This window comes from Ovis canadensis, chromosome 11 (assembly GCF_042477335.2).
Source record: "Ovis canadensis isolate MfBH-ARS-UI-01 breed Bighorn chromosome 11, ARS-UI_OviCan_v2, whole genome shotgun sequence".
In the NCBI taxonomy this organism is placed as follows: domain Eukaryota; kingdom Metazoa; phylum Chordata; class Mammalia; order Artiodactyla; family Bovidae; genus Ovis; species Ovis canadensis.
The window spans coordinates 795,959-938,307 of NC_091255.1; the positions used below are offsets into that span (position 1 = coordinate 795,959).

At 51.5% G+C, this 142,349-nt stretch overlaps 3 long non-coding RNA genes across 3 annotated transcripts; all 3 read right to left on the minus strand.

Annotated features, from left to right (window-relative positions):
- Window positions 1-8,324: 8,324 nt before the first annotated feature.
- LOC138447107 (uncharacterized) lies at window positions 8,325-22,813 on the minus strand. Its single transcript, XR_011259667.1, has 6 exons — window positions 22,653-22,813; window positions 21,044-21,150; window positions 19,211-19,344; window positions 17,045-17,165; window positions 10,227-11,060; window positions 8,325-8,986 (listed from the first exon to the last, which is right to left on the minus strand). It is a non-coding gene; the product is annotated as an uncharacterized lncRNA (long non-coding RNA).
- Window positions 22,814-57,704: 34,891 nt separating this feature from the next.
- LOC138447108 (uncharacterized) lies at window positions 57,705-72,202 on the minus strand. The gene is made up of 6 exons (XR_011259668.1): window positions 72,044-72,202; window positions 70,435-70,541; window positions 68,599-68,732; window positions 66,433-66,553; window positions 59,607-60,440; window positions 57,705-58,366 (listed from the first exon to the last, which is right to left on the minus strand). It is a non-coding gene; the product is annotated as an uncharacterized lncRNA (long non-coding RNA).
- Window positions 72,203-84,878: 12,676 nt separating this feature from the next.
- LOC138447109 (uncharacterized) lies at window positions 84,879-99,371 on the minus strand. The gene is made up of 6 exons (XR_011259669.1): window positions 99,213-99,371; window positions 97,604-97,710; window positions 95,774-95,907; window positions 93,608-93,728; window positions 86,781-87,614; window positions 84,879-85,540 (listed from the first exon to the last, which is right to left on the minus strand). It is a non-coding gene; the product is annotated as an uncharacterized lncRNA (long non-coding RNA).
- Between the last annotated feature and the right edge of the window lie 42,978 nt (window positions 99,372-142,349).

Genomic DNA, 142,349 nt, shown 5'->3' on the forward strand with positions numbered 1-142,349 from the left:
TGAGGTTCGGTTAAGGGGTTCGCTGTTCTGGTTAGGGGTTAGTGACAGGGGCTTCTGTTTTAGGGTAGGGGGTCGCAGTTCAGGTTATGGGTTAGGGGTTTGGTGTTTCGTTTTCGGGTTATGGTAAAGGGTTCAGGTAGGGGATTGGGTTAGGGGATTCGGGTTCAGGTTGGGAGTTCGGTGCTTGGGGTTAGAGATTTGGATTCGGGAAATGGGTTGGGGTTCATGGTATGGTGTTCGAGTTAGGGGTTTGGGGTTCGGAGTTTGGGGGTTCTTGTTCTGATTAGGGGCTTGGGGTTTGGGGTTCGGCTTCGGGGTTAGAGGTTTGCGGTTTGGGGTTGTGGTTTGGAGATTGGAGTTTGGGTTTGGGATTAAGGGGTAGGTGTTTTGGTTTGAGGTCGGGTTAGGGTTAAGGTATCAGGTTTCAGGTTCATTGTTTGGGGATTCGAGCTAGGCATTCAGTTTACAGGTTTGGGATATAGGGTTTTGAGGTCAGGGTGGAGTTCCGGGATTGGAGTCGCGATTAGGGGCTACTGAGTGCCGCAGAGGCAAGGGCTCCAGCAGTAAAAGCAGGCTGCGAGAAGCTGGGAGACGCTACTGGCGCCTTTCTGGCCTTAGCTCCACTCCTGCCTTGCCTTTGCACCTAGGCCCCAGGCGTCCTTGGGAAGGGCTTAAGGGCCGGTGGCTTGCACACTGTCAAGGGCTCCAGCAGGGAGAGCTCTGTGAGAGGGAAGGGAAGGGCAAGTGCAGGGCTCCTCCAGCAGTTGCTTGGCCGCCCAGACTCAGCGCCGCACGGAGTGCACCAGGCTCCCAGGGCCCCTGGCTGGGGTCTGCAGCCCCGCACACCTGGAGGCTGATTCCCTGGGCGCCTAGCAGCTGCCTTACACACTTGGCTTCCCTAGCGCTCTCCTCCCCAGCAGAGACGTGTGCAGCTGGTTGGGGGAATGCCCCTGCGTGCCTGGGCTCCGGCCCACAGCCCCAGCTCAGGGCAAGCAGCCACTGAGCCAAGACCTGCAAGAGGCGAAGAGCGCCCCCACCTGGAAGCCGAGTGAAGAGCTGGCGGGGAGGCGAGCCTCCTCGAGGGAAGAAGAGGCAGCCCAGCCTCGTTTGGCTCAAGCCCTACTTGGCTGGAGCCGAGTGCGCCTCCAGAACGGCAGAGCTCCAGCTCTGCTCAGAGGCCCGATCTGGCAGAGATGCTGGCGCGAGGCTGCTCTGCCCTGGGCGAGCCTTGCCCAGACTTGCCTGGCTGCTAGGCTTCCTGCCCAGGAAGGAGCAGGCTGCGCGAGGCTGGGAGACGCCACTGGCGCCTTCCTGGCCTCAGCTCCGCTCCTGCCTCACCTTTGGACCTAGGCCCCAGGCGTCCTTTGGGAGGGCTTAGGGGCCGGTGGCTTGCACATGCCAAGGGCTCCAGCAGGAAGAGCTCTGTGCGAGGGAAGGGAAGGGTTAGTGCTGGGCTCCTCCAGCGGTTGCTTGGCCGCCCAGACTCAGTGCCGCACGGAGTGCACAGGCTCCCTGGGCCGCTGGCTGGGGTCTTCAGCCCCGCACACCCGGAGGCTGACTCCCTGGGCGCCCAGCAGCTGCCTCACACACGAAGATTCCCTAGCGCTCTGCTCCCCAGCAGAGACGTGTGCAGCTGGTTGGGGCCTGCCCCTGCGTGCCTGGGCTCCCGCCCACAGCCCCAGCTCAGGGCAAGCAGCCCCTGAGCGAAGACCTGCACGAGTCGCTGAGCCCCCCCACCTGGAAGCCTAGTGAACAGCTGGCGGGGAGGCGAGCCCCCTCGAGGGAAGAAGAGGCAGCCCAGCCTCGTTTGGCTCAAGCCCTACTTGGCTGGAGCCGAGTGTGCCTCCAGGACGGCAGAGCTCCAGCTCCGCTCAGAGGCCCAATCTGGCAGAGTTGCTCGCGCGAGGCTGCTCTGCCCTCGGCGAGCCTTGCCCAGACTTGCCCGGCTCTAGGCTTCCTGCCCGGAAGAAGCAGGCTGCGCGAGGCTGGGAGACGCCATTTGCCCCTTCCTGGCCTCAGCTCTGGTCCTGCCTTGCCTTTGCACCTAGGCCCCAGGCGTCCTTAGGGAGGGCTTAGGGACCGGTGGCTTGCACACTGCCAAGGGTTCCAGCAGGGAGAGCTCTGTGAGAGGGAAAGAAAGGCAAGTGTAGGGCACCTCCAGCGGTTGCTTGGCCGCACAGACTCAGCGCCGAACGGAGTGTACCAGCCTCCCAGGGCCCGTGGCTTTTGTCTGCAGCCCCGCACACCCGGAGGCTGACTCCCTGGGCGCCCAGCAGCTGCCTCACACACGTAGCTTCCCTAGCGCTCTCCTCCCCAGCAGAGACGTGTGCAGCTGGTTGGGGCCTGCCCCTGCGTCCCTGGGCTCACGCCGACAGCCCCAGCTCAGGGAAAGTAGCCCCTGAGCCAAGACCTGCAGGACGCGCAGAGCGCCCCCACCTGGAAGCCGAGTGAACAGCTGGCGGGGAGGTGAGCCTCCTTGAGGGAAGAAGAGGCAGCCCAGCCTCGTTTGGCTCAAGCCCTGCTTGGCTGGAGCCGAGTGCGCCTCCAGGACGGCAGAGCTCCAGCTCTGCTCAGAGGCCCGATCTGGCAGAGTTTCTGGCGCGAGGCTGCTCTTCCCAAGGCGAGCCTTGTCCAGACTTGCCTCGCTGCTAGGCTTCCTGCCCAGGAAGGAGCCGGCTGCGCGAGGCTGGGAGACGCCACTGGCGCCTTCCTGGCCTCAGCTCCGCTCCTGCCTTGCCTTTGCACCTAGGCCCCAGGCGTCCTTTGGGAGGGCTTAGGGCCCGGTGGCTTGCACACTGCCAAGGGCTTCAGCAGGAAGAACTCTGTGCGAAGGAAAGGAAGGGCTAGTGCCGGGCTCCTCCAGCGGTTACTTGGCCGCCCAGACTCAGCGCCGCACGGAGTGCACCAGGCTCGCAGGGCCCCTGGCTGGGGTCTGCAGCCCCGCACACCCGGAGGCTGACTCCCTGGGAGCCCAGCAGCTGCCTCACACACGTAGCTTCCCTAGCGCTCTCCTCCCCAGCAGAAACGTGTGCAGCTGGTTGGGGCCTGCCCCTGCGTGCCTGGGCTCCCGCCCACAGCCCCAGCTCAGGACAAGCAGCCCCTGAGCCAAGACCTGCAGGAGGCGCAGAACGCCCCCACCTGGAAGCCGAGTGAACAGCTGGCGGGGAGGCGAGCCCCCTCGAAGGAAGAAGAGGCAGCACAGCCTCTTTTGGCTCAAGCCCTACTTAGCTGGAGCCGAGTGCGCCTCCAGGACGGCAGAGCTCCAGCTCTGCTCAGAGGCCCGATCTGGCAGAGTTGCTGGCGCGAGGCTGCTGTGCCCTGGCCGAACATTGCCCAGACTTGCCTCGCTGCTAGGCTTCCTGCCCAGGAAGGAGCCGGCTGCGCGAGGCTGGGAGACGCCACTGGCGCCTTCCTGGACTCAGCTCCGCTCCTGCCTTGCCCTTGCACCTAGGCCCCAGGCGTCCATTGGGAGGGCTTAGGGGCCAGTGGCTTGCACACTGCCAAGGGCTCAAGCCAGAAGAGCTCTGTGCGAGGGAAGAGAAGGGCTTGTGCAGGGCTCCTCCAGCGGTTGCTTGGCCGCCCAGACTCAGCGCCGCACGGAGTGCACCAGGCTGCCAGGGCCCCTGGCTGGGGTCTGCATCCCCGCCCACATGGAGGCTGACTCCCTGGGCGCCCAGCAGCTGACTCACACACGTAGCTTCCCTAGCGCTCTCCTCCCCAGCAGAGACGTGTGCAGCTGGTTGGGGCCTGCCCCTGCGTGCCTGGGCTCCCGCCCACAGCCCCAGCTCAGGGCAAGCAGCCCCTGAGCCAAGACCTGCAGGGGGGGAAGAGCGCCCCCACCTGGAAGCCGAGTGAACAGCTGGAGGGGAGCCGAGCCTCCTCGAGGGAAGAAGAGGCAGCCCAGCCTCGTTTGGCTCAAGCCCTACTTGGCTGGAGCCGAGTGCGCCTCCAGGACGGCAGAGCTCCAGCTCTGCTCAGAGGCCCGATCTGGCAGAGTTGCTGGCGCGAGACTGCTCTGCCCTGGGCGAGCCTTGCCCAGACTGGCCTCGCTGCTAGGCTTCCTGCCCAGGAAGGAGCCGGCTGCGCGAGGCTGGGAGACGCCACTGGCGCCTTCCTGGCCTCCTAGGCCCCAGGCGTCCTTTGGGAGGGATTAGGGGCCGGTGGCTTGCACACTGCCAAGGGCTCCAGTAGGAAGAGCTCTGTGCGAGGGAAGGGAAGGGCTAGTGCACGGCTCATCCAGCGGTTGCTGGGCTGCCCAGACTCATCGCCGCACGGAGTGCAAAAGGCTCCCAGGGTCCCTGGCTGGGGTCTGCAGCCCCGCACACCCTGAGGCTGACTCCCTGGGCGCCCAGCAGCTGCCTCTCACACGTAGATTCCCTAGCGTTCTCCTCCCCAGCAGAGACGTGTGCAGCTGGTTGGGGCCTGCCCCTGCGTGCCTGGGATCCCGCCCACAGCCCCAGCTCAGGGCAAGTAGCCCCTGAGCCAAGACCTGCACGAGTCGCTGAGCGCCCCCACCTGGAAGCCGTGTGAACAGCTGGCGGGGAGGCGAGCCCCCTCGAGGGAAGAAGAGGCAGCCCAGCCTCCTTTGGCTCAAGCCCTACTTGGCTGGAGCCGAGTGCGCCTCCAGGACGGCAGATCTCCAGGTCTGCTCAGAGCCCCGATCTGGCAGAGTTGATGGCGCGAGGCTGCTCTGCCCTGGGCGAGCCTTGCCCAGACTTGCCTCGCTGCTAGTCTTCCTGCCCAGGAAGGAGCCGGCTGCGCGAGGCTGGGAGACACCACCGGCTCCTTCCTCGCCTCAGCTCCGCTCCTGCCTCGCCTTTGCACCTAGGCCCCAGGCGTCCTTGGGGAGAGCTTAGGGGCCCGTGGCTAGGGCTCCAGCAGGAAGAGCTCTGTGCGAAGGAAGGGAAGGGTTAGTGCAGGGCTCCTCCAGCGGTTGCTTGGCCTCCCAGACTCAGCGCTGCACGGAGTGCACCAGGCTCCCAGGGCCCCTGGCTGGGGTCTGCAGCCCCGCACACCCGGAGGCTGACTCCCTGGGCGCCCAGCAGCTGCCTCTCACACGTAGCTTCCCTAGCACTCTCCTCCCCAGCAGAGACGTGTGCAGCTGGTTGGGGCCTGCCCCTGCGTGGCTGGGTTCCCGCCCACAGCCCCAGCTCAGGGCAAGCAGCCCCTGAGCTAAGAACTGCAGGAGGCGCAGAGCGCCCCCACCTGGAAGCCGAGTGAACAGCTGGCGGGTAGGTGAGCCTCCTTGAGGGAAGAAGAGGCAGCCCAGCCTCGTTTGGCTCAAGCCCTACTTGGCTGGAGCCGAGTGCGCCTCCAGAACGGCAGAGCTCCAGCTCTGCTCAGAGCCCCGATCTGGCAGAGTTGCTGGCGCGAGGCTGCACTGCCCTGGGCGAGCCTTGCCCAGATTTGCCTCGCTGCAAGGCTTCCTGCCCAGAAGAAGCAGGCTGCGCGAGGCTGGGAGGCGCCACTGGCGCCTTCCTGGCCTCATTTCCGCTCCTACCTTGCCTTTGCACCTAGGCCCCAGGCGTCCTTAGGGAGGGCTTAGGAGCCGGTGGCTTGCACACTGCCAAGGGTTCCAGCAGGGAGAGCTCTGTGAGAGGGAAGGAAAGGCAAGTGCAGGGCACCTCCAGCGGTTGCTTGGCCGCCCAGACTCAGCGCCGAACGGAGTGCAGCAGCCTCCCAGGGCCCCTGGCTGGGGTCTGCAGCCCCGCACACCCGGAGGCTGACTCCCTGGGAGTCCAGCAGCTGCCTCACACACGTAGCTTCCCTAGCGCTCTCCTCCCCAGCAGAAACGTGTGCAGCTGGTTGGGGCCTGCCCCTGCGTGCCTGGGCTCCCGCCCACAGCCCCAGCTCAGGGCAAGCAGCCCCTGAGCCAAGACCTGCAGGAGGCGCAGAGCGCCCCCACCTGGAAGCCGAGTGAACAGCTGGCGGGGAGGCGAGCCCCCTCGAAGGAAGAAGAGGCAGCCCAGCCTCTTTTGGCTCAAGCCCTACTTGGCTGGAGCCGAGTGCGCCTCCAGGACGGCAGAGCTCCAGCTCTGCTCAGAGGCCCGATCTGGCAGAGTTGCTGGCGCGAGGCTGCTCTGCCCTGGGCGAGCCTTGCCCAGACTTGCCTCGCTGCTAGGCTTCCTGCCCAGGAAGGAGCCGGCTGCTCGAGGCTGGGAGACGCCACTGGCGCCTTCCTGACCTCAGCTCCGCATCTGCCTTGCCTTTGAACCTAGACCCCAGGCGTCCGTGGGTAATGCTTAGGGGCCGGTGGCTTGCATACTGCCAAGAGCTCAGGCAGGGCGAGCTCTGTGAGAGGGAAGGGAAGGGCAAGTGCAGGGATCCTCCAGCGGTTGCTTGGTCGCCGAGACTCAGCGCCGCACGAAGAAACGCACCTCCCAGGGCCACTGGCTGGGGTCTCCATCCCGGCATACCTGGAGGCTGACTCCGTGGGTGCCGATCAGCTGCCTCTCACATGTCGTTCCCTTGCGCTCTCTTCCCCAGCAGAGAAGTGTGCAGCAGTTTGGGGTATGCCCCTGCGTGTCTTGACTCCCGCCCACAGCCCCAGCTCAGGGCAAGCAGCCCCTGAGCCAAGACCTGCAGGAGGCACAGAGCTTCCGCGCCTGGAAGCCGAAGGAAGAGCATTCAAGGTGGCAAGCCTCCTCGAGGTAAGAAGAGGCAGCCCAGCCACGTGCGGCTCAAGCCCTGCTTGGCTGGATCTGAGCGCGCCTCCAGTATGGCAGATCTCCAGCTCTGCTCAGAGGCCCGATCTGGCAGAGTTCCTGGTCTGAGGCTGCTCTGCCCTGGCCGAGCCTTGCCCTGACTTGCCTGGCTGCTAGGCTTCCTGCCATGGAAGGAGCAGGCTCCTTGAGCCTGGGAGATGCCACTGTCGCCTTCCTGGCCTCAGCTCTGCTCCTGCCTTGCCTTTGCACCAGGCGTCCTTGGGGATGGCTTAGGGGCCGGTGGGTTGCACACTGCCAAGGGCTCCAGCAGGGAGAGCTCTGTCAGAGGCAAGGGAAGGGCAAGTGCAGGTCTCCTCCAGCGGTTGCTTGACAGCCCAGACTCAGCGCCGCACGGTGAGCACCAGGCTCCTTGGACCCCTGGCGGGGCTCTGGAGCCCCGCACACCTCGAGTCTGACTCCGTGGGCGCCCAGTAGCTGCCTCACACACGTAGGTTCCCTAGCGCTCTCCTCTCCAGCAGAGACGTGTGCAGGTGGTTGGGTCCTGCACCTGTGTGTCTGGGCTCCTGCCCACAGCCCCAGCTCAGGGGAAGCAGCCCCTGATCCTAGACCGTAAGGAGGGGCAGGGAGCCGGCGCCTGGAAGCCGAGTGAACAGCATGCGGGAATCGAGCTTCCTAGGGGGGAAGACGAAGCAGCCCAGCCGCCTTAGGCTGCAAGCCCTGCTTGGGCGGAGTCGAGTGCGCCTCCAGGATGGCAGAGCTCCAGCTCTGCTCAGAGGCCCGATCTGGCAGAGTTCCTGGTGCGAGGCTGCTCTGCCCTGGGCGAACCTTGCCCAGACTTGCCTCGCTGCTAGGCTTCCTACCCAGGAAGGAGCAGCCTTTGCAAAGTTGGGAGACGCCACTGGCGCCTTCCTGGCCTCAGCTCCACTCCTGTATTGCCTTTGCACCTAGGCCCCAGGCGTCCTTTGGGAGGCCTTAGGGGCCGGTGGGTTCCACACTGCCAAGGGCTCCCATAGTGAGAGGTCTGTTCAAGGGAAGGGATGGGTATATTTGGAGTACAATCCTGTATCAGATGTGAGGCCCACACCTTCACCCTGAACGCTCACTCTGAACCCTCACCCCGAACCCTTACCCTCACCCACGCCCTCACCCTGAACCCTCACCCTCACCCTCTCCCTGAACCCTCACCCTCACCCTCTCCCTGAATCCTCACCCTCATCCTGAATCCTAACCCTCACCCTGAATCCTTACCCTCACCCTCATCCTGAACCCTCACACCTCACCCCTCACCCTAACAAGTTTGGAGGGCTGTTCCACGAACTCTAACCTTTACCCTACCCTAACCGGACCCCCATCCACATCCTAACCCTAACCCACATCATAGTCACGCCCTCAGCCCTATACTTACCCTTGAAGTACCTACCCGCATCTTCTTCATTTTTGACACTTCCCATGCATAACAAAAGACGAGGTTGTAAGGTTTCAAACATGGATCCAAGACCCATTATCCACATAAAAGGGATATAAATACTATGATCACATCATTTAAATCTCTTGCATCACCAAAATACCTCTCCACCACTTATCCAGTCGCCATTGATGGATCACATCTATCTCATACATTTTATAACTTAGCAATCAAATACGCACCAGGACTCTGGGTAATTATAGAGACAAGATTTATTTATACCATAAATATTTCAACAAATTCCACTTTCTACGATGAGTTCAATCTTCACAAAAGTAGGATGAACAGCACCTGTTTCCACTAGGATCCATAGAGCGTGAAAATCTTAATGATGACCACCAGAAAGGTCAGCACGGTTGATATCACAGATTTTTCAGTGTTCCAATACAAGTTCTACCCAAATCCATAAAGAAAGACATACGCATAGGAAACTACAAATTGAAAGCAAGTCTATTGAGATAAATATTGGACATCAATTGTATGAATCTTTAAGGCATAACTGCAGACATTCTTCAGACATTCTTCAAATTCATAGAATGACAACAAAGTATGGCTACGTACAATCCATTCGGTTTTATGAACCACTCATGAATAACCTCACAAGCCATTTGAAACCAGATGACAATTTCAAATAGCTTTGATCTACAAACAAGGCTGTGAGACAGAAAGTTAAAATCGAAATACATGAAGTAAATCCTCAATAGATATGAAAACATCCCATGGTAGTGAAGTCAATTAGCATTAGTTATTAGGGCTTTCATGCACAGACTCATCTCTGATCGATGTGATCCCAATTCATATTTGGCAAAAAATACGAAAGCTGATCTTAACAGTCATATTATTTTTCTTTGTACCCCTAAAAAGAAAAATGAACATGAAAAACTAAATTAAGCTTGGAGGCTCACATTTCCCAATCGGTATACAAAGCAACAGCATGTCAAACTTTCTAATTCACATATGCATTTAAATGAAATTGGATGAAATACCCCTAAATAAACACATACTTCTATGCCCAATGTTTCACAAGGCAGAAAACGCTCAATGAATGAAACTGAGAGGGTAACAGCCAGGAAGGCCAGGGGTCTCCAAAGGGAGGAAATGGGGTGCAAGTGTCAGACAGTTGTTATCTGTCACTTCCGAGGCAGGAGGAAACAAGCTGTTATCTTTTTTCCCCTTCTTGATACAAATTTAAACAGAGATTTTCTCTTACAATTCTGTGTTGCTATAATGACACCTGGTTCCGCCTGAACTTCACTTTTCTCATACTTTGAGCTGACCAAGGCATTTTTCTCATGGAAAGGTTTGCCTTAAGCTATGTGAATGTACTATGTATTTACCCTAGACTCTATCTTCAAGTAGGTTCTGCCTAAAGGCTCAGAACTGACTTGACAAACCAATATGCTTTACTCATACATGGCTCTCCTGATCTATGTGAATGAAGCTATCCATTTGCTCATATCAATCGTTTTATGGCCCAGGATGACTCACCTGGTGCCACGGTCATCTCCATATATCTTGTGGGTGAGGGGTCTGCTGCCATTCCTTTCTCTAATGAGTAGACTGCTAGTAGCTAGATAACATCCAGCCAAAGATGAGTAGGGGGGCACTCTTTCTGCCCCCTTCTGATGTCTATGTCAGAAGCTTTCTCTCTTTTATACTTTAATAAAACGTTGGGACACAAAAGCTCTGACTGATCAACCCTCATCACTGGCCCCGGGTTGAATTCTTCCTCTAAGGAGCCCAAGAATTCAAGCATCTTTCATGGTTAGACAACAACCTTTCCAAACAATGGTCTTTTCAAAAAAAAAAAAATGATGATAAGTGATGAGTATGCATATGTCTACGAATGAAATGGGACCTATATGTCAAACCACATAAAAATATATCTTCCCTCAACATACATATAACACAACCAGGCCTTCACATGCATCGATTCTCCAACTATCAAGTCATACAAATATGGATGTAAAATATCACAATACATTCCAAAGTTTAAAAGTGATGGATATTGACTTTCGCCCGCTGGTGCTTCTTTTTATGTCATCTCCATTATATTAGCTATGACAACGAATCATGTGCTGTGCGAAGTCACTTACATTGTGTCCAACTCCTTGGGATCATATGGACTAGGCCCCACCAGGCTCCTCTCTCCATGAGATTCTCTAGGCAAAGATACTGGAGGGGGTTGCCATGCTCTCCCTCAGGAGATCTTCCTGCCCCAGGGATGGAATCCATACCTCCCATGTCTCCTGCATGGGTATGTTCTGCATGTTCTTTACCACTAGAACCACCTGGGAAGCCCCAAGACACATGAACATCAGTGGATTTGGGGATCCACGGGGCATATACAGAACCATTCCTCCAACAAAACTGAAGAATGACTTTAAAATCTCAAACAAAACATGAGTATATGTGTTCACAAACTTCATGGAGCAAGGGTTTCTTCGATCTGAAAACTGGCATCGATGAAGGACTGTGTGAAGAATACTTCAAAGTCTATTTGGCAAACACAGCCTACGTTGGCTATATTTAGTCCTCAGTTGAATGGAATGTCATGAGTACTGGTCATTTCAAATAAGTAGCCTATGACGCTGTTTACACTTATTGGGACGCGTGGTATACCACATTCACACATTTCAGTAGCATTGGTGCAAAAACGATACATTTCTCAGGGGAAGCTTCTACATGGACTCCTGGGATCAGAGCTCTAACTCATACACACATACTTTTCCTTTTAAAATGATCCTGCATGATAAGCAAACAAAACACTGGATGAACACCTAGACGGTGAGCTCTGTACTAAATGATTTTAAAGCCAGTAGATGGAATGAGCTGATGAGGAAGACTACAAACGAGTCATCTTCTTCAACTTGGTCAAACCGCTCATAGTCATACAAGTGAATGAAAAGTTGAGCCTGTTGTCATTAAATCTGTTTAAAAGAAATAGAATAATAAAACAAATTAGTAACTCTTATTTTCTTAATAAACATTGTATTATTTCTGCACAGCTTTGTTACTGGCATGAATAGAATATCTACAATAATAACTTGTCACAGTGAAATGGATTCACATTCGATATCGATTCACATCTATAATTGATGCCATAGCTGTTTGATACTATTGCTTGAATGAATGCAACTTATGTGACTTCACAAACTACAAACACGACTAACATAATAGGTATTAAAAAACCTTGAGTGACATGAGCGTGAAGACTTAGTAGAGTTGCTCTCAAGAATAATGATACTATTATTCGCTCTAGCCATAGTACTGGAATCTGTACATTAACACCCCTGCAAAACAAAAGGAAAGGATAGAATAATAATAAAGGAACTTCATAACTATATTCCTACTGTAAACATTCAACACTATGTTTTCTTTTAAACTGACTTTCATATTTGGTCTACTGTAACCTCTTCTGTGTTCATTTTATGCTAAACTTATTGCTAACAGTAAAATTACCATACGAGCTCTAATTAATTTTTTTTTTTACTTGCAAAGCTACTGATAGAACCAAAGGCCAATATCTACATCAAACAGGAGAAACGGAATGGAAACTGTAAACAATTTTATGGAAGAACATTTCCGTGCTCCTATTCAGTCAAATGGGCATTCAAAAGGATGTGATTTTTCTGAAAGTTTATTTCAGAAACTTGGAATTGGATGACTGCAAACAATAAAACTAACAATATATTGATACATAATATTAATAATATACAGTGGGTCATTCTTTTTTTATTCTGCCACAGCTAACAGACAGAAAGTCAGTTGTCATAACTACTACTAACATAAGACCCTCACCGATAAGTGAAGATATATAGGAAAATCCATAATAGCTCTAAAAACCATCAAAGATAAAATGGTAATTAAAAAATACACTGACAGTTTAGCTGGTATAAGAAACAGGATGATTATGAAAGCAAAGCCAACAATCATGGATAGGCCATGGAAGCCCGTGGCTGTCACCAGTGTTGACTTATATCCTTCATCTGAGGTTGTTAAAAGCGCTTGGTAAAATCCAGAGGTTTGCAGCAGTGGTAACCTCCTGAACAGACTGAAATAAAAAGGGTTTCCAGAATATCCTGATGATTTCCATCTACTAGGCTGTGATGAGCTCAAGCAATGCATACTCCAGAGGACAGAAGACAGACAGGTTGGGAACACGTCTACTGCACTTACGGAGAAAGGGAATGTTGCTGCTCAGCCTAGTACAAGTGTAGAAGCAACACCTTGGTGATTCGACCTTTAAAGACTCGATACATATGAGAACGACTGGTATGAATAAACCTTCAGAAGTGCTTTCTCAGACCTCCTCCCATCATAAGCACAAGCATAATGAAAACACTGAGTTTTCATGGTCTCACCCAAAATAAGACTCACTTATGGCTTTGCTTTGAGAATAGTTGAACTACTCATTGTTCAAGAGAAATGATCCTTTCTTCTCTGAAGATTTGTGAATCATTCACAGGGTGTGGTGAATAAACTACTTAAGGGTCTAATACATAAAAATGCAATAGGCTAAGCACAGAGATGTTTTTCTCCCTTTCTCAAAGGATGGAATGGAACATTTTGTATTTGCACTGATTTTATGTCTTGACTTCATGTACAATTATATACTGATTTTTTTAGTTGACATACAATAGGACTAAAAATATTGATATAATACTGATAACTCATGTTGGTATGTGTGGTTGTCACATAGGATTCACAGGAGATTTAAATTCACAGTTGTCAACGTAAAGGATGAATGCTATTTAGCTTCTTCGTGAATCTAGACCACGAATGAAGAGTTTTCCTCAACATATTTCACTGAGAGAAATACAAGGATGATAGGCATAATACTATGCTTCGACTCATGGATATCTAAGCATTGCTCACAATACAGATCTGATTTTCAACATCAGGGTTCTTTCAGTGTCCTTGAACAGCATTTGTTTTTCTGTATACAGAAGAAAAAACTCATGAGTATCAAACTGGTTCACATAAAACATGTGTATGAATTGTTATCTTCCTGAACCAGGGATCAAACCCACATCACTTCCCCCTCCTGCACTGGTAGGCAGATTTTTTATTTATCAACTGTGCCACCTAGGAATCGACATACATTTCAAGGACCACTGCCATCAGCTTCTACTGTTCATGACCAAAGTAGGAGAAACAACATTGGAAGAAGTACTCATAAGGGTACTCATAGGAAGTACTCATAAGTCAAGGAACTGTTATACTGGGTACTCTCGTTGTTACTGGGACAAGTCAGTTCCTCCGATGATGATGGGTATAACTGAAAAATTATTACAAATGCATGGGCTGCGATGTCTACGTGATAAATGTGTTCCTCTTATACTATTGCTTCAGGGATGCCTACTTCAGCATGAAGGAATGCACTTCAAGGGATGCCCGCTATTCCAGCTCAAGCAACAGATAGTGAAGTGCAGATCATTGTCCTTTGTTGAAAATAATCAGCACTTTGTCAACATAGGGAACATGCCAGAGGAACCCTTGGGATGGAACTCTAAAAACAGGTTGGGCCCTCTTTTTGCCAAGCCCTGCGATAAAATACAAATCAGAAAAAGAAAAATAGCATCGGTTTTGTCAGGACTTCCTCATCTTTTCTTTCTTGGTAGCAGGAAGCAGACATTGAGGCCAGAGGACTGCAGGATTTCATTGTGAACTAACGTTGGGTGGGGTGGAAGCTCATCACTCTAGTAAGAATGTGGTTCAAAAAAATGGAATTTCATTCACTTCATGGACATAGAGTTCTATAATCCTTCATTAAGGAATTCAATAAGCTATATTTCCTTACACCTTCACAATCTCTTGGTTTACGAGAACATCAATTGCTAGTCCAGCACTTATACAATGAGTGTTACAGGTAGTATGAATGTATAAATGATGATGAGCAATGACAGGAAGTTTATTTAATCTCTGTTTGAATTCTTGATTTTTTATATAATTTTTTATAATATCCTTACAGATGTGAATATTTTACTGACATGTATAAATACACGTTGAGTAGTGCTATGATAACTCATAGTGTTGGCACAATAAATATCATGGTTACTATGTGCTTTTCATATATTCCTTTTGAGATTCTCTTCCATTATACATTATCATAAGATATTTAATAGTTTCCTAAACTGTACAGTAGGTCCTTGTGGCTTCTTTTATATATAGTAATGTACTTGTTAATAATTCAAACAAAAACTGGTACACAAATACTCATAGTGACATTCACAATAGCTCAAAGGTAGAACTCATTCAAGTGTCCGTTGGTGGGAGACTGAATATGCAACACAAGGTATATTCAGAAGCTTGAACGGTATTCCACCATACGAAAAAGTACATTAAATGGTGCTGCCACTCTGCAAGACATTACAGAAATGGCTCCAAAACAAACACATGGAATAAATACATAGTTCGATTCCAATTCAAGCTATGTACCCAAAAGGATTGGGAAAGGGGGCTGAAAAAATGGATACTTCTTCCGTCATACTCACAACAGCATGATTCACACTGGCAAACAAACAGAAGTGATCTAAGTGTCCATGGCAGCCAATTCCATAAACAAACTGTGGTATACACACAATGGAATCTGATTCGGCCCTTCAAAGTCAGTAATTCTGACAATGCGACAATGTGGACAAACCTTATGGTCATTAGATCATGTGAAATAAACCAGACCAAGAAAAGACAAACGTTCTGTGATTCCACTCATATGAGATATCCAAACAAGTCAAATCTGTCAGAAATAGCAGAGAGTGATTCCGACCGATCGAAAAGAGTTCATGTTTCATGGACCTCAGTTTCCCTTGGAAAAACTGACTTCCCGTGATATCTCCAAAACCAATTAGACAAATAATTGGAAGCTATATCCAGTCAAATGAATGTAGACATAATGTTATATACAGTGTACACCAAACTCACTCAAACTTCTTAACAGACAAAAGGCAAAACTGTATCTATGGTACCTCAGCTTAGCTTAAAACTGTATCTACAGTACCTCACTTCTGCTTATAAAATTTAACAACAACACACTAAAGTCTATCCAAAAAAGGATATAAAACATATATAACATTAACTTTAAAGAATTAGACATTTAAACTGTGAAAAACCTTATTCACAAAACTTAAACACAAGCCACAGGAAAATATATTTATAAAATACATATCTGATAAAGGATTGTACTCCAAATATACCAAAAAATCTAGAACAATCTCATAAAAAATGTATACACCTAAACACCTGTCCTACAAAAATATAAAGATAGTAAATAAGCCTATCAAAAAGACTCAAAATCACATATCATTAGGAAATTACAAACTAAAATAACAGTGAGGTAGCACTGCACACCTATTAGATCCAGTAAACTCAAAAAAAAAAAACGGGGGTAGGGCACAACTTCTCCGGTGGCTCAGTGGTAAAGAATCTGCCTGACAATGCAAGACACTCTAGTTTGATCCCTTACCCCAGAAGATCCCACATGCCACAGAGAAACATAGCTGGATTTTTCCACAGCTAAACAAAGCTCACCTGTGACCTGAATACTATATGGCTAGCACTTACTAAACAGCTTTGAAAACGTCCAGACAAAAAGTATCACATGATTATATACAACAGCTCTACTTGTAATAACTAAAAACTTTCAAATATCAGGATGTCTTCAGTAGATGACAGTGTAAACAAATGGGGATACATCCAAAGTGAAGGGGAGCAAATGCTACCACAAAATATACCACCTCAGCATGATAATTAGTGGGACCCAATTAACTTTTTTTTTTAGAGGACACATGATCATCTCTGAAACCCAAGTTCAAGACAGCTCTTCTGTGAGTCACATTTACCAGAGAAATCTCATTTCAAAGGAATCCTCTCTATATGCCAGATAGAAGGATGAGACACAGTCTTTTGAAACTCTTTTTTCTTTTCTATCGATAGGGAAAGCTAAGCCGTAAATCTGCACAACAACCATACCCTTCCTTTCCTTTGGTTGTATCTGTAAAATATTTGTTTCTTTTTTAATTTGGCTGCGCCAGGTCAACCTTCATTGAGGTAAGCCAGATATTTAGCTACAACATGCAAATTCTCCTTGGTGGCATGGGAGATCTAGCTCTTGGATCAGGGAATGAACCTGGGCCTCCTTCTTTGGGAGTGTCCAGTCTCAGCCACTGGACCACCAGAAAGTGCCTGTTTTGTTTTCAGATGAAGATGGAATCTAAGGTGATATCTTGGGCCATTTCAGTCACTGACTCAGTTTCCTGAGTTTCTCCAAAGCACGCACAAGGTGCACATTATTAAACTGGTTTGCAAAACAAGAAAAGGTTGTCTGCTACAACACTGTATGCTTACAAATATCTAAATGGTAAATGGCATATTATTTATTTTTAATTACTATGGGGGGGGGGAGAAAGAATGCAGGATTCATACATGTTACCACATGAATAAATATTAAAACCATCTTCAGTGAAAAAGAAATCCACATCGAAAAGGCCACCCAGAACCCTTATTCACCATGTCTGCTTTCAATCCATCAAGTTTGTCCAAATAACTGAAAATCTCAGTAACACTCTAAATAAAGAAAAAAGGATGAAGATGGAAACAAAAGATATATTCATACACTTGAACAATTGCTAAAAGTGGAAGTGGGGCAGTGGATTACATTATAATGTAGGTACCATATGATTTCCTGATTTTGGAGATTATGTGCTGGTTCTGCAGAAGGTACCCATTTTGGATAAAACACATAGAGTATTTTAGATGATGTGGCAAATGCTAGCACTTGTTCCCATTGCTAGGCATTTTCTGTACATTTTAAATGACTGGAAAGTATACTAGGTTTCAAAACAACCATGTCAATACCACAAAAGAAATTTAGCGCAGACAGGCAGGAAACTTTCTGATACAGGCCAAGACTTACCCAGATGAAGTTCAAGGGAAGCTGGGATGCTCACTGCCCGTGAAGGAGTCCACGTGGAATGAAGAAGTAGTGTGGGAAGTCTATTAGTAACCACCATGTCTTGGGTCCTCTGGATGACCTACTGCAGGAGAAACAGATCTTACAGATAAAATGTTCCCCATCACTTCACAAAAAGTTGTTAGACTACATTCAGTAAAGCTGAATCATTTTGGATTAATTTACAATCATAAAATACTACCCTTTACAGTCCAAAAATCACTTGCATTTCTATACACTAATAACAATCAGGAAAAAAATATTAAGAAAATTCCACTTAAATAAAACATCTAGCAACAAACTTAATCAAGAACATAAAAAACCAGTAGTCAGAAAACTAGAAGGCACTGATAAAGAAACCAAAGAAAATACAAACACACAGAAAATTATTCCACGCTCATGCACTGGAACAATGAGGAATTAAAAGGTCCATTCCAACCAAAGTCATCAACAAATACACGGACTGCAATCACAAAATAATATTCAATGGCATTTTTCACAGAAATAGAAATATTCCTAATATTAGGCTGCTACTGTTGAACAGGACCTTAAACGGCCAAAAAGACTCTGAGAAAGAGGAACACAGCTGGAGGCATCTTCCTATCCCTCTTCAAACTACATCACGGAGCTGTAGTGACCACCACAGTGAGGAACTGGCAGGAACACAGACACATGGACTCCAGGAGAGAATAGAGAGCCCAGAAACGAACCCACCTGTACATGGTCAGTTCCTGAAAATCAAACCAGGAACGAGCGAAGAGGAAAGGACAGTCTTCTCAAGAAACAGTGACAGGAAAATGGCCACCTACACGGAAGAACATCAGTGTTCATCCTCTACATCATCTAACGCAAATCTAACTGAAAACCCACCGCTTTGCACACGGAGCTCTTTCCCCCTGAGTCCTCTGAGATGGACCTCCAGTCAGCCCTCAGCTGGACACAGGAAACGTCTACTCCATCCTCATTTTTCGCTCTTGCAGCGCCTCCCTGCTGGTGGGCACTGAGGCAACCCTGCTCCTCTCAGCCTGGATGCAGCCCTGTTATCCAGAAGCCTGAGCCCTGATGGTCCTGAGGAGACAAAGCTCCCGCCAGCTGCTCACGGAGCAGAGTCTAAAGGCAAAGCGTCCTGCGCCCGCGGGTCAGAGGGGCCTTTGGCGCCCCCTGCGGGCCACAAGAGAAGAGCGGGCAGCCCGGTGCTCACAGACCTCAGAGGGCTCACCCAGAAGCAGCTCTGCTGTGAGCACTCAGACTGGAAGCCCAAACTGAAATGGAGCAGAATAGCTCCATGACCCTCCGCAAAACATGGCTAAGGAACAATCAGAGCCTGCATGGAATGCAGCCATAAAAAGGAACACATTTGAGTTTGTTCTAATAAAGGGGAGGGAAGTCAGTCAAAGAGAGAAAAACATGGAATCTAGAAGGATGGTACTGACGAGTCTGTTCACAGAGCAGCAATGGAGGTGCAGACATAGAGAACAGACTTACAGACGAGGGTGGGGAACAAGAGGGAGAGGGTGAGATGAATGGAGAGAGCAGCATGGATGCAGGTACACCTACATTTGTAAATAGACAACCAATGGGAATTTGCTGTATGATTCAGGGAACTCAAACTGGGGCTCAGTAGTAACCTGGAGAGGTGGGAATGCGTGCGAGGTGGGAGGGAGATTCAAGAGCAAGAGGACATAGGTACACCTATGGTTAATTCATGTGGATGTATGACAAATCAAACCAGTATTGTAAAGCAATGATCAATCAACTAAAAGAAATAACTTTAAAAAAATATGAACATAAACACAAACTTTGCAACAAGGTAACTCCATTTAAAAAACTATAGAATTTTAGAAAACTGCAAAAGTTCTACATGACCGTTGGTCTGGTGATCAGGTCTAACATACACAAAACAAGCCAACTTACCAAATTATGAATATAAATTATTTAAAACATTGCCTTTTATCATTTCATACATTTACCCTGTGGAGGACCTTACTCGAGAGAACCAAAAACAAACTGTTAAATGAACCACGGACCACCCACCCTGGCCAGGCAACAGAGAAAAGAAAACACTTGCAGGAATCATCTTACAACAGGAGGTCCTGGGAAGGAACAAGGAACGAACAAGCTACCACCAACCAGAATTCTGGAGAGGTCAGGAGATGGGAGGCTCCAGTTCAGAGGTCCTACCAACCTCCCAGGATCCACTTCGCTGGAATCCATCTCAGCTGAGTGATGCGTGTGCCCCCAAGAAGGATCCCAATTCAGAATGCCTGGCAAGAGACAAACCAGAAATGAGCCCGATGACCATAAAACCTGAGACTGTGAGCCACGTGACAGAGTGGTTCTCTCCGTTTCCCTCACCCTCCTGCCCTCCACCCTGGCAGCCCTTCCCAATAAAGCCTCTCGCTTGGACAGCACTCCTCTCCTCAGACAACTCATTGCCCAGTGTCAGACAAGAACTCACTCTCAAGCCCTGAAAGGGATCCCCCTTCCTTCATCAAAAGCAATATCCAGGAGAAAATATCTTCAAAACGCTATCTTGCAGAGAAGGAAATCAGAGAAGGCAATGGCAGCCCACTCCAGTACCATTGCCTGGAGAATCCCACGGACAGAGGAGCCTGGTAGGCTGCAACCCCGGGGTCACTAAGAGACGGACACGACTTCACTGAGTGGCTTCACTTTCACTTTTCACTTTCATGCACTGGAGAAGGACATGGCAACCCACTCCAGTGTTCTTGCCTGGAGAATCCCAGGGACAGAGGAGCCTGGTAGGCTGCTGTCTATGGGGTCGCGCAGAGTCAGGCACGACTGAAGCGACGCAGCAGCAGCAGCAGCAGCAGCAGCAGCAGCAGCAGCAGCAGCAGCAGAGAAGGAAATGGCACCACCTGCAGTACTCTGGTCTCAGAAATCCCAGGGACAGAGGAGCTTGGTGGGCTACAGTCCAAAAGCAGGGCATTTCTGATGGGAGGAAACAGTCCCAGGGAAGCTGAGCTGCTCACCAAAGGCCCCAGAGCTTTGGATAGCACACCAGAGCTGGGGCTGAGGATTCCCAGCTGCCATGCCTCTTGATCCTGGCCTCTTTCACTAGATACATGTGTGGAAAACTAGTCTAAAATATGCCCTGGTGGTTCCATAGTAAAGAATCCACCCCCCGGTGCTGGAGATGCATGTGCGATCCCTAGGATGGGAAGATCCCACATCCTATGGAGCCCGTGTGCCACAACAGCCGAGCGAGCCTGTGCTCTAGATCCTGGAAGCCACGATGCCGAGTTCACATGCTGCAGCCACTGAAGCCCGTGAGCCTGTGCCCCTCAACAAGAGGAGACACTGCAGTGAGAAGCCTGCAAACCACTAGTTATGGCCCATGCTCACCAAAACTAGAGAAAAGCCCACACACAAAGAGGCAACACAGCCAACAATCAATAAAACTGTTTTCCTAAAACAATGCATATCTGACAAAGAAACTGTATTCGAATTGTCCAAGAACACTAGAGCAAACAAGCCCATTCATAATTGGTAGCGACTGAAATAGACACCTGGCCACTGAGGGTATACTGATAGTAAACTATCATACAAAAACATACTCAAGATACTGGTGCAATGCATGCAGAGCCCCCTTTGAAAGACAATCTGACAGTTTTTTTTTCAGTAACCACGTGGGACAAGCACTGAATTCTGTGTATGACAAGCGGTGGAAGCCAGGTATCTTACCATTGGAATGCAAAGTTACAGATAAACAAAAGGAAACGTTACAATGTCCATGTCGTGGTGGATCAGGTTGGAGACATCACAAATTACCTTTAACTGAATATGTTCAAAGGTGAGCTGGAATACATGGATATATATATATATATCCATGTATTGTCAGCTGAGCATATTGAGCTCCTACATGTATGTTTTAAATATCATTCTCTAATAAAAGGGAACAGGAAACATCTCCAATGGCCCGGTGGTAAAGAATCTGCCTACCGATGCAGGGAACACGGGTTCAATTCCTGTGTAGGAGATTCCACACGCCCAGGGGCAACGAAGCCCTTGAACAGCTCTTGAAGTTTGCATGCTCCAGAGCCCAAGTTCTGCAAACAGAGAAAGCACTGCAATGAGAAGCCATGGCACAGCAACTAGAGGGTAGCCTCTGCTCACTACAACTAGACAAACGAGCAATAAAGACCCAGCACAGTCAAAAATAATGTAATGTTTAAAAAAAGGACAGTTCTTTGAAGAAATGACTGAGACTAGGGGTGAGACTGTAAATATATGAGACAGGGTCATCTTAAATTATGAGAAATTAAAGAAACTAAAGACAACTATCAAGCTGTCCAAACTGATACAAATGAATGATGACACAGTGTTATCTGTATACACCAGCAAATAACAATCTGAAAAGGAATTTAAACAAACGATTCCCTTTCAGTCATGTCAACATTAATAAAAGACTTTGCTATGGACAGAATGAGGATAACAAGACTGGCACACTGGAAATGATACATGATTGCTGAAAAATACCCTAAAGACATGGACAGATATGCCATAGCGATGAAAAGGCTTCAGTTGGCAATACCATGGAATGCATCTTCAATCTGAAATGAAGATTCAATATGAATTTCAAAAGGCTGAAAGGTGGTTGCTAAACCACAAAAGATGCCAGCATTCTTGGACTCCAGAGGAGAATTCAATCCAGGGCAAGTGACGAAGCTTGATGGCTCAGAGGTTTTCTGTTAAAAAGTTTTATTAAAATATAAAAGAGATCGAGAGAGCTGCTGACGTAGACAGTAAAAGGGGGAAGAGTACCCCCTGCTAGTCTTTAGCCAGATGTTATAGAGCCACTAGCAGTCTGCTAATGAAAGAAAGACAATGTGTCAGAGAATGGCACCAGGCCCCTCACCCACAGCATGCATTGAGATAACATTGGCAGCAGATGAGTCATCCCAGGCCATAAAATGATGGACATGAATCTTGAAGAAAGGCAGATTTCCAAGCAAATATATAGTTTCATTCACATAGATTAAGAGAACAAGGTATGAGTAAAACATACTGGTTTGTCAAGTTTTTTCTGAGCCTTTAGGGGAAACTGACCTGAAGACAGAGCCTTGGGTAAATACATAGTACATTAGCATACCTTAAGACAAACATTTCCATAAGAAAAATGCATTGCTTAGTTCAAGGTTTGAGGAAAGTTAAATTCAGGTGGAGCCAGGAGTGGTCATGGCAACACAGAAATTTCTGAGAAACCTTTTAAATTTGTATCAAGATGGAGAAAAAAAAATGCAGCACTCTTTTGTCTCCTCCGGCCTCTTAAGAGAGAGAAAAAAACGTCTGACACTTGCAGTCTATTTTCTCTGTCTGGAGACCCCTGGCCTTCCTGCCTGTTATCCTCTCCAGGCCTGTAGGAAGCAATACACTAGGCTGCTTGGGAAAACCGCGCGGGTCTGAGCTTTATGCAAAGGGGTAAAGCAGTAAAACCCTTGGCCCCAAAGGCGAGGCTTTTCTGCGACCGCCATTTTAGTCGGCTCCGAGACTGCAAACAAAGAGGGCAGAATACATGGTTCCCTGCTCCGCCCAGTCCGAGTTCCCTTACCTGTGGCCCACAGCCCTGCGCTCTGCTCGCTGGATGCCAATCGACGGGGACCCAGGAGCCCACGAAACGAGCATTCCCAGCTGCAATGGCGAGCCCTGAGAGCCCTGGCCCCCGACGCGCCGCCATGTTCATCCCGCCCCAGACCCGCTCACGTGAGCCGCGCTCCTGACCAGCCGCCCAGGCTCGCCCCGCCCCCGACGCGCTCACGGTGCGCCCCACCCCCACGCCCCCTTCCAGGACAGGCCCGCGGGACCGCGACTGCCTCCAGGTGAAACACAAGGACAAGCAAATCCACCCCACCGAGACAATCCAAGCTTTTTCTCAGCTGATCTGTCTATGATTTAGGGATAAAACTATGACTATAGAAAGCAAAGATGACCTAGGACAGCCATGATAGTCTATAGAGCCAGACCCTGGCGGGCAGAGGCTTGAAGAGGGTCCGGGAGCTCTGTCAGAACAGCAAGCCTCTGTAGCGTAGCGGTTAGGTGCGCTGGTGAGCAGGCAGACGATGGTCTGTAAGTCAGGAGTTCAAGTCTGCAGCTTAACTCTTTTGCTCTTAGGGGGCGGGGGACAGCAACAGGCGGGACTTAGACCAGAAACGTTTATTTTTATTTTAGAGGTTTATTGTTTAGCTTAGGGTTAGGGTTCGGGCAACCCCCCAACTTGTTCAGGTTCGGGTTCAGGGTTAGGGTTAGAATTTGGGGATCCCCCCTCTTCTAAGAGTTCGGGTTTGGGTTAGGGTTCATGTCAGGGTCAGGGTTCGGGTTACGGTTAGGGTTAGCATTAGTGTTGGGGTTACAGCTTAAAGTGAGCCCTAATAGGGCCCATAGTTCTTTATTAGCCTGCCCTGGTGGGCCGAGGCTTGAAGAGGGTTCGGGAGCCCTGCTGGAAGCAGCAAGCCTCTGTAGCATAGGGGTTAGGTGGGCCACTAGGCAGGTAGGCTATGGCCTGTAAATCAGGAGTTCAAGTCTCCAGTCTGACCTTTTCGCTTTTCAGGGGCAGGGGACTGCAAGAGCCAGGGCTTAGACCAGAAAATTTTTTTATTTTAGAGGTTTATTGTTAAGCTTAGGGTTAGGGTTCGGGCAACCCCCCCCACTTGTTAGGGTTCGGGTTCAGGTTAGAATTCGGGGACCCCCCTCTTCTTAGAGTTCGGGTTTGGGTTAGGGTTCATGTCAGGGTCAGGGTTCGGGTTACGGTTAGGGTTGGCATTAACTCGGGTTACAGCTAAAGTGAGCGCTAATAGGGTCCATAGTTCTTTATTAGCCTGCAGTGGCGGGGTGAGGCTTGAAGAGCGCCTGGGAGCAAAACAAAACCCAGTAATCCTCTCTAGCGAAGCGGTTAGGCTGACAACCAGTTAAACATCCAACTTGGCTCTGTAGGTCAGGCATTCAAGTCCCAGTTTTGCCTCGTTTGCTTTTAGGGGGTGAGGGACAGCAAGGGGCGGGGCTTAGGCCAGAAAAGTTTATGTTTATGTTAGAGTTTTATTGTTAGGGTTAGGTTTAGGGTTCTGGCATCCCCCCAACTTGTTAGGGTTCAGGTTCAGAGTTCGGGTGCGGGGAATCCCCTCTCTACTTAGGGTTCGGGTTCAGGGTTCGTGTTTGTGGTTTGGGGTTCAGCGTTTGGGGTTAGGGGTTCGCGGTTCTAGTTTGAAGTTTGGGGTTCCGATTAGGGGTTCAAGGTTCAGCTTAGGGGTTTGGGGTTTGGGGTTCGGGTTAGGGGTTCGCGGTTTGGGTTTGGGGTTTGGGGTTCGGGTTAGGGGTTCGCGTTTCAGATTTGGGGATCAGGTTATGGGTTCTCAGTTCAGGTTCGGGGTTCGCAGTTCGGGTTTGGGGTTTGAGGTTCAGGTAAAGGGTTTGGGGTTCGCGGTTTGGGTTTGTGGTTTGAGGTTTGGGTTTGGGGTTTGGGGATCAGGTTAGGGGCTCTCGGATTGGGTTAGGGGTTCACAGTTCGGGTTTGGGTTTGAGGTTAGGGTGAAGGGTTTGGGGTTTGGGGTTCGCGGTTTGGGTTGGAGGTTTGGGATTCGGGTTAGGGGTTTTGGGTTTGGGATTCGGGTTATGGGTTTGGGTTTTGGGGTTCGCGGTTTGGGTTTGGGTTTGGGGTTCTGGTTAGGGGTTCGGGGTTCGGGTTTGGGGTTTGGAGTTCGAGGTTTGGGGTTCGTGTTTCAGGTTAGGGGTTGAGGGTTGGGGTTTGGGGTTCGCGGTTTGGGATAGGGGTTCGCGGATTTGGTTAGGGGTTAGGGATTTGGGGTTTGGAGTCTGGGATTTGGGTCAGGGGTTCGTGGTTTGGGGTTCCAGTTATGGGTTTGGGTTCAGGGTTGTGGGTTGGGGGTTTGGGGTTCGGTTTTTGGGTTTGCAGTTTGGGTTACGGATTAGGGGTTTGGGGTTTGGGTTTGGGGTTCGGGAATTGGGATTCGAGGATTGGGGTTGGGGGTTCCGATTAGAGGTTCAGTAAGTGAGATTTGTGGGTCGGGGGTCAAGATTTGAGGTTTGGGGTTTGGGCTTCGGGGGTTTGGGTTCAGGGTTTGGGGATGGGGGTGTGAGGTGCAGTTTCGAGTTTTGCTGTTCAGGTTAGGAGTTAGGGGTTGGGAGTTCGGGGTTCGGCTTAGGGGTTTGGGGTGTGCGGTTTGGGGTTTGAGGTTTGGGGTTCCGGCTAGGGGTTTGGGGTTTGGGGTTCGGATCAGGGGTTTGGAGTTTGGGTTTGAGGGTTGGGTTTTGGGGTTTGGGTTTCGGGGTTTAGAATTCGGGTTAGGTGTTCGCAGTTTGGGTTAGGGGTTTGGGGTTTGGGTTGGGGGTGTGGGGTGTGGGGTACGGGTTAGGGGTTTGGGTTCAGGGTTTGGGGTTCACTTTATGGGTTTGCGTTTCCGGTAAGGCATTAGGGGTGTGCGGTCTGGGTGTGGGGTTCGTGTTAGCGGTTTGGGGTTGGGGGTTCGGGTTCCAGATTTGGGGTTCGGGGTTTGAGTTATGGATTCGGGGTTTGGGCTACATGGTTCGGGGTTTGTGGTATGGGGTTTGGGGGTCGGGGTTTGGGTTTGGGGCTCGGGTTAGGGGTTCGGGTACGAGTTAGGGGTTCACGGATCGGGTTAGGGGTTTGGGGTTCGGCCTTTGAGGTTCGGTTAAGGGGTTCGCTGTTCTGGTTAGGGGTTAGTGACAGGGGCTTCTGTTTTAGGGTAGGGGGTCGCAGTTCAGGTTATGGGTTAGGGGTTTGGTGTTTCGTTTTCGGGTTATGGTAAAGGGTTCAGGTAGGGGATTGGGTTAGGGGATTCGGGTTCAGGTTGGGAGTTCGGTGCTTGGGGTTAGAGATTTGGATTCGGGAAATGGGTTGGGGTTCATGGTATGGTGTTCGAGTTAGGGGTTTGGGGTTCGGAGTTTGGGGGTTCTTGTTCTGATTAGGGGCTTGGGGTTTGGGGTTCGGCTTCGGGGTTAGAGGTTTGCGGTTTGGGGTTGCGGTTTGGAGATTGGAGTTTGGGTTTGGGATTAAGGGGTAGGTGTTTTGGTTTGAGGTCGGGTTAGGGTTAAGGTATCAGGTTTCAGGTTCATTGTTTGGGGATTCGAGCTAGGCATTCAGTTTACAGGTTTGGGATATAGGGTTTTGAGGTCAGGGTGGAGTTCCGGGATTGGAGTCGCGATTAGGGGCTACTGAGTGCCGCAGAGGCAAGGGCTCCAGCAGTAAAAGCAGGCTGCGAGAAGCTGGGAGACGCTACTGGCGCCTTTCTGGCCTTAGCTCCACTCCTGCCTTGCCTTTGCACCTAGGCCCCAGGCGTCCTTGGGAAGGGCTTAAGGGCCGGTGGCTTGCACACTGTCAAGGGCTCCAGCAGGGAGAGCTCTGTGAGAGGGAAGGGAAGGGCAAGTGCAGGGCTCCTCCAGCAGTTGCTTGGCCGCCCAGACTCAGCGCCGCACGGAGTGCACCAGGCTCCCAGGGCCCCTGGCTGGGGTCTGCAGCCCCGCACACCTGGAGGCTGATTCCCTGGGCGCCTAGCAGCTGCCTTACACACTTGGCTTCCCTAGCGCTCTCCTCCCCAGCAGAGACGTGTGCAGCTGGTTGGGGGAATGCCCCTGCGTGCCTGGGCTCCGGCCCACAGCCCCAGCTCAGGGCAAGCAGCCACTGAGCCAAGACCTGCAAGAGGCGAAGAGCGCCCCCACCTGGAAGCCGAGTGAAGAGCTGGCGGGGAGGCGAGCCTCCTCGAGGGAAGAAGAGGCAGCCCAGCCTCGTTTGGCTCAAGCCCTACTTGGCTGGAGCCGAGTGCGCCTCCAGAACGGCAGAGCTCCAGCTCTGCTCAGAGGCCCGATCTGGCAGAGATGCTGGCGCGAGGCTGCTCTGCCCTGGGCGAGCCTTGCCCAGACTTGCCTGGCTGCTAGGCTTCCTGCCCAGGAAGGAGCAGGCTGCGCGAGGCTGGGAGACGCCACTGGCGCCTTCCTGGCCTCAGCTCCGCTCCTGCCTCACCTTTGGACCTAGGCCCCAGGCGTCCTTTGGGAGGGCTTAGGGGCCGGTGGCTTGCACATGCCAAGGGCTCCAGCAGGAAGAGCTCTGTGCGAGGGAAGGGAAGGGTTAGTGCTGGGCTCCTCCAGCGGTTGCTTGGCCGCCCAGACTCAGTGCCGCACGGAGTGCACCAGGCTCCCTGGGCCGCTGGCTGGGGTCTTCAGCCCCGCACACCCGGAGGCTGACTCCCTGGGCGCCCAGCAGCTGCCTCACACACGAAGATTCCCTAGCGCTCTGCTCCCCAGCAGAGACGTGTGCAGCTGGTTGGGGCCTGCCCCTGCGTGCCTGGGCTCCCGCCCACAGCCCCAGCTCAGGGCAAGCAGCCCCTGAGCCAAGACCTGCAGGAGGCGCAGAACGCCCCCACCTGGAAGCCGAGTGAACAGCTGGCGGGGAGGCGAGCCCCCTCGAAGGAAGAAGAGGCAGCCCAGCCTCGTTTGGCTCAAGCCCTACTTGGCTGGAGCCGAGTGCGCCTCCAGGACGGCAGAGCTCCAGCTCTGCTCAGAGGCCCGATCTGGCAGAGTTGCTGGCGCAAGACTGCTCTGCCCTGGGCGAGCCTTGCCCAGACTTGCCTCGCTGCTAGGCTTCCTGCCCAGGAAGGAGCCGGCTGCGCGAGGCTGGGAGACGCCACTGGCGCCTTCCTGGCCTCCTAGGCCCCAGGCGTCCTTTGGGAGGGCTTAGGGGCCGGTGGCTTGCACACTGCCAAGGGCTCCAGTAGGAAGAGCTCTGTGCGAGGGACGGGAAGGGCTAGTGCACGGCTCATCCAGCGGTTGCTGGGCTGCCCAGACTCATCGCCGCACGGAGTGCAAAAGGCTCCCAGGGTCCCTGGCTGGGGTCTGCAGCCCCGCACACCCTGAGGCTGACTCCCTGGGCGCCCAGCAGCTGCCTCTCACACGTAGATTCCCTAGCGTTCTCCTCCCCAGCAGAGACGTGTGCAGCTGGTTGGGGCCTGCCCCTGCGTGCCTGGGATCCCGCCCACAGCCCCAGCTCAGGGCAAGTAGCCCCTGAGCCAAGACCTGCACGAGTCGCTGAGCGCCCCCACCTGGAAGCCGTGTGAACAGCTGGCGGGGAGGCGAGCCCCCTCGAGGGAAGAAGAGGCAGCCCAGCCTCCTTTGGCTCAAGCCCTACTTGGCTGGAGCCGAGTGCGCCTCCAGGACGGCAGATCTCCAGGTCTGCTCAGAGCCCCGATCTGGCAGAGTTGATGGCGCGAGGCTGCTCTGCCCTGGGCGAGCCTTGCCCAGACTTGCCTCGCTGCTAGGCTTCCTGCCCAGGAAGGAGCCGGCTGCGCGAGGCTGGGAGACGCCACCGGCTCCTTCCTCGCCTCAGCTCCGCTCCTGCCTCGCCTTTGCACCTAGGCCCCAGGCGTCCTTGGGGAGAGCTTAGGGGCCCGTGGCTAGGGCTCCAGCAGGAAGAGCTCTGTGCGAAGGAAGGGAAGGGTTAGTGCAGGGCTCCTCCAGCGGTTGCTTGGCCTCCCAGACTCAGCGCTGCACGGAGTGCACCAGGCTCCCAGGGCCCCTGGCTGGGGTATGCAGCCCCGCACACCCGGAGGCTGACTCCCTGGGCGCCCAGCAGCTGCCTCTCACACGTAGCTTCCCTAGCGCTCTCCTCCCCAGCAGAGACGTGTGCAGCTGGTTGGGGCCTGCCCCTGCGTGGCTGGGTTCCCGCCCACAGCCCCAGCTCAGGGCAAGCAGCCCCTGAGCCAAGAACTGCAGGAGGCGCAGAGCGCCCCCACCTGGAAGCCGAGTGAACAGCTGGCGGGTAGGTGAGCCTCCTTGAGGGAAGAAGAGGCAGCCCAGCCTCGTTTGGCTCAAGCCCTACTTGGCTGGAGCCGAGTGCGCCTCCAGAACGGCAGAGCTCCAGCTCTGCTCAGAGCCCCGATCTGGCAGAGTTGCTGGCGCGAGGCTGCACTGCCCTGGGCGAGCCTTGCCCAGATTTGCCTCGCTGCAAGGCTTCCTGCCCAGAAGAAGCAGGCTGCGCGAGGCTGGGAGGCGCCACTGGCGCCTTCCTGGCCTCATTTCCGCTCCTACCTTGCCTTTGCACCTAGGCCCCAGGCGTCCTTAGGGAGGGCTTAGGAGCCGGTGGCTTGCACACTGCCAAGGGTTCCAGCAGGGAGAGCTCTGTGAGAGGGAAGGAAAGGCAAGTGCAGGGCACCTCCAGCGGTTGCTTGGCCGCCCAGACTCAGCGCCGAACGGAGTGCAGCAGCCTCCCAGGGCCCCTGGCTGGGGTCTGCAGCCCCGCACACCCGGAGGCTGACTCCCTGGGAGTCCAGCAGCTGCCTCACACACGTAGCTTCCCTAGCGCTCTCCTCCCCAGCAGAAACGTGTGCAGCTGGTTGGGGCCTGCCCCTGCGTGCCTGGGCTCCCGCCCACAGCCCCAGCTCAGGGCAAGCAGCCCCTGAGCCAAGACCTGCAGGAGGCGCAGAGCGCCCCCACCTGGAAGCCGAGTGAACAGCTGGCGGGGAGGCGAGCCCCCTCGAAGGAAGAAGAGGCAGCCCAGCCTCTTTTGGCTCAAGCCCTACTTGGCTGGAGCCGAGTGCGCCTCCAGGACGGCAGAGCTCCAGCTCTGCTCAGAGGCCCGATCTGGCAGAGTTGCTGGCGCGAGGCTGCTCGGCCCTGGGCGAGCCTTGCCCAGACTTGCCTCGCTGCTAGGCTTCCTGCCCAGGAAGGAGCCGGCTGCTCGAGGCTGGGAGACGCCACTGGCGCCTTCCTGGCCTCCTAGGCCCCAGGCGTCCTTTGGGAGCGCTTAGGGGCCGGTGGCTTGCACACCGCCAAGGGCTCCAGTAGGAAGAGCTCTGTGCGAGGGAAGGGAAGGGCTAGTGCAGGGCTCATCCAGCGGTTGCTGGGCTGCCCAGACTCTTCGCCGCACGGAGTGCAAAAGGCTCCCAAGGTCCCTGGCAGGGGTCTGCAGCCCCGCACACCCGGAGGCTGACTCCGTGGGCACCCAGCAGCTGACTCACACACGTAGCTTCCCTAGCGCTCTCCTCCCCAGCAGAGACGTGTGCAGCTGGTTGGGGCCTGCCCCTGCGTGGCTGGGCTCCCGCCCACAGCCCCAGTTCGGGGCAAGCAGCCCCTGAGCCAAGACTTGCACGAGTCGCTGAGCGCCCCCACCTGGAAGCCGAGTGAACAGCTGGCGGGGAGGCGAGCGCCCTCGAGGGAAGAAGAGGCAGCCCAGCGTCGTTTGTCTCAAGCCCTACTTGGCTGGAGCCGAGTGCGCCTCCAGGACGGCAAAGCTCGAGCTCTGGTGAGAGCACCGATCTGGCAGAGTTGCTGGCGCGAGGCTGCTCTGCCCTCGGCGAGCCTTGCCCAGACTTGCCTCGCTGCTAGGCTTCCTGCCCAGGAAGGAGCCGGCTGCGCGAGGCTGGGAGACGCCACTGGCGCCTTCCTGGCCTCAGCTCCGCTCCTGCCTTGCCCTTGCACCTAGGCCCCAGGCGTCCATTGGGAGGGCTTAGGGGCCAGTGGCTTGCACACTGCCACGGGCTCAAGCCGGAAGAGCTCTGTGCGAGGGAAGAGAAGGGCTAGTGCAGGGCTCCTCCAGCGGTTGCTTGGCCGCCCAGACTCAGCGCCGCACGGAGTGCACCAGGCTCCCAGGGCCCCTGGCTGGGGTCTGCAGCCCCGCACACCCGGAGGCTGACTCCCTGGGCACCCAGCAGCTGACTCACACACGTAGCTTCCCTAGCGCTCTCCTCCCCAGCAGAGACGTGTGCAGCTGGTTGGGGCCTGCCCCTGCGTGCCTGGGCTCCCGCCCACAGCCCCAGCTCAGGGCAAGCAGCCCCTGAGCCAAGACCTGCAGGAGGCGCAGAGCGCCCCCACCTGGAAGCCGAGTGAACAGCTGGCGGGGAGGCGAGCCTCCTCGAGGGAAGAAGAGGCAGCCCAGCCTCGTTTGTCTCAAGCCCTACTTGGCTGGAGCCGATTGCGCCTCCAGGACGGCAGAGCTCCAGCTCTGCTCAGAGGCCCGATCTGGCAGAGTTGCTGGCGCGAGGCTGCGCTTCCCATGGCGAGCCTTGCCCAGACTTGCCTCGCTGCTAGGCTTCCTGCCCAGGAAGGAGCCGGCTGCGCGAGGCTGGGAGACGCCACTGGCGCCTTTCTGGCCTCAGCTCCGCTCCTGCCTTGCCTTTGCACCTAGGCCCCAGGCGTCCATTGGGAGGGCTTAGGGGCCGGTGGCTTGCACACTGCCAAGGGCTCCAGCAGGAAGAGCTCTGTGCGAAGGAAGGGAAGGGCTAGTGCAGGGCTCCTCCAGCGGTTGCTGGGCTGCCCAGACTCAGCGCCGCACGGAGTGCAAAAGGCTCCCAGGGTCCCTGGCTGGGGTCTGCTGCCCCGCACACCCCGACGCTGACTCCCTGGCCCCCAGCAGCTGCCTCACACACGTAGCTTCCCTAGCGCTCTCCTCCCCAGGCGAGACGTGTGCAGCTGGTTGGGGCCTGCCCCTGCGTGCCTGGGCTCCCGCCCACAGCCCCAGCTCAGGGCAAGCAGCCCCTGAGCCAAGAGCTGCAGGAGGCTCAGAGCGCCGCCACCTGGTAGCTGAGTGAAGAGCTGGCGGGGAGGCGAGCCTCCTCGAGGGAAGAAGAGGCCGTCCAGCCTCCTTTGATTCAAGCCCTACTTGGCTGGAGCCGAGTGTGCCTCCAGGACGGCAGGGCTCCAGCTCTGCTCAGAGGCCCGATCTGGCAGAGTTGCTGGCGCGAGGCTGCTCTGCCCTGGGCGAGCCTTGCCCAGACTTACCTCACTGCTAGGCTTCCTGCCCAGGAAGGAGCCGGCTGCGTGAGCCTGGGAGACGCCACTGGCGCCTTCCTGACCTCAGCTCCGCATCTGCCTTGCCTTTGAACCTAGACCCCAGGCGTCCGTGGGTAATGCTTAGGGGCCGGTGGCTTGCATACTGCCAAGAGCTCAGGCAGGGCGAGCTCTGTGAGAGGGAAGGGAAGGGCAAGTGCAGGGATCCTCCAGCGGTTGCTTGGTCGCCGAGACTCAGCGCCGCACGAAGAAACGCACCTCCCAGGGCCACTGGCTGGGGTCTCCATCCCGGCATACCTGGAGGCTGACTCCGTGGGTGCCGATCAGCTGCCTCTCACATGTCGTTCCCTTGCGCTCTCTTCCCCAGCAGAGAAGTGTGCAGCAGTTTGGGGTATGCCCCTGCGTGTCTTGACTCCCGCCCACAGCCCCAGCTCAGGGCAAGCAGCCCCTGAGCCAAGACCTGCAGGAGGCACAGAGCTTCCGCGCCTGGAAGCCGAAGGAAGAGCATTCAAGGTGGCAAGCCTCCTCGAGGTAAGAAGAGGCAGCCCAGCCACGTGCGGCTCAAGCCCTGCTTGGCTGGATCTGAGCGCGCCTCCAGTATGGCAGATCTCCAGCTCTGCTCAGAGGCCCGATCTGGCAGAGTTCCTGGTCTGAGGCTGCTCTGCCCTGGCCGAGCCTTGCCCTGACTTGCCTGGCTGCTAGGCTTCCTGCCATGGAAGGAGCAGGCTCCTTGAGCCTGGGAGATGCCACTGTCGCCTTCCTGGCCTCAGCTCTGCTCCTGCCTTGCCTTTGCACCAGGCGTCCTTGGGGATGGCTTAGGGGCCGGTGGGTTGCACACTGCCAAGGGCTCCAGCAGGGAGAGCTCTGTCAGAGGCAAGGGAAGGGCAAGTGCAGGTCTCCTCCAGCGGTTGCTTGACAGCCCAGACTCAGCGCCGCACGGTGAGCACCAGGCTCCTTGGACCCCTGGCGGGGCTCTGGAGCCCCGCACACCTCGAGTCTGACTCCGTGGGCGCCCAGTAGCTGCCTCACACACGTAGGTTCCCTAGCGCTCTCCTCTCCAGCAGAGACGTGTGCAGGTGGTTGGGTCCTGCACCTGTGTGTCTGGGCTCCTGCCCACAGCCCCAGCTCAGGGGAAGCAGCCCCTGATCCTAGACCGTAAGGAGGGGCAGGGAGCCGGCGCCTGGAAGCCGAGTGAACAGCATGCGGGAATCGAGCTTCCTAGGGGGAAGACGAAGCAGCCCAGCCGCCTTAGGCTGCAAGCCCTGCTTGGGCGGAGTCGAGTGCGCCTCCAGGATGGCAGAGCTCCAGCTCTGCTCAGAGGCCCGATCTGGCAGAGTTCCTGGTGCGAGGCTGCTCTGCCCTGGGCGAACCTTGCCCAGACTTGCCTCGCTGCTAGGCTTCCTACCCAGGAAGGAGCAGCCTTTGCAAAGTTGGGAGACGCCACTGGCGCCTTCCTGGCCTCAGCTCCACTCCTGTATTGCCTTTGCACCTAGGCCCCAGGCGTCCTTTGGGAGGCCTTAGGGGCCGGTGGGTTCCACACTGCCAAGGGCTCCCATAGTGAGAGGTCTGTTCAAGGGAAGGGATGGGTATATTTGGAGTACAATCCTGTATCAGATGTGAGGCCCACACCTTCACCCTGAACGCTCACTCTGAACCCTCACCCCGAACCCTTACCCTCACCCACGCCCTCACCCTGAACCCTCACCCTCACCCTCTCCCTGAACCCTCACCCTCACCCTCTCCCTGAATCCTCACCCTCATCCTGAATCCTAACCCTCACCCTGAATCCTTACCCTCACCCTCATCCTGAACCCTCACACCTCACCCCTCACCCTAACAAGTTTGGAGGGCTGTTCCACGAACTCTAACCTTTACCCTACCCTAACCGGACCCCCATCCACATCCTAACCCTAACCCACATCATAGTCACGCCCTCAGCCCTATACTTACCCTTGAAGTACCTACCCGCATCTTCTTCATTTTTGACACTTCCCATGCATAACAAAAGACGAGGTTGTAAGGTTTCAAACATGGATCCAAGACCCATTATCCACATAAAAGGGATATAAATACTATGATCACATCATTTAAATCTCTTGCATCACCAAAATACCTCTCCACCACTTATCCAGTCGCCATTGATGGATCACATCTATCTCATACATTTTATAACTTAGCAATCAAATACGCACCAGGACTCTGGGTAATTATAGAGACAAGATTTATTTATACCATAAATATTTCAACAAATTCCACTTTCTACGATGAGTTCAATCTTCACAAAAGTAGGATGAACAGCACCTGTTTCCACTAGGATCCATAGAGCGTGAAAATCTTAATGATGACCACCAGAAAGGTCAGCACGGTTGATATCACAGATTTTTCAGTGTTCCAATACAAGTTCTACCCAAATCCATAAAGAAAGACATACGCATAGGAAACTACAAATTGAAAGCAAGTCTATTGAGATAAATATTGGACATCAATTGTATGAATCTTTAAGGCATAACTGCAGACATTCTTCAGACATTCTTCAAATTCATAGAATGACAACAAAGTATGGCTACGTACAATCCATTCGGTTTTATGAACCACTCATGAATAACCTCACAAGCCATTTGAAACCAGATGACAATTTCAAATAGCTTTGATCTACAAACAAGGCTGTGAGACAGAAAGTTAAAATCGAAATACATGAAGTAAATCCTCAATAGATATGAAAACATCCCATGGTAGTGAAGTCAATTAGCATTAGTTATTAGGGCTTTCATGCACAGACTCATCTCTGATCGATGTGATCCCAATTCATATTTGGCAAAAAATACGAAAGCTGATCTTAACAGTCATATTATTTTTCTTTGTACCCCTAAAAAGAAAAATGAACATGAAAAACTAAATTAAGCTTGGAGGCTCACATTTCCCAATCGGTATACAAAGCAACAGCATGTCAAACTTTCTAATTCACATATGCATTTAAATGAAATTGGATGAAATACCCCTAAATAAACACATACTTCTATGCCCAATGTTTCACAAGGCAGAAAACGCTCAATGAATGAAACTGAGAGGGTAACAGCCAGGAAGGCCAGGGGTCTCCAAAGGGAGGAAATGGGGTGCAAGTGTCAGACAGTTGTTATCTGTCACTTCCGAGGCAGGAGGAAACAAGCTGTTATCTTTTTTCCCCTTCTTGATACAAATTTAAACAGAGATTTTCTCTTACAATTCTGTGTTGCTATAATGACACCTGGTTCCGCCTGAACTTCACTTTTCTCATACTTTGAGCTGACCAAGGCATTTTTCTCATGGAAAGGTTTGCCTTAAGCTATGTGAATGTACTATGTATTTACCCTAGACTCTATCTTCAAGTAGGTTCTGCCTAAAGGCTCAGAACTGACTTGACAAACCAATATGCTTTACTCATACATGGCTCTCCTGATCTATGTGAATGAAGCTATCCATTTGCTCATATCAATCGTTTTATGGCCCAGGATGACTCACCTGGTGCCACGGTCATCTCCATATATCTTGTGGGTGAGGGGTCTGCTGCCATTCCTTTCTCTAATGAGTAGACTGCTAGTAGCTAGATAACATCCAGCCAAAGATGAGTAGGGGGGCACTCTTTCTGCCCCCTTCTGATGTCTATGTCAGAAGCTTTCTCTCTTTTATACTTTAATAAAACGTTGGGACACAAAAGCTCTGACTGATCAACCCTCATCACTGGCCCCGGGTTGAATTCTTCCTCTAAGGAGCCCAAGAATTCAAGCATCTTTCATGGTTAGACAACAACCTTTCCAAACAATGGTCTTTTCAAAAAAAAAAAATGATGATAAGTGATGAGTATGCATATGTCTACGAATGAAATGGGACCTATATGTCAAACCACATAAAAATATATCTTCCCTCAACATACATATAACACAACCAGGCCTTCACATGCATCGATTCTCCAACTATCAAGTCATACAAATATGGATGTAAAATATCACAATACATTCCAAAGTTTAAAAGTGATGGATATTGACTTTCGCCCGCTGGTGCTTCTTTTTATGTCATCTCCATTATATTAGCTATGACAACGAATCATGTGCTGTGCGAAGTCACTTACATTGTGTCCAACTCCTTGGGATCATATGGACTAGGCCCCACCAGGCTCCTCTCTCCATGAGATTCTCTAGGCAAAGATACTGGAGGGGGTTGCCATGCTCTCCCTCAGGAGATCTTCCTGCCCCAGGGATGGAATCCATACCTCCCATGTCTCCTGCATGGGTATGTTCTGCATGTTCTTTACCACTAGAACCACCTGGGAAGCCCCAAGACACATGAACATCAGTGGATTTGGGGATCCACGGGGCATATACAGAACCATTCCTCCAACAAAACTGAAGAATGACTTTAAAATCTCAAACAAAACATGAGTATATGTGTTCACAAACTTCATGGAGCAAGGGTTTCTTCGATCTGAAAACTGGCATCGATGAAGGACTGTGTGAAGAATACTTCAAAGTCTATTTGGCAAACACAGCCTACGTTGGCTATATTTAGTCCTCAGTTGAATGGAATGTCATGAGTACTGGTCATTTCAAATAAGTAGCCTATGACGCTGTTTACACTTATTGGGACGCGTGGTATACCACATTCACACATTTCAGTAGCATTGGTGCAAAAACGATACATTTCTCAGGGGAAGCTTCTACATGGACTCCTGGGATCAGAGCTCTAACTCATACACACATACTTTTCCTTTTAAAATGATCCTGCATGATAAGCAAACAAAACACTGGATGAACACCTAGACGGTGAGCTCTGTACTAAATGATTTTAAAGCTAGTAGATGGAATGAGCTGATGAGGAAGACTACAAACGAGTCATCTTCTTCAACTTGGTCAAACCGCTCATAGTCATACAAGTGAATGAAAAGTTGAGCCTGTTGTCATTAAATCTGTTTAAAAGAAATAGAATAATAAAACAAATTAGTAAATCTTATTTTCTTAATAAACATTGTATTATTTCTGCACAGCTTTGTTACTGGCATGAATAGAATATCTACAATAATAACTTGTCACAGTGAAATGGATTCACATTCGATATCGATTCACATCTATAATTGATGCCATAGCTGTTTGATACTATTGCTTGAATGAATGCAACTTATGTGACTTCACAAACTACAAACACGACTAACATAATAGGTATTAAAAAACCTTGAGTGACATGAGCGTGAAGACTTAGTAGAGTTGCTCTCAAGAATAATGATACTATTATTCGCTCTAGCCATAGTACTGGAATCTGTACATTAACACCCCTGCAAAACAAAAGGAAAGGATAGAATAATAATAAAGGAACTTCATAACTATATTCCTACTGTAAACATTCAACACTATGTTTTCTTTTAAACTGACTTTCATATTTGGTCTACTGTAACCTCTTCTGTGTTCATTTTATGCTAAACTTATTGCTAACAGTAAAATTACCATACGAGCTCTAATTAATTTTTTTTTTTACTTGCAAAGCTACTGATAGAACCAAAGGCCAATATCTACATCAAACAGGAGAAACGGAATGGAAACTGTAAACAATTTTATGGAAGAACATTTCCGTGCTCCTATTCAGTCAAATGGGCATTCAAAAGGATGTGATTTTTCTGAAAGTTTATTTCAGAAACTTGGAATTGGATGACTGCAAACAATAAAACTAACAATATATTGATACATAATATTAATAATATACAGTGGGTCATTCTTTTTTTATTCTGCCACAGCTAACAGACAGAAAGTCAGTTGTCATAACTACTACTAACATAAGACCCTCACCGATAAGTGAAGATATATAGGAAAATCCATAATAGCTCTAAAAACCATCAAAGATAAAATGGTAATTAAAAAATACACTGACAGTTTAGCTGGTATAAGAAACAGGATGATTATGAAAGCAAAGCCAACAATCATGGATAGGCCATGGAAGCCCGTGGCTGTCACCAGTGTTGACTTATATCCTTCATCTGAGGTTGTTAAAAGCGCTTGGTAAAATCCAGAGGTTTGCAGCAGTGGTAACCTCCTGAACAGACTGAAATAAAAAGGGTTTCCAGAATATCCTGATGATTTCCATCTACTAGGCTGTGATGAGCTCAAGCAATGCATACTCCAGAGGACAGAAGACAGACAGGTTGGGAACACGTCTACTGCACTTACGGAGAAAGGGAATGTTGCTGCTCAGCCTAGTACAAGTGTAGAAGCAACACCTTGGTGATTCGACCTTTAAAGACTCGATACATATGAGAACGACTGGTATGAATAAACCTTCAGAAGTGCTTTCTCAGACCTCCTCCCATCATAAGCACAAGCATAATGAAAACACTGAGTTTTCATGGTCTCACCCAAAATAAGACTCACTTATGGCTTTGCTTTGAGAATAGTTGAACTACTCATTGTTCAAGAGAAATGATCCTTTCTTCTCTGAAGATTTGTGAATCATTCACAGGGTGTGGTGAATAAACTACTTAAGGGTCTAATACATAAAAATGCAATAGGCTAAGCACAGAGATGTTTTTCTCCCTTTCTCAAAGGATGGAATGGAACATTTTGTATTTGCACTGATTTTATGTCTTGACTTCATGTACAATTATATACTGATTTTTTTAGTTGACATACAATAGGACTAAAAATATTGATATAATACTGATAACTCATGTTGGTATGTGTGGTTGTCACATAGGATTCACAGGAGATTTAAATTCACAGTTGTCAACGTAAAGGATGAATGCTATTTAGCTTCTTCGTGAATCTAGACCACGAATGAAGAGTTTTCCTCAACATATTTCACTGAGAGAAATACAAGGATGATAGGCATAATACTATGCTTCGACTCATGGATATCTAAGCATTGCTCACAATACAGATCTGATTTTCAACATCAGGGTTCTTTCAGTGTCCTTGAACAGCATTTGTTTTTCTGTATACAGAAGAAAAAACTCATGAGTATCAAACTGGTTCACATAAAACATGTGTATGAATTGTTATCTTCCTGAACCAGGGATCAAACCCACATCACTTCCCCCTCCTGCACTGGTAGGCAGATTTTTTATTTATCAACTGTGCCACCTAGGAATCGACATACATTTCAAGGACCACTGCCATCAGCTTCTACTGTTCATGACCAAAGTAGGAGAAACAACATTGGAAGAAGTACTCATAAGGGTACTCATAGGAAGTACTCATAAGTCAAGGAACTGTTATACTGGGTACTCTCGTTGTTACTGGGACAAGTCAGTTCCTCCGATGATGATGGGTATAACTGAAAAATTATTACAAATGCATGGGCTGCGATGTCTACGTGATAAATGTGTTCCTCTTATACTATTGCTTCAGGGATGCCTACTTCAGCATGAAGGAATGCACTTCAAGGGATGCCCGCTATTCCAGCTCAAGCAACAGATAGTGAAGTGCAGATCATTGTCCTTTGTTGAAAATAATCAGCACTTTGTCAACATAGGGAACATGCCAGAGGAACCCTTGGGATGGAACTCTAAAAACAGGTTGGGCCCTCTTTTTGCCAAGCCCTGCGATAAAATACAAATCAGAAAAAGAAAAATAGCATCGGTTTTGTCAGGACTTCCTCATCTTTTCTTTCTTGGTAGCAGGAAGCAGACATTGAGGCCAGAGGACTGCAGGATTTCATTGTGAACTAACGTTGGGTGGGGTGGAAGCTCATCACTCTAGTAAGAATGTGGTTCAAAAAAATGGAATTTCATTCACTTCATGGACATAGAGTTCTATAATCCTTCATTAAGGAATTCAATAAGCTATATTTCCTTACACCTTCACAATCTCTTGGTTTACGAGAACATCAATTGCTAGTCCAGCACTTATACAATGAGTGTTACAGGTAGTATGAATGTATAAATGATGATGAGCAATGACAGGAAGTTTATTTAATCTCTGTTTGAATTCTTGATTTTTTATATAATTTTTTATAATATCCTTACAGATGTGAATATTTTACTGACATGTATAAATACACGTTGAGTAGTGCTATGATAACTCATAGTGTTGGCACAATAAATATCATGGTTACTATGTGCTTTTCATATATTCCTTTTGAGATTCTCTTCCATTATACATTATCATAAGATATTTAATAGTTTCCTAAACTGTACAGTAGGTCCTTGTGGCTTCTTTTATATATAGTAATGTACTTGTTAATAATTCAAACAAAAACTGGTACACAAATACTCATAGTGACATTCACAATAGCTCAAAGGTAGAACTCATTCAAGTGTCCGTTGGTGGGAGACTGAATATGCAACACAAGGTATATTCAGAAGCTTGAACGGTATTCCACCATACGAAAAAGTACATTAAATGGTGCTGCCACTCTGCAAGACATTACAGAAATGGCTCCAAAACAAACACATGGAATAAATACATAGTTCGATTCCAATTCAAGCTATGTACCCAAAAGGATTGGGAAAGGGGGCTGAAAAAATGGATACTTCTTCCGTCATACTCACAACAGCATGATTCACACTGGCAAACAAACAGAAGTGATCTAAGTGTCCATGGCAGCCAATTCCATAAACAAACTGTGGTATACACACAATGGAATCTGATTCGGCCCTTCAAAGTCAGTAATTCTGACAATGCGACAATGTGGACAAACCTTATGGTCATTAGATCATGTGAAATAAACCAGACCAAGAAAAGACAAACGTTCTGTGATTCCACTCATATGAGATATCCAAACAAGTCAAATCTGTCAGAAATAGCAGAGAGTGATTCCGACCGATCGAAAAGAGTTCATGTTTCATGGACCTCAGTTTCCCTTGGAAAAACTGACTTCCCGTGATATCTCCAAAACCAATTAGACAAATAATTGGAAGCTATATCCAGTCAAATGAATGTAGACATAATGTTATATACAGTGTACACCAAACTCACTCAAACTTCTTAACAGACAAAAGGCAAAACTGTATCTATGGTACCTCAGCTTAGCTTAAAACTGTATCTACAGTACCTCACTTCTGCTTATAAAATTTAACAACAACACACTAAAGTCTATCCAAAAAAGGATATAAAACATATATAACATTAACTTTAAAGAATTAGACATTTAAACTGTGAAAAACCTTATTCACAAAACTTAAACACAAGCCACAGGAAAATATATTTATAAAATACATATCTGATAAAGGATTGTACTCCAAATATACCAAAAAATCTAGAACAATCTCATAAAAAATGTATACACCTAAACACCTGTCCTACAAAAATATAAAGATAGTAAATAAGCCTATCAAAAAGACTCAAAATCACATATCATTAGGAAATTACAAACTAAAATAACAGTGAGGTAGCACTGCACACCTATTAGATCCAGTAAACTCAAAAAAAAAAAACGGGGGTAGGGCACAACTTCTCCGGTGGCTCAGTGGTAAAGAATCTGCCTGACAATGCAAGACACTCTAGTTTGATCCCTTACCCCAGAAGATCCCACATGCCACAGAGAAACATAGCTGGATTTTTCCACAGCTAAACAAAGCTCACCTGTGACCTGAATACTATATGGCTAGCACTTACTAAACAGCTTTGAAAACGTCCAGACAAAAAGTATCACATGATTATATACAACAGCTCTACTTGTAATAACTAAAAACTTTCAAATATCAGGATGTCTTCAGTAGATGACAGTGTAAACAAATGGGGATACATCCAAAGTGAAGGGGAGCAAATGCTACCACAAAATATACCACCTCAGCATGATAATTAGTGGGACCCAATTAACTTTTTTTTTTAGAGGACACATGATCATCTCTGAAACCCAAGTTCAAGACAGCTCTTCTGTGAGTCACATTTACCAGAGAAATCTCATTTCAAAGGAATCCTCTCTATATGCCAGATAGAAGGATGAGACACAGTCTTTTGAAACTCTTTTTTCTTTTCTATCGATAGGGAAAGCTAAGCCGTAAATCTGCACAACAACCATACCCTTCCTTTCCTTTGGTTGTATCTGTAAAATATTTGTTTCTTTTTTAATTTGGCTGCGCCAGGTCAACCTTCATTGAGGTAAGCCAGATATTTAGCTACAACATGCAAATTCTCCTTGGTGGCATGGGAGATCTAGCTCTTGGATCAGGGAATGAACCTGGGCCTCCTTCTTTGGGAGTGTCCAGTCTCAGCCACTGGACCACCAGAAAGTGCCTGTTTTGTTTTCAGATGAAGATGGAATCTAAGGTGATATCTTGGGCCATTTCAGTCACTGACTCAGTTTCCTGAGTTTCTCCAAAGCACGCACAAGGTGCACATTATTAAACTGGTTTGCAAAACAAGAAAAGGTTGTCTGCTACAACACTGTATGCTTACAAATATCTAAATGGTAAATGGCATATTATTTATTTTTAATTACTATGGGGGGGGGGGAGAAAGAATGCAGGATTCATACATGTTACCACATGAATAAATATTAAAACCATCTTCAGTGAAAAAGAAATCCACATCGAAAAGGCCACCCAGAACCCTTATTCACCATGTCTGCTTTCAATCCATCAAGTTTGTCCAAATAACTGAAAATCTCAGTAACACTCTAAATAAAGAAAAAAGGATGAAGATGGAAACAAAAGATATATTCATACACTTGAACAATTGCTAAAAGTGGAAGTGGGGCAGTGGATTACATTATAATGTAGGTACCATATGATTTCCTGATTTTGGAGATTATGTGCTGGTTCTGCAGAAGGTACCCATTTTGGATAAAACACATAGAGTATTTTAGATGATGTGGCAAATGCTAGCACTTGTTCCCATTGCTAGGCATTTTCTGTACATTTTAAATGACTGGAAAGTATACTAGGTTTCAAAACAACCATGTCAATACCACAAAAGAAATTTAGCGCAGACAGGCAGGAAACTTTCTGATACAGGCCAAGACTTACCCAGATGAAGTTCAAGGGAAGCTGGGATGCTCACTGCCCGTGAAGGAGTCCACGTGGAATGAAGAAGTAGTGTGGGAAGTCTATTAGTAACCACCATGTCTTGGGTCCTCTGGATGACCTACTGCAGGAGAAACAGATCTTACAGATAAAATGTTCCCCATCACTTCACAAAAAGTTGTTAGACTACATTCAGTAAAGCTGAATCATTTTGGATTAATTTACAATCATAAAATACTACCCTTTACAGTCCAAAAATCACTTGCATTTCTATACACTAATAACAATCAGGAAAAAAATATTAAGAAAATTCCACTTAAATAAAACATCTAGCAACAAACTTAATCAAGAACATAAAAAACCAGTAGTCAGAAAACTAGAAGGCACTGATAAAGAAACCAAAGAAAATACAAACACACAGAAAATTATTCCACGCTCATGCACTGGAACAATGAGGAATTAAAAGGTCCATTCCAACCAAAGTCATCAACAAATACACGGACTGCAATCACAAAATAATATTCAATGGCATTTTTCACAGAAATAGAAATATTCCTAATATTAGGCTGCTACTGTTGAACAGGACCTTAAACGGCCAAAAAGACTCTGAGAAAGAGGAACACAGCTGGAGGCATCTTCCTATCCCTCTTCAAACTACATCACGGAGCTGTAGTGACCACCACAGTGAGGAACTGGCAGGAACACAGACACATGGACTCCAGGAGAGAATAGAGAGCCCAGAAACGAACCCACCTGTACATGGTCAGTTCCTGAAAATCAAACCAGGAACGAGCGAAGAGGAAAGGACAGTCTTCTCAAGAAACAGTGACAGGAAAATGGCCACCTACACGGAAGAACATCAGTGTTCATCCTCTACATCATCTAACGCAAATCTAACTGAAAACCCACCGCTTTGCACACGGAGCTCTTTCCCCCTGAGTCCTCTGAGATGGACCTCCAGTCAGCCCTCAGCTGGACACAGGAAACGTCTACTCCATCCTCATTTTTCGCTCTTGCAGCGCCTCCCTGCTGGTGGGCACTGAGGCAACCCTGCTCCTCTCAGCCTGGATGCAGCCCTGTTATCCAGAAGCCTGAGCCCTGATGGTCCTGAGGAGACAAAGCTCCCGCCAGCTGCTCACGGAGCAGAGTCTAAAGGCAAAGCGTCCTGCGCCCGCGGGTCAGAGGGGCCTTTGGCGCCCCCTGCGGGCCACAAGAGAAGAGCGGGCAGCCCGGTGCTCACAGACCTCAGAGGGCTCACCCAGAAGCAGCTCTGCTGTGAGCACTCAGACTGGAAGCCCAAACTGAAATGGAGCAGAATAGCTCCATGACCCTCCGCAAAACATGGCTAAGGAACAATCAGAGCCTGCATGGAATGCAGCCATAAAAAGGAACACATTTGAGTTTGTTCTAATAAAGGGGAGGGAAGTCAGTCAAAGAGAGAAAAACATGGAATCTAGAAGGATGGTACTGACGAGTCTGTTCACAGAGCAGCAATGGAGGTGCAGACATAGAGAACAGACTTACAGACGAGGGTGGGGAACAAGAGGGAGAGGGTGAGATGAATGGAGAGAGCAGCATGGATGCAGGTACACCTACATTTGTAAATAGACAACCAATGGGAATTTGCTGTATGATTCAGGGAACTCAAACTGGGGCTCAGTAGTAACCTGGAGAGGTGGGAATGCGTGCGAGGTGGGAGGGAGATTCAAGAGCAAGAGGACATAGGTACACCTATGGTTAATTCATGTGGATGTATGACAAATCAAACCAGTATTGTAAAGCAATGATCAATCAACTAAAAGAAATAACTTTAAAAAAATATGAACATAAACACAAACTTTGCAACAAGGTAACTCCATTTAAAAAACTATAGAATTTTAGAAAACTGCAAAAGTTCTACATGACCGTTGGTCTGGTGATCAGGTCTAACATACACAAAACAAGCCAACTTACCAAATTATGAATATAAATTATTTAAAACATTGCCTTTTATCATTTCATACATTTACCCTGTGGAGGACCTTACTCGAGAGAACCAAAAACAAACTGTTAAATGAACCACGGACCACCCACCCTGGCCAGGCAACAGAGAAAAGAAAACACTTGCAGGAATCATCTTACAACAGGAGGTCCTGGGAAGGAACAAGGAACGAACAAGCTACCACCAACCAGAATTCTGGAGAGGTCAGGAGATGGGAGGCTCCAGTTCAGAGGTCCTACCAACCTCCCAGGATCCACTTCGCTGGAATCCATCTCAGCTGAGTGATGCGTGTGCCCCCAAGAAGGATCCCAATTCAGAATGCCTGGCAAGAGACAAACCAGAAATGAGCCCGATGACCATAAAACCTGAGACTGTGAGCCACGTGACAGAGTGGTTCTCTCCGTTTCCCTCACCCTCCTGCCCTCCACCCTGGCAGCCCTTCCCAATAAAGCCTCTCGCTTGGACAGCACTCCTCTCCTCAGACAACTCATTGCCCAGTGTCAGACAAGAACTCACTCTCAAGCCCTGAAAGGGATCCCCCTTCCTTCATCAAAAGCAATATCCAGGAGAAAATATCTTCAAAACGCTATCTTGCAGAGAAGGAAATCAGAGAAGGCAATGGCAGCCCACTCCAGTACCATTGCCTGGAGAATCCCACGGACAGAGGAGCCTGGTAGGCTGCAACCCCGGGGTCACTAAGAGACGGACACGACTTCACCGAGTGGCTTCACTTTCACTTTTCACTTTCATGCACTGGAGAAGGACATGGCAACCCACTCCAGTGTTCTTGCCTGGAGAATCCCAGGGACAGAGGAGCCTGGTAGGCTGCTGTCTATGGGGTCGCGCAGAGTCAGGCACGACTGAAGCGACGCAGCAGCAGCAGCAGCAGCAGCAGCAGCAGCAGCAGCAGCAGCAGAGAAGGAAATGGCACCACCTGCAGTACTCTGGTCTCAGAAATCCCAGGGACAGAGGAGCTTGGTGGGCTACAGTCCAAAAGCAGGGCATTTCTGATGGGAGGAAACAGTCCCAGGGAAGCTGAGCTGCTCACCAAAGGCCCCAGAGCTTTGGATAGCACACCAGAGCTGGGGCTGAGGATTCCCAGCTGCCATGCCTCTTGATCCTGGCCTCTTTCACTAGATACATGTGTGGAAAACTAGTCTAAAATATGCCCTGGTGGTTCCATAGTAAAGAATCCACCCCCCGGTGCTGGAGATGCATGTGCGATCCCTAGGATGGGAAGATCCCACATCCTATGGAGCCCGTGTGCCACAACAGCCGAGCGAGCCTGTGCTCTAGATCCTGGAAGCCACGATGCCGAGTTCACATGCTGCAGCCACTGAAGCCCGTGAGCCTGTGCCCCTCAACAAGAGGAGACACTGCAGTGAGAAGCCTGCAAACCACTAGTTATGGCCCATGCTCACCAAAACTAGAGAAAAGCCCACACACAAAGAGGCAACACAGCCAACAATCAATAAAACTGTTTTCCTAAAACAATGCATATCTGACAAAGAAACTGTATTCGAATTGTCCAAGAACACTAGAGCAAACAAGCCCATTCATAATTGGTAGCGACTGAAATAGACACCTGGCCACTGAGGGTATACTGATAGTAAACTATCATACAAAAACATACTCAAGATACTGGTGCAATGCATGCAGAGCCCCCTTTGAAAGACAATCTGACAGTTTTTTTTTCAGTAACCACGTGGGACAAGCACTGAATTCTGTGTATGACAAGCGGTGGAAGCCAGGTATCTTACCATTGGAATGCAAAGTTACAGATAAACAAAAGGAAACGTTACAATGTCCATGTCGTGGTGGATCAGGTTGGAGACATCACAAATTACCTTTAACTGAATATGTTCAAAGGTGAGCTGGAATACATGGATATATATATATATATCCATGTATTGTCAGCTGAGCATATTGAGCTCCTACATGTATGTTTTAAATATCATTCTCTAATAAAAGGGAACAGGAAACATCTCCAATGGCCCGGTGGTAAAGAATCTGCCTACCGATGCAGGGAACACGGGTTCAATTCCTGTGTAGGAGATTCCACACGCCCAGGGGCAACGAAGCCCTTGAACAGCTCTTGAAGTTTGCATGCTCCAGAGCCCAAGTTCTGCAAACAGAGAAAGCACTGCAATGAGAAGCCATGGCACAGCAACTAGAGGGTAGCCTCTGCTCACTACAACTAGACAAACGAGCAATAAAGACCCAGCACAGTCAAAAATAATGTAATGTTTAAAAAAAGGACAGTTCTTTGAAGAAATGACTGAGACTAGGGGTGAGACTGTAAATATATGAGACAGGGTCATCTTAAATTATGAGAAATTAAAGAAACTAAAGACAACTATCAAGCTGTCCAAACTGATACAAATGAATGATGACACAGTGTTATCTGTATACACCAGCAAATAACAATCTGAAAAGGAATTTAAACAAACGATTCCCTTTCAGTCATGTCAACATTAATAAAAGACTTTGCTATGGACAGAATGAGGATAACAAGACTGGCACACTGGAAATGATACATGATTGCTGAAAAATACCCTAAAGACATGGACAGATATGCCATAGCGATGAAAAGGCTTCAGTTGGCAATACCATGGAATGCATCTTCAATCTGAAATGAAGATTCAATATGAATTTCAAAAGGCTGAAAGGTGGTTGCTAAACCACAAAAGATGCCAGCATTCTTGGACTCCAGAGGAGAATTCAATCCAGGGCAAGTGACGAAGCTTGATGGCTCAGAGGTTTTCTGTTAAAAAGTTTTATTAAAATATAAAAGAGATCGAGAGAGCTGCTGACGTAGACAGTAAAAGGGGGAAGAGTACCCCCTGCTAGTCTTTAGCCAGATGTTATAGAGCCACTAGCAGTCTGCTAATGAAAGAAAGACAATGTGTCAGAGAATGGCACCAGGCCCCTCACCCACAGCATGCATTGAGATAACATTGGCAGCAGATGAGTCATCCCAGGCCATAAAATGATGGACATGAATCTTGAAGAAAGGCAGATTTCCAAGCAAATATATAGTTTCATTCACATAGATTAAGAGAACAAGGTATGAGTAAAACATACTGGTTTGTCAAGTTTTTTCTGAGCCTTTAGGGGAAACTGACCTGAAGACAGAGCCTTGGGTAAATACATAGTACATTAGCATACCTTAAGACAAACATTTCCATAAGAAAAATGCATTGCTTAGTTCAAGGTTTGAGGAAAGTTAAATTCAGGTGGAGCCAGGAGTGGTCATGGCAACACAGAAATTTCTGAGAAACCTTTTAAATTTGTATCAAGATGGAGAAAAAAAAATGCAGCACTCTTTTGTCTCCTCCGGCCTCTTAAGAGAGAGAAAAAAACGTCTGACACTTGCAGTCTATTTTCTCTGTCTGGAGACCCCTGGCCTTCCTGCCTGTTATCCTCTCCAGGCCTGTAGGAAGCAATACACTAGGCTGCTTGGGAAAACCGCGCGGGTCTGAGCTTTATGCAAAGGGGTAAAGCAGTAAAACCCTTGGCCCCAAAGGCGAGGCTTTTCTGCGACCGCCATTTTAGTCGGCTCCGAGACTGCAAACAAAGAGGGCAGAATACATGGTTCCCTGCTCCGCCCAGTCCGAGTTCCCTTACCTGTGGCCCACAGCCCTGCGCTCTGCTCGCTGGATGCCAATCGACGGGGACCCAGGAGCCCACGAAACGAGCATTCCCAGCTGCAATGGCGAGCCCTGAGAGCCCTGGCCCCCGACGCGCCGCCATGTTCATCCCGCCCCAGACCCGCTCACGTGAGCCGCGCTCCTGACCAGCCGCCCAGGCTCGCCCCGCCCCCGACGCGCTCACGGTGCGCCCCACCCCCACGCCCCCTTCCAGGACAGGCCCGCGGGACCGCGACTGCCTCCAGGTGAAACACAAGGACAAGCAAATCCACCCCACCGAGACAATCCAAGCTTTTTCTCAGCTGATCTGTCTATGATTTAGGGATAAAACTATGACTATAGAAAGCAAAGATGACCTAGGACAGCCATGATAGTCTATAGAGCCAGACCCTGGCGGGCAGAGGCTTGAAGAGGGTCCGGGAGCTCTGTCAGAACAGCAAGCCTCTGTAGCGTAGCGGTTAGGTGCGCTGGTGAGCAGGCAGACGATGGTCTGTAAGTCAGGAGTTCAAGTCTGCAGCTTAACTCTTTTGCTCTTAGGGGGCGGGGGACAGCAACAGGCGGGACTTAGACCAGAAACGTTTATTTTTATTTTAGAGGTTTATTGTTTAGCTTAGGGTTAGGGTTCGGGCAACCCCCCAACTTGTTCAGGTTCGGGTTCAGGGTTAGGGTTAGAATTTGGGGATCCCCCCTCTTCTAAGAGTTCGGGTTTGGGTTAGGGTTCATGTCAGGGTCAGGGTTCGGGTTACGGTTAGGGTTAGCATTAGTGTTGGGGTTACAGCTTAAAGTGAGCCCTAATAGGGCCCATAGTTCTTTATTAGCCTGCCCTGGCGGGCCGAGGCTTGAAGAGGGTTCGGGAGCCCTGCTGGAAGCAGCAAGCCTCTGTAGCATAGGGGTTAGGTGGGCCACTAGGCAGGTAGGCTATGGCCTGTAAATCAGGAGTTCAAGTCTCCAGTCTGACCTTTTCGCTTTTCAGGGGCAGGGGACTGCAAGAGCCAGGGCTTAGACCAGAAAATTTTTTTATTTTAGAGGTTTATTGTTAAGCTTAGGGTTAGGGTTCGGGCAACCCCCCCCCACTTGTTAGGGTTCGGGTTCAGGTTAGAATTCGGGGACCCCCCTCTTCTTAGAGTTCGGGTTTGGGTTAGGGTTCATGTCAGGGTCAGGGTTCGGGTTACGGTTAGGGTTGGCATTAACTCTAGGGTTACAGCTAAAGTGAGCGCTAATAGGGTCCATAGTTCTTTATTAGCCTGCAGTGGCGGGGTGAGGCTTGAAGAGCGCCTGGGAGCAAAACAAAACCCAGTAATCCTCTCTAGCGAAGCGGTTAGGCTGACAACCAGTTAAACATCCAACTTGGCTCTGTAGGTCAGGCATTCAAGTCCCAGTTTTGCCTCGTTTGCTTTTAGGGGGTGAGGGACAGCAAGGGGCGGGGCTTAGGCCAGAAAAGTTTATGTTTATGTTAGAGTTTTATTGTTAGGGTTAGGTTTAGGGTTCTGGCATCCCCCCAACTTGTTAGGGTTCAGGTTCAGAGTTCGGGTGCGGGGAATCCCCTCTCTACTTAGGGTTCGGGTTCAGGGTTCGTGTTTGTGGTTTGGGGTTCAGCGTTTGGGGTTAGGGGTTCGCGGTTCTAGTTTGAAGTTTGGGGTTCCGATTAGGGGTTCAAGGTTCAGCTTAGGGGTTTGGGGTTTGGGGTTCGGGTTTGGGGTTCGCGGTTTGGGTTTGGGGTTTGGGGTTCGGGTTAGGGGTTCGCGTTTCAGATTTGGGGATCAGGTTATGGGTTCTCAGTTCAGGTTCGGGGTTCGCAGTTCGGGTTTGGGGTTTGAGGTTCAGGTAAAGGGTTTGGGGTTCGCGGTTTGGGTTTGTGGTTTGAGGTTTGGGTTTGGGGTTTGGGGATCAGGTTAGGGGCTCTCGGATTGGGTTAGGGGTTCACAGTTCGGGTTTGGGTTTGAGGTTAGGGTGAAGGGTTTGGGGTTTGGGGTTCGCGGTTTGGGTTGGAGGTTTGGGATTCGGGTTAGGGGTTTTGGGTTTGGGATTCGGGTTATGGGTTTGGGTTTTGGGGTTCGCGGTTTGGGTTTGGGTTTGGGGTTCTGGTTAGGGGTTCGGGGTTCGGGTTTGGGGTTTGGAGTTCGAGGTTTGGGGTTCGCGTTTCAGGTTAGGGGTTGAGGGTTGGGGTTTGGGGTTCGCGGTTTGGGATAGGGGTTCGCGGATTTGGTTAGGGGTTAGGGATTTGGGGTTTGGAGTCTGGGATTTGGGTCAGGGGTTCGTGGTTTGGGGTTCCAGTTATGGGTTTGGGTTCAGGGTTGTGGGTTGGGGGTTTGGGGTTCGGTTTTTGGGTTTGCAGTTTGGGTTACGGATTAGGGGTTTGGGGTTTGGGTTTGGGGTTCGGGAATTGGGATTCGAGGATTGGGGTTGGGGGTTCCGATTAGAGGTTCAGTAAGTGAGATTTGTGGGTCGGGGGTCAAGATTTGAGGTTTGGGGTTTGGGCTTCGGGGGTTTGGGTTCAGGGTTTGGGGATGGGGGTGTGAGGTGCAGTTTCGAGTTTTGCTGTTCAGGTTAGGAGTTAGGGGTTGGGAGTTCGGGGTTCGGCTTAGGGGTTTGGGGTGTGCGGTTTGGGGTTTGAGGTTTGGGGTTCCGGCTAGGGGTTTGGGGTTTGGGGTTCGGATCAGGGGTTTGGAGTTTGGGTTTGAGGGTTGGGTTTTGGGGTTTGGGTTTCGGGGTTTAGAATTCGGGTTAGGTGTTCGCAGTTTGGGTTAGGGGTTTGGGGTTTGGGTTGGGGGTGTGGGGTGTGGGGTACGGGTTAGGGGTTTGGGTTCAGGGTTTGGGGTTCACTTTATGGGTTTGCGTTTCCGGTAAGGCATTAGGGGTGTGCGGTCTGGGTGTGGGGTTCGTGTTAGCGGTTTGGGGTTGGGGGTTCGGGTTCCAGATTTGGGGTTCGGGGTTTGAGTTATGGATTCGGGGTTTGGGCTACATGGTTCGGGGTTTGTGGTATGGGGTTTGGGGGTCGGGGTTTGGGTTTGGGGCTCGGGTTAGGGGTTCGGGTACGAGTTAGGGGTTCACGGATCGGGTTAGGGGTTTGGGGTTCGGCCTTTGAGGTTCGGTTAAGGGGTTCGCTGTTCTGGTTAGGGGTTAGTGACAGGGGCTTCTGTTTTAGGGTAGGGGGTCGCAGTTCAGGTTATGGGTTAGGGGTTTGGTGTTTCGTTTTCGGGTTATGGTAAAGGGTTCAGGTAGGGGATTGGGTTAGGGGATTCGGGTTCAGGTTGGGAGTTCGGTGCTTGGGGTTAGAGATTTGGATTCGGGAAATGGGTTGGGGTTCATGGTATGGTGTTCGAGTTAGGGGTTTGGGGTTCGGAGTTTGGGGGTTCTTGTTCTGATTAGGGGCTTGGGGTTTGGGGTTCGGCTTCGGGGTTAGAGGTTTGCGGTTTGGGGTTGCGGTTTGGAGATTGGAGTTTGGGTTTGGGATTAAGGGGTAGGTGTTTTGGTTTGAGGTCGGGTTAGGGTTAAGGTATCAGGTTTCAGGTTCATTGTTTGGGGATTCGAGCTAGGCATTCAGTTTACAGGTTTGGGATATAGGGTTTTGAGGTCAGGGTGGAGTTCCGGGATTGGAGTCGCGATTAGGGGCTACTGAGTGCCGCAGAGGCAAGGGCTCCAGCAGTAAAAGCAGGCTGCGAGAAGCTGGGAGACGCTACTGGCGCCTTTCTGGCCTTAGCTCCACTCCTGCCTTGCCTTTGCACCTAGGCCCCAGGCGTCCTTGGGAAGGGCTTAAGGGCCGGTGGCTTGCACACTGTCAAGGGCTCCAGCAGGGAGAGCTCTGTGAGAGGGAAGGGAAGGGCAAGTGCAGGGCTCCTCCAGCAGTTGCTTGGCCGCCCAGACTCAGCGCCGCACGGAGTGCACCAGGCTCCCAGGGCCCCTGGCTGGGGTCTGCAGCCCCGCACACCTGGAGGCTGATTCCCTGGGCGCCTAGCAGCTGCCTTACACACTTGGCTTCCCTAGCGCTCTCCTCCCCAGCAGAGACGTGTGCAGCTGGTTGGGGGAATGCCCCTGCGTGCCTGGGCTCCGGCCCACAGCCCCAGCTCAGGGCAAGCAGCCACTGAGCCAAGACCTGCAAGAGGCGAAGAGCGCCCCCACCTGGAAGCCGAGTGAAGAGCTGGCGGGGAGGCGAGCCTCCTCGAGGGAAGAAGAGGCAGCCCAGCCTCGTTTGGCTCAAGCCCTACTTGGCTGGAGCCGAGTGCGCCTCCAGAACGGCAGAGCTCCAGCTCTGCTCAGAGGCCCGATCTGGCAGAGATGCTGGCGCGAGGCTGCTCTGCCCTGGGCGAGCCTTGCCCAGACTTGCCTGGCTGCTAGGCTTCCTGCCCAGGAAGGAGCAGGCTGCGCGAGGCTGGGAGACGCCACTGGCGCCTTCCTGGCCTCAGCTCCGCTCCTGCCTCACCTTTGGACCTAGGCCCCAGGCGTCCTTTGGGAGGGCTTAGGGGCCGGTGGCTTGCACATGCCAAGGGCTCCAGCAGGAAGAGCTCTGTGCGAGGGAAGGGAAGGGTTAGTGCTGGGCTCCTCCAGCGGTTGCTTGGCCGCCCAGACTCAGTGCCGCACGGAGTGCACCAGGCTCCCTGGGCCGCTGGCTGGGGTCTTCAGCCCCGCACACCCGGAGGCTGACTCCCTGGGCGCCCAGCAGCTGCCTCACACACGAAGATTCCCTAGCGCTCTGCTCCCCAGCAGAGACGTGTGCAGCTGGTTGGGGCCTGCCCCTGCGTGCCTGGGCTCCCGCCCACAGCCCCAGCTCAGGGCAAGCAGCCCCTGAGCCAAGACCTGCAGGAGGCGCAGAACGCCCCCACCTGGAAGCCGAGTGAACAGCTGGCGGGGAGGCGAGCCCCCTCGAAGGAAGAAGAGGCAGCCCAGCCTCGTTTGGCTCAAGCCCTACTTGGCTGGAGCCGAGTGCGCCTCCAGGACGGCAGAGCTCCAGCTCTGCTCAGAGGCCCGATCTGGCAGAGTTGCTGGCGCAAGACTGCTCTGCCCTGGGCGAGCCTTGCCCAGACTTGCCTCGCTGCTAGGCTTCCTGCCCAGGAAGGAGCCGGCTGCGCGAGGCTGGGAGACGCCACTGGCGCCTTCCTGGCCTCCTAGGCCCCAGGCGTCCTTTGGGAGGGCTTAGGGGCCGGTGGCTTGCACACTGCCAAGGGCTCCAGTAGGAAGAGCTCTGTGCGAGGGACGGGAAGGGCTAGTGCACGGCTCATCCAGCGGTTGCTGGGCTGCCCAGACTCATCGCCGCACGGAGTGCAAAAGGCTCCCAGGGTCCCTGGCTGGGGTCTGCAGCCCCGCACACCCTGAGGCTGACTCCCTGGGCGCCCAGCAGCTGCCTCTCACACGTAGATTCCCTAGCGTTCTCCTCCCCAGCAGAGACGTGTGCAGCTGGTTGGGGCCTGCCCCTGCGTGCCTGGGATCCCGCCCACAGCCCCAGCTCAGGGCAAGTAGCCCCTGAGCCAAGACCTGCACGAGTCGCTGAGCGCCCCCACCTGGAAGCCGTGTGAACAGCTGGCGGGGAGGCGAGCCCCCTCGAGGGAAGAAGAGGCAGCCCAGCCTCCTTTGGCTCAAGCCCTACTTGGCTGGAGCCGAGTGCGCCTCCAGGACGGCAGATCTCCAGGTCTGCTCAGAGCCCCGATCTGGCAGAGTTGATGGCGCGAGGCTGCTCTGCCCTGGGCGAGCCTTGCCCAGACTTGCCTCGCTGCTAGGCTTCCTGCCCAGGAAGGAGCCGGCTGCGCGAGGCTGGGAGACGCCACCGGCTCCTTCCTCGCCTCAGCTCCGCTCCTGCCTCGCCTTTGCACCTAGGCCCCAGGCGTCCTTGGGGAGAGCTTAGGGGCCCGTGGCTAGGGCTCCAGCAGGAAGAGCTCTGTGCGAAGGAAGGGAAGGGTTAGTGCAGGGCTCCTCCAGCGGTTGCTTGGCCTCCCAGACTCAGCGCTGCACGGAGTGCACCAGGCTCCCAGGGCCCCTGGCTGGGGTCTGCAGCCCCGCACACCCGGAGGCTGACTCCCTGGGCGCCCAGCAGCTGACTCACACACGTAGCTTCCCTAGCGCTCTCCTCCCCAGCAGAGACGTGTGCAGCTGGTTGGGGCCTGCCCCTGCGTGGCTGGGTTCCCGCCCACAGCCCCAGCTCAGGGCAAGCAGCCCCTGAGCCAAGAACTGCAGGAGGCGCAGAGCGCCCCCACCTGGAAGCCGAGTGAACAGCTGGCGGGTAGGTGAGCCTCCTTGAGGGAAGAAGAGGCAGCCCAGCCTCGTTTGGCTCAAGCCCTACTTGGCTGGAGCCGAGTGCGCCTCCAGAACGGCAGAGCTCCAGCTCTGCTCAGAGCCCCGATCTGGCAGAGTTGCTGGCGCGAGGCTGCACTGCCCTGGGCGAGCCTTGCCCAGATTTGCCTCGCTGCAAGGCTTCCTGCCCAGAAGAAGCAGGCTGCGCGAGGCTGGGAGGCGCCACTGGCGCCTTCCTGGCCTCATTTCCGCTCCTACCTTGCCTTTGCACCTAGGCCCCAGGCGTCCATTGGGAGGGCTTAGGGGCCGGTGGCTTGCACACTGCCAAGGGCTCCAGCAGGAAGAGCTCTGTGCGAAGGAAGGGAAGGGCTAGTGCAGGGCTCCTCCAGCGGTTGCTGGGCTGCCCAGACTCAGCGCCGCACGGAGTGCAAAAGGCTCCCAGGGTCCCTGGCTGGGGTCTGCTGCCCCGCACACCCCGAGGCTGACTCCCTGGCCCCCAGCAGCTGCCTCACACACGTAGCTTCCCTAGCGCTCTCCTCCCCAGGCGAGACGTGTGCAGCTGGTTGGGGCCTGCCCCTGCGTGCCTGGGCTCCCGCCCACAGCCCCAGCTCAGGGCAAGCAGCCCCTGAGCCAAGAGCTGCAGGAGGCTCAGAGCGCCGCCACCTGGTAGCTGAGTGAAGAGCTGGCGGGGAGGCGAGCCTCCTCGAGGGAAGAAGAGGCCGTCCAGCCTCCTTTGATTCAAGCCCTACTTGGCTGGAGCCGAGTGTGCCTCCAGGACGGCAGGGCTCCAGCTCTGCTCAGAGGCCCGATCTGGCAGAGTTGCTGGCGCGAGGCTGCTCTGCCCTGGGCGAGCCTTGCCCAGACTTACCTCACTGCTAGGCTTCCTGCCCAGGAAGGAGCCGGCTGCGTGAGCCTGGGAGACGCCACTGGCGCCTTCCTGACCTCAGCTCCGCATCTGCCTTGCCTTTGAACCTAGACCCCAGGCGTCCGTGGGTAATGCTTAGGGGCCGGTGGCTTGCATACTGCCAAGAGCTCAGGCAGGGCGAGCTCTGTGAGAGGGAAGGGAAGGGCAAGTTCAGGGATCCTCCAGCGGTTGCTTGGTCGCCGAGACTCAGCGCCGCACGAAGAAACGCACCTCCCAGGGCCACTGGCTGGGGTCTCCATCCCGGCATACCTGGAGGCTGACTCCGTGGGTGCCGATCAGCTGCCTCTCACATGTCGTTCCCTTGCGCTCTCTTCCCCAGCAGAGAAGTGTGCAGCAGTTTGGGGTATGCCCCTGCGTGTCTTGACTCCCGCCCACAGCCCCAGCTCAGGGCAAGCAGCCCCTGAGCCAAGACCTGCAGGAGGCACAGAGCTTCCGCGCCTGGAAGCCGAAGGAAGAGCATTCAAGGTGGCAAGCCTCCTCGAGGTAAGAAGAGGCAGCCCAGCCACGTGCGGCTCAAGCCCTGCTTGGCTGGATCTGAGCGCGCCTCCAGTATGGCAGATCTCCAGCTCTGCTCAGAGGCCCGATCTGGCAGAGTTCCTGGTCTGAGGCTGCTCTGCCCTGGCCGAGCCTTGCCCTGACTTGCCTGGCTGCTAGGCTTCCTGCCATGGAAGGAGCAGGCTCCTTGAGCCTGGGAGATGCCACTGTCGCCTTCCTGGCCTCAGCTCTGCTCCTGCCTTGCCTTTGCACCAGGCGTCCTTGGGGATGGCTTAGGGGCCGGTGGGTTGCACACTGCCAAGGGCTCCAGCAGGGAGAGCTCTGTCAGAGGCAAGGGAAGGGCAAGTGCAGGTCTCCTCCAGCGGTTGCTTGACAGCCCAGACTCAGCGCCGCACGGTGAGCACCAGGCTCCTTGGACCCCTGGCGGGGCTCTGGAGCCCCGCACACCTCGAGTCTGACTCCGTGGGCGCCCAGTAGCTGCCTCACACACGTAGGTTCCCTAGCGCTCTCCTCTCCAGCAGAGACGTGTGCAGGTGGTTGGGTCCTGCACCTGTGTGTCTGGGCTCCTGCCCACAGCCCCAGCTCAGGGGAAGCAGCCCCTGATCCTAGACCGTAAGGAGGGGCAGGGAGCCGGCGCCTGGAAGCCGAGTGAACAGCATGCGGGAATCGAGCTTCCTAGGGGGAAGACGAAGCAGCCCAGCCGCCTTAGGCTGCAAGCCCTGCTTGGGCGGAGTCGAGTGCGCCTCCAGGATGGCAGAGCTCCAGCTCTGCTCAGAGGCCCGATCTGGCAGAGTTCCTGGTGCGAGGCTGCTCTGCCCTGGGCGAACCTTGCCCAGACTTGCCTCGCTGCTAGGCTTCCTACCCAGGAAGGAGCAGCCTTTGCAAAGTTGGGAGACGCCACTGGCGCCTTCCTGGCCTCAGCTCCACTCCTGTATTGCCTTTGCACCTAGGCCCCAGGCGTCCTTTGGGAGGCCTTAGGGGCCGGTGGGTTCCACACTGCCAAGGGCTCCCATAGTGAGAGGTCTGTTCAAGGGAAGGGATGGGTATATTTGGAGTACAATCCTGTATCAGATGTGAGGCCCACACCTTCACCCTGAACGCTCACTCTGAACCCTCACCCCGAACCCTTACCCTCACCCACGCCCTCACCCTGAACCCTCACCCTCACCCTCTCCCTGAACCCTCACCCTCACCCTCTCCCTGAATCCTCACCCTCATCCTGAATCCTAACCCTCACCCTGAATCCTTACCCTCACCCTCATCCTGAACCCTCACACCTCACCCCTCACCCTAACAAGTTTGGAGGGCTGTTCCACGAACTCTAACCTTTACCCTACCCTAACCGGACCCCCATCCACATCCTAACCCTAACCCACATCATAGTCACGCCCTCAGCCCTATACTTACCCTTGAAGTACCTACCCGCATCTTCTTCATTTTTGACACTTCCCATGCATAACAAAAGACGAGGTTGTAAGGTTTCAAACATGGATCCAAGACCCATTATCCACATAAAAGGGATATAAATACTATGATCACATCATTTAAATCTCTTGCATCACCAAAATACCTCTCCACCACTTATCCAGTCGCCATTGATGGATCACATCTATCTCATACATTTTATAACTTAGCAATCAAATACGCACCAGGACTCTGGGTAATTATAGAGACAAGATTTATTTATACCATAAATATTTCAACAAATTCCACTTTCTACGATGAGTTCAATCTTCACAAAAGTAGGATGAACAGCACCTGTTTCCACTAGGATCCATAGAGCGTGAAAATCTTAATGATGACCACCAGAAAGGTCAGCACGGTTGATATCACAGATTTTTCAGTGTTCCAATACAAGTTCTACCCAAATCCATAAAGAAAGACATACGCATAGGAAACTACAAATTGAAAGCAAGTCTATTGAGATAAATATTGGACATCAATTGTATGAATCTTTAAGGCATAACTGCAGACATTCTTCAGACATTCTTCAAATTCATAGAATGACAACAAAGTATGGCTACGTACAATCCATTCGGTTTTATGAACCACTCATGAATAACCTCACAAGCCATTTGAAACCAGATGACAATTTCAAATAGCTTTGATCTACAAACAAGGCTGTGAGACAGAAAGTTAAAATCGAAATACATGAAGTAAATCCTCAATAGATATGAAAACATCCCATGGTAGTGAAGTCAATTAGCATTAGTTATTAGGGCTTTCATGCACAGACTCATCTCTGATCGATGTGATCCCAATTCATATTTGGCAAAAAATACGAAAGCTGATCTTAACAGTCATATTATTTTTCTTTGTACCCCTAAAAAGAAAAATGAACATGAAAAACTAAATTAAGCTTGGAGGCTCACATTTCCCAATCGGTATACAAAGCAACAGCATGTCAAACTTTCTAATTCACATATGCATTTAAATGAAATTGGATGAAATACCCCTAAATAAACACATACTTCTATGCCCAATGTTTCACAAGGCAGAAAACGCTCAATGAATGAAACTGAGAGGGTAACAGCCAGGAAGGCCAGGGGTCTCCAAAGGGAGGAAATGGGGTGCAAGTGTCAGACAGTTGTTATCTGTCACTTCCGAGGCAGGAGGAAACAAGCTGTTATCTTTTTTCCCCTTCTTGATACAAATTTAAACAGAGATTTTCTCTTACAATTCTGTGTTGCTATAATGACACCTGGTTCCGCCTGAACTTCACTTTTCTCATACTTTGAGCTGACCAAGGCATTTTTCTCATGGAAAGGTTTGCCTTAAGCTATGTGAATGTACTATGTATTTACCCTAGACTCTATCTTCAAGTAGGTTCTGCCTAAAGGCTCAGAACTGACTTGACAAACCAATATGCTTTACTCATACATGGCTCTCCTGATCTATGTGAATGAAGCTATCCATTTGCTCATATCAATCGTTTTATGGCCCAGGATGACTCACCTGGTGCCACGGTCATCTCCATATATCTTGTGGGTGAGGGGTCTGCTGCCATTCCTTTCTCTAATGAGTAGACTGCTAGTAGCTAGATAACATCCAGCCAAAGATGAGTAGGGGGGCACTCTTTCTGCCCCCTTCTGATGTCTATGTCAGAAGCTTTCTCTCTTTTATACTTTAATAAAACGTTGGGACACAAAAGCTCTGACTGATCAACCCTCATCACTGGCCCCGGGTTGAATTCTTCCTCTAAGGAGCCCAAGAATTCAAGCATCTTTCATGGTTAGACAACAACCTTTCCAAACAATGGTCTTTTCAAAAAAAAAAAAATGATGATAAGTGATGAGTATGCATATGTCTACGAATGAAATGGGACCTATATGTCAAACCACATAAAAATATATCTTCCCTCAACATACATATAACACAACCAGGCCTTCACATGCATCGATTCTCCAACTATCAAGTCATACAAATATGGATGTAAAATATCACAATACATTCCAAAGTTTAAAAGTGATGGATATTGACTTTCGCCCGCTGGTGCTTCTTTTTATGTCATCTCCATTATATTAGCTATGACAACGAATCATGTGCTGTGCGAAGTCACTTACATTGTGTCCAACTCCTTGGGATCATATGGACTAGGCCCCACCAGGCTCCTCTCTCCATGAGATTCTCTAGGCAAAGATACTGGAGGGGGTTGCCATGCTCTCCCTCAGGAGATCTTCCTGCCCCAGGGATGGAATCCATACCTCCCATGTCTCCTGCATGGGTATGTTCTGCATGTTCTTTACCACTAGAACCACCTGGGAAGCCCCAAGACACATGAACATCAGTGGATTTGGGGATCCACGGGGCATATACAGAACCATTCCTCCAACAAAACTGAAGAATGACTTTAAAATCTCAAACAAAACATGAGTATATGTGTTCACAAACTTCATGGAGCAAGGGTTTCTTCGATCTGAAAACTGGCATCGATGAAGGACTGTGTGAAGAATACTTCAAAGTCTATTTGGCAAACACAGCCTACGTTGGCTATATTTAGTCCTCAGTTGAATGGAATGTCATGAGTACTGGTCATTTCAAATAAGTAGCCTATGACGCTGTTTACACTTATTGGGACGCGTGGTATACCACATTCACACATTTCAGTAGCATTGGTGCAAAAACGATACATTTCTCAGGGGAAGCTTCTACATGGACTCCTGGGATCAGAGCTCTAACTCATACACACATACTTTTCCTTTTAAAATGATCCTGCATGATAAGCAAACAAAACACTGGATGAACACCTAGACGGTGAGCTCTGTACTAAATGATTTTAAAGCCAGTAGATGGAATGAGCTGATGAGGAAGACTACAAACGAGTCATCTTCTTCAACTTGGTCAAACCGCTCATAGTCATACAAGTGAATGAAAAGTTGAGCCTGTTGTCATTAAATCTGTTTAAAAGAAATAGAATAATAAAACAAATTAGTAACTCTTATTTTCTTAATAAACATTGTATTATTTCTGCACAGCTTTGTTACTGGCATGAATAGAATATCTACAATAATAACTTGTCACAGTGAAATGGATTCACATTCGATATCGATTCACATCTATAATTGATGCCATAGCTGTTTGATACTATTGCTTGAATGAATGCAACTTATGTGACTTCACAAACTACAAACACGACTAACATAATAGGTATTAAAAAACCTTGAGTGACATGAGCGTGAAGACTTAGTAGAGTTGCTCTCAAGAATAATGATACTATTATTCGCTCTAGCCATAGTACTGGAATCTGTACATTAACACCCCTGCAAAACAAAAGGAAAGGATAGAATAATAATAAAGGAACTTCATAACTATATTCCTACTGTAAACATTCAACACTATGTTTTCTTTTAAACTGACTTTCATATTTGGTCTACTGTAACCTCTTCTGTGTTCATTTTATGCTAAACTTATTGCTAACAGTAAAATTACCATACGAGCTCTAATTAATTTTTTTTTTTACTTGCAAAGCTACTGATAGAACCAAAGGCCAATATCTACATCAAACAGGAGAAACGGAATGGAAACTGTAAACAATTTTATGGAAGAACATTTCCGTGCTCCTATTCAGTCAAATGGGCATTCAAAAGGATGTGATTTTTCTGAAAGTTTATTTCAGAAACTTGGAATTGGATGACTGCAAACAATAAAACTAACAATATATTGATATATAATATTAATAATATACAGTGGGTCATTCTTTTTTTATTCTGCCACAGCTAACAGACAGAAAGTCAGTTGTCATAACTACTACTAACATAAGACCCTCACCGATAAGTGAAGATATATAGGAAAATCCATAATAGCTCTAAAAACCATCAAAGATAAAATGGTAATTAAAAAATACACTGACAGTTTAGCTGGTATAAGAAACAGGATGATTATGAAAGCAAAGCCAACAATCATGGATAGGCCATGGAAGCCCGTGGCTGTCACCAGTGTTGACTTATATCCTTCATCTGAGGTTGTTAAAAGCGCTTGGTAAAATCCAGAGGTTTGCAGCAGTGGTAACCTCCTGAACAGACTGAAATAAAAAGGGTTTCCAGAATATCCTGATGATTTCCATCTACTAGGCTGTGATGAGCTCAAGCAATGCATACTCCAGAGGACAGAAGACAGACAGGTTGGGAACACGTCTACTGCACTTACGGAGAAAGGGAATGTTGCTGCTCAGCCTAGTACAAGTGTAGAAGCAACACCTTGGTGATTCGACCTTTAAAGACTCGATACATATGAGAACGACTGGTATGAATAAACCTTCAGAAGTGCTTTCTCAGACCTCCTCCCATCATAAGCACAAGCATAATGAAAACACTGAGTTTTCATGGTCTCACCCAAAATAAGACTCACTTATGGCTTTGCTTTGAGAATAGTTGAACTACTCATTGTTCAAGAGAAATGATCCTTTCTTCTCTGAAGATTTGTGAATCATTCACAGGGTGTGGTGAATAAACTACTTAAGGGTCTAATACATAAAAATGCAATAGGCTAAGCACAGAGATGTTTTTCTCCCTTTCTCAAAGGATGGAATGGAACATTTTGTATTTGCACTGATTTTATGTCTTGACTTCATGTACAATTATATACTGATTTTTTTAGTTGACATACAATAGGACTAAAAATATTGATATAATACTGATAACTCATGTTGGTATGTGTGGTTGTCACATAGGATTCACAGGAGATTTAAATTCACAGTTGTCAACGTAAAGGATGAATGCTATTTAGCTTCTTCGTGAATCTAGACCACGAATGAAGAGTTTTCCTCAACATATTTCACTGAGAGAAATACAAGGATGATAGGCATAATACTATGCTTCGACTCATGGATATCTAAGCATTGCTCACAATACAGATCTGATTTTCAACATCAGGGTTCTTTCAGTGTCCTTGAACAGCATTTGTTTTTCTGTATACAGAAGAAAAAACTCATGAGTATCAAACTGGTTCACATAAAACATGTGTATGAATTGTTATCTTCCTGAACCAGGGATCAAACCCACATCACTTCCCCCTCCTGCACTGGTAGGCAGATTTTTTATTTATCAACTGTGCCACCTAGGAATCGACATACATTTCAAGGACCACTGCCATCAGCTTCTACTGTTCATGACCAAAGTAGGAGAAACAACATTGGAAGAAGTACTCATAAGGGTACTCATAGGAAGTACTCATAAGTCAAGGAACTGTTATACTGGGTACTCTCGTTGTTACTGGGACAAGTCAGTTCCTCCGATGATGATGGGTATAACTGAAAAATTATTACAAATGCATGGGCTGCGATGTCTACGTGATAAATGTGTTCCTCTTATACTATTGCTTCAGGGATGCCTACTTCAGCATGAAGGAATGCACTTCAAGGGATGCCCGCTATTCCAGCTCAAGCAACAGATAGTGAAGTGCAGATCATTGTCCTTTGTTGAAAATAATCAGCACTTTGTCAACATAGGGAACATGCCAGAGGAACCCTTGGGATGGAACTCTAAAAACAGGTTGGGCCCTCTTTTTGCCAAGCCCTGCGATAAAATACAAATCAGAAAAAGAAAAATAGCATCGGTTTTGTCAGGACTTCCTCATCTTTTCTTTCTTGGTAGCAGGAAGCAGACATTGAGGCCAGAGGACTGCAGGATTTCATTGTGAACTAACGTTGGGTGGGGTGGAAGCTCATCACTCTAGTAAGAATGTGGTTCAAAAAAATGGAATTTCATTCACTTCATGGACATAGAGTTCTATAATCCTTCATTAAGGAATTCAATAAGCTATATTTCCTTACACCTTCACAATCTCTTGGTTTACGAGAACATCAATTGCTAGTCCAGCACTTATACAATGAGTGTTACAGGTAGTATGAATGTATAAATGATGATGAGCAATGACAGGAAGTTTATTTAATCTCTGTTTGAATTCTTGATTTTTTATATAATTTTTTATAATATCCTTACAGATGTGAATATTTTACTGACATGTATAAATACACGTTGAGTAGTGCTATGATAACTCATAGTGTTGGCACAATAAATATCATGGTTACTATGTGCTTTTCATATATTCCTTTTGAGATTCTCTTCCATTATACATTATCATAAGATATTTAATAGTTTCCTAAACTGTACAGTAGGTCCTTGTGGCTTCTTTTATATATAGTAATGTACTTGTTAATAATTCAAACAAAAACTGGTACACAAATACTCATAGTGACATTCACAATAGCTCAAAGGTAGAACTCATTCAAGTGTCCGTTGGTGGGAGACTGAATATGCAACACAAGGTATATTCAGAAGCTTGAACGGTATTCCACCATACGAAAAAGTACATTAAATGGTGCTGCCACTCTGCAAGACATTACAGAAATGGCTCCAAAACAAACACATGGAATAAATACATAGTTCGATTCCAATTCAAGCTATGTACCCAAAAGGATTGGGAAAGGGGGCTGAAAAAATGGATACTTCTTCCGTCATACTCACAACAGCATGATTCACACTGGCAAACAAACAGAAGTGATCTAAGTGTCCATGGCAGCCAATTCCATAAACAAACTGTGGTATACACACAATGGAATCTGATTCGGCCCTTCAAAGTCAGTAATTCTGACAATGCGACAATGTGGACAAACCTTATGGTCATTAGATCATGTGAAATAAACCAGACCAAGAAAAGACAAACGTTCTGTGATTCCACTCATATGAGATATCCAAACAAGTCAAATCTGTCAGAAATAGCAGAGAGTGATTCCGACCGATCGAAAAGAGTTCATGTTTCATGGACCTCAGTTTCCCTTGGAAAAACTGACTTCCCGTGATATCTCCAAAACCAATTAGACAAATAATTGGAAGCTATATCCAGTCAAATGAATGTAGACATAATGTTATATACAGTGTACACCAAACTCACTCAAACTTCTTAACAGACAAAAGGCAAAACTGTATCTATGGTACCTCAGCTTAGCTTAAAACTGTATCTACAGTACCTCACTTCTGCTTATAAAATTTAACAACAACAACAACAACACACTAAAGTCTATCCAAAAAAGGATATAAAACATATATAACATTAACTTTAAAGAATTAGACATTTAAACTGTGAAAAACCTTATTCACAAAACTTAAACACAAGCCACAGGAAAATATATTTATAAAATACATATCTGATAAAGGATTGTACTCCAAATATACCAAAAAATCTAGAACAATCTCATAAAAAATGTATACACCTAAACACCTGTCCTACAAAAATATAAAGATAGTAAATAAGCCTATCAAAAAGACTCAAAATCACATATCATTAGGAAATTACAAACTAAAATAACAGTGAGGTAGCACTGCACACCTATTAGATCCAGTAAACTCAAAAAAAAAAACGGGGGTAGGGCACAACTTCTCCGGTGGCTCAGTGGTAAAGAATCTGCCTGACAATGCAAGACACTCTAGTTTGATCCCTTACCCCAGAAGATCCCACATGCCACAGAGAAACATAGCTGGATTTTTCCACAGCTAAACAAAGCTCACCTGTGACCTGAATACTATATGGCTAGCACTTACTAAACAGCTTTGAAAACGTCCAGACAAAAAGTATCACATGATTATATACAACAGCTCTACTTGTAATAACTAAAAACTTTCAAATATCAGGATGTCTTCAGTAGATGACAGTGTAAACAAATGGGGATACATCCAAAGTGAAGGGGAGCAAATGCTACCACAAAATATACCACCTCAGCATGATAATTAGTGGGACCCAATTAACTTTTTTTTTTAGAGGACACATGATCATCTCTGAAACCCAAGTTCAAGACAGCTCTTCTGTGAGTCACATTTACCAGAGAAATCTCATTTCAAAGGAATCCTCTCTATATGCCAGATAGAAGGATGAGACACAGTCTTTTGAAACTCTTTTTTCTTTTCTATCGATAGGGAAAGCTAAGCCGTAAATCTGCACAACAACCATACCCTTCCTTTCCTTTGGTTGTATCTGTAAAATATTTGTTTCTTTTTTAATTTGGCTGCGCCAGGTCAACCTTCATTGAGGTAAGCCAGATATTTAGCTACAACATGCAAATTCTCCTTGGTGGCATGGGAGATCTAGCTCTTGGATCAGGGAATGAACCTGGGCCTCCTTCTTTGGGAGTGTCCAGTCTCAGCCACTGGACCACCAGAAAGTGCCTGTTTTGTTTTCAGATGAAGATGGAATCTAAGGTGATATCTTGGGCCATTTCAGTCACTGACTCAGTTTCCTGAGTTTCTCCAAAGCACGCACAAGGTGCACATTATTAAACTGGTTTGCAAAACAAGAAAAGGTTGTCTGCTACAACACTGTATGCTTACAAATATCTAAATGGTAAATGGCATATTATTTATTTTTAATTACTATGGGGGGGGGGGGAAAGAATGCAGGATTCATACATGTTACCACATGAATAAATATTAAAACCATCTTCAGTGAAAAAGAAATCCACATCGAAAAGGCCACCCAGAACCCTTATTCACCATGTCTGCTTTCAATCCATCAAGTTTGTCCAAATAACTGAAAATCTCAGTAACACTCTAAATAAAGAAAAAAGGATGAAGATGGAAACAAAAGATATATTCATACACTTGAACAATTGCTAAAAGTGGAAGTGGGGCAGTGGATTACATTATAATGTAGGTACCATATGATTTCCTGATTTTGGAGATTATGTGCTGGTTCTGCAGAAGGTACCCATTTTGGATAAAACACATAGAGTATTTTAGATGATGTGGCAAATGCTAGCACTTGTTCCCATTGCTAGGCATTTTCTGTACATTTTAAATGACTGGAAAGTATACTAGGTTTCAAAACAACCATGTCAATACCACAAAAGAAATTTAGCGCAGACAGGCAGGAAACTTTCTGATACAGGCCAAGACTTACCCAGATGAAGTTCAAGGGAAGCTGGGATGCTCACTGCCCGTGAAGGAGTCCACGTGGAATGAAGAAGTAGTGTGGGAAGTCTATTAGTAACCACCATGTCTTGGGTCCTCTGGATGACCTACTGCAGGAGAAACAGATCTTACAGATAAAATGTTCCCCATCACTTCACAAAAAGTTGTTAGACTACATTCAGTAAAGCTGAATCATTTTGGATTAATTTACAATCATAAAATACTACCCTTTACAGTCCAAAAATCACTTGCATTTCTATACACTAATAACAATCAGGAAAAAAATATTAAGAAAATTCCACTTAAATAAAACATCTAGCAACAAACTTAATCAAGAACATAAAAAACCAGTAGTCAGAAAACTAGAAGGCACTGATAAAGAAACCAAAGAAAATACAAACACACAGAAAATTATTCCACGCTCATGCACTGGAACAATGAGGAATTAAAAGGTCCATTCCAACCAAAGTCATCAACAAATACACGGACTGCAATCACAAAATAATATTCAATGGCATTTTTCACAGAAATAGAAATATTCCTAATATTAGGCTGCTACTGTTGAACAGGACCTTAAACGGCCAAAAAGACTCTGAGAAAGAGGAACACAGCTGGAGGCATCTTCCTATCCCTCTTCAAACTACATCACGGAGCTGTAGTGACCACCACAGTGAGGAACTGGCAGGAACACAGACACATGGACTCCAGGAGAGAATAGAGAGCCCAGAAACGAACCCACCTGTACATGGTCAGTTCCTGAAAATCAAACCAGGAACGAGCGAAGAGGAAAGGACAGTCTTCTCAAGAAACAGTGACAGGAAAATGGCCACCTACACGGAAGAACATCAGTGTTCATCCTCTACATCATCTAACGCAAATCTAACTGAAAACCCACCGCTTTGCACACGGAGCTCTTTCCCCCTGAGTCCTCTGAGATGGACCTCCAGTCAGCCCTCAGCTGGACACAGGAAACGTCTACTCCATCCTCATTTTTCGCTCTTGCAGCGCCTCCCTGCTGGTGGGCACTGAGGCAACCCTGCTCCTCTCAGCCTGGATGCAGCCCTGTTATCCAGAAGCCTGAGCCCTGATGGTCCTGAGGAGACAAAGCTCCCGCCAGCTGCTCACGGAGCAGAGTCTAAAGGCAAAGCGTCCTGCGCCCGCGGGTCAGAGGGGCCTTTGGCGCCCCCTGCGGGCCACAAGAGAAGAGCGGGCAGCCCGGTGCTCACAGACCTCAGAGGGCTCACCCAGAAGCAGCTCTGCTGCGAGCACTCAGACTGGAAGCCCAAACTGAAATGGAGCAGAATAGCTCCATGACCCTCCGCAAAACATGGCTAAGGAACAATCAGAGCCTGCATGGAATGCAGCCATAAAAAGGAACACATTTGAGTTTGTTCTAATAAAGGGGAGGGAAGTCAGTCAAAGAGAGAAAAACATGGAATCTAGAAGGATGGTACTGACGAGTCTGTTCACAGAGCAGCAATGGAGGTGCAGACATAGAGAACAGACTTACAGACGAGGGTGGGGAACAAGAGGGAGAGGGTGAGATGAATGGAGAGAGCAGCATGGATGCAGGTACACCTACATTTGTAAATAGACAACCAATGGGAATTTGCTGTATGATTCAGGGAACTCAAACTGGGGCTCAGTAGTAACCTGGAGAGGTGGGAATGCGTGCGAGGTGGGAGGGAGATTCAAGAGCAAGAGGACATAGGTACACCTATGGTTAATTCATGTGGATGTATGACAAATCAAACCAGTATTGTAAAGCAATGATCAATCAACTAAAAGAAATAACTTTAAAAAAATATGAACATAAACACAAACTTTGCAACAAGGTAACTCCATTTAAAAAACTATAGAATTTTAGAAAACTGCAAAAGTTCTACATGACCGTTGGTCTGGTGATCAGGTCTAACATACACAAAACAAGCCAACTTACCAAATTATGAATATAAATTATTTAAAACATTGCCTTTTATCATTTCATACATTTACCCTGTGGAGGACCTTACTCGAGAGAACCAAAAACAAACTGTTAAATGAACCACGGACCACCCACCCTGGCCAGGCAACAGAGAAAAGAAAACACTTGCAGGAATCATCTTACAACAGGAGGTCCTGGGAAGGAACAAGGAACGAACAAGCTACCACCAACCAGAATTCTGGAGAGGTCAGGAGATGGGAGGCTCCAGTTCAGAGGTCCTACCAACCTCCCAGGATCCACTTCGCTGGAATCCATCTCAGCTGAGTGATGCGTGTGCCCCCAAGAAGGATCCCAATTCAGAATGCCTGGCAAGAGACAAACCAGAAATGAGCCCGATGACCATAAAACCTGAGACTGTGAGCCACGTGACAGAGTGGTTCTCTCCGTTTCCCTCACCCTCCTGCCCTCCACCCTGGCAGCCCTTCCCAATAAAGCCTCTCGCTTGGACAGCACTCCTCTCCTCAGACAACTCATTGCCCAGTGTCAGACAAGAACTCACTCTCAAGCCCTGAAAGGGATCCCCCTTCCTTCATCAAAAGCAATATCCAGGAGAAAATATCTTCAAAACGCTATCTTGCAGAGAAGGAAATCAGAGAAGGCAATGGCAGCCCACTCCAGTACCATTGCCTGGAGAATCCCACGGACAGAGGAGCCTGGTAGGCTGCAACCCCGGGGTCACTAAGAGACGGACACGACTTCACTGAGTGGCTTCACTTTCACTTTTCACTTTCATGCACTGGAGAAGGACATGGCAACCCACTCCAGTGTTCTTGCCTGGAGAATCCCAGGGACAGAGGAGCCTGGTAGGCTGCTGTCTATGGGGTCGCGCAGAGTCAGGCACGACTGAAGCGACGCAGCAGCAGCAGCAGCAGCAGCAGCAGCAGCAGCAGCAGCAGCAGCAGCAGAGAAGGAAATGGCACCACCTGCAGTACTCTGGTCTCAGAAATCCCAGGGACAGAGGAGCTTGGTGGGCTACAGTCCAAAAGCAGGGCATTTCTGATGGGAGGAAACAGTCCCAGGGAAGCTGAGCTGCTCACCAAAGGCCCCAGAGCTTTGGATAGCACACCAGAGCTGGGGCTGAGGATTCCCAGCTGCCATGCCTCTTGATCCTGGCCTCTTTCACTAGATACATGTGTGGAAAACTAGTCTAAAATATGCCCTGGTGGTTCCATAGTAAAGAATCCACCCCCCGGTGCTGGAGATGCATGTGCGATCCCTAGGATGGGAAGATCCCACATCCTATGGAGCCCGTGTGCCACAACAGCCGAGCGAGCCTGTGCTCTAGATCCTGGAAGCCACGATGCCGAGTTCACATGCTGCAGCCACTGAAGCCCGTGAGCCTGTGCCCCTCAACAAGAGGAGACACTGCAGTGAGAAGCCTGCAAACCACTAGTTATGGCCCATGCTCACCAAAACTAGAGAAAAGCCCACACACAAAGAGGCAACACAGCCAACAATCAATAAAACTGTTTTCCTAAAACAATGCATATCTGACAAAGAAACTGTATTCGAATTGTCCAAGAACACTAGAGCAAACAAGCCCATTCATAATTGGTAGCGACTGAAATAGACACCTGGCCACTGAGGGTATACTGATAGTAAACTATCATACAAAAACATACTCAAGATACTGGTGCAATGCATGCAGAGCCCCCTTTGAAAGACAATCTGACAGTTTTTTTTTCAGTAACCACGTGGGACAAGCACTGAATTCTGTGTATGACAAGCGGTGGAAGCCAGGTATCTTACCATTGGAATGCAAAGTTACAGATAAACAAAAGGAAACGTTACAATGTCCATGTCGTGGTGGATCAGGTTGGAGACATCACAAATTACCTTTAACTGAATATGTTCAAAGGTGAGCTGGAATACATGGATATATATATATATATCCATGTATTGTCAGCTGAGCATATTGAGCTCCTACATGTATGTTTTAAATATCATTCTCTAATAAAAGGGAACAGGAAACATCTCCAATGGCCCGGTGGTAAAGAATCTGCCTACCGATGCAGGGAACACGGGTTCAATTCCTGTGTAGGAGATTCCACACGCCCAGGGGCAACGAAGCCCTTGAACAGCTCTTGAAGTTTGCATGCTCCAGAGCCCAAGTTCTGCAAACAGAGAAAGCACTGCAATGAGAAGCCATGGCACAGCAACTAGAGGGTAGCCTCTGCTCACTACAACTAGACAAACGAGCAATAAAGACCCAGCACAGTCAAAAATAATGTAATGTTTAAAAAAAGGACAGTTCTTTGAAGAAATGACTGAGACTAGGGGTGAGACTGTAAATATATGAGACAGGGTCATCTTAAATTATGAGAAATTAAAGAAACTAAAGACAACTATCAAGCTGTCCAAACTGATACAAATGAATGATGACACAGTGTTATCTGTATACACCAGCAAATAACAATCTGAAAAGGAATTTAAACAAACGATTCCCTTTCAGTCATGTCAACATTAATAAAAGACTTTGCTATGGACAGAATGAGGATAACAAGACTGGCACACTGGAAATGATACATGATTGCTGAAAAATACCCTAAAGACATGGACAGATATGCCATAGCGATGAAAAGGCTTCAGTTGGCAATACCATGGAATGCATCTTCAATCTGAAATGAAGATTCAATATGAATTTCAAAAGGCTGAAAGGTGGTTGCTAAACCACAAAAGATGCCAGCATTCTTGGACTCCAGAGGAGAATTCAATCCAGGGCAAGTGACGAAGCTTGATGGCTCAGAGGTTTTCTGTTAAAAAGTTTTATTAAAATATAAAAGAGATCGAGAGAGCTGCTGACGTAGACAGTAAAAGGGGGAAGAGTACCCCCTGCTAGTCTTTAGCCAGATGTTATAGAGCCACTAGCAGTCTGCTAATGAAAGAAAGACAATGTGTCAGAGAATGGCACCAGGCCCCTCACCCACAGCATGCATTGAGATAACATTGGCAGCAGATGAGTCATCCCAGGCCATAAAATGATGGACATGAATCTTGAAGAAAGGCAGATTTCCAAGCAAATATATAGTTTCATTCACATAGATTAAGAGAACAAGGTATGAGTAAAACATACTGGTTTGTCAAGTTTTTTCTGAGCCTTTAGGGGAAACTGACCTGAAGACAGAGCCTTGGGTAAATACATAGTACATTAGCATACCTTAAGACAAACATTTCCATAAGAAAAATGCATTGCTTAGTTCAAGGTTTGAGGAAAGTTAAATTCAGGTGGAGCCAGGAGTGGTCATGGCAACACAGAAATTTCTGAGAAACCTTTTAAATTTGTATCAAGATGGAGAAAAAAAAATGCAGCACTCTTTTGTCTCCTCCGGCCTCTTAAGAGAGAGAAAAAAACGTCTGACACTTGCAGTCTATTTTCTCTGTCTGGAGACCCCTGGCCTTCCTGCCTGTTATCCTCTCCAGGCCTGTAGGAAGCAATACACTAGGCTGCTTGGGAAAACCGCGCGGGTCTGAGCTTTATGCAAAGGGGTAAAGCAGTAAAACCCTTGACCTCAAAGGCGAGGCTTTTCTGCGACCGCCATTTTAGTCGGCTCCGAGACTGCAAACAAAGAGGGCAGAATACATGGTTCCCTGCTCCGCCCAGTCCGAGTTCCCTTACCTGTGGCCCACAGCCCTGCGCTCTGCTCGCTGGATGCCAATCGACGGGGACCCAGGAGCCCACGAAACGAGCATTCCCAGCTGCAATGGCGAGCCCTGAGAGCCCTGGCCCCCGACGCGCCGCCATGTTCATCCCGCCCCAGACCCGCTCACGTGAGCCGCGCTCCTGACCAGCCGCCCAGGCTCGCCCCGCCCCCGACGCGCTCACGGTGCGCCCCACCCCCACGCCCCCTTCCAGGACAGGCCCGCGGGACCGCGACTGCCTCCAGGTGAAACACAAGGACAAGCAAATCCACCCCACCGAGACAATCCAAGCTTTTTCTCAGCTGATCTGTCTATGATTTAGGGATAAAACTATGACTATAGAAAGCAAAGATGACCTAGGACAGCCATGATAGTCTATAGAGCCAGACCCTGGCGGGCAGAGGCTTGAAGAGGGTCCGGGAGCTCTGTCAGAACAGCAAGCCTCTGTAGCGTAGCGGTTAGGTGCGCTGGTGAGCAGGCAGACGATGGTCTGTAAGTCAGGAGTTCAAGTCTGCAGCTTAACTCTTTTGCTCTTAGGGGGCGGGGGACAGCAACAGGCGGGACTTAGACCAGAAACGTTTATTTTTATTTTAGAGGTTTATTGTTTAGCTTAGGGTTAGGGTTCGGGCAACCCCCCAACTTGTTCAGGTTCGGGTTCAGGGTTAGGGTTAGAATTTGGGGATCCCCCCTCTTCTAAGAGTTCGGGTTTGGGTTAGGGTTCATGTCAGGGTCAGGGTTCGGGTTACGGTTAGGGTTAGCATTAGTGTTGGGGTTACAGCTTAAAGTGAGCCCTAATAGGGCCCATAGTTCTTTATTAGCCTGCCCTGGCGGGCCGAGGCTTGAAGAGGGTTCGGGAGCCCTGCTGGAAGCAGCAAGCCTCTGTAGCATAGGGGTTAGGTGGGCCACTAGGCAGGTAGGCTATGGCCTGTAAATCAGGAGTTCAAGTCTCCAGTCTGACCTTTTCGCTTTTCAGGGGCAGGGGACTGCAAGAGCCAGGGCTTAGACCAGAAAATTTTTTTATTTTAGAGGTTTATTGTTAAGCTTAGGGTTAGGGTTCGGGCAACCCCCCCCCACTTGTTAGGGTTCGGGTTCAGGTTAGAATTCGGGGACCCCCCTCTTCTTAGAGTTCGGGTTTGGGTTAGGGTTCATGTCAGGGTCAGGGTTCGGGTTACGGTTAGGGTTGGCATTAACTCTAGGGTTACAGCTAAAGTGAGCGCTAATAGGGTCCATAGTTCTTTATTAGCCTGCAGTGGCGGGGTGAGGCTTGAAGAGCGCCTGGGAGCAAAACAAAACCCAGTAATCCTCTCTAGCGAAGCGGTTAGGCTGACAACCAGTTAAACATCCAACCTGGCTCTGTAGGTCAGGCATTCAAGTCCCAGTTTTGCCTCGTTTGCTTTTAGGGGGTGAGGGACAGCAAGGGGCGGGGCTTAGGCCAGAAAAGTTTATGTTTATGTTAGAGTTTTATTGTTAGGGTTAGGTTTAGGGTTCTGGCATCCCCCCAACTTGTTAGGGTTCAGGTTCAGAGTTCGGGTGCGGGGAATCCCCTCTCTACTTAGGGTTCGGGTTCAGGGTTCGTGTTTGTGGTTTGGGGTTCAGCGTTTGGGGTTAGGGGTTCGCGGTTCTAGTTTGAAGTTTGGGGTTCCGATTAGGGGTTCAAGGTTCAGCTTAGGGGTTTGGGGTTTGGGGTTCGGGTTAGGGGTTCGCGGTTTGGGTTTGGGGTTTGGGGTTCGGGTTAGGGGTTCGCGTTTCAGATTTGGGGATCAGGTTATGGGTTCTCAGTTCAGGTTCGGGGTTCGCAGTTCGGGTTTGGGGTTTGAGGTTCAGGTAAAGGGTTTGGGGTTCGCGGTTTGGGTTTGTGGTTTGAGGTTTGGGTTTGGGGTTTGGGGATCAGGTTAGGGGCTCTCGGATTGGGTTAGGGGTTCACAGTTCGGGTTTGGGTTTGAGGTTAGGGTGAAGGGTTTGGGGTTTGGGGTTCGCGGTTTGGGTTGGAGGTTTGGGATTCGGGTTAGGGGTTTTGGGTTTGGGATTCGGGTTATGGGTTTGGGTTTTGGGGTTCGCGGTTTGGGTTTGGGTTTGGGGTTCTGGTTAGGGGTTCGGGGTTCGGGTTTGGGGTTTGGAGTTCGAGGTTTGGGGTTCGCGTTTCAGGTTAGGGGTTGAGGGTTGGGGTTTGGGGTTCGCGGTTTGGGATAGGGGTTCGCGGATGTGGTTAGGGGTTAGGGATTTGGGGTTTGGAGTCTGGGATTTGGGTCAGGGGTTCGTGGTTTGGGGTTCCAGTTATGGGTTTGGGTTCAGGGTTGTGGGTTGGGGGTTTGGGGTTCGGTTTTTGGGTTTGCAGTTTGGGTTACGGATTAGGGGTTTGGGGTTTGGGTTTGGGGTTCGGGAATTGGGATTCGAGGATTGGGGTTGGGGGTTCCGATTAGAGGTTCAGTAAGTGAGATTTGTGGATCGGGGGTCAAGATTTGAGGTTTGGGGTTTGGGCTTCGGGGGTTTGGGTTCAGGGTTTGGGGATGGGGGTGTGAGGTGCAGTTTCGAGTTTTGCTGTTCAGGTTAGGAGTTAGGGGTTGGGAGTTCGGGGTTCGGCTTAGGGGTTTGGGGTGTGCGGTTTGGGGTTTGAGGTTTGGGGTTCCGGCTAGGGGTTTGGGGTTTGGGGTTCGGATCAGGGGTTTGGAGTTTGGGTTTGAGGGTTGGGTTTTGGGGTTTGGGTTTCGGGGTTTAGAATTCGGGTTAGGTGTTCGCAGTTTGGGTTAGGGGTTTGGGGTTTGGGTTGGGGGTGTGGGGTGTGGGGTACGGGTTAGGGGTTTGGGTTCAGGGTTTGGGGTTCACTTTATGGGTTTGCGTTTCCGGTAAGGCATTAGGGGTGTGCGGTCTGGGTGTGGGGTTCGTGTTAGCGGTTTGGGGTTGGGGGTTCGGGTTCCAGATTTGGGGTTCGGGGTTTGAGTTATGGATTCGGGGTTTGGGCTACATGGTTCGGGGTTTGTGGTATGGGGTTTGGGGGTCGGGGTTTGGGTTTGGGGCTCGGGTTAGGGGTTCGGGTACGAGTTAGGGGTTCACGGATCGGGTTAGGGGTTTGGGGTTCGGCCTTTGAGGTTCGGTTAAGGGGTTCGCTGTTCTGGTTAGGGGTTAGTGACAGGGGCTTCTGTTTTAGGGTAGGGGGTCGCAGTTCAGGTTATGGGTTAGGGGTTTGGTGTTTCGTTTTCGGGTTATGGTAAAGGGTTCAGGTAGGGGATTGGGTTAGGGGATTCGGGTTCAGGTTGGGAGTTCGGTGCTTGGGGTTAGAGATTTGGATTCGGGAAATGGGTTGGGGTTCATGGTATGGTGTTCGAGTTAGGGGTTTGGGGTTCGGAGTTTGGGGGTTCTTGTTCTGATTAGGGGCTTGGGGTTTGGGGTTCGGCTTCGGGGTTAGAGGTTTGCGGTTTGGGGTTGTGGTTTGGAGATTGGAGTTTGGGTTTGGGATTAAGGGGTAGGTGTTTTGGTTTGAGGTCGGGTTAGGGTTAAGGTATCAGGTTTCAGGTTCATTGTTTGGGGATTCGAGCTAGGCATTCAGTTTACAGGTTTGGGATATAGGGTTTTGAGGTCAGGGTGGAGTTCCGGGATTGGAGTCGCGATTAGGGGCTGCTGAGTGCCGCAGAGGCAAGGGCTCCAGCAGTAAAAGCAGGCTGCGAGAAGCTGGGAGACGCTACTGGCGCCTTTCTGGCCTTAGCTCCACTCCTGCCTTGCCTTTGCACCTAGGCCCCAGGCGTCCTTGGGAAGGGCTTAAGGGCCGGTGGCTTGCACACTGCCAAGGGCTCCAGTAGGAAGAGCTCTGTGCGAGGGAAGGGAAGGGCTAGTGCACGGCTCATCCAGCGGTTGCTGGGCTGCCCAGACTCATCGCCGCACGGAGTGCACCAGGCTCCCAGGGTCCCTGGCTGGGGTCTGCAGCCCCGCACACCCTGAGGCTGACTCCCTGGGCGCCCAGCAGCTGCCTCTCACACGTAGATTCCCTAGCGTTCTCCTCCCCAGCAGAGACGTGTGCAGCTGGTTGGGGCCTGCCCCTGCGTGCCTGGGATCCCGCCCACAGCCCCAGCTCAGGGCAAGTAGCCCCTGAGCCAAGACCTGCACGAGTCGCTGAGCGCCCCCACCTGGAAGCCGAGTGAACAGCTGGCGGGGAGGCGAGCCCCCTCGAGGGAAGAAGAGGCAGCCCAGCCTCCTTTGGCTCAAGCCCTACTTGGCTGGAGCCGAGTGCGCCTCCAGGACGGCAGATCTCCAGCTCTGCTCAGAGCCCCGATCTGGCAGAGTTGATGGCGCGAGGCTGCTCTGCCCTGGGCGAGCCTTGCCCAGACTTGCCTCGCTGCTAGGCTTCCTGCCCAGGAAGGAGCCGGCTGCGCGAGGCTGGGAGACGCCACCGGCTCCTTCCTGGCCTCAGCTCCGCTCCTGCCTCGCCTTTGCACCTAGGCCCCAGGCGTCCTTGGGGAGAGCTTAGGGGCCCGTGGCTAGGGCTCCAGCAGGAAGAGCTCTGTGCGAAGGAAGGGAAGGGTTAGTGCAGGGCTCCTCCAGCGGTTGCTTGGCCTCCCAGACTCAGCGCTGCACGGAGTGCACCAGGCTCCCATGGCCCCTGGCTGGGGTCTGCAGCCCCGCACACCCGGAGGCTGACTCCCTGGGCGCCCAGCAGCTGCCTCTCACACGTAGATTCCCTAGCGTTCTCCTCCCCAGCAGAGACGTGTGCAGCTGGTTGGGGCCTGCCCCTGCGTGGCTGGGCTCCCGCCCACAGCCCCAGCTCAGGGCAAGCAGCCCCTGAGCCAAGAACTGCAGGAGGCGCAGAGCGCCCCCACCTGGAAGCCGAGTGAACAGCTGGCGGGTAGGTGAGCCTCCTTGAGGGAAGAAGAGGCAGCCCAGCCTCGTTTGGCTCAAGCCCTACTTGGCTGGAGCCGAGTGCGCCTCCAGAACGGCAGAGCTCCAGCTCTGCTCAGAGCCCCGATCTGGCAGAGTTGCTGGCGCGAGGCTGCACTGCCCTGGGCGAGCCTTGCCCAGATTTGCCTCGCTGCAAGGCTTCCTGCCCAGAAGAAGCAGGCTGCGCGAGGCTGGGAGGCGCCACTGGCGCCTTCCTGGCCTCATTTCCGCTCCTACCTTGCCTTTGCACCTAGGCCCCAGGCGTCCTTAGGGAGGGCTTAGGAGCCGGTGGATTGCACACTGCCAAGGGTTCCAGCAGGGAGAGCTCTGTGAGAGGGAAGGAAAGGCAAGTGCAGGGCACCTCCAGCGGTTGCTTGGCCGCCCAGACTCAGCGCCGAACGGAGTGCAGCAGCCTCCCAGGGCCCCTGGCTGGGGTCTGCAGCCCCGCACACCCGGAGGCTGACTCCCGGGGAGTCCAGCAGCTGCCTCACACACGTAGCTTCCCTAGCGCTCTCCTCCCCAGCAGAGACGTGTGCAGCTGGTTGGGGCCTGCCCCTGCGTGGCTGGGCTCCCGCCCACAGCCCCAGTTCAGGGCAAGCAGCCCCTGAGCCAAGACTTGCACGAGTCGCTGAGCGCCCCCACCTGGAAGCCGAGTGAACAGCTGGCGGGGAGGCGAGCGCCCTCGAGGGAAGAAGAGGCAGCCCAGCGTCGTTTGTCTCAAGCCCTACTTGGCTGGAGCCGAGTGCGCCTCCAGGACGGCAAAGCTCCAGTTCTGCTGAGAGCACCGATCTGGCAGAGTTGCTGGCGCGAGGCTGCTCTACCCTGGGCAAGCCTTGCCCAGACTTGCCTCCCTGCTAGGCTTCCTGCCCAGGAAGGAGGCGGCTGAGCGAGGCTGGGAGACGCCACTGGCTCCTTCCTGGCCTCAGCTCCGCTCCTGCCTTGCCTTTGCACCTAGGCCCCAGGCGTCCTTGGGGAGGGCTTAGGGGCCGGTGGCTTGCACACTGCCAAGGGCTCCAGCAGGAAGAGCTCTGTGCCAGGGAAAGGAAGGGCTAGAGCAGGGCTCCTCCAGCGGTTGCTTGGCCGCCCAGACTCAACGCCGCACGGAGTGCACCAGGCTCCCAGGGCCCCTGGCTGGGGTCTGCAGCCCCGCACACCCGGAGGCTGACTCCCTGGGAGTCCAGCAGCTGCCTCACACACGTAGCTTCCCTAGCGCTCTCCTCCCCAGCAGAAACGTGTGCAGCTGGTTGGGGCCTGCCCCTGCGTGCCTGGGCTCCCTCCCACAGCCCCAGCTCAGGGCAAGCAGCCCCTGAGCCAAGACCTGCAGGAGGCGCAGAGCGCCCCCACCTGGAAGCCGAGTGAACAGCTGGCGGGGAGGCGAGCCCCCTCGAAGGAAGAAGAGGCAGCCCAGCCTCTTTTGGCTCAAGCCCTACTTGGCTGGAGCCGAGTGCGCCTCCAGGACGGCAGAGCTCCAGCTCTGCTCAGAGGCCCGATCTGGCAGAGTTGCTGGCGTGAGGCTGCTCTGCCCTGGGCGAGCCTTGCCCAGAATTGCCTCGCTGCTAGGCCTCCTGCCCAGGAAAGAGCCGGCTGCGCGAGGCTGGGAGACGCCACTGGCGCCTTCCTGGCCTCAGCTCCGCTCTTGCCTTGCCCTTGCACCTAGGCCCCAGGCGTCCATTGGGAGGGCTTAGGGGCCAGTGGCTTGCACACTGCCAAGGGCTCAAGCCGGAAGAGCTCTGTGCGAGGGAAGAGAAGGGCTAGTGCAGGGCTCCTCCAGCGGTTGCTTGGCCGCCCAGACTCAGCGCCGCACGGAGTGCACCAGGCTCCCAGGGCCCCTGGCTGGGGTCTGCAGCCCCGCCCACATGGTGGCTGACTCCCTGGGCGCCCAGCAGCTGACTCACACACGTAGCTTCCCTAGCGCTCTCCTCCCCAGCAGAGACGTGTGCAGCTGGTTGGGGCCTGCCCCTGCGTGCCTGGGCTCCCGCCCACAGCCCCAGCTCAGGGCAAGCAGCCCCTGAGCCAAGACCTGCAGGAGGCGCAGAGCGCCCCCACCTGGAAGCCGAGTGAACAGCTGGCGGGGAGGCGAGCCTCCTCGAGGGAAGAAGAGGCAGCCCAGCCTCGTTTGGCTCAAGCCCTACTTGGCTGGAGCCGAGTGCGCTTCCAGGACGGCAGAGCTCCAGCTCTGCTCAGAGGCCCGATCTGGCAGAGTTGCTGGCGCGAGGCTGCGCTTCCCATGGGGAGCCTTGCCCAGACTTGCCTCGCTGCTAGGCTTCCTGCCCAGGAAGGAGCCGGCTGCGCGAGGCCTGGAGACGCCACTGGCGTCTTCCTGGCCTCAGCTCCCCTCCTTCCTTGCCTTTGCACCTAGGCCCCAGGCGTCCTTTGGGAGGGCTTAGGGGCCGGTGGCTTGCACACTGCCAAGGGCTCCAGCAGGAAGAACTCTGTGCGAAGGAAAGGAAGGGCTAGTGCCGGGCTCCTCCAGCGGTTACTTGGCCGCCCAGACTCAGCGCCACACGGAGTGCACCAGGCTCCCAGGGCCCCTGGCTGGGGTCTGCAGCCCCGCACACCCGGACGCTGACTCCCTGGGCGCCCAGCAGCTGCCTCACACACGTAGCTTCCCTAGCGCTCTGCTCCCCAGCAGAGACGTGTGCAGCTGGTTGGGGCCTGCACCTGCGTGCCTGGGCACCCGCCCACAGCCCCAGCTTAGGGCAAGCAGCCCCTGAGCCAAGACCTGCAGGAGGCGCAGAGCGCCCCCACCTGGAAGCCGAGTGAACAGCTGGCGGGGAGGCGAGCCTCCTCGAGGGAAGAAGAGGCAGCCCAGCCTCGTTTGGCTCAATCACTACTTGGCTGGAACCGAGTGCGCCTCCAGGACGGCAGAGCTCCAGCTCTGCTCAGAGGCCCGATCTGGCAGAGTTGCTGGCGCGAGGCTGCTCTGCCCTGGGCGAGCCTTGCCCAGACTTGCCTCGCTGCTAGGCTTCCTGCCCAGGAAGGAGCCGGCTGCTCGAGGCTGGGAGACGCCACTGGCGCCTTCCTGGCCTCCTAGGCCCCAGGCGTCCTTTGGGAGCGCTTAGGGGCCGGTGGCTTGCACACCGCCAAGGGCTCCAGTAGGAAGAGCTCTGTGCGAGGGAAGGGAAGGGCTAGTGCAGGGCTCATCCAGCGGTTGCTGGGCTGCCCAGACTCTTCGCCGCACGGAGTGCAAAAGGCTCCCAAGGTCCCTGGCAGGGGTCTGCAGCCCCGCACACCCGGAGGCTGACTCCGTGGGCACCCAGCAGCTGACTCACACACGTAGCTTCCCTAGCGCTCTCCTCCCCAGCAGAGACGTGTGCAGCTGGTTGGGGCCTGCCCCTCCGTGGCTGGGCTCCCGCCCACAGCCCCAGTTCAGGGCAAGCAGCCCCTGAGCCAAGACTTGCACGAGTCGCTGAGCGCCCCCACCTGGAAGCCGAGTGAACAGCTGGCAGGGAGGCGAGCGCCCTCGAGGGAAGAAGAGGCAGCCCAGCGTCGTTTGTCTCAAGCCCTACTTGGCTGGAGCCGAGTGCGCCTCCAGGACGGCAAAGCTCGAGCTCTGCTGAGAGCACCGATCTGGCAGAGTTGCTGGCGCGAGGCTGCTCTACCCTGGGCAAGCCTTGCCCAGACTTGCCTCGCTGCTAGGCTTCCTGCCCAGGAAGGAGCCGGCTGAGCGAGGCTGGGAGACGGCACTGGCTCCTTCCTGGCCTCAGCTCCGCTCCTGCCTTGCCTTTGCACCTAGGCCCCAGGCTTCCTTGGGGAAGGCTTAGGGGCCGGTGGCTTGCACACTGCCAAGGGCTCCAGCAGGAAGAGCTCTGTGCCAGGGAAAGGAAGGGCTAGAGCAGGGCTCCTCCAGCGGTTGCTTGGCCGCCCAGACTCAACGCCGCACGGAGTGCACCAGGCTCCCAGGGCCCCTGGCTGGGGTCTGCAGCCCCGCACACCCGGAGGCTGATTCCCTGGGAGTCCAGCAGCTGCCTCACACACGTAGCTTCCCTAGCGCTCTCCTCCCCAGCAGAAACGTGTGCAGCTGGTTGGGGCCTGCCCCTGCGTGCCTGGGCTCCCGCCCACAGCCCCAGCTCAGGGCAAGCAGCCCCTGAGCCAAGACCTGCAGGAGGCGCAGAGCGCCCCCACCTGGAAGCCGAGTGAACAGCTGGCGGGGAGCCGAGCCTCCTCGAGGGAAGAAGAGGCAGCCCAGCCTCGTTTGGCTCAAGCCCTACTTGGCTGGAGCCGAGTGCGCCTCCAGGACGGCAGAGCTCCAGCTCTGCTCAGAGGCCCGATCTGGCAGAGTTGCTGGCGCGAGGCTGCTCTGCCCTCGGCGAGCCTTGCCCAGACTTGCCTCGCTGCTAGGCTTCCTGCCCAGGAAGGAGCCGGCTGCGCGAGGCTGGGAGACGCCACTGGCGCCTTCCTGGCCTCAGCTCCGCTCCTGCCTTGCCCTTGCACCTAGGCCCCAGGCGTCCATTGGGAGGGCTTAGGGGCCAGTGGCTTGCACACTGCCACGGGCTCAAGCCGGAAGAGCTCTGTGCGAGGGAAGAGAAGGGCTAGTGCAGGGCTCCTCCAGCGGTTGCTTGGCCGCCCAGACTCAGCGCCGCACGGAGTGCACCAGGCTCCCAGGGCCCCTGGCTGGGGTCTGCAGCCCCGCACACCCGGAGGCTGACTCCCTGGGCACCCAGCAGCTGACTCACACACGTAGCTTCCCTAGCGCTCTCCTCCCCAGCAGAGACGTGTGCAGCTGGTTGGGGCCTGCCCCTGCGTGCCTGGGCTCCCGCCCACAGCCCCAGCTCAGGGCAAGCAGCCCCTGAGCCAAGACCTGCAGGAGGCGCAGAGCGCCCCCACCTGGAATCCGAGTGAACAGCTGGCGGGGAGGCGAGCCTCCTCGAGGGAAGAAGAGGCAGCCCAGCCTCGTTTGGCTCAAGCCCTACTTGGCTGGAGCCGATTGCGCCTCCAGGACGGCAGAGCTCCAGCTCTGCTCAGAGGCCCGATCTGGCAGAGTTGCTGGCGCGAGGCTGCGCTTCCCATGGCGAGCCTTGCCCAGACTTGCCTCGCTGCTAGGCTTCCTGCCCAGGAAGGAGCCGGCTGCGCGAGGCTGGGAGACGCCACTGGCGCCTTTCTGGCCTCAGCTCCGCTCCTGCCTTGCCTTTGCACCTAGGCCCCAGGCGTCCATTGGGAGGGCTTAGGGGCCGGTGGCTTGCACACTGCCAAGGGCTCCAGCAGGAAGAGCTCTGTGCGAAGGAAGGGAAGGGCTAGTGCAGGGCTCCTCCAGCGGTTGCTGGGCTGCCCAGACTCAGCGCCGCACGGAGTGCAAAAGGCTCCCAGGGTCCCTGGCTGGGGTCTGCTGCCCCGCACACCCCGAGGCTGACTCCCTGGCCCCCAGCAGCTGCCTCACACACGTAGCTTCCCTAGCGCTCTCCTCCCCAGGCGAGACGTGTGCAGCTGGTTGGGGCCTGCCCCTGCGTGCCTGGGCTCCCGCCCACAGCCCCAGCTCAGGGCAAGCAGCCCCTGAGCCAAGAGCTGCAGGAGGCTCAGAGCGCCGCCACCTGGTAGCTGAGTGAAGAGCTGGCGGGGAGGCGAGCCTCCTCGAGGGAAGAAGAGGCCGTCCAGCCTCCTTTGATTCAAGCCCTACTTGGCTGGAGCCGAGTGTGCCTCCAGGACGGCAGGGCTCCAGCTCTGCTCAGAGGCCCGATCTGGCAGAGTTGCTGGCGCGAGGCTGCTCTGCCCTGGGCGAGCCTTGCCCAGACTTACCTCACTGCTAGGCTTCCTGCCCAGGAAGGAGCCGGCTGCGTGAGCCTGGGAGACGCCACTGGCGCCTTCCTGACCTCAGCTCCGCATCTGCCTTGCCTTTGAACCTAGACCCCAGGCGTCCGTGGGTAATGCTTAGGGGCCGGTGGCTTGCATACTGCCAAGAGCTCAGGCAGGGCGAGCTCTGTGAGAGGGAAGGGAAGGGCAAGTGCAGGGATCCTCCAGCGGTTGCTTGGTCGCCGAGACTCAGCGCCGCACGAAGAAACGCACCTCCCAGGGCCACTGGCTGGGGTCTCCATCCCGGCATACCTGGAGGCTGACTCCGTGGGTGCCGATCAGCTGCCTCTCACATGTCGTTCCCTTGCGCTCTCTTCCCCAGCAGAGAAGTGTGCAGCAGTTTGGGGTATGCCCCTGCGTGTCTTGACTCCCGCCCACAGCCCCAGCTCAGGGCAAGCAGCCCCTGAGCCAAGACCTGCAGGAGGCACAGAGCTTCCGCGCCTGGAAGCCGAAGGAAGAGCATTCAAGGTGGCAAGCCTCCTCGAGGTAAGAAGAGGCAGCCCAGCCACGTGCGGCTCAAGCCCTGCTTGGCTGGATCTGAGCGCGCCTCCAGTATGGCAGATCTCCAGCTCTGCTCAGAGGCCCGATCTGGCAGAGTTCCTGGTCTGAGGCTGCTCTGCCCTGGCCGAGCCTTGCCCTGACTTGCCTGGCTGCTAGGCTTCCTGCCATGGAAGGAGCAGGCTCCTTGAGCCTGGGAGATGCCACTGTCGCCTTCCTGGCCTCAGCTCTGCTCCTGCCTTGCCTTTGCACCAGGCGTCCTTGGGGATGGCTTAGGGGCCGGTGGGTTGCACACTGCCAAGGGCTCCAGCAGGGAGAGCTCTGTCAGAGGCAAGGGAAGGGCAAGTGCAGGTCTCCTCCAGCGGTTGCTTGACAGCCCAGACTCAGCGCCGCACGGTGAGCACCAGGCTCCTTGGACCCCTGGCGGGGCTCTGGAGCCCCGCACACCTCGAGTCTGACTCCGTGGGCGCCCAGTAGCTGCCTCACACACGTAGGTTCCCTAGCGCTCTCCTCTCCAGCAGAGACGTGTGCAGGTGGTTGGGTCCTGCACCTGTGTGTCTGGGCTCCTGCCCACAGCCCCAGCTCAGGGGAAGCAGCCCCTGATCCTAGACCGTAAGGAGGGGCAGGGAGCCGGCGCCTGGAAGCCGAGTGAACAGCATGCGGGAATCGAGCTTCCTAGGGGGAAGACGAAGCAGCCCAGCCGCCTTAGGCTGCAAGCCCTGCTTGGGCGGAGTCGAGTGCGCCTCCAGGATGGCAGAGCTCCAGCTCTGCTCAGAGGCCCGATCTGGCAGAGTTCCTGGTGCGAGGCTGCTCTGCCCTGGGCGAACCTTGCCCAGACTTGCCTCGCTGCTAGGCTTCCTACCCAGGAAGGAGCAGCCTTTGCAAAGTTGGGAGACGCCACTGGCGCCTTCCTGGCCTCAGCTCCACTCCTGTATTGCCTTTGCACCTAGGCCCCAGGCGTCCTTTGGGAGGCCTTAGGGGCCGGTGGGTTCCACACTGCCAAGGGCTCCCATAGTGAGAGGTCTGTTCAAGGGAAGGGATGGGTATATTTGGAGTACAATCCTGTATCAGATGTGAGGCCCACACCTTCACCCTGAACGCTCACTCTGAACCCTCACCCCGAACCCTTACCCTCACCCACGCCCTCACCCTGAACCCTCACCCTCACCCTCTCCCTGAACCCTCACCCTCACCCTCTCCCTGAATCCTCACCCTCATCCTGAATCCTAACCCTCACCCTGAATCCTTACCCTCACCCTCATCCTGAACCCTCACACCTCACCCCTCACCCTAACAAGTTTGGAGGGCTGTTCCACGAACTCTAACCTTTACCCTACCCTAACCGGACCCCCATCCACATCCTAACCCTAACCCACATCATAGTCACGCCCTCAGCCCTATACTTACCCTTGAAGTACCTACCCGCATCTTCTTCATTTTTGACACTTCCCATGCATAACAAAAGACGAGGTTGTAAGGTTTCAAACATGGATCCAAGACCCATTATCCACATAAAAGGGATATAAATACTATGATCACATCATTTAAATCTCTTGCATCACCAAAATACCTCTCCACCACTTATCCAGTCGCCATTGATGGATCACATCTATCTCATACATTTTATAACTTAGCAATCAAATACGCACCAGGACTCTGGGTAATTATAGAGACAAGATTTATTTATACCATAAATATTTCAACAAATTCCACTTTCTACGATGAGTTCAATCTTCACAAAAGTAGGATGAACAGCACCTGTTTCCACTAGGATCCATAGAGCGTGAAAATCTTAATGATGACCACCAGAAAGGTCAGCACGGTTGATATCACAGATTTTTCAGTGTTCCAATACAAGTTCTACCCAAATCCATAAAGAAAGACATACGCATAGGAAACTACAAATTGAAAGCAAGTCTATTGAGATAAATATTGGACATCAATTGTATGAATCTTTAAGGCATAACTGCAGACATTCTTCAGACATTCTTCAAATTCATAGAATGACAACAAAGTATGGCTACGTACAATCCATTCGGTTTTATGAACCACTCATGAATAACCTCACAAGCCATTTGAAACCAGATGACAATTTCAAATAGCTTTGATCTACAAACAAGGCTGTGAGACAGAAAGTTAAAATCGAAATACATGAAGTAAATCCTCAATAGATATGAAAACATCCCATGGTAGTGAAGTCAATTAGCATTAGTTATTAGGGCTTTCATGCACAGACTCATCTCTGATCGATGTGATCCCAATTCATATTTGGCAAAAAATACGAAAGCTGATCTTAACAGTCATATTATTTTTCTTTGTACCCCTAAAAAGAAAAATGAACATGAAAAACTAAATTAAGCTTGGAGGCTCACATTTCCCAATCGGTATACAAAGCAACAGCATGTCAAACTTTCTAATTCACATATGCATTTAAATGAAATTGGATGAAATACCCCTAAATAAACACATACTTCTATGCCCAATGTTTCACAAGGCAGAAAACGCTCAATGAATGAAACTGAGAGGGTAACAGCCAGGAAGGCCAGGGGTCTCCAAAGGGAGGAAATGGGGTGCAAGTGTCAGACAGTTGTTATCTGTCACTTCCGAGGCAGGAGGAAACAAGCTGTTATCTTTTTTCCCCTTCTTGATACAAATTTAAACAGAGATTTTCTCTTACAATTCTGTGTTGCTATAATGACACCTGGTTCCGCCTGAACTTCACTTTTCTCATACTTTGAGCTGACCAAGGCATTTTTCTCATGGAAAGGTTTGCCTTAAGCTATGTGAATGTACTATGTATTTACCCTAGACTCTATCTTCAAGTAGGTTCTGCCTAAAGGCTCAGAACTGACTTGACAAACCAATATGCTTTACTCATACATGGCTCTCCTGATCTATGTGAATGAAGCTATCCATTTGCTCATATCAATCGTTTTATGGCCCAGGATGACTCACCTGGTGCCACGGTCATCTCCATATATCTTGTGGGTGAGGGGTCTGCTGCCATTCCTTTCTCTAATGAGTAGACTGCTAGTAGCTAGATAACATCCAGCCAAAGATGAGTAGGGGGGCACTCTTTCTGCCCCCTTCTGATGTCTATGTCAGAAGCTTTCTCTCTTTTATACTTTAATAAAACGTTGGGACACAAAAGCTCTGACTGATCAACCCTCATCACTGGCCCCGGGTTGAATTCTTCCTCTAAGGAGCCCAAGAATTCAAGCATCTTTCATGGTTAGACAACAACCTTTCCAAACAATGGTCTTTTCAAAAAAAAAAAAATGATGATAAGTGATGAGTATGCATATGTCTACGAATGAAATGGGACCTATATGTCAAACCACATAAAAATATATCTTCCCTCAACATACATATAACACAACCAGGCCTTCACATGCATCGATTCTCCAACTATCAAGTCATACAAATATGGATGTAAAATATCACAATACATTCCAAAGTTTAAAAGTGATGGATATTGACTTTCGCCCGCTGGTGCTTCTTTTTATGTCATCTCCATTATATTAGCTATGACAACGAATCATGTGCTGTGCGAAGTCACTTACATTGTGTCCAACTCCTTGGGATCATATGGACTAGGCCCCACCAGGCTCCTCTCTCCATGAGATTCTCTAGGCAAAGATACTGGAGGGGGTTGCCATGCTCTCCCTCAGGAGATCTTCCTGCCCCAGGGATGGAATCCATACCTCCCATGTCTCCTGCATGGGTATGTTCTGCATGTTCTTTACCACTAGAACCACCTGGGAAGCCCCAAGACACATGAACATCAGTGGATTTGGGGATCCACGGGGCATATACAGAACCATTCCTCCAACAAAACTGAAGAATGACTTTAAAATCTCAAACAAAACATGAGTATATGTGTTCACAAACTTCATGGAGCAAGGGTTTCTTCGATCTGAAAACTGGCATCGATGAAGGACTGTGTGAAGAATACTTCAAAGTCTATTTGGCAAACACAGCCTACGTTGGCTATATTTAGTCCTCAGTTGAATGGAATGTCATGAGTACTGGTCATTTCAAATAAGTAGCCTATGACGCTGTTTACACTTATTGGGACGCGTGGTATACCACATTCACACATTTCAGTAGCATTGGTGCAAAAACGATACATTTCTCAGGGGAAGCTTCTACATGGACTCCTGGGATCAGAGCTCTAACTCATACACACATACTTTTCCTTTTAAAATGATCCTGCATGATAAGCAAACAAAACACTGGATGAACACCTAGACGGTGAGCTCTGTACTAAATGATTTTAAAGCCAGTAGATGGAATGAGCTGATGAGGAAGACTACAAACGAGTCATCTTCTTCAACTTGGTCAAACCGCTCATAGTCATACAAGTGAATGAAAAGTTGAGCCTGTTGTCATTAAATCTGTTTAAAAGAAATAGAATAATAAAACAAATTAGTAACTCTTATTTTCTTAATAAACATTGTATTATTTCTGCACAGCTTTGTTACTGGCATGAATAGAATATCTACAATAATAACTTGTCACAGTGAAATGGATTCACATTCGATATCGATTCACATCTATAATTGATGCCATAGCTGTTTGATACTATTGCTTGAATGAATGCAACTTATGTGACTTCACAAACTACAAACACGACTAACATAATAGGTATTAAAAAACCTTGAGTGACATGAGCGTGAAGACTTAGTAGAGTTGCTCTCAAGAATAATGATACTATTATTCGCTCTAGCCATAGTACTGGAATCTGTACATTAACACCCCTGCAAAACAAAAGGAAAGGATAGAATAATAATAAAGGAACTTCATAACTATATTCCTACTGTAAACATTCAACACTATGTTTTCTTTTAAACTGACTTTCATATTTGGTCTACTGTAACCTCTTCTGTGTTCATTTTATGCTAAACTTATTGCTAACAGTAAAATTACCATACGAGCTCTAATTAATTTTTTTTTTTACTTGCAAAGCTACTGATAGAACCAAAGGCCAATATCTACATCAAACAGGAGAAACGGAATGGAAACTGTAAACAATTTTATGGAAGAACATTTCCGTGCTCCTATTCAGTCAAATGGGCATTCAAAAGGATGTGATTTTTCTGAAAGTTTATTTCAGAAACTTGGAATTGGATGACTGCAAACAATAAAACTAACAATATATTGATACATAATATTAATAATATACAGTGGGTCATTCTTTTTTTATTCTGCCACAGCTAACAGACAGAAAGTCAGTTGTCATAACTACTACTAACATAAGACCCTCACCGATAAGTGAAGATATATAGGAAAATCCATAATAGCTCTAAAAACCATCAAAGATAAAATGGTAATTAAAAAATACACTGACAGTTTAGCTGGTATAAGAAACAGGATGATTATGAAAGCAAAGCCAACAATCATGGATAGGCCATGGAAGCCCGTGGCTGTCACCAGTGTTGACTTATATCCTTCATCTGAGGTTGTTAAAAGCGCTTGGTAAAATCCAGAGGTTTGCAGCAGTGGTAACCTCCTGAACAGACTGAAATAAAAAGGGTTTCCAGAATATCCTGATGATTTCCATCTACTAGGCTGTGATGAGCTCAAGCAATGCATACTCCAGAGGACAGAAGACAGACAGGTTGGGAACACGTCTACTGCACTTACGGAGAAAGGGAATGTTGCTGCTCAGCCTAGTACAAGTGTAGAAGCAACACCTTGGTGATTCGACCTTTAAAGACTCGATACATATGAGAACGACTGGTATGAATAAACCTTCAGAAGTGCTTTCTCAGACCTCCTCCCATCATAAGCACAAGCATAATGAAAACACTGAGTTTTCATGGTCTCACCCAAAATAAGACTCACTTATGGCTTTGCTTTGAGAATAGTTGAACTACTCATTGTTCAAGAGAAATGATCCTTTCTTCTCTGAAGATTTGTGAATCATTCACAGGGTGTGGTGAATAAACTACTTAAGGGTCTAATACATAAAAATGCAATAGGCTAAGCACAGAGATGTTTTTCTCCCTTTCTCAAAGGATGGAATGGAACATTTTGTATTTGCACTGATTTTATGTCTTGACTTCATGTACAATTATATACTGATTTTTTTAGTTGACATACAATAGGACTAAAAATATTGATATAATACTGATAACTCATGTTGGTATGTGTGGTTGTCACATAGGATTCACAGGAGATTTAAATTCACAGTTGTCAACGTAAAGGATGAATGCTATTTAGCTTCTTCGTGAATCTAGACCACGAATGAAGAGTTTTCCTCAACATATTTCACTGAGAGAAATACAAGGATGATAGGCATAATACTATGCTTCGACTCATGGATATCTAAGCATTGCTCACAATACAGATCTGATTTTCAACATCAGGGTTCTTTCAGTGTCCTTGAACAGCATTTGTTTTTCTGTATACAGAAGAAAAAACTCATGAGTATCAAACTGGTTCACATAAAACATGTGTATGAATTGTTATCTTCCTGAACCAGGGATCAAACCCACATCACTTCCCCCTCCTGCACTGGTAGGCAGATTTTTTATTTATCAACTGTGCCACCTAGGAATCGACATACATTTCAAGGACCACTGCCATCAGCTTCTACTGTTCATGACCAAAGTAGGAGAAACAACATTGGAAGAAGTACTCATAAGGGTACTCATAGGAAGTACTCATAAGTCAAGGAACTGTTATACTGGGTACTCTCGTTGTTACTGGGACAAGTCAGTTCCTCCGATGATGATGGGTATAACTGAAAAATTATTACAAATGCATGGGCTGCGATGTCTACGTGATAAATGTGTTCCTCTTATACTATTGCTTCAGGGATGCCTACTTCAGCATGAAGGAATGCACTTCAAGGGATGCCCGCTATTCCAGCTCAAGCAACAGATAGTGAAGTGCAGATCATTGTCCTTTGTTGAAAATAATCAGCACTTTGTCAACATAGGGAACATGCCAGAGGAACCCTTGGGATGGAACTCTAAAAACAGGTTGGGCCCTCTTTTTGCCAAGCCCTGCGATAAAATACAAATCAGAAAAAGAAAAATAGCATCGGTTTTGTCAGGACTTCCTCATCTTTTCTTTCTTGGTAGCAGGAAGCAGACATTGAGGCCAGAGGACTGCAGGATTTCATTGTGAACTAACGTTGGGTGGGGTGGAAGCTCATCACTCTAGTAAGAATGTGGTTCAAAAAAATGGAATTTCATTCACTTCATGGACATAGAGTTCTATAATCCTTCATTAAGGAATTCAATAAGCTATATTTCCTTACACCTTCACAATCTCTTGGTTTACGAGAACATCAATTGCTAGTCCAGCACTTATACAATGAGTGTTACAGGTAGTATGAATGTATAAATGATGATGAGCAATGACAGGAAGTTTATTTAATCTCTGTTTGAATTCTTGATTTTTTATATAATTTTTTATAATATCCTTACAGATGTGAATATTTTACTGACATGTATAAATACACGTTGAGTAGTGCTATGATAACTCATAGTGTTGGCACAATAAATATCATGGTTACTATGTGCTTTTCATATATTCCTTTTGAGATTCTCTTCCATTATACATTATCATAAGATATTTAATAGTTTCCTAAACTGTACAGTAGGTCCTTGTGGCTTCTTTTATATATAGTAATGTACTTGTTAATAATTCAAACAAAAACTGGTACACAAATACTCATAGTGACATTCACAATAGCTCAAAGGTAGAACTCATTCAAGTGTCCGTTGGTGGGAGACTGAATATGCAACACAAGGTATATTCAGAAGCTTGAACGGTATTCCACCATACGAAAAAGTACATTAAATGGTGCTGCCACTCTGCAAGACATTACAGAAATGGCTCCAAAACAAACACATGGAATAAATACATAGTTCGATTCCAATTCAAGCTATGTACCCAAAAGGATTGGGAAAGGGGGCTGAAAAAATGGATACTTCTTCCGTCATACTCACAACAGCATGATTCACACTGGCAAACAAACAGAAGTGATCTAAGTGTCCATGGCAGCCAATTCCATAAACAAACTGTGGTATACACACAATGGAATCTGATTCGGCCCTTCAAAGTCAGTAATTCTGACAATGCGACAATGTGGACAAACCTTATGGTCATTAGATCATGTGAAATAAACCAGACCAAGAAAAGACAAACGTTCTGTGATTCCACTCATATGAGATATCCAAACAAGTCAAATCTGTCAGAAATAGCAGAGAGTGATTCCGACCGATCGAAAAGAGTTCATGTTTCATGGACCTCAGTTTCCCTTGGAAAAACTGACTTCCCGTGATATCTCCAAAACCAATTAGACAAATAATTGGAAGCTATATCCAGTCAAATGAATGTAGACATAATGTTATATACAGTGTACACCAAACTCACTCAAACTTCTTAACAGACAAAAGGCAAAACTGTATCTATGGTACCTCAGCTTAGCTTAAAACTGTATCTACAGTACCTCACTTCTGCTTATAAAATTTAACAACAACAACAACAACACACTAAAGTCTATCCAAAAAAGGATATAAAACATATATAACATTAACTTTAAAGAATTAGACATTTAAACTGTGAAAAACCTTATTCACAAAACTTAAACACAAGCCACAGGAAAATATATTTATAAAATACATATCTGATAAAGGATTGTACTCCAAATATACCAAAAAATCTAGAACAATCTCATAAAAAATGTATACACCTAAACACCTGTCCTACAAAAATATAAAGATAGTAAATAAGCCTATCAAAAAGACTCAAAATCACATATCATTAGGAAATTACAAACTAAAATAACAGTGAGGTAGCACTGCACACCTATTAGATCCAGTAAACTCAAAAAAAAAAACGGGGGTAGGGCACAACTTCTCCGGTGGCTCAGTGGTAAAGAATCTGCCTGACAATGCAAGACACTCTAGTTTGATCCCTTACCCCAGAAGATCCCACATGCCACAGAGAAACATAGCTGGATTTTTCCACAGCTAAACAAAGCTCACCTGTGACCTGAATACTATATGGCTAGCACTTACTAAACAGCTTTGAAAACGTCCAGACAAAAAGTATCACATGATTATATACAACAGCTCTACTTGTAATAACTAAAAACTTTCAAATATCAGGATGTCTTCAGTAGATGACAGTGTAAACAAATGGGGATACATCCAAAGTGAAGGGGAGCAAATGCTACCACAAAATATACCACCTCAGCATGATAATTAGTGGGACCCAATTAACTTTTTTTTTTAGAGGACACATGATCATCTCTGAAACCCAAGTTCAAGACAGCTCTTCTGTGAGTCACATTTACCAGAGAAATCTCATTTCAAAGGAATCCTCTCTATATGCCAGATAGAAGGATGAGACACAGTCTTTTGAAACTCTTTTTTCTTTTCTATCGATAGGGAAAGCTAAGCCGTAAATCTGCACAACAACCATACCCTTCCTTTCCTTTGGTTGTATCTGTAAAATATTTGTTTCTTTTTTAATTTGGCTGCGCCAGGTCAACCTTCATTGAGGTAAGCCAGATATTTAGCTACAACATGCAAATTCTCCTTGGTGGCATGGGAGATCTAGCTCTTGGATCAGGGAATGAACCTGGGCCTCCTTCTTTGGGAGTGTCCAGTCTCAGCCACTGGACCACCAGAAAGTGCCTGTTTTGTTTTCAGATGAAGATGGAATCTAAGGTGATATCTTGGGCCATTTCAGTCACTGACTCAGTTTCCTGAGTTTCTCCAAAGCACGCACAAGGTGCACATTATTAAACTGGTTTGCAAAACAAGAAAAGGTTGTCTGCTACAACATTGTATGCTTACAAATATCTAAATGGTAAATGGCATATTATTTATTTTTAATTACTATGGGGGGGGGGGGGAAAGAATGCAGGATTCATACATGTTACCACATGAATAAATATTAAAACCATCTTCAGTGAAAAAGAAATCCACATCGAAAAGGCCACCCAGAACCCTTATTCACCATGTCTGCTTTCAATCCATCAAGTTTGTCCAAATAACTGAAAATCTCAGTAACACTCTAAATAAAGAAAAAAGGATGAAGATGGAAACAAAAGATATATTCATACACTTGAACAATTGCTAAAAGTGGAAGTGGGGCAGTGGATTACATTATAATGTAGGTACCATATGATTTCCTGATTTTGGAGATTATGTGCTGGTTCTGCAGAAGGTACCCATTTTGGATAAAACACATAGAGTATTTTAGATGATGTGGCAAATGCTAGCACTTGTTCCCATTGCTAGGCATTTTCTGTACATTTTAAATGACTGGAAAGTATACTAGGTTTCAAAACAACCATGTCAATACCACAAAAGAAATTTAGCGCAGACAGGCAGGAAACTTTCTGATACAGGCCAAGACTTACCCAGATGAAGTTCAAGGGAAGCTGGGATGCTCACTGCCCGTGAAGGAGTCCACGTGGAATGAAGAAGTAGTGTGGGAAGTCTATTAGTAACCACCATGTCTTGGGTCCTCTGGATGACCTACTGCAGGAGAAACAGATCTTACAGATAAAATGTTCCCCATCACTTCACAAAAAGTTGTTAGACTACATTCAGTAAAGCTGAATCATTTTGGATTAATTTACAATCATAAAATACTACCCTTTACAGTCCAAAAATCACTTGCATTTCTATACACTAATAACAATCAGGAAAAAAATATTAAGAAAATTCCACTTAAATAAAACATCTAGCAACAAACTTAATCAAGAACATAAAAAACCAGTAGTCAGAAAACTAGAAGGCACTGATAAAGAAACCAAAGAAAATACAAACACACAGAAAATTATTCCACGCTCATGCACTGGAACAATGAGGAATTAAAAGGTCCATTCCAACCAAAGTCATCAACAAATACACGGACTGCAATCACAAAATAATATTCAATGGCATTTTTCACAGAAATAGAAATATTCCTAATATTAGGCTGCTACTGTTGAACAGGACCTTAAACGGCCAAAAAGACTCTGAGAAAGAGGAACACAGCTGGAGGCATCTTCCTATCCCTCTTCAAACTACATCACGGAGCTGTAGTGACCACCACAGTGAGGAACTGGCAGGAACACAGACACATGGACTCCAGGAGAGAATAGAGAGCCCAGAAACGAACCCACCTGTACATGGTCAGTTCCTGAAAATCAAACCAGGAACGAGCGAAGAGGAAAGGACAGTCTTCTCAAGAAACAGTGACAGGAAAATGGCCACCTACACGGAAGAACATCAGTGTTCATCCTCTACATCATCTAACGCAAATCTAACTGAAAACCCACCGCTTTGCACACGGAGCTCTTTCCCCCTGAGTCCTCTGAGATGGACCTCCAGTCAGCCCTCAGCTGGACACAGAAAACGTCTACTCCATCCTCATTTTTCGCTCTTGCAGCGCCTCCCTGCTGGTGGGCACTGAGGCAACCCTGCTCCTCTCAGCCTGGATGCAGCCCTGTTATCCAGAAGCCTGAGCCCTGATGGTCCTGAGGAGACAAAGCTCCCGCCAGCTGCTCACGGAGCAGAGTCTAAAGGCAAAGCGTCCTGCGCCCGCGGGTCAGAGGGGCCTTTGGCGCCCCCTGCGGGCCACAAGAGAAGAGCGGGCAGCCCGGTGCTCACAGACCTCAGAGGGCTCACCCAGAAGCAGCTCTGCTGTGAGCACTCAGACTGGAAGCCCAAACTGAAATGGAGCAGAATAGCTCCATGACCCTCCGCAAAACATGGCTAAGGAACAATCAGAGCCTGCATGGAATGCAGCCATAAAAAGGAACACATTTGAGTTTGTTCTAATAAAGGGGAGGGAAGTCAGTCAAAGAGAGAAAAACATGGAATCTAGAAGGATGGTACTGACGAGTCTGTTCACAGAGCAGCAATGGAGGTGCAGACATAGAGAACAGACTTACAGACGAGGGTGGGGAACAAGAGGGAGAGGGTGAGATGAATGGAGAGAGCAGCATGGATGCAGGTACACCTACATTTGTAAATAGACAACCAATGGGAATTTGCTGTATGATTCAGGGAACTCAAACTGGGGCTCAGTAGTAACCTGGAGAGGTGGGAATGCGTGCGAGGTGGGAGGGAGATTCAAGAGCAAGAGGACATAGGTACACCTATGGTTAATTCATGTGGATGTATGACAAATCAAACCAGTATTGTAAAGCAATGATCAATCAACTAAAAGAAATAACTTTAAAAAAATATGAACATAAACACAAACTTTGCAACAAGGTAACTCCATTTAAAAAACTATAGAATTTTAGAAAACTGCAAAAGTTCTACATGACCGTTGGTCTGGTGATCAGGTCTAACATACACAAAACAAGCCAACTTACCAAATTATGAATATAAATTATTTAAAACATTGCCTTTTATCATTTCATACATTTACCCTGTGGAGGACCTTACTCGAGAGAACCAAAAACAAACTGTTAAATGAACCACGGACCACCCACCCTGGCCAGGCAACAGAGAAAAGAAAACACTTGCAGGAATCATCTTACAACAGGAGGTCCTGGGAAGGAACAAGGAACGAACAAGCTACCACCAACCAGAATTCTGGAGAGGTCAGGAGATGGGAGGCTCCAGTTCAGAGGTCCTACCAACCTCCCAGGATCCACTTCGCTGGAATCCATCTCAGCTGAGTGATGCGTGTGCCCCCAAGAAGGATCCCAATTCAGAATGCCTGGCAAGAGACAAACCAGAAATGAGCCCGATGACCATAAAACCTGAGACTGTGAGCCACGTGACAGAGTGGTTCTCTCCGTTTCCCTCACCCTCCTGCCCTCCACCCTGGCAGCCCTTCCCAATAAAGCCTCTCGCTTGGACAGCACTCCTCTCCTCAGACAACTCATTGCCCAGTGTCAGACAAGAACTCACTCTCAAGCCCTGAAAGGGATCCCCCTTCCTTCATCAAAAGCAATATCCAGGAGAAAATATCTTCAAAACGCTATCTTGCAGAGAAGGAAATCAGAGAAGGCAATGGCAGCCCACTCCAGTACCATTGCCTGGAGAATCCCACGGACAGAGGAGCCTGGTAGGCTGCAACCCCGGGGTCACTAAGAGACGGACACGACTTCACTGAGTGGCTTCACTTTCACTTTTCACTTTCATGCACTGGAGAAGGACATGGCAACCCACTCCAGTGTTCTTGCCTGGAGAATCCCAGGGACAGAGGAGCCTGGTAGGCTGCTGTCTATGGGGTCGCGCAGAGTCAGGCACGACTGAAGCGACGCAGCAGCAGCAGCAGCAGCAGCAGCAGCAGCAGCAGCAGCAGCAGAGAAGGAAATGGCACCACCTGCAGTACTCTGGTCTCAGAAATCCCAGGGACAGAGGAGCTTGGTGGGCTACAGTCCAAAAGCAGGGCATTTCTGATGGGAGGAAACAGTCCTAGGGAAGCTGAGCTGCTCACCAAAGGCCCCAGAGCTTTGGATAGCACACCAGAGCTGGGGCTGAGGATTCCCAGCTGCCATGCCTCTTGATCCTGGCCTCTTTCACTAGATACATGTGTGGAAAACTAGTCTAAAATATGCCCTGGTGGTTCCATAGTAAAGAATCCACCCCCCGGTGCTGGAGATGCATGTGCGATCCCTAGGATGGGAAGATCCCACATCCTATGGAGCCCGTGTGCCACAACAGCCGAGCGAGCCTGTGCTCTAGATCCTGGAAGCCACGATGCCGAGTTCACATGCTGCAGCCACTGAAGCCCGTGAGCCTGTGCCCCTCAACAAGAGGAGACACTGCAGTGAGAAGCCTGCAAACCACTAGTTATGGCCCATGCTCACCAAAACTAGAGAAAAGCCCACACACAAAGAGGCAACACAGCCAACAATCAATAAAACTGTTTTCCTAAAACAATGCATATCTGACAAAGAAACTGTATTCGAATTGTCCAAGAACACTAGAGCAAACAAGCCCATTCATAATTGGTAGCGACTGAAATAGACACCTGGCCACTGAGGGTATACTGATAGTAAACTATCATACAAAAACATACTCAAGATACTGGTGCAATGCATGCAGAGCCCCCTTTGAAAGACAATCTGACAGTTTTTTTTTCAGTAACCACGTGGGACAAGCACTGAATTCTGTGTATGACAAGCGGTGGAAGCCAGGTATCTTACCATTGGAATGCAAAGTTACAGATAAACAAAAGGAAACGTTACAATGTCCATGTCGTGGTGGATCAGGTTGGAGACATCACAAATTACCTTTAACTGAATATGTTCAAAGGTGAGCTGGAATACATGGATATATATATATATATCCATGTATTGTCAGCTGAGCATATTGAGCTCCTACATGTATGTTTTAAATATCATTCTCTAATAAAAGGGAACAGGAAACATCTCCAATGGCCCGGTGGTAAAGAATCTGCCTACCGATGCAGGGAACACGGGTTCAATTCCTGTGTAGGAGATTCCACACGCCCAGGGGCAACGAAGCCCTTGAACAGCTCTTGAAGTTTGCATGCTCCAGAGCCCAAGTTCTGCAAACAGAGAAAGCACTGCAATGAGAAGCCATGGCACAGCAACTAGAGGGTAGCCTCTGCTCACTACAACTAGACAAACGAGCAATAAAGACCCAGCACAGTCAAAAATAATGTAATGTTTAAAAAAAGGACAGTTCTTTGAAGAAATGACTGAGACTAGGGGTGAGACTGTAAATATATGAGACAGGGTCATCTTAAATTATGAGAAATTAAAGAAACTAAAGACAACTATCAAGCTGTCCAAACTGATACAAATGAATGATGACACAGTGTTATCTGTATACACCAGCAAATAACAATCTGAAAAGGAATTTAAACAAACGATTCCCTTTCAGTCATGTCAACATTAATAAAAGACTTTGCTATGGACAGAATGAGGATAACAAGACTGGCACACTGGAAATGATACATGATTGCTGAAAAATACCCTAAAGACATGGACAGATATGCCATAGCGATGAAAAGGCTTCAGTTGGCAATACCATGGAATGCATCTTCAATCTGAAATGAAGATTCAATATGAATTTCAAAAGGCTGAAAGGTGGTTGCTAAACCACAAAAGATGCCAGCATTCTTGGACTCCAGAGGAGAATTCAATCCAGGGCAAGTGACGAAGCTTGATGGCTCAGAGGTTTTCTGTTAAAAAGTTTTATTAAAATATAAAAGAGATCGAGAGAGCTGCTGACGTAGACAGTAAAAGGGGGAAGAGTACCCCCTGCTAGTCTTTAGCCAGATGTTATAGAGCCACTAGCAGTCTGCTAATGAAAGAAAGACAATGTGTCAGAGAATGGCACCAGGCCCCTCACCCACAGCATGCATTGAGATAACATTGGCAGCAGATGAGTCATCCCAGGCCATAAAATGATGGACATGAATCTTGAAGAAAGGCAGATTTCCAAGCAAATATATAGTTTCATTCACATAGATTAAGAGAACAAGGTATGAGTAAAACATACTGGTTTGTCAAGTTTTTTCTGAGCCTTTAGGGGAAACTGACCTGAAGACAGAGCCTTGGGTAAATACATAGTACATTAGCATACCTTAAGACAAACATTTCCATAAGAAAAATGCATTGCTTAGTTCAAGGTTTGAGGAAAGTTAAATTCAGGTGGAGCCAGGAGTGGTCATGGCAACACAGAAATTTCTGAGAAACCTTTTAAATTTGTATCAAGATGGAGAAAAAAAAATGCAGCACTCTTTTGTCTCCTCCGGCCTCTTAAGAGAGAGAAAAAAACGTCTGACACTTGCAGTCTATTTTCTCTGTCTGGAGACCCCTGGCCTTCCTGCCTGTTATCCTCTCCAGGCCTGTAGGAAGCAATACACTAGGCTGCTTGGGAAAACCGCGCGGGTCTGAGCTTTATGCAAAGGGGTAAAGCAGTAAAACCCTTGGCCCCAAAGGCGAGGCTTTTCTGCGACCGCCATTTTAGTCGGCTCCGAGACTGCAAACAAAGAGGGCAGAATACATGGTTCCCTGCTCCGCCCAGTCCGAGTTCCCTTACCTGTGGCCCACAGCCCTGCGCTCTGCTCGCTGGATGCCAATCGACGGGGACCCAGGAGCCCACGAAACGAGCATTCCCAGCTGCAATGGCGAGCCCTGAGAGCCCTGGCCCCCGACGCGCCGCCATGTTCATCCCGCCCCAGACCCGCTCACGTGAGCCGCGCTCCTGACCAGCCGCCCAGGCTCGCCCCGCCCCCGACGCGCTCACGGTGCGCCCCACCCCCACGCCCCCTTCCAGGACAGGCCCGCGGGACCGCGACTGCCTCCAGGTGAAACACAAGGACAAGCAAATCCACCCCACCGAGACAATCCAAGCTTTTTCTCAGCTGATCTGTCTATGATTTAGGGATAAAACTATGACTATAGAAAGCAAAGATGACCTAGGACAGCCATGATAGTCTATAGAGCCAGACCCTGGCGGGCAGAGGCTTGAAGAGGGTCCGGGAGCTCTGTCAGAACAGCAAGCCTCTGTAGCGTAGCGGTTAGGTGCGCTGGTGAGCAGGCAGACGATGGTCTGTAAGTCAGGAGTTCAACTCTGCAGCTTAACTCTTTTGCTCTTAGGGGGCGGGGGACAGCAACAGGCGGGACTTAGACCAGAAACGTTTATTTTTATTTTAGAGGTTTATTGTTTAGCTTAGGGTTAGGGTTCGGGCAACCCCCCAACTTGTTCAGGTTCGGGTTCAGGGTTAGGGTTAGAATTTGGGGATCCCCCCTCTTCTAAGAGTTCGGGTTTGGGTTAGGGTTCATGTCAGGGTCAGGGTTCGGGTTACGGTTAGGGTTAGCATTAGTGTTGGGGTTACAGCTTAAAGTGAGCCCTAATAGGGCCCATAGTTCTTTATTAGCCTGCCCTGGCGGGCCGAGGCTTGAAGAGGGTTCGGGAGCCCTGCTGGAAGCAGCAAGCCTCTGTAGCATAGGGGTTAGGTGGGCCACTAGGCAGGTAGGCTATGGCCTGTAAATCAGGAGTTCAAGTCTCCAGTCTGACCTTTTCGCTTTTCAGGGGCAGGGGACTGCAAGAGCCAGGGCTTAGACCAGAAAATTTTTTTATTTTAGAGGTTTATTGTTAAGCTTAGGGTTAGGGTTCGGGCAACCCCCCCCCACTTGTTAGGGTTCGGGTTCAGGTTAGAATTCGGGGACCCCCCTCTTCTTAGAGTTCGGGTTTGGGTTAGGGTTCATGTCAGGGTCAGGGTTCGGGTTACGGTTAGGGTTGGCATTAACTCTAGGGTTACAGCTAAAGTGAGCGCTAATAGGGTCCATAGTTCTTTATTAGCCTGCAGTGGCGGGGTGAGGCTTGAAGAGCGCCTGGGAGCAAAACAAAACCCAGTAATCCTCTCTAGCGAAGCGGTTAGGCTGACAACCAGTTAAACATCCAACTTGGCTCTGTAGGTCAGGCATTCAAGTCCCAGTTTTGCCTCGTTTGCTTTTAGGGGGTGAGGGACAGCAAGGGGCGGGGCTTAGGCCAGAAAAGTTTATGTTTATGTTAGAGTTTTATTGTTAGGGTTAGGTTTAGGGTTCTGGCATCCCCCCAACTTGTTAGGGTTCAGGTTCAGAGTTCGGGTGCGGGGAATCCCCTCTCTACTTAGGGTTCGGGTTCAGGGTTCGTGTTTGTGGTTTGGGGTTCAGCGTTTGGGGTTAGGGGTTCGCGGTTCTAGTTTGAAGTTTGGGGTTCCGATTAGGGGTTCAAGGTTCAGCTTAGGGGTTTGGGGTTTGGGGTTCGGGTTAGGGGTTCGCGGTTTGGGTTTGGGGTTTGGGGTTCGGGTTAGGGGTTCGCGTTTCAGATTTGGGGATCAGGTTATGGGTTCTCAGTTCAGGTTCGGGGTTCGCAGTTCGGGTTTGGGGTTTGAGGTTCAGGTAAAGGGTTTGGGGTTCGCGGTTTGGGTTTGTGGTTTGAGGTTTGGGTTTGGGGTTTGGGGATCAGGTTAGGGGCTCTCGGATTGGGTTAGGGGTTCACAGTTCGGGTTTGGGTTTGAGGTTAGGGTGAAGGGTTTGGGGTTTGGGGTTCGCGGTTTGGGTTGGAGGTTTGGGATTCGGGTTAGGGGTTTTGGGTTTGGGATTCGGGTTATGGGTTTGGGTTTTGGGGTTCGCGGTTTGGGTTTGGGTTTGGGGTTCTGGTTAGGGGTTCGGGGTTCGGGTTTGGGGTTTGGAGTTCGAGGTTTGGGGTTCGCGTTTCAGGTTAGGGGTTGAGGGTTGGGGTTTGGGGTTCGCGGTTTGGGATAGGGGTTCGCGGATTTGGTTAGGGGTTAGGGATTTGGGGTTTGGAGTCTGGGATTTGGGTCAGGGGTTCGTGGTTTGGGGTTCCAGTTATGGGTTTGGGTTCAGGGTTGTGGGTTGGGGGTTTGGGGTTCGGTTTTTGGGTTTGCAGTTTGGGTTACGGATTAGGGGTTTGGGGTTTGGGTTTGGGGTTCGGGAATTGGGATTCGAGGATTGGGGTTGGGGGTTCCGATTAGAGGTTCAGTAAGTGAGATTTGTGGGTCGGGGGTCAAGATTTGAGGTTTGGGGTTTGGGCTTCGGGGGTTTGGGTTCAGGGTTTGGGGATGGGGGTGTGAGGTGCAGTTTCGAGTTTTGCTGTTCAGGTTAGGAGTTAGGGGTTGGGAGTTCGGGGTTCGGCTTAGGGGTTTGGGGTGTGCGGTTTGGGGTTTGAGGTTTGGGGTTCCGGCTAGGGGTTTGGGGTTTGGGGTTCGGATCAGGGGTTTGGAGTTTGGGTTTGAGGGTTGGGTTTTGGGGTTTGGGTTTCGGGGTTTAGAATTCGGGTTAGGTGTTCGCAGTTTGGGTTAGGGGTTTGGGGTTTGGGTTGGGGGTGTGGGGTGTGGGGTACGGGTTAGGGGTTTGGGTTCAGGGTTTGGGGTTCACTTTATGGGTTTGCGTTTCCGGTAAGGCATTAGGGGTGTGCGGTCTGGGTGTGGGGTTCGTGTTAGCGGTTTGGGGTTGGGGGTTCGGGTTCCAGATTTGGGGTTCGGGGTTTGAGTTATGGATTCGGGGTTTGGGCTACATGGTTCGGGGTTTGTGGTATGGGGTTTGGGGGTCGGGGTTTGGGTTTGGGGCTCGGGTTAGGGGTTCGGGTACGAGTTAGGGGTTCACGGATCGGGTTAGGGGTTTGGGGTTCGGCCTTTGAGGTTCGGTTAAGGGGTTCGCTGTTCTGGTTAGGGGTTAGTGACAGGGGCTTCTGTTTTAGGGTAGGGGGTCGCAGTTCAGGTTATGGGTTAGGGGTTTGGTGTTTCGTTTTCGGGTTATGGTAAAGGGTTCAGGTAGGGGATTGGGTTAGGGGATTCGGGTTCAGGTTGGGAGTTCGGTGCTTGGGGTTAGAGATTTGGATTCGGGAAATGGGTTGGGGTTCATGGTATGGTGTTCGAGTTAGGGGTTTGGGGTTCGGAGTTTGGGGGTTCTTGTTCTGATTAGGGGCTTGGGGTTTGGGGTTCGGCTTCGGGGTTAGAGGTTTGCGGTTTGGGGTTGCGGTTTGGAGATTGGAGTTTGGGTTTGGGATTAAGGGGTAGGTGTTTTGGTTTGAGGTCGGGTTAGGGTTAAGGTATCAGGTTTCAGGTTCATTGTTTGGGGATTCGAGCTAGGCATTCAGTTTACAGGTTTGGGATATAGGGTTTTGAGGTCAGGGTGGAGTTCCGGGATTGGAGTCGCGATTAGGGGCTACTGAGTGCCGCAGAGGCAAGGGCTCCAGCAGTAAAAGCAGGCTGCGAGAAGCTGGGAGACGCTACTGGCGCCTTTCTGGCCTTAGCTCCACTCCTGCCTTGCCTTTGCACCTAGGCCCCAGGCGTCCTTGGGAAGGGCTTAAGGGCCGGTGGCTTGCACACTGTCAAGGGCTCCAGCAGGGAGAGCTCTGTGAGAGGGAAGGGAAGGGCAAGTGCAGGGCTCCTCCAGCAGTTGCTTGGCCGCCCAGACTCAGCGCCGCACGGAGTGCACCAGGCTCCCAGGGCCCCTGGCTGGGGTCTGCAGCCCCGCACACCTGGAGGCTGATTCCCTGGGCGCCTAGCAGCTGCCTTACACACTTGGCTTCCCTAGCGCTCTCCTCCCCAGCAGAGACGTGTGCAGCTGGTTGGGGGAATGCCCCTGCGTGCCTGGGCTCCGGCCCACAGCCCCAGCTCAGGGCAAGCAGCCACTGAGCCAAGACCTGCAAGAGGCGAAGAGCGCCCCCACCTGGAAGCCGAGTGAAGAGCTGGCGGGGAGGCGAGCCTCCTCGAGGGAAGAAGAGGCAGCCCAGCCTCGTTTGGCTCAAGCCCTACTTGGCTGGAGCCGAGTGCGCCTCCAGAACGGCAGAGCTCCAGCTCTGCTCAGAGGCCCGATCTGGCAGAGATGCTGGCGCGAGGCTGCTCTGCCCTGGGCGAGCCTTGCCCAGACTTGCCTGGCTGCTAGGCTTCCTGCCCAGGAAGGAGCAGGCTGCGCGAGGCTGGGAGACGCCACTGGCGCCTTCCTGGCCTCAGCTCCGCTCCTGCCTCACCTTTGGACCTAGGCCCCAGGCGTCCTTTGGGAGGGCTTAGGGGCCGGTGGCTTGCACATGCCAAGGGCTCCAGCAGGAAGAGCTCTGTGCGAGGGAAGGGAAGGGTTAGTGCTGGGCTCCTCCAGCGGTTGCTTGGCCGCCCAGACTCAGTGCCGCACGGAGTGCACCAGGCTCCCTGGGCCGCTGGCTGGGGTCTTCAGCCCCGCACACCCGGAGGCTGACTCCCTGGGCGCCCAGCAGCTGCCTCACACACGAAGATTCCCTAGCGCTCTGCTCCCCAGCAGAGACGTGTGCAGCTGGTTGGGGCCTGCCCCTGCGTGCCTGGGCTCCCGCCCACAGCCCCAGCTCAGGGCAAGCAGCCCCTGAGCCAAGACCTGCAGGAGGCGCAGAACGCCCCCACCTGGAAGCCGAGTGAACAGCTGGCGGGGAGGCGAGCCCCCTCGAAGGAAGAAGAGGCAGCCCAGCCTCGTTTGGCTCAAGCCCTACTTGGCTGGAGCCGAGTGCGCCTCCAGGACGGCAGAGCTCCAGCTCTGCTCAGAGGCCCGATCTGGCAGAGTTGCTGGCGCAAGACTGCTCTGCCCTGGGCGAGCCTTGCCCAGACTTGCCTCGCTGCTAGGCTTCCTGCCCAGGAAGGAGCCGGCTGCGCGAGGCTGGGAGACGCCACTGGCGCCTTCCTGGCCTCCTAGGCCCCAGGCGTCCTTTGGGAGGGCTTAGGGGCCGGTGGCTTGCACACTGCCAAGGGCTCCAGTAGGAAGAGCTCTGTGCGAGGGACGGGAAGGGCTAGTGCACGGCTCATCCAGCGGTTGCTGGGCTGCCCAGACTCATCGCCGCACGGAGTGCAAAAGGCTCCCAGGGTCCCTGGCTGGGGTCTGCAGCCCCGCACACCCTGAGGCTGACTCCCTGGGCGCCCAGCAGCTGCCTCTCACACGTAGATTCCCTAGCGTTCTCCTCCCCAGCAGAGACGTGTGCAGCTGGTTGGGGCCTGCCCCTGCGTGCCTGGGATCCCGCCCACAGCCCCAGCTCAGGGCAAGTAGCCCCTGAGCCAAGACCTGCACGAGTCGCTGAGCGCCCCCACCTGGAAGCCGTGTGAACAGCTGGCGGGGAGGCGAGCCCCCTCGAGGGAAGAAGAGGCAGCCCAGCCTCCTTTGGCTCAAGCCCTACTTGGCTGGAGCCGAGTGCGCCTCCAGGACGGCAGATCTCCAGGTCTGCTCAGAGCCCCGATCTGGCAGAGTTGATGGCGCGAGGCTGCTCTGCCCTGGGCGAGCCTTGCCCAGACTTGCCTCGCTGCTAGGCTTCCTGCCCAGGAAGGAGCCGGCTGCGCGAGGCTGGGAGACGCCACCGGCTCCTTCCTCGCCTCAGCTCCGCTCCTGCCTCGCCTTTGCACCTAGGCCCCAGGCGTCCTTGGGGAGAGCTTAGGGGCCCGTGGCTAGGGCTCCAGCAGGAAGAGCTCTGTGCGAAGGAAGGGAAGGGTTAGTGCAGGGCTCCTCCAGCGGTTGCTTGGCCTCCCAGACTCAGCGCTGCACGGAGTGCACCAGGCTCCCAGGGCCCCTGGCTGGGGTCTGCAGCCCCGCACACCCGGAGGCTGACTCCCTGGGCGCCCAGCAGCTGCCTCTCACACGTAGCTTCCCTAGCGCTCTCCTCCCCAGCAGAGACGTGTGCAGCTGGTTGGGGCCTGCCCCTGCGTGGCTGGGTTCCCGCCCACAGCCCCAGCTCAGGGCAAGCAGCCCCTGAGCCAAGAACTGCAGGAGGCGCAGAGCGCCCCCACCTGGAAGCCGAGTGAACAGCTGGCGGGTAGGTGAGCCTCCTTGAGGGAAGAAGAGGCAGCCCAGCCTCGTTTGGCTCAAGCCCTACTTGGCTGGAGCCGAGTGCGCCTCCAGAACGGCAGAGCTCCAGCTCTGCTCAGAGCCCCGATCTGGCAGAGTTGCTGGCGCGAGGCTGCACTGCCCTGGGCGAGCCTTGCCCAGATTTGCCTCGCTGCAAGGCTTCCTGCCCAGAAGAAGCAGGCTGCGCGAGGCTGGGAGGCGCCACTGGCGCCTTCCTGGCCTCATTTCCGCTCCTACCTTGCCTTTGCACCTAGGCCCCAGGCGTCCTTAGGGAGGGCTTAGGAGCCGGTGGCTTGCACACTGCCAAGGGTTCCAGCAGGGAGAGCTCTGTGAGAGGGAAGGAAAGGCAAGTGCAGGGCACCTCCAGCGGTTGCTTGGCCGCCCAGACTCAGCGCCGAACGGAGTGCAGCAGCCTCCCAGGGCCCCTGGCTGGGGTCTGCAGCCCCGCACACCCGGAGGCTGACTCCCTGGGAGTCCAGCAGCTGCCTCACACACGTAGCTTCCCTAGCGCTCTCCTCCCCAGCAGAAACGTGTGCAGCTGGTTGGGGCCTGCCCCTGCGTGCCTGGGCTCCCGCCCACAGCCCCAGCTCAGGGCAAGCAGCCCCTGAGCCAAGACCTGCAGGAGGCGCAGAGCGCCCCCACCTGGAAGCCGAGTGAACAGCTGGCGGGGAGGCGAGCCCCCTCGAAGGAAGAAGAGGCAGCCCAGCCTCTTTTGGCTCAAGCCCTACTTGGCTGGAGCCGAGTGCGCCTCCAGGACGGCAGAGCTCCAGCTCTGCTCAGAGGCCCGATCTGGCAGAGTTGCTGGCGCGAGGCTGCTCTGCCCTGGGCGAGCCTTGCCCAGACTTGCCTCGCTGCTAGGCTTCCTGCCCAGGAAGGAGCCGGCTGCTCGAGGCTGGGAGACGCCACTGGCGCCTTCCTGGCCTCCTAGGCCCCAGGCGTCCTTTGGGAGCGCTTAGGGGCCGGTGGCTTGCACACCGCCAAGGGCTCCAGTAGGAAGAGCTCTGTGCGAGGGAAGGGAAGGGCTAGTGCAGGGCTCATCCAGCGGTTGCTGGGCTGCCCAGACTCTTCGCCGCACGGAGTGCAAAAGGCTCCCAAGGTCCCTGGCAGGGGTCTGCAGCCCCGCACACCCGGAGGCTGACTCCGTGGGCACCCAGCAGCTGACTCACACACGTAGCTTCCCTAGCGCTCTCCTCCCCAGCAGAGACGTGTGCAGCTGGTTGGGGCCTGCCCCTGCGTGGCTGGGCTCCCGCCCACAGCCCCAGTTCGGGGCAAGCAGCCCCTGAGCCAAGACTTGCACGAGTCGCTGAGCGCCCCCACCTGGAAGCCGAGTGAACAGCTGGCGGGGAGGCGAGCGCCCTCGAGGGAAGAAGAGGCAGCCCAGCGTCGTTTGTCTCAAGCCCTACTTGGCTGGAGCCGAGTGCGCCTCCAGGACGGCAAAGCTCGAGCTCTGGTGAGAGCACCGATCTGGCAGAGTTGCTGGCGCGAGGCTGCTCTGCCCTCGGCGAGCCTTGCCCAGACTTGCCTCGCTGCTAGGCTTCCTGCCCAGGAAGGAGCCGGCTGCGCGAGGCTGGGAGACGCCACTGGCGCCTTCCTGGCCTCAGCTCCGCTCCTGCCTTGCCCTTGCACCTAGGCCCCAGGCGTCCATTGGGAGGGCTTAGGGGCCAGTGGCTTGCACACTGCCACGGGCTCAAGCCGGAAGAGCTCTGTGCGAGGGAAGAGAAGGGCTAGTGCAGGGCTCCTCCAGCGGTTGCTTGGCCGCCCAGACTCAGCGCCGCACGGAGTGCACCAGGCTCCCAGGGCCCCTGGCTGGGGTCTGCAGCCCCGCACACCCGGAGGCTGACTCCCTGGGCACCCAGCAGCTGACTCACACACGTAGCTTCCCTAGCGCTCTCCTCCCCAGCAGAGACGTGTGCAGCTGGTTGGGGCCTGCCCCTGCGTGCCTGGGCTCCCGCCCACAGCCCCAGCTCAGGGCAAGCAGCCCCTGAGCCAAGACCTGCAGGAGGCGCAGAGCGCCCCCACCTGGAAGCCGAGTGAACAGCTGGCGGGGAGGCGAGCCTCCTCGAGGGAAGAAGAGGCAGCCCAGCCTCGTTTGTCTCAAGCCCTACTTGGCTGGAGCCGATTGCGCCTCCAGGACGGCAGAGCTCCAGCTCTGCTCAGAGGCCCGATCTGGCAGAGTTGCTGGCGCGAGGCTGCGCTTCCCATGGCGAGCCTTGCCCAGACTTGCCTCGCTGCTAGGCTTCCTGCCCAGGAAGGAGCCGGCTGCGCGAGGCTGGGAGACGCCACTGGCGCCTTTCTGGCCTCAGCTCCGCTCCTGCCTTGCCTTTGCACCTAGGCCCCAGGCGTCCATTGGGAGGGCTTAGGGGCCGGTGGCTTGCACACTGCCAAGGGCTCCAGCAGGAAGAGCTCTGTGCGAAGGAAGGGAAGGGCTAGTGCAGGGCTCCTCCAGCGGTTGCTGGGCTGCCCAGACTCAGCGCCGCACGGAGTGCAAAAGGCTCCCAGGGTCCCTGGCTGGGGTCTGCTGCCCCGCACACCCCGACGCTGACTCCCTGGCCCCCAGCAGCTGCCTCACACACGTAGCTTCCCTAGCGCTCTCCTCCCCAGGCGAGACGTGTGCAGCTGGTTGGGGCCTGCCCCTGCGTGCCTGGGCTCCCGCCCACAGCCCCAGCTCAGGGCAAGCAGCCCCTGAGCCAAGAGCTGCAGGAGGCTCAGAGCGCCGCCACCTGGTAGCTGAGTGAAGAGCTGGCGGGGAGGCGAGCCTCCTCGAGGGAAGAAGAGGCCGTCCAGCCTCCTTTGATTCAAGCCCTACTTGGCTGGAGCCGAGTGTGCCTCCAGGACGGCAGGGCTCCAGCTCTGCTCAGAGGCCCGATCTGGCAGAGTTGCTGGCGCGAGGCTGCTCTGCCCTGGGCGAGCCTTGCCCAGACTTACCTCACTGCTAGGCTTCCTGCCCAGGAAGGAGCCGGCTGCGTGAGCCTGGGAGACGCCACTGGCGCCTTCCTGACCTCAGCTCCGCATCTGCCTTGCCTTTGAACCTAGACCCCAGGCGTCCGTGGGTAATGCTTAGGGGCCGGTGGCTTGCATACTGCCAAGAGCTCAGGCAGGGCGAGCTCTGTGAGAGGGAAGGGAAGGGCAAGTGCAGGGATCCTCCAGCGGTTGCTTGGTCGCCGAGACTCAGCGCCGCACGAAGAAACGCACCTCCCAGGGCCACTGGCTGGGGTCTCCATCCCGGCATACCTGGAGGCTGACTCCGTGGGTGCCGATCAGCTGCCTCTCACATGTCGTTCCCTTGCGCTCTCTTCCCCAGCAGAGAAGTGTGCAGCAGTTTGGGGTATGCCCCTGCGTGTCTTGACTCCCGCCCACAGCCCCAGCTCAGGGCAAGCAGCCCCTGAGCCAAGACCTGCAGGAGGCACAGAGCTTCCGCGCCTGGAAGCCGAAGGAAGAGCATTCAAGGTGGCAAGCCTCCTCGAGGTAAGAAGAGGCAGCCCAGCCACGTGCGGCTCAAGCCCTGCTTGGCTGGATCTGAGCGCGCCTCCAGTATGGCAGATCTCCAGCTCTGCTCAGAGGCCCGATCTGGCAGAGTTCCTGGTCTGAGGCTGCTCTGCCCTGGCCGAGCCTTGCCCTGACTTGCCTGGCTGCTAGGCTTCCTGCCATGGAAGGAGCAGGCTCCTTGAGCCTGGGAGATGCCACTGTCGCCTTCCTGGCCTCAGCTCTGCTCCTGCCTTGCCTTTGCACCAGGCGTCCTTGGGGATGGCTTAGGGGCCGGTGGGTTGCACACTGCCAAGGGCTCCAGCAGGGAGAGCTCTGTCAGAGGCAAGGGAAGGGCAAGTGCAGGTCTCCTCCAGCGGTTGCTTGACAGCCCAGACTCAGCGCCGCACGGTGAGCACCAGGCTCCTTGGACCCCTGGCGGGGCTCTGGAGCCCCGCACACCTCGAGTCTGACTCCGTGGGCGCCCAGTAGCTGCCTCACACACGTAGGTTCCCTAGCGCTCTCCTCTCCAGCAGAGACGTGTGCAGGTGGTTGGGTCCTGCACCTGTGTGTCTGGGCTCCTGCCCACAGCCCCAGCTCAGGGGAAGCAGCCCCTGATCCTAGACCGTAAGGAGGGGCAGGGAGCCGGCGCCTGGAAGCCGAGTGAACAGCATGCGGGAATCGAGCTTCCTAGGGGGAAGACGAAGCAGCCCAGCCGCCTTAGGCTGCAAGCCCTGCTTGGGCGGAGTCGAGTGCGCCTCCAGGATGGCAGAGCTCCAGCTCTGCTCAGAGGCCCGATCTGGCAGAGTTCCTGGTGCGAGGCTGCTCTGCCCTGGGCAAACCTTGCCCAGACTTGCCTCGCTGCTAGGCTTCCTACCCAGGAAGGAGCAGCCTTTGCAAAGTTGGGAGACGCCACTGGCGCCTTCCTGGCCTCAGCTCCACTCCTGTATTGCCTTTGCACCTAGGCCCCAGGCGTCCTTTGGGAGGCCTTAGGGGCCGGTGGGTTCCACACTGCCAAGGGCTCCCATAGTGAGAGGTCTGTTCAAGGGAAGGGATGGGTATATTTGGAGTACAATCCTGTATCAGATGTGAGGCCCACACCTTCACCCTGAACGCTCACTCTGAACCCTCACCCCGAACCCTTACCCTCACCCACGCCCTCACCCTGAACCCTCACCCTCACCCTCTCCCTGAACCCTCACCCTCACCCTCTCCCTGAACCCTCACCCTCACCCTCTCCCTGAATCCTCACCCTCATCCTGAATCCTAACCCTCACCCTGAATCCTTACCCTCACCCTCATCCTGAACCCTCACACCTCACCCCTCACCCTAACAAGTTTGGAGGGCTGTTCCACGAACTCTAACCTTTACCCTACCCTAACCGGACCCCCATCCACATCCTAACCCTAACCCACATCATAGTCACGCCCTCAGCCCTATACTTACCCTTGAAGTACCTACCCGCATCTTCTTCATTTTTGACACTTCCCATGCATAACAAAAGACGAGGTTGTAAGGTTTCAAACATGGATCCAAGACCCATTATCCACATAAAAGGGATATAAATACTATGATCACATCATTTAAATCTCTTGCATCACCAAAATACCTCTCCACCACTTATCCAGTCGCCATTGATGGATCACATCTATCTCATACATTTTATAACTTAGCAATCAAATACGCACCAGGACTCTGGGTAATTATAGAGACAAGATTTATTTACACCATAAATATTTCAACAAATTCCACTTTCTACGATGAGTTCAATCTTCACAAAAGTAGGATGAACAGCACCTGTTTCCACTAGGATCCATAGAGCGTGAAAATCTTAATGATGACCACCAGAAAAGTCAGCACGGTTGATATCACAGATTTTTCAGTGTTCCAATACAAGTTCTACCCAAATCCGTAAAGAAAGACATACGCATAGGAAACTACAAATTGAAAGCAAGTCTATTGAGATAAATATTGGACATCAATTGTATGAATCTTTAAGGCATAACTGCAGACATTCTTCAGACATTCTTCAAATTCATAGAATGACAACAAAGTATGGCTACGTACAATCCATTCGGTTTTATGAACCACTCATGAATAACCTCACAAGCCATTTGAAACCAGATGACAATTTCAAATAGCTTTGATCTACAAACAAGGCTGTGAGACAGAAAGTTAAAATCGAAATACATGAAGTAAATCCTCAATAGATATGAAAACATCCCATGGTAGTGAAGTCAATTAGCATTAGTTATTAGGGCTTTCATGCACAGACTCATCTCTGATCGATGTGATCCCAATTCATATTTGGCAAAAAATACGAAAGCTGATCTTAACAGTCATATTATTTTTCTTTGTACCCCTAAAAAGAAAAATGAACATGAAAAACTAAATTAAGCTTGGAGGCTCACATTTCCCAATCGGTATACAAAGCAACAGCATGTCAAACTTTCTAATTCACATATGCATTTAAATGAAATTGGATGAAATACCCCTAAATAAACACATACTTCTATGCCCAATGTTTCACAAGGCAGAAAACGCTCAATGAATGAAACTGAGAGGGTAACAGCCAGGAAGGCCAGGGGTCTCCAAAGGGAGGAAATGGGGTGCAAGTGTCAGACAGTTGTTATCTGTCACTTCCGAGGCAGGAGGAAACAAGCTGTTATCTTTTTTCCCCTTCTTGATACAAATTTAAACAGAGATTTTCTCTTACAATTCTGTGTTGCTATAATGACACCTGGTTCCGCCTGAACTTCACTTTTCTCATACTTTGAGCTGACCAAGGCATTTTTCTCATGGAAAGGTTTGCCTTAAGCTATGTGAATGTACTATGTATTTACCCTAGACTCTATCTTCAAGTAGGTTCTGCCTAAAGGCTCAGAACTGACTTGACAAACCAATATGCTTTACTCATACATGGCTCTCCTGATCTATGTGAATGAAGCTATCCATTTGCTCATATCAATCGTTTTATGGCCCAGGATGACTCACCTGGTGCCACGGTCATCTCCATATATCTTGTGGGTGAGGGGTCTGCTGCCATTCCTTTCTCTAATGAGTAGACTGCTAGTAGCTAGATAACATCCAGCCAAAGATGAGTAGGGGGGCACTCTTTCTGCCCCCTTCTGATGTCTATGTCAGAAGCTTTCTCTCTTTTATACTTTAATAAAACGTTGGGACACAAAAGCTCTGACTGATCAACCCTCATCACTGGCCCCGGGTTGAATTCTTCCTCTAAGGAGCCCAAGAATTCAAGCATCTTTCATGGTTAGACAACAACCTTTCCAAACAATGGTCTTTTCAAAAAAAAAAAATGATGATAAGTGATGAGTATGCATATGTCTACGAATGAAATGGGACCTATATGTCAAACCACATAAAAATATATCTTCCCTCAACATACATATAACACAACCAGGCCTTCACATGCATCGATTCTCCAACTATCAAGTCATACAAATATGGATGTAAAATATCACAATACATTCCAAAGTTTAAAAGTGATGGATATTGACTTTCGCCCGCTGGTGCTTCTTTTTATGTCATCTCCATTATATTAGCTATGACAACGAATCATGTGCTGTGCGAAGTCACTTACATTGTGTCCAACTCCTTGGGATCATATGGACTAGGCCCCACCAGGCTCCTCTCTCCATGAGATTCTCTAGGCAAAGATACTGGAGGGGGTTGCCATGCTCTCCCTCAGGAGATCTTCCTGCCCCAGGGATGGAATCCATACCTCCCATGTCTCCTGCATGGGTATGTTCTGCATGTTCTTTACCACTAGAACCACCTGGGAAGCCCCAAGACACATGAACATCAGTGGATTTGGGGATCCACGGGGCATATACAGAACCATTCCTCCAACAAAACTGAAGAATGACTTTAAAATCTCAAACAAAACATGAGTATATGTGTTCACAAACTTCATGGAGCAAGGGTTTCTTTGATCTGAAAACTGCCGTCGATGAAGGACTGTGTGAAGAATACTTCAAAGTCTATTTGGCAAACACAGCCTACGTTGGCTATATTTAGTCCTCAGTTGAATGGAATGTCATGAGTACTGGTCATTTCAAATAAGTAGCCTATGACGCTGTTTACACTTATTGGGACGCGTGGTATACCACATTCACACATTTCAGTAGCATTGGTGCAAAAACGATACATTTCTCAGGGGAAGCTTCTACATGGACTCCTGGGATCAGAGCTCTAACTCATACACACATACTTTTCCTTTTAAAATGATCCTGCATGATAAGCAAACAAAACACTGGATGAACACCTAGACGGTGAGCTCTGTACTAAATGATTTTAAAGCCAGTAGATGGAATGAGCTGATGAGGAAGACTACAAACGAGTCATCTTCTTCAACTTGGTCAAACCGCTCATAGTCATACAAGTGAATGAAAAGTTGAGCCTGTTGTCATTAAATCTGTTTAAAAGAAATAGAATAATAAAACAAATTAGTAACTCTTATTTTCTTAATAAACATTGTATTATTTCTGCACAGCTTTGTTACTGGCATGAATAGAATATCTACAATAATAACTTGTCACAGTGAAATGGATTCACATTCGATATCGATTCACATCTATAATTGATGCCATAGCTGTTTGATACTATTGCTTGAATGAATGCAACTTATGTGACTTCACAAACTACAAACACGACTAACATAATAGGTATTAAAAAACCTTGAGTGACATGAGCGTGAAGACTTAGTAGAGTTGCTCTCAAGAATAATGATACTATTATTCGCTCTAGCCATAGTACTGGAATCTGTACATTAACACCCCTGCAAAACAAAAGGAAAGGATAGAATAATAATAAAGGAACTTCATAACTATATTCCTACTGTAAACATTCAACACTATGTTTTCTTTTAAACTGACTTTCATATTTGGTCTACTGTAACCTCTTCTGTGTTCATTTTATGCTAAACTTATTGCTAACAGTAAAATTACCATACGAGCTCTAATTAATTTTTTTTTTTACTTGCAAAGCTACTGATAGAACCAAAGGCCAATATCTACATCAAACAGGAGAAACGGAATGGAAACTGTAAACAATTTTATGGAAGAACATTTCCGTGCTCCTATTCAGTCAAATGGGCATTCAAAAGGATGTGATTTTTCTGAAAGTTTATTTCAGAAACTTGGAATTGGATGACTGCAAACAATAAAACTAACAATATATTGATACATAATATTAATAATATACAGTGGGTCATTCTTTTTTTATTCTGCCACAGCTAACAGACAGAAAGTCAGTTGTCATAACTACTACTAACATAAGACCCTCACCGATAAGTGAAGATATATAGGAAAATCCATAATAGCTCTAAAAACCATCAAAGATAAAATGGTAATTAAAAAATACACTGACAGTTTAGCTGGTATAAGAAACAGGATGATTATGAAAGCAAAGCCAACAATCATGGATAGGCCATGGAAGCCCGTGGCTGTCACCAGTGTTGACTTATATCCTTCATCTGAGGTTGTTAAAAGTGCTTGGTAAAATCCAGAGGTTTGCAGCAGTGGTAACCTCCTGAACAGACTGAAATAAAAAGGGTTTCCAGAATATCCTGATGATTTCCATCTACTAGGCTGTGATGAGCTCAAGCAATGCATACTCCAGAGGACAGAAGACAGACAGGTTGGGAACACGTCTACTGCACTTACGGAGAAAGGGAATGTTGCTGCTCAGCCTAGTACAAGTGTAGAAGCAACACCTTGGTGATTCGACCTTTAAAGACTCGATACATATGAGAACGACTGGTATGAATAAACCTTCAGAAGTGCTTTCTCAGACCTCCTCCCATCATAAGCACAAGCATAATGAAAACACTGAGTTTTCATGGTCTCACCCAAAATAAGACTCACTTATGGCTTTGCTTTGAGAATAGTTGAACTACTCATTGTTCAAGAGAAATGATCCTTTCTTCTCTGAAGATTTGTGAATCATTCACAGGGTGTGGTGAATAAACTACTTAAGGGTCTAATACATAAAAATGCAATAGGCTAAGCACAGAGATGTTTTTCTCCCTTTCTCAAAGGATGGAATGGAACATTTTGTATTTGCACTGATTTTATGTCTTGACTTCATGTACAATTATATACTGATTTTTTTAGTTGACATACAATAGGACTAAAAATATTGATATAATACTGATAACTCATGTTGGTATGTGTGGTTGTCACATAGGATTCACAGGAGATTTAAATTCACAGTTGTCAACGTAAAGGATGAATGCTATTTAGCTTCTTCGTGAATCTAGACCATGAATGAAGAGTTTTCCTCAACATATTTCACTGAGAGAAATACAAGGATGATAGGCATAATACTATGCTTCGACTCATGGATATCTAAGCATTGCTCACAATACAGATCTGATTTTCAACATCAGGGTTCTTTCAGTGTCCTTGAACAGCATTTGTTTTTCTGTATACAGAAGAAAAAACTCATGAGTATCAAACTGGTTCACATAAAACATGTGTATGAATTGTTATCTTCCTGAACCAGGGATCAAACCCACATCACTTCCCCCTCCTGCACTGGTAGGCAGATTTTTTATTTATCAACTGTGCCACCTAGGAATCGACATACATTTCAAGGACCACTGCCATCAGCTTCTACTGTTCATGACCAAAGTAGGAGAAACAATATTGGAAGAAGTACTCATAAGGGTACTCATAGGAAGTACTCATAAGTCAAGGAACTGTTATACTGGGTACTCTCGTTGTTACTGGGACAAGTCAGTTCCTCCGATGATGATGGGTATAACTGAAAAATTATTACAAATGCATGGGCTGCGATGTCTACGTGATAAATGTGTTCCTCTTATACTATTGCTTCAGGGATGCCTACTTCAGCATGAAGGAATGCACTTCAAGGGATGCCCGCTATTCCAGCTCAAGCAACAGATAGTGAAGTGCAGATCATTGTCCTTTGTTGAAAATAATCAGCACTTTGTCAACATAGGGAACATGCCAGAGGAACCCTTGGGATGGAACTCTAAAAACAGGTTGGGCCCTCTTTTTGCCAAGCCCTGCGATAAAATACAAATCAGAAAAAGAAAAATAGCATCGGTTTTGTCAGGACTTCCTCATCTTTTCTTTCTCGGTAGCAGGAAGCAGACATTGAGGCCAGAGGACTGCAGGATTTCATTGTGAACTAACGTTGGGTGGGGTGGAAGCTCATCACTCTAGTAAGAATGTGGTTCAATAAAATGGAATTTCATTCACTTCATGGACATAGAGTTCTATAATCCTTCATTAAGGAATTCAATAAGCTATATTTCCTTACACCTTCACAATCTCTTGGTTTACGAGAACATCAATTGCTAGTCCAGCACTTATACAATGAGTGTTACAGGTAGTATGAATGTATAAATGATGATGAGCAATGACAGGAAGTTTATTTAATCTCTGTTTGAATTCTTGATTTTTTATATAATTTTTTATAATATCCTTACAGATGTGAATATTTTACTGACATGTATAAATACACGTTGAGTAGTGCTATGATAACTCATAGGGTTGGCACAATAAATATCATGGTTACTATGTGCTTTTCATATATTCCTTTTGAGATTCTCTTCCATTATACATTATCATAAGATATTTAATAGTTTCCTAAACTGTACAGTAGGTCCTTGTGGCTTCTTTTATATATAGTAATGTACTTGTTAATAATTCAAACAAAAACTGGTACACAAATACTCATAGTGACATTCACAATAGCTCAAAGGTAGAACTCATTCAAGTGTCCGTTGGTGGGAGACTGAATATGCAACACAAGGTATATTCAGAAGCTTGAACGGTATTCCACCATACGAAAAAGTACATTAAATGGTGCTGCCACTCTGCAAGACATTACAGAAATGACTCCAAAACAAACACATGGAATAAATACATAGTTCAATTCCAATTCAAGCTATGTACCCAAAAGGATTGGGAAAGGGGGCTGAAAAAATGGATACTTCTTCCGTCATACTCACAACAGCATGATTCACACTGGCAAACAAACAGAAGTGATCTAAGTGTCCATGGCAGCCAATTCCATAAACAAACTGTGGTATACACACAATGGAATCTGATTCGGCCCTTCAAAGTCAGTAATTCTGACAATGCGACAATGTGGACAAACCTTATGGTCATTAGATCATGTGAAATAAACCAGACCAAGAAAAGACAAACGTTCTGTGATTCCACTCATATGAGATATCCAAACAAGTCAAATCTGTCAGAAATAGCAGAGAGTGATTCCGACCGATCGAAAAGAGTTCATGTTTCATGGACCTCAGTTTCCCTTGGAAAAACTGACTTCCCGTGATATCTCCAAAACCAATTAGACAAATAATTGGAAGCTATATCCAGTCAAATGAATGTAGACATAATGTTATATACAGTGTACACCAAACTCACTCAAACTTCTTAACAGACAAAAGGCAAAACTGTATCTATGGTACCTCAGCTTAGCTTAAAACTGTATCTACAGTACCTCACTTCTGCTTATAAAATTTAACAACAACAACAACAACACACTAAAGTCTATCCAAAAAAGGATATAAAACATATATAACATTAACTTTAAAGAATTAGACATTTAAACTGTGAAAAACCTTATTCACAAAACTTAAACACAAGCCACAGGAAAATATATTTATAAAATACATATCTGATAAAGGATTGTACTCCAAATATACCAAAAAATCTAGAACAATCTCATAAAAAATGTATACACCTAAACACCTGTCCTACAAAAATATAAAGATAGTAAATAAGCCTATCAAAAAGACTCAAAATCACATATCATTAGGAAATTACAAACTAAAATAACAGTGAGGTAGCACTGCACACCTATTAGATCCAGTAAACTCAAAAAAAAAAACGGGGGTAGGGCACAACTTCTCCGGTGGCTCAGTGGTAAAGAATCTGCCTGACAATGCAAGACACTCTAGTTTGATCCCTTACCCCAGAAGATCCCACATGCCACAGAGAAACATAGCTGGATTTTTCCACAGCTAAACAAAGCTCACCTGTGACCTGAATACTATATGGCTAGCACTTACTAAACAGCTTTGAAAACGTCCAGACAAAAAGTATCACATGATTATATACAACAGCTCTACTTGTAATAACTAAAAACTTTCAAATATCAGGATGTCTTCAGTAGATGACAGTGTAAACAAATGGGGATACATCCAAAGTGAAGGGGAGCAAATGCTACCACAAAATATACCACCTCAGCATGAGAATTAGTGGGACCCAATTAACTTTTTTTTTTAGAGGACACATGATCATCTCTGAAACCCAAGTTCAAGACAGCTCTTCTGTGAGTCACATTTACCAGAGAAATCTCATTTCAAAGGAATCCTCTCTATATGCCAGATAGAAGGATGAGACACAGTCTTTTGAAACTCTTTTTTCTTTTCTATCGATAGGGAAAGCTAAGCCGTAAATCTGCACAACAACCATACCCTTCCTTTCCTTTGGTTGTATCTGTAAAATATTTGTTTCTTTTTTAATTTGGCTGCGCCCATTCAACCTTCATTGAGGTAAGCCAGATATTTAGCTACAACATGCAAATTCTCCTTTGTGGCATGGGAGATCTAGCTCTTGGATCAGGGAATGAACCTGGGCCTCCTTCTTTGGGAGTGTCCAGTCTCAGCCACTGGACCACCAGAAAGTGCCTGTTTTGTTTTCAGATGAAGATGGAATCTAAGGTGATATCTTGGGCCATTTCAGTCACTGACTCAGTTTCCTGAGTTTCTCCAAAGCACGCACAAGGTGCACATTATTAAACTGGTTTGCAAAACAAGAAAAGGTTGTCTGCTACAACACTGTATGCTTACAAATATCTAAATGGTAAATGGCATATTATTTATTTTTAATTACTATGGGGGGGGGGGGAAGAATGCAGGATTCATACATGTTACCAGATGAATAAATATTAAAACCATCTTCAGTGAAAAAGAAATCCACATCGAAAAGGCCACCCAGAACCCTTATTCACCATGTCTGCTTTCAATCCATCAAGTTTGTCCAAATAACTGAAAATCTCAGTAACACTCTAAATAAAGAAAAAAGGATGAAGATGGAAACAAAAGATATATTCATACACTTGAACAATTGCTAAAAGTGGAAGTGGGGCAGTGGATTACATTATAATGTAGGTACCATATGATTTCCTGATTTTGGAGATTATGTGCTGGTTCTGCAGAAGGTACCCATTTTGGATAAAACACATAGAGTATTTTAGATGATGTGGCAAATGCTAGCACTTGTTCCCATTGCTAGGCATTTTCTGTACATTTTAAATGACTGGAAAGTATACTAGGTTTCAAAACAACCATGTCAATACCACAAAAGAAATTTAGAGCAGACAGGCAGGAAACTTTCTGATACAGGCCAAGACTTACCCAGATGAAGTTCAAGGGAAGCTGCGATGCTCACTGCCCGTGAAGGAGTCCACGTGGAATGAAGAAGTAGTGTGGGAAGTCTATTAGTAACCACCATGTCTTGGGTCCTCCGGATGACCTACTGCAGGAGAAACAGATCTTACAGATAAAATGTTCCACATCACTTCACAAAAAGTTGTTAGACTACATTCAGTAAAGCTGAATCATTTTGGATTAATTTACAATCATAAAATACTACCCTTTACAGTCCAAAAATCACTTGCATTTCTATACACTAATAACAATCAGGAAAAAAATATTAAGAAAATCCCACTTAAATAAAACATCTAGCAACAAACTTAATCAAGAACATAAAAAACCAGTAGTCAGAAAACTAGAAGGCACTGATAAAGAAACCAAAGAAAATACAAACACACAGAAAATTATTCCACGCTCATGCACTGGAACAATGAGGAATTAAAAGGTCCATTCCAACCAAAGTCATCAACAAATACACGGACTGCAATCACAAAATAATATTCAATGGCATTTTTCACAGAAATAGAAATATTCCTAATATTAGGCTGCTACTGTTGAACAGGACCTTAAACGGCCAAAAAGACTCTGAGAAAGAGGAACACAGCTGGAGGCATCTTCCTATCCCTCTTCAAACTACATCACGGAGCTGTAGTGACCACCACAGTGAGGAACTGGCAGGAACACAGACACATGGACTCCAGGAGAGAATAGAGAGCCCAGAAACGAACCCACCTGTACATGGTCAGTTCCTGAAAATCAAACCAGGAACGAGCGAAGAGGAAAGGACAGTCTTCTCAAGAAACAGTGACAGGAAAATGGCCACCTACACGGAAGAACATCAGTGTTCATCCTCTACATCATCTAACGCAAATCTAACTGAAAACCCACCGCTTTGCACACGGAGCTCTTTCCCCCTGAGTCCTCTGAGATGGACCTCCAGTCAGCCCTCAGCTGGACACAGGAAACGTCTACTCCATCCTCATTTTTCGCTCTTGCAGCGCCTCCCTGCTGGTGGGCACTGAGGCAACCCTGCTCCTCTCAGCCTGGATGCAGCCCTGTTATCCAGAAGCCTGAGCCCTGATGGTCCTGAGGAGACAAAGCTCCCGCCAGCTGCTCACGGAGCAGAGTCTAAAGGCAAAGCGTCCTGGGCCCGCGGGTCAGAGGGGCCTTTGGCGCCCCCTGCGGGCCACAAGAGAAGAGCGGGCAGCCCGGCGCTCACAGACCTCAGAGGGCTCACCCAGAAGCAGCTCTGCTGCGAGCACTCAGACTGGAAGCCCAAACTGAAATGGAGCAGAATAGCTCCATGACCCTCCGCAAAACATGGCTAAGGAACAATCAGAGCCTGCATGGAATGCAGCCATAAAAAGGAACACATTTGAGTTTGTTCTAATAAAGGGGAGGGAAGTCAGTCAAAGAGAGAAAAACATGGAATCTAGAAGGATGGTACTGACGAGTCTGTTCACAGAGCAGCAATGGAGGTGCAGACATAGAGAACAGACTTACAGACGAGGGTGGGGAACAAGAGGGAGAGGGTGAGATGAATGGAGAGAGCAGCATGGATGCAGGTACACCTACATTTGTAAATAGACAACCAATGGGAATTTGCTGTATGATTCAGGGAACTCAAACTGGGGCTCAGTAGTAACCTGGAGAGGTGGGAATGCGTGCGAGGTGGGAGGGAGATTCAAGAGCAAGAGGACATAGGTACACCTATGGTTAATTCATGTGGATGTATGACAAATCAAACCAATATTGTAAAGCAATGATCAATCAACTAAAAGAAATAACTTTAAAAAAATATGAACATAAACACAAACTTTGCAACAAGGTAACTCCATTTAAAAAACTATAGAATTTTAGAAAACTGCAAAAGTTCTACATGACCGTTGGTCTGGTGATCAGGTCTAACATACACAAAACAAGCCAACTTACCAAATTATGAATATAAATTATTTAAAACATTGCCTTTTATCATTTCATACATTTACCCTGTGGAGGACCTTACTCGAGAGAACCAAAAACAAACTGTTAAATGAACCACGGACCACCCACCCTGGCCAGGCAACAGAGAAAAGAAAACACTTGCAGGAATCATCTTACAACAGGAGGTCCTGGGAAGGAACAAGGAACGAACAAGCTACCACCAACCAGAATTCTGGAGAGGTCAGGAGATGGGAGGCTCCAGTTCAGAGGTCCTACCAACCTCCCAGGATCCACTTCGCTGGAATCCATCTCAGCTGAGTGATGCGTGTGCCCCCAAGAAGGATCCCAATTCAGAATGCCTGGCAAGAGACAAACCAGAAATGAGCCCGATGACCATAAAACCTGAGACTGTGAGCCACGTGACAGAGTGGTTCTCTCCGTTTCCCTCACCCTCCTGCCCTCCACCCTGGCAGCCCTTCCCAATAAAGCCTCTCGCTTGGACAGCACTCCTCTCCTCAGACAACTCATTGCCCAGTGTCAGACAAGAACTCACTCTCAAGCCCTGAAAGGGATCCCCCTTCCTTCATCAAAAGCAATATCCAGGAGAAAATATCTTCAAAACGCTATCTTGCAGAGAAGGAAATCAGAGAAGGCAATGGCAGCCCACTCCAGTACCATTGCCTGGAGAATCCCACGGACAGAGGAGCCTGGTAGGCTGCAACCCCGGGGTCACTAAGAGACGGACACGACTTCACTGAGTGGCTTCACTTTCACTTTTCACTTTCATGCACTGGAGAAGGACATGGCAACCCACTCCAGTGTTCTTGCCTGGAGAATCCCAGGGACAGAGGAGCCTGGTAGGCTGCTGTCTATGGGGTCGCGCAGAGTCAGGCACGACTGAAGCGACGCAGCAGCAGCAGCAGCAGCAGCAGCAGCAGCAGCAGCAGCAGCAGCAGCAGAGAAGGAAATGGCACCACCTGCAGTACTCTGGTCTCAGAAATCCCAGGGACAGAGGAGCTTGGTGGGCTACAGTCCAAAAGCAGGGCATTTCTGATGGGAGGAAACAGTCCCAGGGAAGCTGAGCTGCTCACCAAAGGCCCCAGAGCTTTGGATAGCACACCAGAGCTGGGGCTGAGGATTCCCAGCTGCCATGCCTCTTGATCCTGGCCTCTTTCACTAGATACATGTGTGGAAAACTAGTCTAAAATATGCCCTGGTGGTTCCATAGTAAAGAATCCACCCCCCGGTGCTGGAGATGCATGTGCGATCCCTAGGATGGGAAGATCCCACATCCTATGGAGCCCGTGTGCCACAACAGCCGAGCGAGCCTGTGCTCTAGATCCTGGAAGCCACGATGCCGAGTTCACATGCTGCAGCCACTGAAGCCCGTGAGCCTGTGCCCCTCAACAAGAGGAGACACTGCAGTGAGAAGCCTGCAAACCACTAGTTATGGCCCATGCTCACCAAAACTAGAGAAAAGCCCACACACAAAGAGGCAACACAGCCAACAATCAATAAAACTGTTTTCCTAAAACAATGCATATCTGACAAAGAAACTGTATTCGAATTGTCCAAGAACACTAGAGCAAACAAGCCCATTCATAATTGGTAGCGACTGAAATAGACACCTGGCCACTGAGGGTATACTGATAGTAAACTATCATACAAAAACATACTCAAGATACTGGTGCAATGCATGCAGAGCCCCCTTTGAAAGACAATCTGACAGTTTTTTTTTCAGTAACCACGTGGGACAAGCACTGAATTCTGTGTATGACAAGCGGTGGAAGCCAGGTATCTTACCATTGGAATGCAAAGTTACAGATAAACAAAAGGAAACGTTACAATGTCCATGTCGTGGTGGATCAGGTTGGAGACATCACAAATTACCTTTAACTGAATATGTTCAAAGGTGAGCTGGAATACATGGATATATATATATATATCCATGTATTGTCAGCTGAGCATATTGAGCTCCTACATGTATGTTTTAAATATCATTCTCTAATAAAAGGGAACAGGAAACATCTCCAATGGCCCGGTGGTAAAGAATCTGCCTACCGATGCAGGGAACACGGGTTCAATTCCTGTGTAGGAGATTCCACACGCCCAGGGGCAACGAAGCCCTTGAACAGCTCTTGAAGTTTGCATGCTCCAGAGCCCAAGTTCTGCAAACAGAGAAAGCACTGCAATGAGAAGCCATGGCACAGCAACTAGAGGGTAGCCTCTGCTCACTACAACTAGACAAACGAGCAATAAAGACCCAGCACAGTCAAAAATAATGTAATGTTTAAAAAAAGGACAGTTCTTTGAAGAAATGACTGAGACTAGGGGTGAGACTGTAAATATATGAGACAGGGTCATCTTAAATTATGAGAAATTAAAGAAACTAAAGACAACTATCAAGCTGTCCAAACTGATACAAATGAATGATGACACAGTGTTATCTGTATACACCAGCAAATAACAATCTGAAAAGGAATTTAAACAAACGATTCCCTTTCAGTCATGTCAACATTAATAAAAGACTTTGCTATGGACAGAATGAGGATAACAAGACTGGCACACTGGAAATGATACATGATTGCTGAAAAATACCCTAAAGACATGGACAGATATGCCATAGCGATGAAAAGGCTTCAGTTGGCAATACCATGGAATGCATCTTCAATCTGAAATGAAGATTCAATATGAATTTCAAAAGGCTGAAAGGTGGTTGCTAAACCACAAAAGATGCCAGCATTCTTGGACTCCAGAGGAGAATTCAATCCAGGGCAAGTGACGAAGCTTGATGGCTCAGAGGTTTTCTGTTAAAAAGTTTTATTAAAATATAAAAGAGATCGAGAGAGCTGCTGACGTAGACAGTAAAAGGGGGAAGAGTACCCCCTGCTAGTCTTTAGCCAGATGTTATAGAGCCACTAGCAGTCTGCTAATGAAAGAAAGACAATGTGTCAGAGAATGGCACCAGGCCCCTCACCCACAGCATGCATTGAGATAACATTGGCAGCAGATGAGTCATCCCAGGCCATAAAATGATGGACATGAATCTTGAAGAAAGGCAGATTTCCAAGCAAATATATAGTTTCATTCACATAGATTAGGAGAACAAGGTATGAGTAAAACATACTGGTTTGTCAAGTTTTTTCTGAGCCTTTAGGGGAAACTGACCTGAAGACAGAGCCTTGGGTAAATACATAGTACATTAGCATACCTTAAGACAAACATTTCCATAAGAAAAATGCATTGCTTAGTTCAAGGTTTGAGGAAAGTTAAATTCAGGTGGAGCCAGGAGTGGTCATGGCAACACAGAAATTTCTGAGAAACCTTTTAAATTTGTATCAAGATGGAGAAAAAAAAATGCAGCACTCTTTTGTCTCCTCCGGCCTCTTAAGAGAGAGAAAAAAACGTCTGACACTTGCAGTCTATTTTCTCTGTCTGGAGACCCCTGGCCTTCCTGCCTGTTATCCTCTCCAGGCCTGTAGGAAGCAATACACTAGGCTGCTTGGGAAAACCGCGCGGGTCTGAGCTTTATGCAAAGGGGTAAAGCAGTAAAACCCTTGACCTCAAAGGCGAGGCTTTTCTGCGACCGCCATTTTAGTCGGCTCCGAGACTGCAAACAAAGAGGGCAGAATACATGGTTCCCTGCTCCGCCCAGTCCGAGTTCCCTTACCTGTGGCCCACAGCCCTGCGCTCTGCTCGCTGGATGCCAATCGACGGGGACCCAGGAGCCCACGAAACGAGCATTCCCAGCTGCAATGGCGAGCCCTGAGAGCCCTGGCCCCCGACGCGCCGCCATGTTCATCCCGCCCCAGACCCGCTCACGTGAGCCGCGCTCCTGACCAGCCGCCCAGGCTCGCCCCGCCCCCGACGCGCTCACGGTGCGCCCCACCCCCACGCCCCCTTCCAGGACAGGCCCGCGGGACCGCGACTGCCTCCAGGTGAAACACAAGGACAAGCAAATCCACCCCACCGAGACAATCCAAGCTTTTTCTCAGCTGATCTGTCTATGATTTAGGGATAAAACTATGACTATAGAAAGCAAAGATGACCTAGGACAGCCATGATAGTCTATAGAGCCTGACCCTGGCGGGCAGAGGCTTGAAGAGGGTCCGGGAGCTCTGTCAGAACAGCAAGCCTCTAGCGTAGCGGTTAGGTGCGCTGGTGAGCAGGCAGACGATGGTCTGTAAGTCAGGAGTTCAAGTCCGCAGCTTAACTCTTTTGCTCTTAGGGGGCGGGGGACAGCAACAGGCGGGACTTAGACCAGAAACGTTTATTTTTATTTTAGAGGTTTATTGTTTAGCTTAGGGTTAGGGTTCGGGCAACCCCCCAACTTGTTCAGGTTCGGGTTCAGGGTTAGGGTTAGAATTTGGGGATCCCCCCTCTTCTAAGAGTTCGGGTTTGGGTTAGGGTTCATGTCAGGGTCAGGGTTCGGGTTACGGTTAGGGTTAGCATTAGTGTTGGGGTTACAGCTTAAAGTGAGCCCTACTAGGGCCCATAGTTCTTTATTAGCCTGCCCTGGTGGGCCGAGGCTTGAAGAGGGTTCGGGAGCCCTGCTGGAAGCAGCAAGCCTCTGTAGCATAGGGGTTAGGTGGGCCACTAGGCAGGTAGGCTATGGCCTGTAAATCAGGAGTTCAAGTCTCCAGTCTGACCTTTTCGCTTTTCAGGGGCAGGGGACTGCAAGAGCCAGGGCTTAGACCAGAAAATTTTTTTATTTTAGAGGTTTATTGTTAAGCTTAGGGTTAGGGTTCGGGCAACCCCCCCCCCCACTTGTTAGGGTTCGGGTTCAGGTTAGAATTCGGGGACCCCCCTCTTCTTAGAGTTCGGGTTTGGGTTAGGGTTCATGTCAGGGTCAGGGTTCGGGTTACGGTTAGGGTTGGCATTAACTCTAGGGTTACAGCTAAAGTGAGCGCTAATAGGGTCCATAGTTCTTTATTAGCCTGCAGTGGCGGGGTGAGGCTTGAAGAGCGCCTGGGAGCAAAACAAAACCCAGTAATCCTCTCTAGCGAAGCGGTTAGGCTGACAACCAGTTAAACATCCAACTTGGCTCTGTAGGTCAGGCATTCAAGTCCCAGTTTTGCCTCGTTTGCTTTTAGGGGGTGAGGGACAGCAAGGGGCGGGGCTTAGGCCAGAAAAGTTTATGTTTATGTTAGAGTTTTATTGTTAGGGTTAGGTTTAGGGTTCTGGCATCCCCCCAACTTGTTAGGGTTCAGGTTCAGAGTTCGGGTGCGGGGAATCCCCTCTCTACTTAGGGTTCGGGTTCAGGGTTCGTGTTTGTGGTTTGGGGTTCAGCATTTGGGGTTAGGGGTTCGCGGTTCTAGTTTGAAGTTTGGGGTTCCGATTAGGGGTTCAAGGTTCAGCTTAGGGGTTTGGGGTTCGGGGTTCGGGTTAGGGGTTCGCGGTTTGGGTTTGGGGTTTGGGGTTCGGGTTAGGGGTTCGCGTTTCAGATTTGGGGATCAGGTTATGGGTTCTCAGTTCAGGTTCGGGGTTCGCAGTTCGGGTTTGGGGTTTGAGGTTCAGGTAAAGGGTTTGGGGTTCGCGGTTTGGGTTTGTGGTTTGAGGTTTGGGTTTGGGGTTTGGGGATCAGGTTAGGGGCTCTCGGATTGGGTTAGGGGTTCACAGTTCGGGTTTGGGTTTGAGGTTAGGGTGAAGGGTTTGGGGTTTGGGGTTCGCGGTTTGGGTTGGAGGTTTGGGATTCGGGTTAGGGGTTTTGGGTTTGGGATTCGGGTTATGGGTTTGGGTTTTGGGGTTCGCGGTTTGGGTTTGGGTTTGGGGTTCTGGTTAGGGGTTCGGGGTTCGGGTTTGGGGTTTGGAGTTCGAGGTTTGGGGTTCGCGTTTCAGGTTAGGGGTTGAGGGTTGGGGTTTGGGGTTCGCGGTTTGGGATAGGGGTTCGCGGATTTGGTTAGGGGTTAGGGATTTGGGGTTTGGAGTCTGGGATTTGGGTCAGGGGTTCGTGGTTTGGGGTTCCAGTTATGGGTTTGGGTTCAGGGTTGTGGGTTGGGGGTTTGGGGTTCGGTTTTTGGGTTTGCAGTTTGGGTTACGGATTAGGGGTTTGGGGTTTGGGTTTGGGGTTCGGGAATTGGGATTCGAGGATTGGGGTTGGGGGTTCCGATTAGAGGTTCAGTAAGTGAGATTTGTGGATCGGGGGTCAAGATTTGAGGTTTGGGGTTTGGGCTTCGGGGGTTTGGGTTCAGGGTTTGGGGATGGGGGTGTGAGGTGCAGTTTCGAGTTTTGCTGTTCAGGTTAGGAGTTAGGGGTTGGGAGTTCGGGGTTCGGCTTAGGGGTTTGGGGTGTGCGGTTTGGGGTTTGAGGTTTGGGGTTCCGGCTAGGGGTTTGGGGTTTGGGGTTCGGATCAGGGGTTTGGAGTTTGGGTTTGAGGGTTGGGTTTTGGGGTTTGGGTTTCGGGGTTTAGAATTCGGGTTAGGTGTTCGCAGTTTGGGTTAGGGGTTTGGGGTTTGGGTTGGGGGTGTGGGGTGTGGGGTACGGGTTAGGGGTTTGGGTTCAGGGTTTGGGGTTCACTTTATGGGTTTGCGTTTCCGGTAAGGCATTAGGGGTGTGCGGTCTGGGTGTGGGGTTCGTGTTAGCGGTTTGGGGTTGGGGGTTCGGGTTCCAGATTTGGGGTTCGGGGTTTGAGTTATGGATTCGGGGTTTGGGCTACATGGTTCGGGGTTTGTGGTATGGGGTTTGGGGGTCGGGGTTTGGGTTTGGGGCTCGGGTTAGGGGTTCGGGTACGAGTTAGGGGTTCACGGATCGGGTTAGGGGTTTGGGGTTCGGCCTTTGAGGTTCGGTTAAGGGGTTCGCTGTTCTGGTTAGGGGTTAGTGACAGGGGCTTCTGTTTTAGGGTAGGGGGTCGCAGTTCAGGTTATGGGTTAGGGGTTTGGTGTTTCGTTTTCGGGTTATGGTAAAGGGTTCAGGTAGGGGATTGGGTTAGGGGATTCGGGTTCAGGTTGGGAGTTCGGTGCTTGGGGTTAGAGATTTGGATTCGGGAAATGGGTTGGGGTTCATGGTATGGTGTTCGAGTTAGGGGTTTGGGGTTCGGAGTTTGGGGGTTCTTGTTCTGATTAGGGGCTTGGGGTTTGGGGTTCGGCTTCGGGGTTAGAGGTTTGCGGTTTGGGGTTGTGGTTTGGAGATTGGAGTTTGGGTTTGGGATTAAGGGGTAGGTGTTTTGGTTTGAGGTCGGGTTAGGGTTAAGGTATCAGGTTTCAGGTTCATTGTTTGGGGATTCGAGCTAGGCATTCAGTTTACAGGTTTGGGATATAGGGTTTTGAGGTCAGGGTGGAGTTCCGGGATTGGAGTCGCGATTAGGGGCTACTGAGTGCCGCAGAGGCAAGGGCTCCAGCAGTAAAAGCAGGCTGCGAGAAGCTGGGAGACGCTACTGGCGCCTTTCTGGCCTTAGCTCCACTCCTGCCTTGCCTTTGCACCTAGGCCCCAGGCGTCCTTGGGAAGGGCTTAAGGGCCGGTGGCTTGCACACTGTCAAGGGCTCCAGCAGGGAGAGCTCTGTGAGAGGGAAGGGAAGGGCAAGTGCAGGGCTCCTCCAGCAGTTGCTTGGCCGCCCAGACTCAGCGCCGCACGGAGTGCACCAGGCTCCCAGGGCCCCTGGCTGGGGTCTGCAACCCCGCACACCCGGAGGCTGACTCCCTGGGCGCCCAGCAGCTGCCTCACACACGTAGCTTCCCTAGCGCTCTCCTCCCCAGCAGAGACGTGTGCAGCTGGTTGGGGCCTGCCCCTGCGTGCCTGGGCTCCCGCCCACAGCCCCAGGTCTGGGCAAGCAGCCCCTGAGCCAAGACCTGCAGGAGGCGCAGAGCGCCCCCACCTGGAAGCCGAGTGAACAGCTGGCGGGGAGGTGATCCTCCTAGAGGGAAGAATAGGCAGCCCAGCCTCGTTTGGCTCAAGCCCTACTTGGCTGGAGCCGAGTGCGCCTCCAGGACGGCAGAGCTCCAGCTCGGCTCAGAGGCCCGATCTGGCAGAGTTGCTGGCGCGAGGCTGCTCTGCCCTGGGCGAGCCTTGCCCAGACTTGCCTCGCTGCTAGGCTTCCTGCCCGGAAGGAGCCTGCTGCGCGAGGCTGGGACACGCCACTGGCGCCTTCCTGGCCTCATTTCCGCTCCTGCCTTGCCTTTGCACCTAGGCCCCAGGCGTCCTTAGGGAGGGCTTAGGAGCCGGTGGCTTGCACACTGCCAAGGGTTCCAGCAGGGAGAGCTCTGTGAGAGGGAAGGAAAGGCAAGTGCAGGGCACCTCCAGCGGTTTCTTGGCCGCCCAGACTCAGTGCCGAACGGAGTGCACCATCCTCCCAGGGCCCCTGGCTGGGGTCTGCAGCCCCGCACACCCGGAGGCTGACTCCATGGGCGCCCAGGAGCTGCCTCACACACGTAGCTTCCCTAGCGCTCTCCTCCCCAGCAAAGACCTGTGCAGCTGGTTGGGGCCTGCCCCTGCGTGCCTGGGCTCCCGTCCACAGCCCCAGCTCAGGGTAAGGAGACCCTGAGCCATGAATTGTAGGAGGCCCAGAGCGCCCCCACCTGGAAGCCGGGTGAACAGCTGGCGGGGAGGCGAGCCTCCTCGAGGGAAGAAGAGGCAGCCCAGCCTCGTTTGGCTCAAGCCCTACTTGGCTGGAGCCGAGTGCGCCTCCAGGTCGGCAGAGCTCCAGCTCTGCTCAGAGGCCCGATCTGGCAGAGTTGCTGGCGCGAGGCTGCTCTGCCCTGGGCGAGCCTGACCCAGACTTGCCTTGCTTCTAGGCTTCCTGCCCAGGAAGGAGCAGGCTGCGCGAGGCTGGGAAACGCCACTGGCGCCTTCCTGGCCGCAGCTCCGCTCCTGCCTTGCCTTTGCACCTAGGCCCCAGACGTCCTTTGGGAGGGCTTAGGGGCCGTGGCTTGCACACTGCCAAGGGCTACAGCAGGAAGAGCTCTGTGCCAGGGAAAGGAAGGGCTAGAGAAGGGCTCCTCCAGCGGTTGCTTCGGCGCCCAGACTCAGCCCCGCACAGAGTGCACCAGGCTCCCAGGGCCCCTGGCTGGGGTCTGCAGCCCCGCACACCCGGAGGCTGACTCCCTGGGCGCCCAGCAGCTGCCTCACACACGTAGCTTCCCTAGCGCTCTCCTCCCCAGCAGAGACGTGTGCAGCTGGTTGGGGCCTGGCCCTGCGTACCTGGGCTCCCGCCCACAGCCCCAGCTCCGGGCAAGGAGCCCCTGAGCCAAGAATAGCTAGAGGCGCAGTGCGCCCCCACCTGGAAGCCGAGTGAACAGCTGGCGGGGAGGCGAGCCTCCTCGAGGGAAGAAAAGGCCGCCCAGCCTCCTTTGGCTCAAGCCCTACTTGGCTGGAGCCGAGTGTGCCTCCAGGACGGCAGAGCTCTAGCTCTGCTCAGAGGCCCTATATGGCAGAATTGCTGGCGCGAGGCTGCTCTGCCCTGGGCGAGCCTTGCCCAGACTTGACTCGCTCCTGGTCCTCCTGCCCAGGAAGGAGCAGGCTGCGCGAGGCTGGGAGTCGCCACTGGCGACTGCCTGACCTCAGCTCGGCTCCCCCCTCGCCTTTGCACCTAGGCCCCAGGCGTCCTTTGGGAGGGCTTAGGGGCCGGTGGCTTGCACACTGCCAAGGGCTTCAGCAGGAAGAACTCTGTGCCAAGGAAAGGAAGGGCTAGTGCAGGGCTCCGCCAGAGGTTGCTTGGCCGCACAGACTCAGTGCTGCACGGAGTACAACAGGCTCCCAGGGCCCCTGGCTGGGGTATGCAGCCCCGCACACCTGGAGGCTGACACCCTGGGCGCCCAGCAGCTGCCTCACACACGTAGCTTCCCTAGCGCTCTCCTCCCCAGCAGAGACGTGTGCAACTGGTGGGGGCCTGCCCCTGGGTGCCTGGGCCCCGGCCCACAGCCCCAGCTCAGGGCAAGCAGCCCCTGAGCGAAGACCTGCATGAGTCGCTGAGCGCCCCCACCTGGAAGCCGAGTGAACAGCTGGCGGGGAGCCGAGCCCCTTCGAGGGAAGAAGAGGCAGCCCAGCCTCGTTTGGCTCAAGCCCTACTTGGCTGGAGCCGAGTGCGCCTCCAGGACGGCAGAGCTCCAGCTCTGCTCAGAGGCCCGATCTGGCAGAGTTGCTGGCGCGAGGCTGCTCTGCCCTGGGCGAGCCTTGCCCAGACTTGCCTCGCTGCTAGGCTTCCTGCCCGGAAGAAGCAGGCTGCGCGAGGCTGGGAGACGCCATTGGCCCCTTCCTGGCCTCATCTCTGCTCTTGCCATGCCTTTGCACCTAGGCCCCAGGCGTCCTTTGGGAGGGCTTAGGGGCCGGTGGTTTGCAGACTGCCAAGGGCTCCAGGAGGAAGAGCTCTGTGCCAGGGAAAGGAAGGGCTAGTGCAGGGCACCTCCAGCAGTTGCTTGGCCGCCCAGACTCAGCGCCAAACGGAGTGCACCAGGCTCCCAGGGCCCCTGGCTGGGGTCTGCAGCCCCGCACACCCTGAGGCTGACTCCCTGGGTGCCCAGCAGCTGCCTCACACACGTAGCTTCCCTAGCGCTCTCCTCCCCAGCAGAGACGTGTGCAGCTGGTTGGGGCCTGGCCCTGCGTGTATGGGCTCCCGCCCACAGCCCCAGCTCAGGGCAAGCAGCCCCTGAGGGAAGACCTGCACGAGTCGCTGAGCCTCCCCACCTGGAAGCCGAATGAACAGCTGGCGGGGAGGCGAGCCCCCTCGAGGGAAGAAGAGGCAGCCCATCCTCGTTTGGCTCAAGCCCTACTTGGCTGGAGCCGAGTGCGCCTCCAGGATGGCAGAGCTCCAGCTCTGCTCAGAGGCCCGATAAGGCAGAGTTGCTGGCGGGAGGCTGCTCTGCCCTGGGCGAGCCTTTCCCAGACTAGCCTCGCTGCTAGGCTTCCTGCCCGGAAGAAGCAGGCTGCGCGAGGCTGGGAGACGCCACTGGCGCCTTTCTGGCCTCAGCTCCGCTCCTGCCTTGCCTTTGCACCTAGGCCCCAGGCGTCCTTTGGAGGGCTTAGGGGCCGGTGGCTTGCACACTGCCGAGGGCTCAAGCAGGAAGAGCTCTGTGCGAGGGAAGAGAAGGGCAGTGCAGGGCTCCTCCAGCGGTTGCTTGGCCGCCCAGACGCAGCGCCGCACGGAGTGCACCAGGCTCCCAGGGCCCCTGGCTGGGATCTGCAGCCCCGCACACTGGGAGGCTGACTCCCTGGGCGCCCAGCAGCTGCCTCACACACGTAGCTTCCCTAGCGCTCTCCTCCCCAGCAGAGATGTGTGCAGCTGGTTGGGGCCTGGCCCTGCGTGTATGGGCTCCCGCCCACAGACCCAGCTCAGGGCAAGCAGCCCCTGAGCCAGGACCTGCAGGACACGCAGAGCGCCCCCACCTGGAAGCCGAGTGAACAGCTGGCGGGGAGGCGAGCCTCCTCGAGGGAAGAAGAGGCAGCCCAGCCTCGTTTGGCTCAAGCCCTACTTGGCTGGAGCCGAGTGCGCCTCCAGGTCGGCAGAGCTCCAGCTCTGCTCAGAGGCCCGATCTGGCAGAGTTGCTGGCGCGAGGCTGCTCTGCCCTGCCCAAGCCTTGCCCAGACTTGCCTCGCTTCTAGGCTTCCTGCCCAGGAAGAGGCCGGCTGCGCAAGGCTGGAAAACGCCACTGGCGCCTTCCTGGCCGCAGCTCCGCTCCTGCCTTGCCTTTGAACCTAGGCCCCTGGCTTCCTTTGGAAGGGCTTAGGGGCCGGTGTCTTGCACACTGCCAAGGGCTCCAGGAGGAAGAGCTCTGTGCCAGGGAAAGGAAGGGCTAGTGCAGGGCACCTCCAGCGGTTGCTTGGACGCCCAGACTCAGCGCCAAACGGAGTGCACCAGGCTCCCAGGGCCCCTGGCTGGGATCTGCAGGCCCGCACACCCGGACGCTGACTCCCTGGGCGCCCAGCAGCTGCCTACACACGTAGCTTCCCTAGCGCTCTCCTCCCCAGCAGAGACGTGTGCAGCTGGTTGGGGCCTGCCCCTGAGTGCCTGGGCTCCCGCCCACAGCCCCAGCTCAGGGCAAGCAGCCCCTGAGCCAGGACCTGCAGGACGCGCAGATCGCCTCCACCTGGAAGCCGAGTGAACAGCTGGCGGGGAGGCGAGCCTCCTCGAGGGAAGAAGAGGCAGCCCAGCCTCGTTTGGCTCAAGCCCTACTTGGCTGGAGCCTAGTGCGCCTCCAGGACGGCAGAGCTCCAGCTCTGCTCAGAGGTCCGATCTGGCAGAGTTGCTGGCGCGAGGCTGCTCTGCCCTGGGCGAGCCTTGCCCAGACTTTCCTCGCTGCTAGGCTTCTTGCCCGGAAGAAGCAGGCTGCGCGAGGCTGGGAGACGCCACTGGTGCCTTCCTGGCCTCAGCTCCCCTCGCTCCTTGCATTTGCACCTAGGCCCAAGGCGTCCTTTGGAAGGGCTTACGGGCCGGTGGCTTGCACACTGCCAAGGGCTACAGCAGGAAGAGCTCTGTGCCAGGGAAAGGAAGGGCTAGAGCAGGGCTCCTCCAGCGGTTGCTTCGGCGCCCAGACTCAGCCCCGCACAGAGTGCACCAGGCTCCCAGGGCCCCTGGCTGGGGTCTGCAGCCCCGCACACCCGGAGGCTGACTTCCTGGGCGCCCAGCAGCTGCCTCACACACGTAGCTTCCCTAGCGCTCTCCTCCCCAGCAGAGACGTGTGCAGCTGGTTGGGGCCTGGCCCTGCGTGCCTGGGCTCCCGCCCACAGCCCCAGCTCCGGGCAAGGAGCCCCTGAGCCAAGAATAGCTAGAGGCGCAGTGCGCCCCCACCTGGAAGCCGAGTGAACAGCTGGCGGGGAGGCGAGCCTCCTCGAGGGAAGAAGAGGCCGCCCAGCCTCCTTTGGCTCAAGCCCTACTTGGCTGGAGCCGAGTGTGCCTCCAGGACGGCAGAGCTCCAGCTCTGCTCAGAGGCCCGATATGGCAGAATTGCTGGCGCGAGGCTGCTCTGCCCTGGGCGAGCCTTGCCCAGACTTGACTCGCTGCTGGTCCTCCTGCCCAGGAAGGAGCAGGCTGCGCGAGGCTGGGAGTCGCCACTGGCGACTGCCTGACCTCAGCTCGGCTCCCCCCTCGCCTTTGCACCTAGGCCCCAGGCGTCCTTTGGGAGGGCTTAGGGGCCGGTGGCTTGCACACTGCCAAGGGCTTCAGCAGGAAGAACTCTGTGCCAAGGAAAGGAAGGGCTAGTGCAGGGCTCCGCCAGAGGTTGCTTGGCCGCACAGACTCAGTGCTGCACGGAGTGCAACAGGCTCCCAGGGCCCCTGGCTGGGGTCTGCAGCCCCGCACACCTGGAGGCTGACTCCCTGGGCGCCCAGCAGCTGCCTCACACACGTAGCTTCCCTAGCGCTCTCCTCCCCAGCAGAGACGTGTGCAGCTTGTGGGGGCCTGCCCCTGGGTGCCTGGGCCCCGGCCCACAGCACCAGCTCAGGGCAAGCAGCCCCTGAGCGAAGACCTGCATGAGTCGCTGAGCGCCCCCACCTGGAAGCCGAGTGAACAGCTGGCGGGGAGCCGAGCCCCTTCGAGGGAAGAAGAGGCAGCCCAGCCTCGTTTGGCTCAAGCCCTACTTGGCTGGAGCCGAGTGCGCCTCCAGGACGGCAGAGCTCCAGCTCTGCTCAGAGGCCCGATCAAGCAGAGTTGCTGGCGCGAGGCTGCTCTGCCCTGGGCGAGCCTTGCCCAGACTTGCCTCGCTGCTAGGCTTCCTGCCCGGATGAAGCAGGCTGAGCGAGGCTGGGAGACGCCACTGGCGCCTTTCTGGCCTCAGCTCCGCTCCTGCCTTGCCTTTGCACCTAGGCCCCAGGCGTCCTTTGGAGGGCTTAGGGGCCGGTGGCTTGCACACTGCCAAGGGCTCAAGCAGGAAGAGCTCTGTGCGAGGGAAGAGAAGGGCAGTGCAGGGCTCCTCCAGCGGTTGCTTGGCCGCCCAGACTCAGCGCCGCACGGAGTGCACCAGGCTCCCAGGGCCCCTGGCTGGGGTCTGCAGCCCCGCACACCGGGAGGCTGACTCCCTGGGCGCCCAGCAGCTGCCTCACACACGTAGCTTCCCTAGCGCTCTCCTCCCCAGCAGAGACGTGTGCAGCTGGTTGGGGCCTGGCCCTGCGTGTATGGGCTCCCGCCCACAGCCCCAGCTCAGGGCAAGCAGCCCCTGAGCCAGGACCTGCAGGACGCGCAGAGCGCCCCCACCTGGAAGCCGAGTGAACAGCTGGCGGGGAGGCGAGCCTCCTCGAGGGAAGAAGAGGCCGCCCAGCCTCCTTTGGCTCAAGCCCTACTTGGCTGAAGCCGAGTGTGCCTCCAGGACGGCAGAGCTCCAGCTCTGCTCAGAGGCCCGATATGGCAGAATTGCTGGCGCGAGGCTGCTCTGCCCTGGGCGAGCCTTGCCCAGACTTGACTCGCTGCTGGTCCTCCTGCCCAGGAAGGAGCAGGCTGCGCGAGGCTGGGAGTCGCCACTGGCGACTGCCTGACCTCAGCTCGGCTGCCCCCTCGCCTTTGCACCTAGGCCCCAGGCGTCCTTTGGAGGGCTTAGGGGCCGGTGGCTTGCACACTGCCAAGGGCTCAAGCAGGAAGAGCTCTGTGCGAGGGAAGAGAAGGGCAGTGCAGGGCTCCTCCATCGGTTGCTTGGCCGCCCAGACTCAGCGCCGCACGGAGTGCACCAGGCTCCCAGGGCCCCTGGCTGGGGTCTGAGGCCCCGCACACTGGGAGGCTGACTCCCTGGGCGCCCAGCAGCTGCCTCACACACGTAGCTTCCCTAGCGCTCTCCTCCCCAGCAGAGACGTGTGCAGCTGGTGGGGGCCTGCCCCTGGGTGCCTGGGCCCCGGCCCACAGCCCCAGCTCAGGGCAAGCAGCCCCTGAGCGAAGACCTGCATGAGTCGCTGAGCGCCCCCACCTGGAAGCCGAGTGAACAGCTGGCGGGGAGCCGAGCCCCTTCGAGGGAAGAAGAGGCAGCCCAGCCTCCTTTGGCTCAAGCCCTACTTGGCTGGAGCCGAGTGCGCCTCCAGGACGGCAGAGCTCCAGCTCTGCTCAGAGGCCCGATCAAGCAGAGTTGCTGGCGCGAGGCTGCTCTGCCCTGGGCGAGCCTTGCCCAGACTTGCCTCGCTGCTAGGCTTCCTGCCCGGAAGAAGCAGGCTGCGCGAGGCTGGGAGACGCCATTGGCCCCTTCCTGGCCTCATCTCTGCTCTTGCCATGCCTTTGCACCTAGGCCCCAGGCGTCCTTTGGGAGGGCTTAGGGGCCGGTGGCTTGCACACTGCCAAGGGCTCCAGGAGGAAGAGCTCTGTGCCAGGGAAAGGAAGGGCTAGTGCAGGGCACCTCCAGCAGTTGCTTGGCCGCCCAGACTCAGCGCCAAACGGAGTGCACCAGGCTCCCAGGGCCCCTGGCTGGGGTCTGCAGCCCCGCACACCCGGAGGCTGACTCCCTGGGCGCCCAGCAGCTGCCTCACACACGTAGCTTCCCTAGCGCTCTCCTCCCCAGCAAAGACCTGTGCAGCTGGTTGGGGCCTGCCCCTGCGTGCCTGGGCTCCCGTCCACAGCCCCAGCTCAGGGTAAGGAGACCCTGAGCCATGAATTGTAGGAGGCCCAGAGCGCCCCCACCTGGAAGCCGGGTGAACAGCTGGCGGGGAGGCGAGCCTCCTCGAGGGAAGAAGAGGCAGCCCAGCCTCGTTTGGCTCAAGCCCTACTTGGCTGGAGCTGCGTGCGCCTCCAGGTCGGCAGAGCTCCATCTCTGCTCAGAGGCCCGATCTGGCAGAGTTGCTGGCGCGAGGCTGCTCTGCCCTGGGCGAGCCTGACCCAGACTTGCCTCGCTTCTAGGCTTCCTGCCCAGGAAGGAGCCGGCTGCGCGAGGCTGGAAACGCCACTGGCGCCTTCCTGGCCGCAGCTCCGCTCCTGCCTTGCCTTTGCACCTAGGCCCCAGGCGTCCTTTGGGAGGGCTTAGGGGCCGTGGCTTGCACACTGCCAAGGGCTACAGCAGGAAGAGCTCTGTGCCAGGGAAAGGAAGGGCTAGAGCAGGGCTCCTCCAGCGGTTGCTTGGCCGCCCAGACTCAGCGCCGCACGGAGTGCAAAAGGCTCCCAGGGCCCCTGGCTGGGGTCTGCAGCCCCGCACACCCAGAGGCTGACTCCCTGGGCGCCCAGCAGCTGCCTCACACAAGTAGCTTCCCTAGCGCTCTCCTCCCCAGCAGAGACGTGTGCAGCTGGTGGGGGCCTGCCCCTGGGTGCCTGGGCCCCGGCCCACAGCCCCAGCTCAGGGCAAGCAGCCCCTGAGCGAAGACCTGCATGAGTCGCTGAGCGCCCCCACCTGGAAGCCGAGTGAACAGCTGGCGGGGAGCCGAGCCCCTTCGAGGGAAGAAGAGGCAGCCCAGCCTCGTTTGGCTCAAGCCCTACTTGGCTGGAGCCGAGTGCGCCTCCAGGACGGCAGAGCTCCAGCTCTGCTCAGAGGCCCGATCAAGCAGAGTTGCTGGCGCGAAGCTGCTCTGCCCTGGGCGAGCCTTGCCCAGACTTGCCTCGCTGCTAGGCTTCCTGCCCGGAAGAAGCAGGCTGCTCGAGGCTGGGAGACGCCATTGGCCCCTTCCTGGTCTCATCTCTGCTCTTACCATGCCTTTGCACCTAGGCCCCAGGCGTCCTTTGGGAGGGCTTAGGGGCCGGTGGCTTGCACACTGCCAAGGGCTCCAGGAGGAAGAGCTCTGTGCCAGGGAAAGGAAGGGCTAGTGCAGGGCACCTCCAGCAGTTGCTTGGCCGCCCCGACTCAGCGCCAAACGGAGTGCACCAGGCTCCCAGGGCCCCTGGCTGGGGTCTGCAGCCCCGCACACCCGGAGGCTGACTCCCTGGGCGCCCAGCAGCTGCCTCACACACGTAGCTTCCCTTGCGCACTCCTCCCCAGCAGAGACGTGTGCAGCTGGTTGGGGCCTGGCCCTGCGTGCCTGGGCTCCCGCCCACAGCCCCACCTCAGGGCAAGCAGCCCCTGAGCGAAGACCTGCATGAGTCGCTGAGCCTCCCCACCTGGAAGCCGAATGAACAGCTGGCGGGGAGGCGAGCCCCCTCGAGGGAAGAAGAGGCAGCCCAGCCTCGTTTGGCTCAAGCCCTACTTGGCTGGAGCCGAGTGCGCCTCCAGGATGGCAGAGCTCCAGCTCTGCTCAGAGGCCCGATAAGGCAGAGTTGCTGGCGCGAGGCTGCTCTGCCCTGAGCGAGCCTTTCCCAGACTAGCCTCGCTGCTAGGCTTCCTGCCCGGAAGAAGCAGGCTGCGCGAGGCTGGGAGACGCCACTGGCGCCTTTCTGGCCTCAGCTCCGCTCCTGCCTTGCCTTTGCACCTAGGCCCCAGGCGTCCTTTGGAGGGCTTAGGGGCCGGTGGCTTGCACACTGCCAAGCGCTCAAGCAGGAAGAGCTCTGTGCGAGGGAAGAGAAGGGCAGTGCAGGGCTCCTCCAGCGGTTGCTTGGCCGCCCAGACTCAGCGCCGCACGGAGTGCACCAGGCTCCCAGGGCCCCTGGCTGGGGTCTGCAGCCCCGCACACCGGGAGGCTGACTCCCTGGGCGCCCAGCAGCTGCCTCACACACGTAGCTTCCCTAGTGCTCTCCTCCCCAGCAGAGACGTGTGCAGCTGGTTGGGGCCTGGCCCTGCGTGTATGGGCTCCCGCCCACAGCCCCAGCTCAGGGCAAGCAGACCCTGAGCCAGGACCTGCAGGACGCGCAGAGCGCCCCCACCTGGAAGCCGAGTGAACAGCTGGCGGGGAGGCGAGCCTCCTCGAGGGAAGAAGAGGCCGCCCAGCCTCCTTTGGCTCAAGCCCTACTTGGCTGAAGCCGAGTGTGCCTCCAGGACGGCAGAGCTCCAGCTCTGCTCAGAGGCCCGATATGGCAGAATTGCTGGCGCGAGGCTGCTCTGCCCTGGGCGAGCCTTGCCCAGACTTGACTCGCTGCTGGTCCTCCTGCCCAGGAAGGAGCAGGCTGCGCGAGGCTGGGAGTCGCCACTGGCGACTGCCTGACCTCAGCTCGGCTCCCCCCTCGCCTTTGCACCTAGGCCCCAGGCGTCCTTTGGAGGGCTTAGGGGCCGGTGGCTTGCACACTGCCAAGGGCTCAAGCAGGAAGAGCTCTGTGCGAGGGAAGAGAAGGGCAGTGCAGGGCTCCTCCAGCGGTTGCTTGGCCGCCCAGACTCAGCGCCGCACGGAGTGCACCAGGCTCCCAGGGCCCCTGGCTGGGGTCTGAGGCCCCGCACACTGGGAGGCTGACTCCCTGGGCGCCCAGCAGCTGCCTCACACACGTAGCTTCCCTAGCGCTCTCCTCCCCAGCAGAGACGTGTGCAGCTGGTGGGGGCCTGCCCCTGGGTGCCTGGGCCCCGGCCCACAGCCCCAGCTCAGGGCAAGCAGCCCCTGAGCGAAGACCTGCATGAGTCGCTGAGCTCCCCCACCTGGAAGCCGAGTGAACAGCTGGCGGGGAGCCGAGCCCCTTCGAGGGAAGAAGAGGCAGCCCAGCCTCCTTTGGCTCAAGCCCTACTTGGCTGGAGCCGAGTGCGCCTCCAGGACGGCAGAGCTCCAGCTCTGCTCAGAGGCCCGATCAAGCAGAGTTGCTGGCGCGAGGCTGCTCTGCCCTGGGCGAGCCTTGCCCAGACTTGCCTCGCTGCTAGGCTTCCTGCCCGGAAGAAGCAGGCTGCGCGAGGCTGGGAGACGCCATTGGCCCCTTCCTGGCCTCATCTCTGCTCTTGCCATGCCTTTGCACCTAGGCCCCAGGCGTCCTTTGGGAGGGCTTAGGGGCCGGTGGCTTGCACACTGCCAAGGGCTCCAGGAGGAAGAGCTCTGTGCCAGGGAAAGGAAGGGCTAGTGCAGGGCACCTCCAGCAGTTGCTTGGCCGCCCAGACTCAGCGCCAAACGGAGTGCACCAGGCTCCCAGGGCCCCTGGCTGGGGTCTGCAGCCCCGCACACCCGGAGGCTGACTCCCTGGGCGCCCAGCAGCTGCCTCACACACGTAGCTTCCCTAGCGCTCTCCTCCCCAGCAAAGACCTGTGCAGCTGGTTGGGGCCTGCCCCTGCGTGCCTGGGCTCCCGTCCACAGCCCCAGCTCAGGGTAAGGAGACCCTGAGCCATGAATTGTAGGAGGCCCAGAGCGCCCCCACCTGGAAGCCGGGTGAACAGCTGGCGGGGAGGCGAGCCTCCTCGAGGGAAGAAGAGGCAGCCCAGCCTCGTTTGGCTCAAGCCCTACTTGGCTGGAGCCGCGTGCTCCTCCAGGTCGGCAGAGCTCCATCTCTGCTCAGAGGCCCGATCTGGCAGAGTTGCTGGCGCGAGGCTGCTCTGCCCTGGGCGAGCCTGACCCAGACTTGCCTCGCTTCTAGGCTTCCTGCCCAGGAAGGAGCCGGCTGCGCGAGGCTGGGAAACGCCACTGGCGCCTTCCTGGCCGCAGCTCCGCTCCTGCCTTGCCTTTGCACCTAGGCCCCAGGCGTCCTTTGGGAGGGCTTAGGGGCCGTGGCTTGCACACTGCCAAGGGCTACAGCAGGAAGAGCTCTGTGCCAGGGAAAGGAAGGGCTAGAGCAGGGCTCCTCCAGCGGTTGCTTGGCCGCCCAGACTCAGCGCCGCACGGAGTGCAAAAGGCTCCCAGGGCCCCTGGCTGGGGTCTGCAGCCCCGCACACCCAGAGGCTGACTCCCTGGGCGCCCAGCAGCTGCCTCACACAAGTAGCTTCCCTAGCGCTCTCCTCCCCAGCAGAGACGTGTGCAGCTGGTGGGGGCCTGCCCCTGGGTGCCTGGGCCCCGGCCCACAGCCCCAGCTCAGGGCAAGCAGCCCCTGAGCGAAGACCTGCATGAGTCGCTGAGCGCCCCCACCTGGAAGCCGAGTGAACAGCTGGCGGGGAGCCGAGCCCCTTCGAGGGAAGAAGAGGCAGCCCAGCCTCGTTTGGCTCAAGCCCTACTTGGCTGGAGCCGAGTGCGCCTCCAGGACGGCAGAGCTCCAGCTCTGCTCAGAGGCCCGATCAAGCAGAGTTGCTGGCGCGAAGCTGCTCTGCCCTGGGCGAGCCTTGCCCAGACTTGCCTCGCTGCTAGGCTTCCTGCCCGGAAGAAGCAGGCTGCTCGAGGCTGGGAGACGCCATTGGCCCCTTCCTGGTCTCATCTCTGCTCTTACCATGCCTTTGCACCTAGGCCCCAGGCGTCCTTTGGGAGGGCTTAGGGGCCGGTGGCTTGCACACTGCCAAGGGCTCCAGGAGGAAGAGCTCTGTGCCAGGGAAAGGAAGGGCTAGTGCAGGGCACCTCCAGCAGTTGCTTGGCCGCCCAGACTCAGCGCCAAACGGAGTGCACCAGGCTCCCAGGGCCCCTGGCTGGGGTCTGCAGCCCCGCACACCCGGAGGCTGACTCCCTGGGCGCCCAGCAGCTGCCTCACACACGTAGCTTCCCTTGCGCACTCCTCCCCAGCAGAGACGTGTGCAGCTGGTTGGGGCCTGGCCCTGCGTGCCTGGGCTCCCGCCCACAGCCCCACCTCAGGGCAAGCAGCCCCTGAGCGAAGACCTGCATGAGTCGCTGAGCCTCCCCACCTGGAAGCCGAATGAACAGCTGGCGGGGAGGCGAGCCCCCTCGAGGGAAGAAGAGGCAGCCCAGCCTCGTTTGGCTCAAGCCCTACTTGGCTGGAGCCGAGTGCGCCTCCAGGATGGCAGAGCTCCAGCTCTGCTCAGAGGCCCGATAAGGCAGAGTTGCTGGCGCGAGGCTGCTCTGCCCTGGGCGAGCCTTTCCCAGACTAGCCTCGCTGCTAGGCTTCCTGCCCGGAAGAAGCAGGCTGCGCGAGGCTGGGAGACGCCACTGGCGCCTTTCTGGCCTCAGCTCCGCTCCTGCCTTGCCTTTGCACCTAGGCCCCAGGCGTCCTTTGGAGGGCTTAGGGGCCGGTGGCTTGCACACTGCCAAGGGCTCAAGCAGGAAGAGCTCTGTGCGAGGGAAGAGAAGGGCAGTGCAGGGCTCCTCCAGCGGTTGCTTGGCCGCCCAGACTCAGCGCCGCACGGAGTGCACCAGGCTCCCAGGGCCCCTGGCTGGGGTCTGCAGCCCCGCACACCGGGAGGCTGACTCCCTGGGCGCCCAGCAGCTGCCTCACACACGTAGCTTCCCTAGTGCTCTCCTCCCCAGCAGAGACGTGTGCAGCTGGTTGGGGCCTGGCCCTGCGTGT